At 58.8% G+C, this 112,129-nt stretch overlaps 7 protein-coding genes across 9 annotated transcripts; 4 read left to right on the plus strand and 3 right to left on the minus strand.

Moving 5' to 3' along the window:
• Positions 1 to 15,067: 15,067 nt before the first annotated feature.
• LOC311163412 (vasoactive intestinal polypeptide receptor 1-like) lies at positions 15,068 to 25,466 on the minus strand (the record flags this gene model as incomplete). Its single annotated transcript, XM_084222250.1, has 13 exons — positions 15,068 to 15,160; positions 15,332 to 15,373; positions 15,633 to 15,762; positions 15,958 to 16,049; positions 16,154 to 16,220; positions 16,455 to 16,515; positions 16,857 to 17,010; positions 17,605 to 17,737; positions 18,530 to 18,627; positions 19,166 to 19,275; positions 20,065 to 20,172; positions 23,028 to 23,130; positions 25,398 to 25,466. 13 exons carry the CDS (start codon positions 25,464 to 25,466, stop codon positions 15,068 to 15,070), a joined length of 1,260 nt encoding a protein of 419 aa, XP_084078376.1.
• An 8,948-nt stretch (positions 25,467 to 34,414) lies between these two features.
• PRR29 (proline rich 29) lies at positions 34,415 to 36,267 on the plus strand. Its single transcript, XM_084222306.1, has 4 exons — positions 34,415 to 34,529; positions 35,185 to 35,312; positions 35,409 to 35,476; positions 36,143 to 36,267. The coding sequence occupies exons 1-4, from the start codon at positions 34,419 to 34,421 to the stop codon at positions 36,175 to 36,177; spliced, it is 342 nt and encodes a 113-aa protein (XP_084078432.1). The 5' UTR covers positions 34,415 to 34,418; the 3' UTR covers positions 36,178 to 36,267.
• Positions 36,268 to 39,569: 3,302 nt separating this feature from the next.
• AGPAT1 (1-acylglycerol-3-phosphate O-acyltransferase 1) lies at positions 39,570 to 46,323 on the plus strand (the record flags this gene model as incomplete). The annotated part of the gene is made up of 7 exons (XM_084222251.1): positions 39,570 to 39,751; positions 42,690 to 42,823; positions 43,342 to 43,517; positions 44,827 to 44,922; positions 45,422 to 45,494; positions 45,664 to 45,826; positions 46,278 to 46,323. 7 exons carry the CDS (start codon positions 39,570 to 39,572, stop codon positions 46,321 to 46,323), a joined length of 870 nt encoding a protein of 289 aa, XP_084078377.1.
• A 3,465-nt stretch (positions 46,324 to 49,788) lies between these two features.
• Positions 49,789 to 61,596, plus strand: LOC311163414 (alpha-2-macroglobulin-like protein 1). Its single transcript, XM_084222252.1, has 36 exons — positions 49,789 to 49,924; positions 50,475 to 50,664; positions 51,020 to 51,182; positions 51,570 to 51,622; positions 52,254 to 52,274; positions 52,391 to 52,544; positions 52,668 to 52,752; positions 52,840 to 52,948; positions 53,029 to 53,149; positions 53,765 to 53,874; positions 54,007 to 54,171; positions 54,296 to 54,517; positions 54,833 to 54,890; positions 55,125 to 55,270; positions 55,610 to 55,759; positions 55,919 to 56,026; positions 56,244 to 56,325; positions 56,537 to 56,693; positions 56,830 to 57,055; positions 57,192 to 57,318; positions 57,544 to 57,665; positions 57,815 to 57,866; positions 58,060 to 58,134; positions 58,310 to 58,486; positions 58,590 to 58,671; positions 58,764 to 58,920; positions 59,026 to 59,100; positions 59,280 to 59,436; positions 59,534 to 59,751; positions 59,842 to 60,057; positions 60,128 to 60,246; positions 60,339 to 60,429; positions 60,571 to 60,639; positions 60,728 to 60,830; positions 60,988 to 61,029; positions 61,460 to 61,596. The coding sequence occupies exons 1-36, from the start codon at positions 49,857 to 49,859 to the stop codon at positions 61,474 to 61,476; spliced, it is 4,287 nt and encodes a 1,428-aa protein (XP_084078378.1). The 5' UTR covers positions 49,789 to 49,856; the 3' UTR covers positions 61,477 to 61,596.
• A 503-nt stretch (positions 61,597 to 62,099) lies between these two features.
• On the minus strand, positions 62,100 to 70,159 carry FTSJ3 (FtsJ RNA 2'-O-methyltransferase 3). Of its 2 annotated transcripts, none has more exons than XM_084222415.1 (22): positions 70,022 to 70,159; positions 69,431 to 69,557; positions 69,246 to 69,351; positions 68,700 to 68,746; positions 68,480 to 68,559; positions 68,279 to 68,378; positions 67,822 to 68,016; positions 67,253 to 67,368; positions 66,648 to 66,752; positions 66,465 to 66,565; positions 66,287 to 66,367; positions 66,047 to 66,199; positions 65,647 to 65,782; positions 65,360 to 65,556; positions 65,140 to 65,260; positions 64,777 to 64,870; positions 64,348 to 64,498; positions 64,183 to 64,259; positions 63,929 to 64,025; positions 63,643 to 63,826; positions 63,146 to 63,240; positions 62,100 to 62,939 (listed from the first exon to the last, which is right to left on the minus strand). In XM_084222415.1, exons 2-22 carry the CDS (start codon positions 69,495 to 69,497, stop codon positions 62,750 to 62,752), a joined length of 2,493 nt encoding a protein of 830 aa, XP_084078541.1. In that variant the 5' UTR covers positions 69,498 to 69,557; positions 70,022 to 70,159; the 3' UTR covers positions 62,100 to 62,749. The 2 variants fall into 2 exon arrangements, with proteins under 2 accessions (XP_084078541.1, XP_084078540.1); XM_084222414.1 differs by having other exon boundaries at positions 70,010 to 70,126.
• Positions 70,160 to 70,388: 229 nt separating this feature from the next.
• On the plus strand, positions 70,389 to 74,258 carry PSMC5 (proteasome 26S subunit, ATPase 5). Of its 2 annotated transcripts, XM_084222418.1 has the most exons (13): positions 70,389 to 70,494; positions 70,967 to 71,038; positions 71,504 to 71,573; positions 71,740 to 71,837; positions 72,062 to 72,118; positions 72,189 to 72,423; positions 72,500 to 72,622; positions 72,693 to 72,883; positions 72,968 to 73,066; positions 73,159 to 73,269; positions 73,343 to 73,429; positions 73,609 to 73,664; positions 74,164 to 74,258. In XM_084222418.1, exons 1-12 carry the CDS (start codon positions 70,456 to 70,458, stop codon positions 73,660 to 73,662), a joined length of 1,236 nt encoding a protein of 411 aa, XP_084078544.1. In that variant the 5' UTR covers positions 70,389 to 70,455; the 3' UTR covers positions 73,663 to 73,664; positions 74,164 to 74,258. The 2 variants fall into 2 exon arrangements, with proteins under 2 accessions (XP_084078544.1, XP_084078543.1); XM_084222417.1 differs by having other exon boundaries at positions 73,609 to 74,234.
• A 189-nt stretch (positions 74,259 to 74,447) lies between these two features.
• Positions 74,448 to 88,765, minus strand: SMARCD2 (SWI/SNF related BAF chromatin remodeling complex subunit D2). Its single transcript, XM_084222416.1, has 13 exons — positions 88,523 to 88,765; positions 81,567 to 81,754; positions 79,508 to 79,550; positions 78,924 to 79,046; positions 78,474 to 78,593; positions 77,764 to 77,859; positions 76,830 to 76,931; positions 76,332 to 76,493; positions 76,046 to 76,143; positions 75,555 to 75,690; positions 75,355 to 75,477; positions 74,869 to 74,970; positions 74,448 to 74,769 (listed from the first exon to the last, which is right to left on the minus strand). Exons 1-13 carry the CDS (start codon positions 88,676 to 88,678, stop codon positions 74,716 to 74,718), a joined length of 1,503 nt encoding a protein of 500 aa, XP_084078542.1. The 5' UTR covers positions 88,679 to 88,765; the 3' UTR covers positions 74,448 to 74,715.
• Positions 88,766 to 112,129: the final 23,364 nt, after the last annotated feature.

Genomic DNA, 112,129 nt, shown 5'->3' on the forward strand with positions numbered 1-112,129 from the left:
CCCAGCCCTGGAAAGCACGAGGAGCCTGCCCTGCTGGGTGTCTCGGCTCCCAGGAAGGGTTAAAGTCTTCTCCTGAGCCAAAAAGTGAAGCAGTAACGGCACTTTTGGATGTTACAGGGATTGGGATGGCTTCCCAGAAGGAATAGGGTGGATGGGTTAGGAGAGGAAAGGATGTTCTGCTGCATAAAAAGAGTTGGAGAGAAGGAAGTGTGGAAGAGAGGAGTGGCTGCACCTGGGGGAAGAGGCTGACATACCCTGGGGGTGGTGGAGATGCTGGCAGAGGCTCCCCCAACACCACAGAGGTTCTTGTGCCTTGACAGTCTCCCATAACTCCAGATTATGTGGGATATGAGCCCAACATTCCATAAAACTCAACCCTGCTTCTCACAGCTGGGACAGCGGTGCCTCTGTGCCTCACCCTCCCAAACCAAGCATCCCACTGGCAAAGCCAAACTTCCTGTGAAGCTGCCAAGTACCTGCCCCCAAACAACTTTCAGGATCAATAATCCCCAGAGCCCTGCTGTGCTGACAGCTGGAAACCCTCAGCCCTTAGGGATTTGGGACAACTGGACATTTTCAACCCTGATGGGAAAAGAGACTGGAAATGGAGCTGGGCAGGGGCTCAGCCTGGAGCAAAGGAGGCTCAGGGGGCCCTTGTGGCTCTGCACAGCTCCTGCCAGGAGGGGACAGCCGGGGGGTTGGGCTGTGCTCCAGGGAACAGGGACAGGAGCAGAGGGAACGGCCCCAGGCTGGGCCAGGGAAGTTTAAATTGGGTGTTCGGAAAATTTCTTCATGGAAAAGTTGGCCAGACTTTGGAACAGGCTGCCCAGGGCAGGGCTGGAGTCCCCATCCCTGGAGGGGTTTAAAAGCCCTGTGGATGTGGCACTTGGGGACAGGGGTCAGTCGTGGCCTTGGCAGTGTTTTGGGAACAGTTGGGCTTGATGCTCTCTGGGGGCTTTTCCAGCCTGAAGGATTCTCTGACTCCATCTGATTTAGGGAGAGCTCTGCCCTTGCTCAAGGGGGTTATTTAATGGCACAAACTGAGTCACATCACTGCAAAGTGGAGTCTGGCCCCAGCCCAGCTGGTGGCCCTAATGGGTCCCCCATGGGTGGGGGGATGGACCTCAGAGGTGGGACCTCATCAAAGCAAAAAAAAAAGGGAATTTGGGGTCCCAGGTGTCTCTGAGAGGGGACAGTGCCTGGGCAGGGAACAGAGGTGCTGCCAGCGCTGCTTCTCATGGAATTGCTTGGGACTTACACCCAGTTCCTGCTCCACTTGAGCAGCTCTGGAACCTTCCCCTCCATAACAGGGAGCCCAAAAAGGCTGAGAAGCACAGGGCTGTGGCTGGGTTTATCACCCTAAATGCCAGGGGGAATGCACTGGTGGGAACACCTCAGCTGGGAACGGACCCGTCTGGGTCATCAGAGGGAGCAGCACCCAGGCTCCAGCAGTGGAGTCACTCCAGGACCCACAGGGCCCATGGGGGACTCCACAGAATTCATGGAATCACAGAATCCACAGAATCACTGGGTTGGAAGAGACCTTCAAGATCATCGAGTCCAGCCCAGCCTCAACACCTCACCTAAACCCTGGCACCCAGAGCCACATCCAGGCTTTGTTAAACACACCCAGGGATGGTGACTCCGCCACTTCCGTGGGCAGCCATTCCAGAACTTTATCATCCTTTCTGTAAAAACTTCTTCCTGATATCCAACCTATATTTCCCTTGGTGCAGCTTGACCTTCCCACCTCATCTCTGGCAGTTCTGAGGGCTCAGAGGATCTCGTCTCTCGGGACAGCCCCAGTTTCCCTGGAAATGGGGATTGGCAGAGCTGTCAGGAGCAGCCTGTGCCACGGGCTGTGCCAGAGCTGTCCCCGCTCAGTGCAGGGGGTGCTGCCGCCGCGGTCCCCAGCGCTGTCCCCGCTGCCGGAGGTGGCTCTGCCTCCAGCTGCCGCCAGCGATCAGCGCCGGGCTCAGGTTTCTGCAGCCCCATGACTCTGCTCATTCCTGTCCCGGGGAGCCGCTGCGCGCAGCCCCAGCTCTGCTCTGCCCCTGTCCCTCTCCTGCCCCTGTCCCCTCTCCCTGTCCGTGTCCCCTTTCCTACCCCTGTCCCTCTCCTGCCCCTGTCCCTCTCCTGCGGCCGGGCTGGAGCCCCCGAGCCGCTCCCCGGGCCATGGAACAGCGCCGGGCAGCACCAGGAGCGGGCTGGGAGATGCTGGGACAGGGCAGCACGGCCAGAGACTACACTGGGAGGCTCACAGGAGGTGTTGCCCCTGGAATGGGAATTCTTTGTGGCTTTTTAGGATCTTTTGCAGCTCCCGGTGCTGCTCTGAGCCCTTTGGAGCCACCCAGAGAGGATGGTCCCAGGGAGCAGGAGCAGGGCTAATCCCATGCCCAGATCCCACACAGCACAGTGGAGAAGCCACCAGCATCTCTGGTGGCCTCCCAGGCTCAGAAGCAAAGCCAAGCCCGGGCTCTGTGGGGGCTCAGCCCAGCAGCCCTCTGTCCCCAGTGAGCCCAGCCCCACAGGGAGGCACAGGGTGGGGCACAGGGCCGGGTCCCACCAGCCCGGGTGAAGGGTCCCACCCCGGGACCAGCCCCTGGCCCATCCTGGCAGGTTTTTAGCAGCTCCTATGAATAACCCAGACCAAACTCTTTGTGCTCCCATGGGTAAAGGCAGCTCAGGCCCAGTGACAGGTGTGGCACAAGTCACCCACAAGGTCCCTCTCCAGTACCTGAGTCCTCCAAGAGTCCCTGATTAAAGAAGATCCCTGCCCCTCGTCTTTCCTGCTGGGAAATCAATCATTTTAAATGTCTCTACAGAGCACTGATTTATTTGCTTCTTAAATTTTGGCCATCCTGCTGAGATGAATGGCTCCTTTTTGCTGTGACATTGTGGCAGCAGCTCTCTGGGCATAGAGAGCAACAGAGAACTTCCCCAGGGAAAGGCTGTGAGAAGATCAGAGAAAATAATGATAAATAATTCTTATCTTATCTTGTGAACACGTGGAATGTGTTATGGAGATCTGTTTACCAAAGGGTGGTTTCTTAATCAGCCAATGGTGATGGTGTTTGGACTGGAGCACCAATCAGGTCCAGGTGTATCATAACTGTCTATAAAAGCAATGGGTTTCTTAATAATGATATAATAATAAAGAGCTTGATCAGCCTTCTGTGAATCATGGAGTCAATACTAATTGTCACCTGGCTGGGGGCCTGCTGCTGTGACATGGCACAGGTGAGCTGCAGCTTTGGGACCCTGCCCATGGCATGTCCTGGGTGATCATCTCAACCCCCAGTTCCTGCACCAGGAACTGCCAGCAGGGAACTGGGAGCAGCTCCTGGCTCAGGAGTGCCCAGGCTGCACTTGGAGAGAAATTCAGCTCCCCCTGATATTTTTGCTGCTGAGGGCACAAGCAGGAATTGAGCACCAAAGTAGCAGGACTGGTTTGGGAGCTCCCAGGGATGCTGTGTAAGAGGTTCTGTGTAACAGGACAGTGGGGGACCAGGTCCTGTCTGAGGCTGCTGGAAAAGTCACCCCATCCAGGCATTCATTCTGCCCAGAAAATAACCTCCATGGGCAGGGGAAGAGATGGGGAGGGCATTCTTGGCTCTGGGGGACACAGCAGCTTGGGATCTCCCCTCACCTGCCTGACCCAGGTCCAGCTTCTCCTTCACTAAGACATTTATTTTTTGGGGGATCACCTGCAAACCTGGAGCCTCCTGTGCTCTGGGGTATTGTATTTGCTGGGAAATGCCCTGACGAAGGGCGCCTGACTCCATGTTCTCAGAAGGCTAATTTATTACTTTTTTATACTATACTATATTAAAAAATACTATGCTAAAGGATACAGAAAGGATACAGACAGAATGCTAAAAGATAATAATGAAAACTCGTGACTCTCTCCAGAGCCCTGACACAGCTTGGCCCCAATTGGCCAATGAGTGAAAACAACTCCCAGCAGAATGCAATGGAACAATCACCTGTGGGTGAACAATCTCCAAACACATTCCACATGAGCACAGCACAGGAGAAGCAAATGAGATAAGAATTGTTTTCCTTTTCTCTGAGGCTTCTCAGCTTCCCAGGAGAAAAATCCTGGGGGAAGGGATTTTTTCAGGGAATGTGAATGCGACACTGGGGGGCACCTGCAGCCCTGGAGTTTCCCAGGCCAGAGAGATGCAGCTTCCCCTGAGGGACACAGGGCTGGGTGGGTGAGGACAGGGCCCAGGGAATGGCTCCCACTGCCAGAGGGCAGGGCTGGATGGGATATTGGGAATTGGAATTGTTCCCTGGCAGGGTGGGCAGGCCCTGGCACAGGGTGCCCAGAGCAGCTGGGGCTGCCCCTGGATCCCTGGCAGTGCCCAAGGCCAGGTTGGACACTGGGGCTGGAGCAGCCTGGGACAGTGGGAGGTGTCCCTGCAATGGCAGGAGGTGGAATTAAATGGTTTTTAAGGTCCCTTCTGACCCAGACTATTCCATGATTATCAGATCCCTGAGGCATTCCTAACCCTGCTCTCCTAAACCTGCTGTGTGTCCAGGAAACCCCCTACCCACCCCTGCATGCATTGAACAGGTTTTAAAACCCCCAAATTCCACAGATTAAGCTGCCAGGAAAGCACAAATTTGTTCCAAACCCAGCCAGGGCCGCAGGAGCCTGCAGGGTGACAGGAGCAGTGTTGGAAAGTTGGTGACTGCAGAAAACCCTCCTGGCATGGTCCTAGGGGTGTCACGGCCTGAAAAAGTCCTGTGGGTTGTTTATTTGTTAGTTCCTACTGTATTTCCCAAAAGTTTTACAAAAAAACATCGGAAGATTGAAAAAATCTGACGTGAAATGTTGTTTTTTTTTTATCCACAAGTGGCACAGGGTGTGGAGAACTCCAATCCTGCAGGTGGGGGAGATTCACCTCAGCTCCTACAGATTTCCCAGGGACTGAGCAGGGCTTTGGAATATTCAGGATTATGGGAGTTTCTCTCAGGGACTTCGATAAGCACCCTCCATTGTGCCAGACAAAATCAACCATTTTATAAACAAATTTGCATTCCCTTCTGTGCCATTTAAGAGTTTGATGCTTCCACCTCTGGAGACATTGTGGTCTCTGAATTCTGTGCTGCATCTCCATTACAAAAACCCTCTGGAAAGATACAGGAAATCTCCAGGATTTCCTTTCACACACAAATGACTCCTAGGACCCTACTATGGGATGCTGGAATTCCAGCAGTACGGTGGTTCTGGAAACTTGCTTGGCTTTTAGGCTGCTTTAAAGGCAGAGAGTGGGAGATTTTCACAAGAAAACAACACCATTAAGTAAATTAAGTGATCCCAAGCCTTTTCCCACTCTATTTTAAAATAGTGGTGGGCTCAGAAGACTTAGAGTGAGAAAAAAAAAAAGAGTTATTTTTCATTTTCCAGCATTATGCTTTGAATTGCAGCTGTTTCTAATGGCGGGGCCGTGTGGCTGTGACACCTCTGGTGCCGGTGGCTCCCGTGAGAGACACGTCCCCAGGGCGGGTTCCTGTCACCACCGCGGCTCCTTGCCCTGCTCTGGGTGGGGCTCGTTGCTCTCTGCCTGCAGCACGGCCCCAGCCAGGCGTGCCAGCAGGGATGGGGGATGTTTCCAAGTGCATCCGTCACCAAGGGCTGCTGGAATGCCCCCGAGCCCAGCCAAAGGGAAGGTCCTTGGGAAATTATTCCAGAGCCTTTTCCCAGCCAGAGCAGGGCACTGAGATGCTGCAGTAGCTCCTGTTGCTCGTGTGCCACCACTGCCCCCCAGCCAGGCCACTGCTTGTCACCCACCGGTCACCAGGGCAGCAGCACAGGGGGCTGGGGAGGGACTGGGGACAAGGGATGGAGGGACAGGACCCAGGGAATGGCTCCCACTGCCAGAGGGCAGGGCTGGATGGGATATTGGGAATTGGGAATTGTTCCCTGGCAGGGTGGGGAGGGGCTGGGATGGAATTCCCAGAACAGCTGTGGCTGCCCCTGGGTCCCTGGCAGTGCCCGAGGCCAGGTTGGACACTGGGGCTTGGAGCACCTGGGACAGTGGGAGGTGTCCCTGCCCATGGAATGGGATGAGCTTTAAGGTCTTTCCAACCCAAACCGTTCCCTGATTTCATTATTTTAAGCACACAGAGGATGAATTCTCTGCTGTGGGATGATGCAGCTCTGCTGCCTTTTGCCTGTCTCAAGCAGAGAGGAGCTCTCCCAACTCTCTGCAGCCTTTTCCTGGAAGCAGCCAAGCTGCTCCAGCCTGGTGCTGCACTGGAACAGGGACATCCTGCAGCTGTGCTGGGGGTTGCTATGGACTGGGATGGATGCACAGTTCCTTTGGAATTGTGTCCCGTTCCAGCAGCACCTTCCGTGGCCTCTGTGCTGCTCTGGCTGCTCTGCACCTGCCAAAGCCAGTGCTGATCCCTCCAGCTCCTTGCAAAAACCCAGCCGAGCCCATCCCGGCTCTGCCCTCCTTTGGAAAGCCAAATCCTCCGTGCTGAACCTCCAAGGGGGCACGGCTCCTCCAGGAACATCAGCCCCAAAAATCCAGCCCTGCAGAGGCGCCTCCGCTCCGCAGCAGCACCGAACCCACGTGGGAAGGAATTCCCCGCAATTCCGGGATCGCTGCTGCCCTGCAGCTCCTGGGGCTCGGTGCCCTGAGGCTGTACCTGCTGTGCTCAGCGTGGGGGCGGCACACACAGCCCGGGAGCTGTGAAATCCTGGGATGCTCTCCCCGGCCGCAGATGGAAATAGGAGGTTGCACCATCCTGCAGCCACGCACTGACCCGTTCCTGCCTGGGGCCGGGGATGCCACCCCATCCCCACTCCTGCTGTCCCTGCTGGGGAACAGGGCATTGCTGGAAAGGGGACACCGGCCTGGGTGGCGGCTCGGGGTTATTTTGGGGGGGAGTTGGCAGTGCTGGAGGCTTGAGCAGCCAGGGAAGGGTTAAAGTGGGGACCCTGCGCTTGCCCACCGCCCACCCTGCACTCGTGTGTCATCCGGAGCTGCGGCTCCTCCCTGCCGGCAGCTCCCGTGTCAGGCTCGGAAAAGATCTGAGCCGCGCCGGGAAGGCAGCGAGGGGACAGCGAAGGGACGACGAGAGGACAGCGAGGGGGAAGGGAGAGTGGCGCGGGGCTGCCGTGACCTGCTGCCCCCCCAGGCTCGTGGCACGGGGTGCAGGGATGCCCCCACCCCTGCGGGATGCCGGGAGAGGCAGCAGCTCCCGCAGGGATCCCCAGCACAGCACCAGGAGCAGGTCCCAGCCCTGCTGCTCCCGTGGGATTTGCAATATTGGGAGCGCTGCAACTTCCCAGGGCTGGAAAGTGCCCCTGTCCCACTGCAGCCTCTGGATCCCAATTCCCTGGAGCAGACCCTGCCAAGCAGGACCAGCACGGGGCACCTGGAGCTGCCACAGATGCTGAGCCCCACAGCCCCAGGGATCTCATCCAGATCCACCTGGAAATGGAGAAGGGGAACCCAAAGACGAGATGTTCCAGGGATTTATGGATCCCAGGAGGGAGGCAGCAGGACAGGCACAGAGGCTGAGCACCCTCCCTGCTCTCTCCCAAGCTAAACTAGGATCTTTTCCCTCACAGCCTCCCAAAGCATCCACCACCTTCTCCCCTTTCTGCTCTGCCCAGAAACCACCTCGTTAATCCAACCTGCTGCAAACAGAACCTCGTTAATCCAACCTGCTGCAAACAGAATCTCATCAGTCCAACCTGCTGCAAACAGAAACGGTGCTGGGCGTCTCCTCATGGCTCTGCTGCTCCCTCTCCTACCCCAAATCCAGCAAATTTCCCTGAGTGGAGCTGGAGCTGCCCAAGGGACTCCACAGAGCCAGGCAAAATCCTGAACTGGACTCTTCTGCACACATCAGAAAATAGAAAATGCTATTTAAATATTAGCACGGCACAGTCAAGGCAGGACTTTGTGCTCGTTAACCAGTTCCTGTAAATATGCTCTTTCCCCCTCAAACCATTATAAATCTAACATTTTGCCTGGAAAGAACCAGAGGAGGCAGCTCCAGCTCTGGATCAACCCATCCAGGGTCTCCCCGGGATAATGGGACTGACTGGGATGTCCTGCTGTCCCCAGGGCTTTGTGGAACTGTTGTCCCTTGCTGGCAGCTGCAGTTCCATCCCTGCCTACCGCGGGCTGATCCCTGACAGCTCCATCAGTGCCCTGAGGGCAGGAAATGCTTGTGCTCCTCGGCAAACGTCCCTCTGCAGGGATGGGGGGGATGGGAAATAGGGGGAAATGGGGGGGATGGGGGAAGGGGGATTGAGGGGAATGGGGGGAATGGGGCTGACTGCCCCTGGATAAACCCCAAAAGGGCTCTGGGGGAACACAGCGGGCCCTGCCCATGCACAGGGGATGGGAGCTGACACAGGGGGGATACAGCCCCCCAAAACCCCGAGCTGATCCCCAGCCTGGCACTGCCTGATTGCCGTGGGGGATCCAGCTCTGAACCCCACCCTGGGCTCATCCTGGCACCCTTTTGGCTGTGCCTTTGTGCCCACAGCCCCAGGGTGGGAACAGCCTCCCCTTCCCTGCCACCCCATTGCCACGTGGCACAGGGATCCCACGCCCCCCTCTGCCCTGGGGATCCCCCCCTGCTGCCCCACGGAGCACGGGGGCTCTGCAGGCACAGGGCCCTTCTCGAAAGGAGACACTGGGAGCACCCGCAGACCTTTCCTGCAACCTTGGCTTGCCCAGGCCTGGGTTTATATTTAGACCTCCAGGAGGAGAAGCCAGGAGAAAGGAGCCTGAGACTTGTTGAGCCCTGCCCGTAGTTCCTTTACTGACACGGGGAAGGTGGCTCGGGACCCCATTGCCTGACTGTCCCTGACTGTCCCCTCTCAGCCCGACCCAGCCCTGTGGCCACTGAGGGCCCGTTGGCTGCTGCCACCCTCGTCCGTGCCCTGCCTGCACCTTTGTGGGGACTTTGTCCTCTGTCCAGGACAGTTTTCCATGCAGGGGGGTCCAGCAGGTGCCTCCAGCCCTAAACACTCCCAAGAGACACCAGAGTCCATCCTGGTCCCGTCCACCTCCGGCGCTCGGACCGCAAATCCCGGGACGCTGCCAGTACTGCTCCAGGCACGGTGCGGCAACAAACCTGGGCACAGCCCCGACCCTGCAGCCCTGCCGGGGGCCTGGCAGCCGCCCAGGCCTGACCCCAGTACTTACTGTCGGGTGGAGTGTGCGAAATCCCAAGGAGAGACCTTTTAGGGCCAGAATTTCCTTCTCCTTCGACTCCTGGAGCCTTTGGCTCGGCGAGTTGGCAGCGCAGCTGCTGCTGCTGTCAGATGGTCATGAGTGAAACCTGAGGACATGCGGGCTCCTTCAGGTAGCCTGGCCCGTCTCAGCTGCGGCATTCGTTCCGCTCCGCGCCAATCACGGCGCTGGCGGGGCCGGAGCCCCCGCGGCCGCATCACCCCCCTCGGCCCCGGCCCCGCGGGGAGCGCTGCCCGGGCACGGCGGAGCGCCCCAGGTGTGCCGCCGGCTCCGGGCCGGCTCCGGCACCCCAAGGGACGCGGGGAGGTGGAGGGGAGGTGGGAGCGACCCTGGCCAGCGCCTCCCCGGCAGTGACAGGCGCTGGGAAGAGCAGCGGGACAACTGCGAGGGCGGGGGGGCACCTGGTGCCATCGGCGCTGCCAGCGCTGTCCCCGAGCCCGTGGCTTATCGCTGACCGGGGCTCTGGGTACAAATCACCAACGGGATGGGACTGCTAGGAACGTGCCTTGAGCTGTTGTATTTTCCAGCATCAGACTCATTCCATGGCTATGACAATGGGAAGATGCCAGCAGCTCACGTCCCCAGCAGCAGACAAAGAACTTAATGTTACAACTTTAAAACTTTTTTGACCAATCACACAAAGCAAAAGCACATTGACTGTATTCTATCCAACCACTTTAAGCACAGGTACCTTTGGTTAAATAATGCTTGCTTATTTGCTATATTGCTGTGTCCAATTCTAGGCCCCCAATTTAGGAAGGACATGGAGAGGCTGGAGTGTGTCCAGAGAAGGGCAACAAGGCTGGGGAGGGGTCTGGAAAACAAGTCCTGTGAGGAGGGGCTGAGGAAGCTGGGGTTGTTTATCCTGGAGAAGGGGAGGCTCAGGGGAGACAAGGTGGTGTCAGGGCACAGGTTGGACTTGCTGATCTCCAAGGTCTTTTCCAATCTTGCTGATTCTGTGAATCTCTGTGATTTCAAATACAATACCTGCTTGTGAGCCTTAAAACACAATGCACAGAACTCCATTATTAAGCTTAAAACTTCCTAATATCTCACTAGATATACTTTTCTGCAGCTTAGGGAGTTATCCTAGACAAGCGTTAATACACAGACCATTGTTCTATTTGTCCTCGCTTTTCTATTTTTTACATAATTTTTCTGCTGATCTATCTCATGGCTACTGCTCAGCTCTAATCACAGTTCTGCTGTCTCTGAGGCCTGCCTTTTGCAGCTCTCCCAAAATACTCTGATTTTGTGGATTCCCACAGTGGCTCTTTGGGAGCAGCATTCCCATTGCTCGGTGCTCAGGGGTGGCCCCACTCCTCCCCTTGCTGGCAAACGAGGGGGGTCTGTCACTGTTTTGTCCCCCCGTCGCACCCTCTTGCACCAGAACATTCCAGAAACATATCATGGGGATGTCCCTCATGTGTCCTGCCCATGGGCATCCCATGAGCCACAACAGGGGTGACACAGAAACAGGGATTTTCCATGGGGTTGCCCCCTTTTGTGCTTCCTGATGGAGCCTCTGGGTTCTCCTGCCAAGCCCAGGCACTTCTGGGGTTTGTGGGGTGCTCGAGGTGCACCCAAGGCCAGGAGGAGAGGGTGTAGGGGCACCCAGCTTGTAGTGTCACCCCTTTTGGGGTGCTCAGGGCTGTGCTGGGGGTGGAGCAGCAACCCCAGCACTCAGCCTGCTCAGAGGGGTTCATCACCTCCCCAAAACCACTGTTACTGTGATTGATTTCTGCTTTTTCAATCCCAAAACACCCTGGAGGAACTTCCCAGTGTTGGGGTGGCTTCATTGGAGCTTCAGTCCCTGACTTTTCCAGCCTGGAATGCCATGGGAATCCCCTTCCCTTTCCTGCCCAGCCCCTCACCCCTGCCCCCCCCAGCATCCTCCACAGTCAGCACATCCATGGCCAGGCCTGCAGCCCTGCCCAGGGAGCTGGGAACTGAAGGTCCTTGGGCTGATTCTGCTTCTGACTCCACGATTTTGCTGTCCTGTGTGGGGCTGGGGCAATAAGGCAGAGCAGGAGCTGTCTCAGCTCTCCAGGGAAGGATGAGCTGGTGCAGGATGAGCTCTGTGCAGGGGAGGCCAAAGGAAGCATCACTTGGATCTCTTCAATTAAAAACCATGGCTTTGCTGGCTGGCTTGGAGCCCCAAGCAGGCTCAGAGGGGATAAAGCTGGAGCAAGGAGGGAGGGAAGAACCCAGAGCAGCTCCCAGGGGTGGCTACAGGCATGGCTGGCACTGGGAGCCTGTGGACAATTGGCCTCTGATCTGTATTGTCTCACCCTTCACATGAGACTGAAAATAGAATAAAAGTTTTTAAAACACCTCTCAGTTACCCCATCTCTGAGTCAGAAAAGGGCTGAATCCAAAAGGAGTCCACACTGGGGGCTGAGCAGCAGAACAACAGCCATGAGCCAGGGCACAGAGCATTCCCTGTGCATCCTGGGGTTTGCCTGCTGAGGACAGCAGGGAGAGGGACACCCTCCTGCTGTGCCTCTGGGGACTTTCCACTGCTCTGTTGGTCACACCAGGGAATTCAGGGGATGTTTGGTGGCTCCCAGCAGCTGCCCCAAGCCCAGCCTTGTCACCATGGGGAGACTTTTCAAGCTGCACAGGTCCATTTTTTGCTTTTCCCAGCCCAAGAGCAGGCCTGGAGTGAGGCTGGAAACCCTGGGATGTGTCTCCTGCCCTGTGGGATGTGGGGACACCGAGGGTCCCCAGCAGGGCACAGGGGTACAGTTCTGTCTGCAGAACCAGGGAAATCCCAATGGCAGTGGGAGCTTGAGGCACCCAGAGGTCCTGACCACACTGATCAGGGTGGGAAAAACGTGTCCTTGGGTTCCAGGGTGGAATCAGGGCCATGCTTGGTCTAGCTTCGGGTATTTGAGGTGCCCTGGCTCGTGCTGCTGCATTTACCACAGGATCCCAGAATCCCAGAATAGTTTGGGTTAGAGGGACTTCAAAGCCCACCCAGTGCCACCCCTGCCATGGCAGGGACACCTCCCATTGTCCCAGGAGACTCCAGCCCCAATGTCCAGCCTGGCCTTGGGCACTGCCAGGGATCCAGGGGCAGCCCCAGCTGCTCTGGGCACCCTGTGCCAGGGCTGCCCACCCTGCCAGGGAACAATTCCCATTCCCAATCTCCCATCCAGCCCTGCCCTCTGGCAGTGGGAGCCATTCCCTGGGTCCTATCCCTCCATCCCCTGTCCCCAGTCTCTCTCCACCTCTCCTCACTGCCAGCGCTGTCCCCACCGTGTCCCTGCCGTGTCCCCGGGGCTCTGCCGGTCCCTGTGCAGGCGGGGAAGGGGGACTCCCGGTGTGCCGGGACACGGGGAGGGCGAATTCCCCGAGCTGCAGCGCTGGGACCATCCCGGAGCGGGATGAAGGAGCGGATGGAAGCCCAGGGCACCCTCTGTGCCCGGCAGGGAGTCCCGGCAGCTCCGGAGGATCGGGGAACGCGGGCGGGGCAGCCCCGGGCACCGCGACCCGGCTCGGTCCGGTTCCCGTCCCATCGCGGGTTAACCCGCGCCTGGCCGGGGCTGTCCCAGCTCTTCCCGGGTGCCCAGAGCAGTGTGAGCCGCACCTCACCCGCTGGGGCTCTCGGAGCCGGGCTCGGTGGCCGCTGTCACCCCGGGGAGCCCCGCTGTGCCCCGTGGGGACACCGCGCTCCAGCGCTGCCACCGCGCCGTGCCGCCGCTGCGGAGGGGCCGCAGTGCCACCCTCCGGCTCCGGGCAAAACTCCCCCGTGCCCGGGCACCGCTCGGGCTGCGGGGACACACGGGACCCCGGGGACAAGCTGGGGGAGGAGGGTGCCAGCCTGGGGCACTCCGGCCGTGCTGGGGAAGGGATGCGCGAACCTGACCCTGCTCTGCCTGGGCTCAGCCCTCCCGAGCACAGCCTCAGCATCGTGCAGGGGGAGAAAAATCTCCGAGATCGTGAGGATCTTGGGAAGAAATTCCTCCCTGGGAGGGTGGGGAGGCCCTGGCACAGGTGCCCTGGATCCCTGGAAGTGTCCAAGGCCAGGCTGGACAGGGCTGGCAGCACCCTGGGATAGTGGGAAGTGTCCCTGCCCATGAGCTTTAAGGTGTCTTTCAACACTTTAAGATCCCTTTCCAGATCTTTTGCAGCTGCAGGGGGTGGTCCATGCTGGGGGCCTTTGGAAAGCCTTTCCTGCAGGCTGAGAGTGATTCCCAACACCCTCCTGGAGCCACACTGGGCTCCTCTGCTGCAGGGCTTCAAAGACCAGCAAACCCCAGAGGGTAATTTGGAGTCATCTATCACCCCAAACCCCATCTGCAGCTGGAAATAGGTGCAAATCCAGAGTTTTTCAAAGTTTTATGGAAACAGGCTTTCCCACTGAGCATCTCAGTCCTGCTCAGTCTGCTGCTGTCTCATCCCTGCCAACCATCCCATCCTCACTGATGATGGAGAGGATTCTCTTCACCTCTGGTCCCTTCCTGGCTGCAGGCAAGAATTTATTGACAGCTCCTGAGCTCCACTGGAGGGTTCCTGATGATTCAGGATGTGCTGGCTCTGGTGGGGTTTTTAATGGAACATCTCCCATCTCACCTCAGATCAGCTCTGAGGCTCTGTTTCCCTTCAGTGCCCTCCCAGATGGGATCTCTGGAGATCCTGCAGCCTGGACAGGGGCCAGCAAGTGTGGTTTATTTAGGGAAGGACATGTGGCACCACAGAGAAACGACAAACCAGGCAGGGTGAGAAGCAAGGCTGGGATCGGGTGGCTCCAGTCTCAGGAGCCTGGGAGAGGCCAGGAAGTTTGGCAAAAGGGCATCTGGGGCCTCTCTCCCTCCTGGAAGCACCATTTGCCAGGGCAGGAGCTCAGCCTGGGAGGATGAAGGATGTTCATGGTGGTGGAACAGGCTGGGCTTGGTGGGGGCACCCAGAGGGGACAGGGCACCCCAGGACCTCTGGGACAGCTTGTGGTGCCCCCACCTCGAGCTCTTCCTCACCCTCCTCTCTGTGAGCTTCACCAGGCAGGGGAAAAGCAGAGATTTGCCAGGGAGGTACTTCCAGCCATTCCATCATGGGCAGGGTTTTAATCCTGCAGCATCCCCAATCCCAAATTCTCTGAGTTTGTGGAGCAAACCAACACTTTGAAAAGTGAGGCTGGACTTGGAATGAGATTTTATTGGCAAAACCCTTCCTATCCCTGGGAAAAGATCCCCCAGGGATGCCAGGTGAGTCCCATTCCTCAGAGCAAAGCACTGGGAGAGCTCCCATGGCAAGGGAACATCTCCAGCTCAATCAATCCACATGGGAAAGGGAAGCATTTTAGGAACTGGGGACGAACTGGGTCTGGAGGCCATTGGGGGTCTCTTGTAGAGGTTTGGGGTTTGGCCTCTCTCTGTATCCTTCCCCCATCCCCAGGGGACTCCTGGCTGTGTTTAGGAATCTTCCCAGAAGGGAAATGGTTTTTTAAACCAAGGAAAGGGGAAAACATCCATCAGTGAATCCCTTCAGTATTGGTGCTGCTCCTTTTCCTTCAGTGCAAACAAAACCCACCAGCTGTCCTTCAGTGAAGGATTTCTGTGTTTCCTTCCCAGTTTCAGGCAGAAAAGTGGAGAATTTCCCTTCCCTTTGCCTGGAACTCTGCCCTGAAGCAGTGAGAGCTCCAGGGGTGAGGAGCTACCACAGGGTGCAAGATGCACCAGCACTGAGCAAGCAGAGCCTCTCCCATGGTTGTTCCCAACTCCCTCTGAGGGTGTCAGACCCAGAACTCCCAAAATCAGGGGGATTGGGTCTTTCTGGGGCCGCAGTCATGGAGCTGCTCCTCCAGCAGCCCCTCTCCAGGAGCGCTGTCCTGCTCACGCTGTGAAGTCCTGGGTGGCCAGGTTGAAGACGTTGCTCTCCATGGACCTTTGCCACTTTCCCCAGTTCCTCCTGATCTCAGCCTGGACCTGCCCCAACACCACGGGTGGTGCTGGCACCCAGGGACAGCGAGCACCCAACGGAGGGGACTGGGGGCAAGGGGAGGGGGAACTGTCCCTGCCCACCCTGGCTTTGGGGCTCCCTCGGAGTGTCCCCACGCCCGCTGCGGTACCCAGGTTGGGGTGGGGACACACACTCACCTCCCCGTTGAGGAAACAGTAGAGAAGAGCCACCAGGAAGCCCTGGAGAGGACAGGCAGAGCAATTTTCACCCAGAGGAGAGGGCTGGACCGCTCTGTGCTCATCTTCTCCCTGCCTTTACCTCCTGCCACACCTCTGACCCACCAGAGGAAATCAATGCCAGGCTCTCCAGGCCCAACCCTTGTGCCCTGCCCCAGGTGTTTGGGGGCACCCTCTCCCAAGAGAGGCCAAAGCCCCACGTTCCTGGGGCTCCTGGTGTGGTTTGGGGTGGGGCCCTGGGGCCCTTCCCCGCCCATCTCACCTGGTAGGAGCCCAGCACAAGCTCGAAGTAGAGCCGGGCGTCCACGCCCACGTGCTCGGGGAAGAGCGCGAACACCACGTAGTGCACCCCGAAGAGGGGGATGAGCAGCAGCGTGGACTTGGTCAGCCTCCTGTGGAGAGTGATGGGGTCTGGGGGCTCCTGCTGCCCCGGGAGACCTCCCCAAAACCTTACTCTTAACCCCAAGGAGGTTCTGTGTGGAAGCCAGGCCTCGGAGGCTGCAGGGCTGTCCTCTGTGTTCCTCCAAGGAGGGTCCCTCTGCCCTGGGACCCCCGGCCCCGGGGTGGGCACAGCCCTGTCCCCTTACATGTACTGCTGCTTGTGGGTTCTGCTGAGGTCTGGGCACCGGATCTTCTGTGCCAGCATCCTGGTGACGTTGAGGAAGATGAGGAAGTTCACCTGTCCCAGGAGGCCACGTCTCAGGCTCTGCACAGCCCCTGGCTGGGTCCCCTGGCCATGTGGGGCCCTGGCTCTGGGGTGGGACTCTCAGGGAGCACACTCACAAATATGGCCAGGAGGATGGGAGCCTTGATCACCCACCAGTACACACTGGAGTAGTCATCCCAGCACCTGCGGCACAGCAGAGGCGGCTCTGGCACCCACTGGGACCCGTGTGGCCCAGCTGTCCCCCTGCCATTTTTTTGGCAACACCCCTGACCCCTTTGCACCCCTCTTGCCACAGGACCCACCAGAAAACAGAAATAACATTTAAATGAAGTGCTGGCCCAGTCCTCCCCTCCTGAGCATCCCACGGGACACGTGGCTGAGGTGGCCTGGACAAGATCAAGGGACAGCTGCTCTTACCCGTGGTTGTCATACTGGAGCCTGGTGAGCACCCACACCCCGACTGTGACCATGGGGACACCTGCAATGACAGGACACAGGCAGGGATGGTCCCTCCAGAGCTCTGGGAAGCCCCTGTACCACCCCTCTGTCCCTTGTCCCCAGAAATATGTGTCTAGCTCAGTTCTGGATGTGGCAGGAAGGTGACAACCTTCCCACCTTCTCCAGGAGCAGGAAGTGGTGCCCACTGCTGGTGCTGTGTCTGTGTCACCTCCTGGCCACCCTCCTGCCCCCACACTCTTCCATCACACCCAGGCACCGGGGATGGATGCAGCCCTGGGGACCTCTGGCCAGGTGGGTCTCAGATCAGGCCATTCCCAGGTGGTTCCTGCCCAGGGATGTCAGGGATGTCCCCAGGCTCACCCCAGCCCATGAGGACGTAGCCCCAGGTGTAGCTCCTGTCACAGGTGAAGGTGAGCAGCAGCAGTGTCTGCAGGTACAGCCCCTCCACCAGCAGCCAGTAGAAGTTGGCCAGCACTGAGTACTGGAAGAAGGCGATGGCTGCCTTGCAGGTCACCTGCCAGGGGAGGAGGGGACAGCTCAGGGTGCGGCACACCCTGCCCTGGGGGCACAGGGGATGGTCACCCTCATGTCCACCCTCTTGACACCTGTGATGGCCTTTCAGTGCAGCCCCAGAGACTCTGCCCCAGCCCCTCACATCACCTGCACCAGGTTCTGCTCTGCCTGTGCCCCACAGGCAGGTGACCATGGGCTGGTTTTGTAGGGTCTTTAAAATCCCCGTGGTTGTGTCTGTGCTGTTCTCAGTGCTGTTCTCAGGGTCTTCACTCAGGGGTCCCTGATTTGATTGAAAACCTCAGATCTGAGCAATACCTGGTGCTGGTGGGCTGAGCTTTAGTCCCACTGGGGACCCCACTTGGGACAGCACTGGGGACACCCAGCCTGAGAACAGCAACAGTTTTGAGGACAGAACTTGTTCCCTGCACAGAGGGAAATGCAGAAATGCTGAACCTCCTCAGGGCCATCCAGGGCAGAATTTCCTCTATCCCACAGCCTCTCTCTCCTCTGTGCAGTGATAAATCCACCCAAGTCCCTCCAGGCCCCTCCCTGCTGCTCTCCCTGCTGTGCCCCAGGGCTGGGAGTTGGGATTTACCGTGGACATTGTGCAGTGGTCGAGGGACTCGTCCGAGAAGAGCACGCGATCCTTGATGAACACGGCTGTGCCCCGCAGGATGAAGGAGGTGAAGAAGTGGATGTGGATGGAATTCCTGGTGCAGTGCAGCTTCCTGCAGGAAGGAGAGATGGGCTGGGCCCAAACAGGGGCAGAGAAGGTGCTTTGGTGTCCCCTTCCCAGGGATCACTGCTGGTGATGGTCACAAAGCCCTGGAGAAGCTTTCTGTGCTAAAATCAGGAAGGGCAGAGTTGTGCTGTGCCACATTCCCTAAAAAAATCCCTTCACCCAGGGTTTTTCTCCTGGGAAGCTGAGAAGCCTCAGAGAAAAGGAAAACAATTCTTATCTCATTTGCTTCTCCTGTGTTGTGCTCATGTGGAATGTGTTTGGAGATTGTTCACCCACAGGTGATTGTTCCATTGCATTCTGCTGGGAGTTGTTTTCACTCTTTGGCCAATCAGGGCCAAGCTGTGTCAGGACTCTGGAAAGAGTCAGGAGTTTTCATTATTATCTTTTTAGCATTCTGTCTGTATCCTTTCTGTATTCTTTAGTATAGTATAGTATTCTTTAATAGAATATAGTATCATAAAGTAATAAATTAGCCTTCTGAGAACATGGAGTCAGGTGCATCATTCCTGCCTTCGTCAGGCCATCCCTGCAAATACAATAGTGCTGTGCCTGGGGCTGCTCAAGGACAAGGGAACATCCCAGAAACCTCTGCAGAGCCCAGACCTGCAGCACAGGGACATCTGCAAAACCAAAACTCAAGAGGGCCACCAGGCACTGCCATCCCTCTCCTGCATTCCCAGTTTCCCTGTTGGCTGGGATGGGTCCTGGCTGCTCCAGGAGGGGCCAGGCTGGGGCAGCCGTTCCTGCTGGGATTTATCCTGTGTCCCTCCAGCCCCACCTGAAGCAGCAGAAGATGCCGATGGCCAGGAGCAGCGCTGCCAGCGACGTGGAGTAGCCACAGGTGTAGAGCACCTTCATGGTGACAAAGTGGCCTCTCTGCAAGGGACAGCAACAGTGGAGGGAGGGGGACAGGGACTGGGAAGTGCTGCTGTGGGACAAGCAGGGACAGCCAGGGGTGATGGGATAACCCAGGAGCATCTCCGTGGGTCTTTGGCCAGTGGGCAGTATGGGGACATGGGGACATGAGTACATGGGGCAGTGAGAGGACACGGGGCCACGGGGACATGGGGCCATGAGACCATGGGGCCATGGGGCAGTGTGGGGCCATGGGGACAGGGGGCAGTGTGGGACATGGGGCCATGAGACTATGGGGACACGGGGCTATGGGCACATGGGGTCATGGGGACATGGGGACAGGGGGCCATGGGGACATGGGGCAGTGTGGGACATGGGGCCATGGGGATATGGGGACACGGGGCCATGGGGCAGTGTGGGACATGGGGCCATGGGGATATGGGCACACGGGGCCATGGGGTCATGGGGACATGGGGACACGGGGCCATGGGGACATGGGGCAGTGTGGGGCCATGGGGACAGGGGGACAGTTCCCCACAGCCCCATGGGTCCCACGTGCCTTGGCCTCGGTGTCATTGTTGCTGCCAAGGGTCTCCAGCTGGCAGGCGCTGTGGTAGGGGGGGCTGGGGGGGCTCCAGCCCCACTCGGTGCAGTTCCTCTGGATCAGCCCTGCAGGACAAGGAGGGACCTCAGGGGAGCCACGGGTGTCACCTCTGATGGCACCCCCAAAATGCCTGGCCTGGAACAGGCAGGGACAGCAGTGTGGTACCCGTGGGCTGTCCCATCCCTCCCAGACCCCACTGCTCCATCTGGACCCTATCACTGCCTTCTCTCTCAGACCCCATCCCTCCCTCCCAAATCCCATTGCTACCCCATCCCTTCTGGATCCCATCTCACTCCCTCTGGATCCCATGGCCCCATGCCTGGAGCTGCCAGGAAAACTTCTGACAGGGGGTGAAAACAAGCACAGATTCCTCCAGAGGAAGGGAATTGGAAATTAAGGCTGTAAACGTGCTCATTCATCCTCTGAGGGCTCCATCGAGCCTCTCCCGAGCTGTTCCTGCCCCAAAGCAAACATTTCCCAACATTTCCCAAATTACTGCCGTCTGAGGAAGTGCTGGGATGCTCCGGTGGGAGCTCTCCTTCCCAGCCTCCAGGAGGGATGGAGCCAGCTCGGGAGCCCTGGGACGGTGTGTGGTAAAGGAGGGCAGTGAGGGGACTGTCCTGGTGTCACCAGGATGGAAGATGAGGTCCCCAGGAGCTCCACCCACAGAGGGATGAAAGGATTTGGGTCCCTGAATCTCTGCTTTTCCTGTCGCTGCTGGGACTGCAGTTTCCACCTAGGACATTTTGGGAGAGGCAGGAGCTGTGGGGTCGGAGGGAAGGGCTGGGGTGGCTCAGGAGGCCCTGGCAGGGCGGGTGGGGCCGTGGGACAAGCGATCCCCGCTGGGTTCAGACCTTCGGACTTCTTGAAGACGCTCAGGATCTCGGGACAGGCGACACCTCGGGACTGGCCAAGGGGCAGGGCGGGCCAGCAGTTGACCCCATCCCACTCGGTCGGGCAGCCTGGGGAGGGAGAGGACACCAGGGCAGGGAATTCCTGCTGTGCCTCAGTTTCCCCGCTGGAAGGGGCCTGATGCCATCAGTCTCTAAAACCCTGCAAGCCTCCAGTGCTCCCTCAGCCCAGTTCCCTTCCCCTTCTGCTCTCCCTTTCCCTGCGGAGGCACCGGGAGGGGACGCGGGTGGCCCCGCAGCCCCGGCCCCGCGCCGCCGCTGTGCCCGTGTTCCGTGCCCGCAGGGACCGGGAGCATCCTGGCTCCGCTCCCGGGCACATCGGGATCCCCTTTCGGCGCGGGACCGGGAGCTCCCTCAGCCCGACTTCCTGTGGGAACACCCTGCGTGTGCCATGGGCTGGGATTTGCCCGTGGCTCCTGAAATAACTCAGATTTAGGCGGGGTTTTGCACCCGGAGGATCAGCTCGGGATGTGTCCCCAGGGACAGAAAGAAGTCCTGTAAGGCTTGCTGCGAGTCGTCAGCTTAAACAGCTTTTGCTTCCCTATCCAGCACTGAATTCCTGTTTAAATCACTCCAATTTCTAGGGAATGAGCATGGCCAGGCAGGCTCGGGGCTGGGGGAATTCGTGATGCAGCAGCCCAGGATGGGACAAGGCCATGGCACTGCAGGCCAGCTCCTGTCCCAGCACAGCTCCATCACTGACCCTGCAGATCCACATCAGTCATGGAGACACGTCCACTCCCAGCAGGGAATGTGGAACTGGACAGGTCTGATGAATTTCCTCTGATTTCAGCCTGGGGGTGGCAGTGCTGGCAGGGAGGGATTTGCATCCACAATGCCAAAGTGGGGCTTGGTTTTTGTTCTGGAGGAACAGGGAAGCGAGCACAGAATTGGGATCATCCCTGAGAGCAGTCGCTTCATTTTTTGGGGTCGTGGGAGCAGGGAATCCTGGAATGGTTTGGGTTAGAGGGACTTCAAAGCCCACCCAGTGCCACCCCGGCCATTGCAGGGACACCTCCCACTGTCCCAGGCTGCTCCAGCCCCAGTGTCCAGCCTGGCCTTGGGCACTGCCAGGGATCCAGGGGCAGCCCCAGCTGCTCTGGGCACCCTGTGCCAGGGCTGCCCACCCTGCCAGGGAGCAATTCCCATTCCCAATATCCCATCCATCCCTGCCCTCTGGCAGTGGGAGCCATTCCCTGGCTCCTGTCCCTCCATCCTTGTCCCCAGTCCCTCTCCAGCTCTCCTGGAGCCCCTTCAGGCCCTGGCAGGGGCTCTGAGCTCTCCCTGGAGCTTCTCCTCTCCAGGTGAGCACCCCCAGCATTCCCAGCCTGGCTCCAGAGGAGCCTTTGGAGCCTCTCCAGGACCTCCCCCTCCTCCACAGTCCAGAGGGGGCCACAGAAATGGTGCAAGGAATGGAAGAGGAAAGGCTGGGAGAGCTGGGGGTGCTCACCTGGAGAGGAGAAGCTCCAGGGAGAGCTCAGAGCCCCTGCAGGCATTAAAGAGGCTCCAGGAGAGCTGGAGAGGGACTGGGGACAAAGGATGAAGGGACAGGACCCATGGAGTGGCTCCCACTGCCAGAGGGCAGGGCTGGATGGGATATTGGGAATGAGGAATAAGGGATAAGGAGATCCCAGGGCTCTCCCACCCTGTCCACGGGAGTCACGCTCCCCACGCTGGTGCAAGCAGGGAAAGGGATGAATGCAGCTCAGGTGGACAGGGGCAGCAGGAGCCCCAGGATTAAATCCAGATTTTAATTATGCATTCCCACTTCTCGGATATTTTCCTGCAGTGAGTTTCCTTCCCCTTGGCTGGCACAGTTCAGGTTGCAAAATGGACCTTTTCCAATCAATTTGGCTTTTTCCTGCTAAGCTGAAGGATAAATGACATCTCTGCAGAGTTACTTAAGCAATTATGCACCTTCATATGCATTTATTGCTTAATTTTTCCACTGCTATGAGATGAAACCCCTGGAATTATGCATTCCTTATTCTCCAGGTGAAAATTTTTTGCCTGGGATTTGGGCCATTCCACTTTTGGATGGAAACTGAGATGCAATTTAAAAAAATATGTCCAAAAGCAGCACTTGAAAATTGGTTTTTCAACCAGTTAATTCATTTAAAACCCCAGATATGGGAAAACTGAGTTGCTCAAAAAATGTTTGGCAGGAAAATTTACTGAATTAGGAAGGGGAGTAGATGTGAGATAGTGACACCACGGAGTGACCCCAGTGCTGGTGGCCACAGGCCTGGCATTGGTGCAGGGGGATGGAGGGGACTCTGCCAGGGGCATGGACCAATCCAGCACTGCCACACTCCATAAATTCCTCCCTGGGGGGGGTGGGGGGAAGGCTCCAGGGAGAGCTCAGAGCCCTTGCAGGGCCCAAAGGGGACAAGGGATGGAGGGACAGGACCCAGGGAATGGCTCCCACTGCCAGAGGGCAGGGCTGGATGGGAGATTGGGAATGGGAATTGTTCCCTGGCAGGGTGGGCAGGCCCTGGCACAGGGTGCCCAGAGCAGCTGGGGCTGCCCCTGGATCCCTGGCAGTGCCCAAGGCCAGGCTGGACACTGGGGCTGGAGCAGCCTGGGACAGGGGGAGGTGTCCCTGCCATGGCAGGGGTAGCACTGGGGGGGATTTATGGTCCCTCCTGATCCCAACCACTCCAGGATTCTCTAAATCCACTAGGGCCGAGTTCTGCCTGTTGTTTGTGTCCCCCAATCCCCTCTATCCCATCCCAACAGCATTTTTGGGGCTCTCCAGGGATTCTCCTTGACCTTTGCCTTGGTGCTATTCTCCACCTCCCTGGAAATCTCAAACCCTCGTGTGCTCTTCAATCCCCTCCCAGGATCGCCCTCCAGGGCCCCCTCAGGAATTCCTCCCTGTTCTGAGGGAGCTGATCCAGGCTCACCCTGCCCCGGGCTGTGGCTCTCACTCCGGATCCTCTGCAGACATTCCTCCTCCAGCTCCTGGAAGTGCAGGACGATGGAGCAGTCGGGATGAGTCCCTTGCACCTTGGAGAGGGGAAAGGGCAGGCTGGAGAACCATGGAATTGTGGAATTGGAGTCATGGAATTGTGGAAATGGAATCATGGATTTGGGTTGGAAGGGACCACACACCCATCCCAGTGCCCCCCTGCCACGGGCACGGACACCTCCCATTATCCCAGTGGAATGTGGGCACAGCAAACCCCACACTCCCAGCTCTGGGCTTTGCCAGCAGAGCTGATGAAGCACCAGGGAGAATGTCCAGATCCCAAAGATGTGAGAGATGTGGTGACTGCAGGGATTGGATTGTCTGGGTATCCCTGCTTTGGGATTTGCCTCCTCGGCTGCCAGCTGGAGACCTGGGACACTGAGGCTGAACTCGGCGATGCCAGGAACTCTGCCTGCCCATCCCCAGGTGTTTGTGCCCATCCCCAGGTGTTTGTGCCCATTCCCAAGTGTTTGTGCCCATTCCCAGGTGTTTGTGCCCATTCCCAAGTGTTTGTGCCCATTCCCAGGTGTTTGTGCCCATTCCCAGGTGTTTGTGCCCATTCCCACTCATCCCTGCCCATTCCCAAGTGTCCATGCCCATTCCCAAGCATCCCTCCATGCCCATTCCCACATCCCTGCCCATTCCCAAGCATCCCAGCAGGTTCAGGGCTGGCTGGGACAGACCTGGGGTTGTGTTGCTGACTGTTTTAGTGAGGGGCCAGAGGTGTAAGAGCTGCAGAAGCAGAGGGATGAGGGCAGATCCCTGCGCTTCCCAACAGTGTGGGACCTTGGAGCATCCCTTGGCTGAGCCCTGCCCTGCCTGGCCTGGCCATGCAGCCGCTCCTCGGGGTCCCTTCACCTCCCCCAGGAGATTTTGTCTCCTTTTCCTGCCAAACACGAGATTTCAAGGGAATTTCCAGCCTGGAAAAGGTGTTTTGGGGATGGCTCTGGGCACAGCACTGGGAAGGCCCAGGAATTCTCCTCCTCCATCCTGCTGGTGATGGGGGGGCATGGATGGGGCAGGGGGGTTTCTCTCACCCCTCTTTAGCTGCAGAGCTGCTGGGTTTGGTTTGTTATTTATGGCAGCAGGATCAGGATGCTGGAGAAGGAACAGGGAATGTGCAGGGCAGGGAATTCCTGCTGTGCCTGTTTCCCCCCGGGAAGGGGCCTGATGCCATCAGTCTCTAAGACCCTGCAAGCCTCCAGTGCTCCCACAGGCCAGCTTCCCTTCCCCTTCCCCTTCCCCTTCCCCTTCCCCTTCCCCTTCCCCTTCCCTTCCCCTTCCCCTTCCCTTCCCCTTCCCCTTCCCCTTCCCCTTCCCCTTCCCCTTCCCCTGCCTTTCCCTTTCCCTTCCCTTTCCCTTTCCCTTTCCCTTTCCCTTTCCCTTTCCCTTTCCCTTTCCCTTTCCCTTTCCCTTTCCCTTTCCCTTTCCCTTTCCCTTTCCCTTTCCCTTTTTTCCTTTTCTCTTTTTTCCTTTCCCCTTTTATCCTTTCTCTCTCCCTTTCTTCCTTTTCCTTTTTTTCCCTTTTCCCCCTTTTCCCCCTTTTTTTCCCTTTCCCCTTTCCCTTTTTCCCTTTTCCCTTTCCTTTTCTCTTTTTTCCATTTCTTTTTTTTCCTTTTCCCTTTTCCCTTTTTTTCCCCTTTCCCTCCCCTTCCCTCCCTCCCCTTTCCCCAGCACAGTCTGACCAGCCAGGGCTGTTTCACTCCCTCTGGCAGCCCAACCACCCCAGTTCCTCCCATTCCCACAGGGATTTGGTGCCATGGTCCTGTCCTGGGGGTCACCCACGGCTGCCCCTGTCCCCTGCACCCCCTGCCCCCCAACCCCTGAGCCTGGGGATGCTCCCCAGGGAGTTCAGGCTCCCCCAGGGCTGTGGACTCTGGGTGATGTGGGGTGGAGGGTCCGTTCCCAAGGGATCAGCCCTGGGACCCGCGGGACCTCTGCCCTGGGGGTCCCTGAGCACTGCCCGCTCCTGGGGGTCCCAACAGCACCCTTGTCACCACATTGTCCCCAGGGGGAAAGTCCCCAAGGGGGCTGGCAGTCTGGAGCACCACAGATGGGAATGGGAATGGGATGGGATGGGATGGGATGGGATGGGATGGGATGGGATGGGATGGGATGGGATGGGATGGGATGGGATGGGATGGGATGGGAGGGGATGGGATGGGATGGGATGGGATGGGATGGGATGGGCAGCCCCCACCCTGAGCAGGAGGACCCTTCACTGCTCCCAGCCCCAGGTGTGGCTGGCATGGGGGGACCGCCGGTGCCCCCGCCCTGTCCCCGCGCTGTCCCCAGGGCCACTCACCTGGAGCGTGGGGAGGAGCAGCAGCAGCAGCAGCGAGCGGGGCCGGGGCGGCTGCCAGGGACCCCCCATGGCTGCGGCAGTGGGGTCGCGTTTGTGTCCCCGAGGGTCTGGGGACAGCCCGGCTCCTCCTTCACGACCCGGGGCTCCGAGGGTGCCCCAGCACCTCCCTGCCCTCTGCCCTCGGCTCTTCCCTGTCCTGCCCCGTGTCCCCCGCTGCGCTGTCCCTGTCGCCGCTGGGCTCCGTCTCTCCGCCAGGCTCGGTGCCACCGCTCGGGGATGCGGGGCCGGGAGGCTCCTCCCTCCTCCGGGCTGGGATGGAGCGGCTCGGGAGGGACCCCAGGCTGGCACTGCCCCCCGCGCCACCGGCCCCCCGGGACCCCCAGCCGGGCCCGGGGACACCGAGCCCTTCCCGGCCCCTCGGGGCCGCCGGGCTGGAAAACCGCGGGAAAACAGCTGGAAAACAGCTGGAGAAAGGCTGCGGGAATGGGGTGCGGGGTGCGGGGTGCAAGGCTCGCATCCTTTGGCGGGGACCGGGGACAGCCCTGCCCCTGGGTTGCTCTGCTGGTCCTAGGGTGACTCTGCTGTCCCCGGGGTGACTCTGCTGCCCCAGGGTGACTCTGCTGTCCCCAGGCTCTGCTGTCCCCGTGCCAGCTCTGTCCCCTGCCCCATCCTGCCTCCCCTCCCTGGGACACCCCAAGCCCCTCCCGATGTTCCCCTTGCCCAGGAGGTCCCGGGATGGGCTCTGGGGGTGTGACAGCCCCACCCCGCTGCAAACTGACCCCAGCTCTGCCCAGCTCTGGCTTTGGGGTGGCGATTTTGTCGTTTTGTTGTCACCTCGGTGCCAGAGCTGAGCAGGGAAGGTTTTGGGGGCCCCCTGGAACAACCCGGGGGGGACACAGAGCAGGGAATGCCTGGAGCTGCATTCCTGGGTCTCCCCAGGGATGGGGCTGCCCTTGAAGCCAGACCCCCAAGCATGACCTGGGCTGTTCTTACAGAAAAAACCAAAATTATGTATCTGTAAATATAAAAGTATGGATAAAATCCATATAAATATGTGTTGTGGATATGTAAAATAAATGTATTTATAGAATTCCACCTGCTGGAAAGCCCCAGCCCCCTCAGCAAGGGGAATTATGACTCAAACGTCACTATTTTAATTATTTTACTAACAGGACTCTCAATTCTGAAGAGAATTTAGGGGTCCCATACCCAGTTTTGGGGAGACTTTTGGGTTCCCATTCCCGGTTTTGAGGAGATTATGAGGAAGTTTCTCTGGTTCCCACAACAATTTTTGTGGGAAATTTTGTGGCTCTCTGGGGTTCCCACCCAACCTTTAGGGGAGATTTTAGGGGTCCCATCCCCGATGTTGGGAGAGGAGAGGAGAGGAGAGGAGAGGAGAGGAGAGGAGAGGAGAGGAGAGGAGAGGAGAGGAGAGGAGAGGAGAGGAGAGGAGAGGAGAGGAGAGGAGAGGAGAGGAGAGGAGAGGAGAGGAGAGGAGAGGAGAGGAGAGGAGAGGAGAGGAGAGGAGAGGAGAGGAGAGGAGAGGAGAGGAGAGGAGAGGAGAGGAGAGGAGAGGAGAGGAGAGGAGAGGAGAGGAGAGGAGAGGAGAGGAGAGGAGAGGAGAGGAGAGGAGAGGAGAGGAGAGGAGAGGAGAGGAGAGGAGAGGAGAGGAGAGGAGAGGAGAGGAGAGGAGAGGAGAGAAGGAAAAGAGAAGGAAAAAGTGTCAGAAGCCCGGACATCTCTCTGGCTGTCCTGGATGGCTCCAGCCCCTGCCAGGGGGCTCAGAGACCTTGGCACAGAGCCCAAGACACCTGTGACTTTGATTTGACCCATGGAGCAAATCACCACCTTTATATGAAGAATTACAAGTCAAGAGAGCTTAAGTAGAATAACAGTTAGTTTGTCATGGGGTGAAAAGTAGATTTTGGGGTTTTTTTTGAATGGGGGCTTGGGGTCCCAAGATGGAGGAATTTGGGTGTGTTTTGTCCTTCTTCTTTCTTCTTCCTAGCCTGCATCTTCTGGGTGATGCTGGCATTTTTTTGGATTGGTTTAAGGTAGGAACTCACTGTCTAGCATAGGTGACAGGTATTGGGAAGTTATGGTAAATAATGTACAGGTAGTTTTTAGTATAAAAGATAACACCAGTGTGCCTCAATCCAACCTGCCAGACAGACCTCGGTGGGCCAGAGAATGAATGTTAGAGATAAGAAATTATAAACAGCCTTGAAAACCGCAGCTGAGGAATCCTGACTCCGACTGCAGGGCTGGGAAAAGGGAATTGTACATATCTCGGGGTCATTCTGACCAGCAGAGATTCCGAGAGAGGATTTGCCTCGGGCACAGGGCTGCGGGGTGGCAGCACAGCCCCGGTGGCCGGGACCGGCGCTTGTGTCCCCGCCGGGGCCCCGGAATGTCCCCAGAGCTGCCACGGGCGCTCCCACTGATCCCGCCGCGAATTCGGGGTGACTCAGCCAGTTCCAAGGCAGAGGAAGTCACTGACAGGACTCTTCCTGCAGGTGACAAACGCTCGTTTAGGGAGGCCTGGGGTCACCGGCTGTGCCGCCTCCATCCCACCGGGGATGCGCCAGCGCCAGCTGCGGTCCCCGCCCCGCGCCAGCTGCCCCGTCCTGGGCTTTTCTTCTACGGAAGGAGTCTGGGAAGGGGAATTCAGAGGAGAGGAGCTCTCGATGGCTTGTGACAGCCTGGGGACGATGAAGATCAAAGCACTGGCAGCGTGAGACCTCCTGGGAAGGGAAAGGGGATTTTTGTAGTTATGGTTCAAAAGGAGGAGCTAAATGTCTCCCATGTAAAAGCAGGACAGGAGCTTAAACCCATTCACAGCTCCGGACAGAGAGAGCGTCCCCAGAGGTGTGTCCTGAATGTGACAGCGTGATGGTGGCAGCCCAGGGGACAGCAGCTCCCACTCTGCCATCCCACACGCCGTGTGCAGGGACGAACTGGTCTGGGACTGGTTTCGGGAGCCCCTGCGAGGCAGCAGCTTGGGGGGATGTGTTGCCTCAGCTTCAGCGTTTCTTCATCTCCCCCGAGGCTTGGGCGAGGCTGATCCTGCCGAGGTTTCCTCACTTTGGGAATTACTCTGGCTCCGCTTGGTGTCCCGGGAAGGGAAGTGGCAGGAGGGATGTGCTGTCACCTCCCGGGCAGCTCAGGGCTCGGTTCCTCCCCTCCCCTCCCCTTCCCGTGCTCCCGGTCTGAGCCGCCCCCGTGCCCTGCCTGACTCTGCTCTGCTCTGTGGCCAAAATTGGGTGATGCCCTGCAGAGAGGGGCTGGATCCCTCTGATCCCATTGCAGGGGATCCCTCTGATCCCATTGCAGGGGATCCCCCTGATCCCATTCCAGGGGATCCCTCTGATCCCATTGCAGGGGATCCCACTGATCCCATTGCAGGAGAGCCCTCTGATCCCATTGCAGGGGATCCTACTGATCCCATTGCAGGAGATCCCTCTAATCCCATTGCAGGGGATCCCACTGATCCCATTGCAGGGGATCCCCCTGATCCCATTCCAGGGGATCCCTCTGATCCCATTGCAGGGGATCCCACTGATCCCATTCCAGGGGATCCCTCTGATCCCGTTGCAGGAGATCCCTCTGATCCCGTTGCAGGGGATCCCTCTGATCCCGTTGCAGGAGATCCCATGGATCCCATTCCAGGACCTGCAGCAGCACCCACAGGGCCCAGGGGTGGCAGAGAGTCCCTGTCCCTCCTGCTCCCTGTCCCTCCTGGTCCCCAGGGACTGACCCCATCCCAAGGCCTTGGTCCTGACAAGAAAACTCCTGGTCCAAAGCTCCTGGGGCTCACCCTGTGCCTGAGCAGGGATGGGGCTGAGATCCTGGCCCTGGGTTGGGAATAGGGGGGAGTTTTTGAGGGTTTCCAGAAGAAATCCCAGAGCTTCCAAAGGGAGCAAATCCTCTGCTGGGCACCCTCAGGGTGTCCTTTACACTGGGTGGCTCTTCCAGGGGACAGCAGGAGCTGTCCCCATCAGAGCTGGAGAATCCTGTGATCCCTCCTGGGTCTCCTCTGATCCCTCCTGGGTTTTCCCAGTGGATGTTTTATGTTTTATGTGTCCTCACCAAACACTCCAAGGTCAGCAGAGGTGGCACCTCCAGCTGGGGCATCACTCCCACCTGGGGAAGGTGACCTGGGGACAGCACAGCCACAGCTGCCTTGGTCCCCATCCCACCTGGACACTGGCACATCCCTGTGCCCAGCCTCTGCTTTCCTGGCCAGCTCCTGTCCTGCCACTCAGCTCCCTCTGCCATGGATCCTGTCCCCACCCGACCTGCAGCCCCAATTCCATGGGTTGTGAACAGGTTCAGGAGTTGGGCTGAGGGGATTTTCTGAGGGACTGAAAAGGGACAGGGGACAGGGGACAGGCTGGAGCCAGACACAGCCCAGAGCTGAGCCCAGCCTGAGCCCTGCCCTGCTGCACACACACTTGGGACCAGCCTTGCTGCTGCTTGCTTTGGCTCAAGAAATCGTCCCAAATTCCCATCTCCTTCTCCTTCTCCTTCTCCTTCTCCTTCTCCTTCTCCTTCTCCTTCTCCTTCTCCTTCTCCTTCTCCTTCTCCTTCTCCTTCTCCTTCTCCTTCTCCCCTCCCCTCTGTCCATAATGTCCCCCCAGAGGGCTCAGGCTGCCGTGGGGGGCTGGGGACATTCTGAGCAGGTCCCTGTCACCCCTCATGTCCCTGGCACGAGGCTCCCTTGGACTCCTCACCCCCGTCCCGATGTTTGAGTCCCTCCTAAGGGGAGATAAGATCAGGATCAGCCCAGCCAGGCTCTGCCAGAACGGGCAGGAAGCAGCACAGTAATTAAATGAGCAAATAATGGGAATTTAGGATTCTAACAAAAGGCAGAAAAGCAATCCAGAGGGGGTCGGGAAAATGAGGAACGCAGAGAAAAACCCAATCGAGCAGAAAATAGCACGGACTGGAGCCAAGGGCTGGGGGCTGAGACAGCCGGGCTCAGGGGGGAGGAGGGGGGGATTTGGGGGCTGGGGGGGGATTTGGGGGGGTCTGCGGTGCTGTTCTGGGGCAGAATGAGAGTTTTGGGAGAGATTTGTTCCCCAGCAGAGCTGGCCAGGGGCTGAACCCCCCGGGAAAGTTCCCAGATCAGCCCTGGGGCACAGCAGACCTGGGATGTGAGATCCATGAAACCCCCGGAGGATCCCCCGGGGGGCGGCCTGAGGCTGGGGTGGGATGGGCTGGGGTCTCTGGGGCACAGGGTGCATTTTGCTGGAATTCAGCCTTTCCTGCAGACTCCCCATTCCCAGGATTTCCTGGGATGAGGGGAGCACGCTGAGCTCTCTGCCAGGAGCTGCTGTGCCCTGTGGGCACAAATCCCCTCGGGAACGCCCCGGGAAGGACCCGTGGCAGGGGTCCCAAACACTGGGGAGGTTTTGGGGGGGTTCTGTGGTTCCCACCCCCTATTTTGAGGAGACTTTTGGGGGTCTCTAGGAGACCAAATTTTATCCAAATTTTAGGGAAGACGTTTGATTCCCATCCCCAGTTTTGGGCAGATGTTGGGGATGTTCTGTGGTTCCCATGCCCAGTTTTGGGGGAGGTTTCTGAACGTCTCATCCCAAATTTTGGGGAGGCTCCAGCAGCAGGCTGGAGCCAGGTTCTGCTGCCAGCACTTCAGCTCGTTCCTGTGGTCACTGCATCCCTGGGGACATGGTGCAGGGAGCTGGGACATGGCCCTGGGGGGACCTGGCACGGTGACAAGGACACCCCGGGGACCCCAGGGGACACCGAGGCTGTGACACCCTGGGGAGCAGCCCTGGGGTGGCAGTGGGGCTGGATCATAGCCTGGGGACCATCCCCAATTTTGGGGAGATGTTTGGAGTTTCCTAGGAGTCCCATCCTCCAGTATTAGGGGAGATGTTTAAGGATCTCATGGCCAATTTTACAGGGGTCTCTGGGGGTCCCATCCCCAAAACTGGGGAGACTTTGGGTGCCCCCTCCCCAATTTTGGGGAGACTTTGGGTGTCCCATCCCCAATTTTGGGGAGACTGAGGAGGTTTCTGTGTTTCCCAACCCCAGTATTAGTCGAGAATTTTGGAGGTCTCTGGGGTTGCCACCCAAATTTTAGGGGAGACTTCGGGGGTCCCATCCATATCTTTCATAGACTTCATTAACCCAAGGTCCCTGCCATTCCCTAATGAGGTTCAGATGCCGCCGATGCTCCTTTCAGCCACGAGGCACAGGCTCGTGGGACACAGCAACAGCCCGGGCCGGTATCCCCAGGGCCTTTCCGGGGATTTCCTGCCGGGAGGAGCCGCCCGGGGACATTCCTGGCGCGGCCGAGCCTCCCTAGGCAGGGTTTGTTTCCCCGGAGCCCTGGAGACGATCCCGGCTCCGGCCGCAGCTCCCGAGCCATGGAGCTCTGGGGGGCCCCCCCGGCCGGGACCCTCCGGGGGCCACGCGGGGTGAGCCCGGAGCGGACCCAGGGGGTGAGCGGGGAGAGGGGAGCGGGGCTGGGCTCGGGGCTGGGGGTGGGTACCGGGCTTTGCCAACGCCCTGCAGACCCCGAAAGGTGCCGGGGACCTGTCCCCAGGGCTGGGGGCTCAGCGGGTCTGGGAGTCACCCTGGATGGAAGGGCGCTGTCCCTGGAAAACCAGGGGAGAGCAAATTCCCTTCTCCAGGGCTCCCGTCCTGCTTCTCCGGGCCAGCCGCTCCTCCCGCCCCCACCCCCGCCCCCTGTCCTGCCCCCACCCCGTCCCCTCTGTCCTGCCATCCTTCTCCCCTCTGTCCCGCCCCCACCCCGTCCCCTCTGTCCTGTCATCCTTGTCCCCTCTGTCCCGCCCCCACCCCGTCCCCTCTGTCCTGCCATCCTTGTCCCCTCTGTCCCGCCCCCACCCCGTCCCCTCTGTCCTGTCATCCTTGTCCCCTCTGTCCCGCCCCCACCCCGTCCCCTCTGTCCTGTCATCCTTGTCCCCTCTGTCCCGCCCCCACCCCGTCCCCTCTGTCCTGTCATCCTTGTCCCCTCTGTCCCGCCCCCACCCCGTCCCCTCTGTCCTGCCATCCTTGTCCCCTCTGTCCCGCCCCCACCCCTGTCCCCTCTCCTCCCCGCCACCATCACGGGCCCGGTCCCGCCTGTCCCCGGCCGTGTCCCCTCTCCCCTCGTGCCCCGCTGCCAGGACTCCGGATTAACCCTTGGATGTGCAATCCCGGTTTTCCTTCCCCTCCTCCCTTGCAGCCCCGCGCCGTGGGATCGCCCCCCGGAGCCGTCCCGGTGTCCCGGCCGCCGGTGCTGATCCTGCAGCAGCTGCCCGGGCCCGGGGCCGCCCCCGCGGGACCCCCGCCCGCCCGGGGAGGTTCGTGCAGAGCCGGGGGGGCAGAGCCAAACCCGGCTGGGTCCAGCCGCTCCTGCTTCCAGCCCTTCCCAGGGGGAGAGGAGCGGGGCTGATGGACTCAGCCGCGTCCATCCCGTCCCTGCATGGACGTTCAGCCCCACGGAGGGCGAATTTTGGGGGTTTTACCAACTCTGGGCTCCAAGATGCTCCCGGGGAGCAGTTTGGGGCAGTTTTTTGGGGTTTTGTTTTTGTTGTTGTTTTGTTTTGTTGGGTTTTTTTTGTTTGTTTGTTTGTTTGGTTTTTTTTTTTTAATTCAGTGGTTTTGTTCTCCAAACCCCCATTTCCGGCTGGCATCCCCAGGGAACGCCGGGGTGTGCCGGGCTCCTGGAACGGCAAGGTGGGATTGAGAAGATTGAGAGGAACCGGAACCCTGGGCTGTGCCACTGCCCGGAGGGGCTTCACCCACCCGGGTGCCCCCAGGCTGCAATCTGGGCTGGGGGGGCTGCAGCAGGGCCGGGGGTGACCAGGGACAGCAGGGACAGGGGGCTGTGGTCACTGGGGACACACCACAGGCAGAGTCACCTTGTGCTGTGGGGAGGGGGAGGGTGGAGCTGTCCTTAAAAATCCGGGCAGGAAAAAGGATGCTGCAAATCAGTGTGGAGTAAACAGATCCAGGCTGGCCCCAGTGGTGTGGGTGCCTCCACCCAGGGCTGCCAGCACCCCGTGTCCCACCCCTGTTCAGTCCCCAGGGCACTCCCTGCTCAGCAGAGCCCCAGGAGGTGCTGGGGTGCCCCTGCCTGGAGGGACAGCCACCTCCTGGTGTCCTGGGAGCCAGCCTGGCAGCTCTCTGGCACGTGGCTACGGGGTGGTCCAAACCCTTTTGTACTCCAGGTCGTGGAAGCAGGGAATCTGGGAATGGTTTGGGTTGGAGGGACCTTAAAGCCCACCCAGTGCCACCCCTGCCATGGCAGGGACACCTCCCACTGTCCCAGGCTGCTCCAGCCCTGTCCAGTCTGGCCTGGGGCACTGCCAGGGATCCAGGGGCAGACCCAGCTGCTCAGGGTGGATGAAGCCTGCAGGATCTCAGGGAAATCCAGCAGGTTTATAGGAATTTTCCGTGGGAATTTCACACTTGCAGAAAATGGGGGTGTTTTTTGGGGATGCAGAGGCAGATTTGGGGCTTCCTCTGTGTGGATGGGCCTCAGCAGCCAGCCCCAGTGTGGCCGTGCAGCCAAGGGGACGGGGACACTGCCCTGGGCCCAGCTCCCCGTGTGGAGCATCCCCACCCTGCTCCCAGGAGTGGGCATTGGGGTCCTGGGCTCACCCCCAGCTCCTGCCCCTCATGCACAGGGCAGGGCTGAGCTCCCCAAGGCGCTGGGCACTGCCAGGGCTGGAGAACCTCTCCTCAGAACGGGAGGGAAGTCTGGTGCCTCCAGCCCCAGTAATCACCCCTCGTGAGCCAGCCCAGATGTTTGCAAGGAAGAAAAGGCTCAAATATGGCAATTTTCAAGCTTTGGCCAAGCAAAATAATTTTTAAACACCACATGAGGTTTCCAACCCGGGGTGGGGGAAGGCTGGCTTTGCTCCCACTGCTTGGGAACAAGGAGGAGCCCTGGGGCCGCCCCATCCCAGGCACTCATCCCAGGCTCTGCTCCTCCTGCTCCCTCTGCTCCCTCTCTGATGCACAATCTCCAATTCTCGGGCAGATTTGATGGAGTTGATGCTGATTCAAAGCTCCCAAATGCACCAGCTGCTGATGCACGGCCTGGCCATGGCAGCTCTGATGCCCCTCAGTGCAGAGCCAGCCCCAGCCCCTGCCCAGGTGAGGCTCAGGGGGGCAGAGGGATCAAAAATGGGGCAGGGGGACCTCAGGGCTGTTCAGGATCACCACATCCTGCTTTGGGACCCTCTGGGGGCAGCACCTGGGTCGTCCCAGCCCAGCTCAGAGCAGTCCTTTGGGGTTTTGGGGCTTTGTTTGGAGCCCAGCTCTGACAGCTCAGACAGCAGCCAGGCCTCGGGCAGAGGTTCAGCCCAGCTGGGAAGAGCTGGGACCCTCTGGAAGCTCAGCTCAACCCAGCAGGAACTCTGCGGGGGCTGCCAGTTAGAAATCCATCTCAAACCAAAACATTTCATCTCCTTGGGGGGAACAATGCAGCTTTTGGGGCAGGGCTGGGCTGCAGCAGCTGCTGAGCTCGCTGCCAGCTGGCACCGCCTGGCACCCAGCCCTGCCCTCCCAGTGCCACCCGGGCAGGGCCGGCCAGGACTGGACCCTGCCGTCTCAGACGGCTCTCACACAGACCAAAGGGCTCTTCCCGCGGGGTTTTGGTCCCATCTGTGGGGCTGCCACCCCCCGTGTCCCCCCGGGGCTTTGTGTGGGACCGAGCCCCGCCAGCGGGAGCAGCCGGGTGCGATCGCCGGCGAGCGGCGCTTTGGGAGCCCCGGAGCCCGGCTCAGCCCTGCCTCTGTCCCCCCCGCAGGCGCTGGAGGAGCCTTCGCAGGGCGAGGAGGAAGAGGAGGCCGTGGTTTTCCACCATCACTACATCCCCTGGCCCGCGCCCCGCCCGGCCCCCGTGCGGTTCCTGCGCTCCTCACCCGCGGGCGGGCGGTGAGTGCCGGGGGGCTCGGTGCCACCCCGGCGTGGCAGCAGCTCCAGGGGACACCGTCCATCCGTCACTGACCTGTCCCCGCTCCTCTCCAGCAGAGCTGTGCCCCCCCCGCCGCCCCCCAGTGCCACCGGCACCGTGGGACCCGGTGTCCCCCCAGCGGAGGGTAAGGACAGCCCAGGGGACACTGTCCCCATGGCCCCGACAGCAGCGACTTTCCCTCAGGCTTCCCTCACCCCAGGCTGAGCTTCCCTGCTCCCCATTTCCATCCCATCCCCATCCCATTCCCATCCCATCCCATCCCATCCCATCCCATCCCATCCCATCCCCATCCCCATCCCATCCCCATCCCCATCCCCATCCCCATCCCCATCCCCATCCCCATCCCCATCCCCATCCCCATCCCATCCCATCCCATCCCATCCCATCCCATCCCATCCCATCCCATCCCCATCCCATCCCATCCCATCCCATCCCATCCCCATCCCCATCCCCATCCCCATCCCCATCCCCATCCCCATCCCATCCCATCCCATCCCATCCCATCCCATCCCATCCCCATCCCATCCCATCCCATCCCATCCCATCCCATCCCATCCCATCCCATCCCCATCCCATCCCATCCCATCCCATCCCATCCCCATCCCCATCCCCATCCCCATCCCCATCCCCATCCCATCCCATCCCATCCCATCCCATCCCATCCCCATCCCCATCCCCATCCCCATCCCCATCCCCATCCCCATCCCATCCCATCCCATCCCATCCCATCCCATCCCATCCCATCCCATCCCATTATCCCGTTATCCCGTTATCCCATCGCACCCCACAGAGTTTTACTCCATGGAGGAGCAGAGTGGGCTCTGAGCTCTGCCTCCCCCCACCCCGAAGATCCCGGATGGATGCTCCACCATTCCCGTGCTTTTGGGGTTTTGGGGTGGTTTCCCCGCTGAGCCCCCCAGGCAGGGCTGTCCCAGCCCTGTCACAGCCCTGGTGTCACCCCGGTCCCCTCCAGGCCAGGGTGGCTCAGGCCGTGCTGTCCCCGGAGGTGGGGACAGAGGACGGTCCCCGCCTTCATTAGTCCTTTAGCTCTCAGTGCAGCATCGCCTGTAATTAATGTGCTTTGTTAAGAGAGCGCCCTGCTGTCGCTAATTAAGCATCTGTAATTACATGGGCTGGTGGCTCCGTGCCTGGGTGCAGGGGCTCCCTCGGGGCTGGGGGCGCCCAGAGCCCTGGGGGGGCGGGGGGGGGCTGAGAGGAGCCCTGGGGGGTCTGTCAGGCCTGGGGGGTCTGTCAGGTCTGGGGGGTCTGTCAGGCCTGGGGGGTCTGTCAGGTCTGGGGGTCTGTCAGGCCTGGGGGGTCTGTCAGGTCTGGGGGTCTGTCAGGCCTGGGGGGGAGGGGGTCCTGGGAGTTCTGTCAGGTCCGGGGGTGCTGGGGCAGTGCTGGAGCTCCAGAGTGAGATCTCCTGGCTGAGCAGAGGCAGAGCGGGATCTTGGCGGGTGTGGTGGGGAGAGCAGCCTGAGAGGGAAATCCCGGAGTTTCCCCAGGATTCAGAGACCCCTGAGCTCCCCGGGAGCAGGAGGAAGGGGGGAGTGGAGGCTTTTGGGTGCTGGGAGCTGTCCCCTGCCCGTGCCACCTCCCCAGCCCCATGAGGGGGTGCCAGCCCTGCTGTGCCCGGGTGGGGCTCCAGGCTTTTCCCTGGAGCGGAGCTCCTGGCAGGAGACTTCAGGGCTGGTGGTCTGGAGCTCTGAGGATGCACAAAGGCACCTTAAACCCCCTCCTTGGACTGCCCTGCCCGGTGGAAGGAAGGATTTCCCTTCCCTGAGCTCTGCAAGCAGCAGATCCTCCCCAGCCTGGCCCCTGGAGGAGCTCCCAGATGTGGGGCAGGAGGATCAGGTGGATTCCAGCAGGAAGGTCCAGCTCCTCCAGCGGGGAGGGACTGAAGGAGGCATCCAAAGGCAAAGCTGGGGTTGATGGGAGAGCAGGCTGGTGCCCAAGGGCTCCCCCATGGACAGAGAACGGGGAGGAGGAGTGAGGAGTCACCTGGAATGGGCTGGGCAGGAAGGGTGGGCTCGGGATGTGACCCAATCTTTGCTTTAATATGAGAATAATGAGAGGAATGGGAGGGTGAAGCAATGGGCATTGCAACACCCCTGGTGGACGTAACCCCGGGGTTACTGGTCAAACTGGGGCACCCTCCAGCATGGCCAGAGCCTGGGGACATCTCTGTCACCTCCAGGGGACAGGGGAGGCGTGGGTGGAAGGGCAGTGTGGGGGTGTTTGAGGGTCCCCAGGACAAGGGAAGAGATGAGAATCTTGACTCCATGTTTCAGAAGGCTGATTTATTGTTTTATGATATTATATTAAAAGATAAAGCTATACTAAAACCACACTAAAAGAATAGAAAGGAGACATCAGAAGGCTAGAAAGGAATTAATAATAAAATCTTGTGACTGACCAGAGTCCCGACACAGCTGGACCTGTGATTGGCCATTAATTAAAAACAATTCACAAGCTGGGTAAACAATTCTCCAAATCACATTCCAAAGTAGCAAAACATGGAGAAGCTGAGGCTTCCCAGCTTCTCAGGAGAAAAGGTCCTGGTGAAGGGATTTGTCATAAAATATCACAGTGCCAGGGCAGCCCTGGCACAGCGGGGCAGAGGTGCCGGGCTGAGGACAGCTCCTGCCAGGGGAGGGCAGGGGGCTGGGGTGGCCCCAGCAGAGGTGACACTGGCCCAGGAGTGGCCTGGGGGGGCTGGCAGACCCCAGAGACCCCACTGGGGAGGCACGAGGGGGTCTGCTGCTCCTGGCCCAGGGCCAGGGCTGAGCCCAGGCTCTGGCAGCGGCACAGGGATGTGCCCCCTTCCCCAGCCCAGGCTCCGGGGCTCGGAGCCAGCTGGGATGGTGGCAGGTGTCCCTGCCATGGCAGGGGTGGAACTGGATGGGCTGTGAGGTCCTTCCCACCCAAACCCTCCTGGGATTCTGGGATCCCTGATTTGGGATTGGACCAGAGGGGCTGGGACAGGCTGCTGGGGGCTGACACCAGCCCAGCGTCCCTGCTGTCACCAGGATTTGGTTCCAGGAGTTTCCAGGGGCTGGCCTGGATCCTGCAAGGTATCAGAGCAGGAGGAGAGGTTAATTACAGCCTGTGCTAATTGCACCCGTGAAAACACCTCATGCAACACAGCCCCTGGCTGCCAAGTGGGCCAAGGGCTGCCACCCCTGCAGGCTGGGCTGGCAGCAGGGGCTGGCAGAGCCCGGCCCCCTGGCACTGTGGGACCCTGGGGACAGAAGCTGGGCACTGGGAGGGGAAGGGCAGAGGGGCTCCTGCTGCCCAAACTGAGCAAGGCATGGGGAGCAGTGGTTCCTGCTGCCATTCCAGGTGGGATTGTCTTCCAGCAATCTGATGCTCTGCAGGGTGAGGTTTGGGTGCCAGCAGGTGGCTGTGCCCAGCCTGGCTGGGGTGATGGCCATGGACCAGGAGCAGCTCCTGCTGTCCCCACCAGCTGACACTCCCTTTCCCAGGGCTGGCAGCCCTGTGGCCAGGACTGTTGTAAATCAAAGACAACTGTGATGTTGGTGAGGGAGAGAGAATGATGCATCTGACTCCATGGATATCAGAAGGCTAATTAATGCCTTTATTAGAGTATATTATTCTATAAATCTAAAACTGAACCTGCCAAGCACTGAACTCTGCACACACTGCACTGAATCTCTCATGACTGTCCAACAGTCCAACACACACACACACACTCTGGGCCCTGATGGGCCAGGGAAACAAAACACCATCACTGTGGGTAAACAATCTCCATATTCCATTCTACTTTGGCACAACACAGGCACAGCAAGTGATAAGAATTGGGTTTTCCTTTCTCTGAGGTTCAGAGAATGGGAATCTCAGAAATCCTTGGGAAGAATTGTGCCTTGCTTTTCTCTGTGAAGAGAAATGTGGCAACACAGGACAGATTCCCGGGACAGAAAGAGTTTAGTGAGCAGCAGGTCTGATCTTACCAACCTGGAGTCTTCAATAGCTGTCACTAGCCCAGGAGGTGACAGCAGTGACACCTCAGGTGACTCAGGGTCCCCGTGTGACTCACGGCCACTCTCCACCCCTGGGTGGGTGTTCTGCTTCCACCTGAGCCACTCCATCCTCAGGATGAGATCCACAGTGAGCCTTCCCCTGGGCCAGCCCCAGCCACCCACACAGGATCCTCCTGATTCACCTGGCCCGGCCCGGGCTGAGCTCGGGGCAGCACCATGGACCTGCTGCTGCTCCAGGGGCTGCTGCTCCTGCCCCTGGCAGCGCTGCTGCTCTACAGGTGCAGCCCCCCCTTCCAGTTCCTCTGCAAGGTGGCCTTCTTCAACTGCTGGATCGTGGCCTTGGCCACCCTGCTGTCCCCCCTGGCCGCCTTCCGGGGACGCTCCGTGGAGAACATGAGGTGAGCAAGGGCTGGGGATGGATGGGGATGGGATGGGGATGGGGATGGGGATGGGCATTGGGGTGGGGAGAGCTGGCTGGGCTTGGCTCAGCTGCAGGAAATCCTGTGGTTTGTGGCCACAGGCTCTGTCCTGCCTTGGCTGGAGCCACAGCTGGGTCACAGCTGGGTCACAGCTGGTAGCAGAGCCCTGGGGCCAAGGCCAGGGCTGTGGTCACATCTGTGGGGCAGTGAAGTACAGCTTGTGGTGTGAGAGGTGCTGGCTGTGCCCAGGGAGGGTCAGGCCATGCTGGAGTTGGGATTTGTGGTCCCTGAGGGATAAAATAACATCAGAGGGATCATTCCTGGCCATGGCAATGTTGGGGTCATCACCTGGGTGGGTAACAGGAGGGTTTGGAGGTACCATCAGGGCAGGGGGCAGATACTTGCCCAGTGCTGTGTCCCTGGCTCTGGTTTTGCCCATGGGAGACCCGGGAACAGCACTTTGGCAGAGGGATTGAGGGTGGGGAGGCCCTGGCACAGATTATTCCATGGCTGCCCCATCCCTGGAAGTGTCCCAGGCCAGGTTGGACAGGGCTTGGAGCAGCCTGGGACAGAGGGAGGGGTCCCTGCCATGGCTGGGGGTGGCACTGGGTGGGTTTAAGGCCCCTTCCAACCAAAACCATTCCATGTTTTTATGGTTGTGGGATGTCTTGGTGCCATCATCTGTCAGGGGCACAGCCCTGTCCCTGTGACAGTCATGTCCTGATCACAGCCAGGTCCCGACTCTGTTCCCGGGGGTGGAAGCAGGGAGATAACACCGGGGAGATAACACCGGGGAGATAACATCGCAGTGCAACACCGGGGGAAGGCCTGGGCGCGCTCTGGGTGTTGCAATCCCGCTGCCGGATTCCCGGGCAGGATGAGCCCAGATGTGATTACACAGGGAAAATATCCCGGCTTGAGAAACTCGCTGAGGATTTGTGCGGAGGGATCCCGGCCCGCGGCGGGAGCACGGCCAGAGGTTCGGTGTTCCCGGTCCGAGGTTCGGTGGCACCGGCAGAGGTTCGGTGGCACCGGCAGAGGTTCGGTGTTATCAGTCAGAGGTTCAGCGGTACCGGCGGTGGTTGGGTGGTACCGGTGATGGTTCAGCATTCCCGGCGGTGGTTCAGTGGTACCGGAGGTGGTTCGGCGGTACCGGCGGTGCTGCAGCCTGTCCTGGCTCCTTCCCGGGGAATGCAGGGCGCCTCCCGGGCCGCTCCAAGCCAGCGCTCCCGGCTCGGCGGCGATCCCGAGGGAGGCTGTGCCTCACCCGCCTTATCCGCGCCGCTTATCTTGTCCCCCCGGCAGCTCCGTGCCCGCCCAGCTCCCTCTCCTCCGGATCCCAGAGCCTGCGGCTCGGAGCGCTTCCCTGTCATTAGTCCTGGCTTTGGGGCGCCGTTTCTCCTCGGATCCTCAGGGATCTCCGAGCCTGCGGCTCCCGAGGGATGGGGGCGATACCGCGGACCCTGTGCCGCCTTCTTCCTTCTCACCCGGTGCTGAGCCCTTCCCTGTGCCCTGCGCGGTCCCCTGGGGGCAGTGACAGATGTGGGGACCCTGGCACAGACCTCTGTGAGTCGGACAGTGCCCCATTCCAACGCCGACGTGTCCCAGGATTTTGTCTCCACGACTGCTGGAATCCCTGGTGCCCCCTCCTCCCTCCACTCCTCTCATTATTCCCATCCTGAGCGTCACCCATCGCTGCCATCCCGATATTCCTCCTCCTGTCCAGCCCTCCCGGGATGTGACACCGCTGTTCCACTCAGATCCATCTCTTCCCGCCACTGCAGCTCAGGTGGAGCCATTTGTGATTCCCCTAAGGAATGTCCGGGCTGGTTTTCCCTTCCCCCTGCCGCACAAAGCGGTGCAGGGGCGGTCCCCGGGGTCACCCATGTCCCTGGGGATCTGTCTGTCCCTCTGCCACCCATCCCTGCCCAGCTCAGCTCCTCTTGGCTGGGATCTGCCTCTGGCTTTAGGATTCTGGGATCTGGATTTCTGTCCACACACGGATCCAGCTGAGCACCTGGGGAGCCTCCCCCGGGCAGGGACAGTTTGTCCTCGGTGGGGTGTGAAGATCCCATCCCCGTCCCTGTCCCCATCCCCGTCCCCATCCCCATCCCCATCCCCATCCCCATCCCACCCTTCTCTTTTTGCTTTCCCATCATCCCTGCACATCAAAATCCCGTTTTTTCCCTGCCACCACTTCGTGCTGCTCACTCTCCCTCCTCAGCAGCTCCCTCTGCTCTGAGCCAGGAGCTGGGCCCGGCTCAGGTGGGAGCCAGGTGAGTTCTGAGCCTCACAGGCTGCAAATGTGTGAGAAAGCCAAGCTTGCCTGAGCCTGAGCCCGGGTCCAGCAGCGCAGCCCAGCCTAACCCCGCCCGCCCCGGCCGGTGCAGAGCCGCTCCTCACACGCGTCCCTGTGCCCTGTCTCGTTCCTTATCTCATCCCTTATCTCGCTCCTTGTCTCGTTCCTTCTCTCGTCCCTTATCTTATCTTGTTCCTTGTCTTGTCCCTTATGTCGTTCCTTATCTTGTTCTTTATTATCTCGTTCCTTGTCTCGTCCCTTACCTGGTCCCTTATCTCGTCCTTTATCTCATCCCTTATCTCTCTCCTTGTCTCGTTCATTCTCTCGTCCCTCATCTTGTCTTGTTCCTTGTCTTGTTCCTTGTCTTGTCCCTTATCTTGTCCCTTACCTCGTCCCTTATCTCATCCCTTATCTCGTCCCTTATCTCGTTCCTTATCTTGGTCTTTATTATCTCATTCCTTGTCTTGTCCCTTACCTGGTCCCTTATGTCGTCCCTTATGTCGTCTCTTATCCCGTTCCTTATCTTGTTCTTTATTATCTCGTCCCTTGTCTCGTCCCTTACCTCGTCCCTTACCTCGTCCCTTGATTCGTCCCTTATCTCGTCCCTTATCTCGGCAGGCTCCTGCGGGCGGCGCTCCTGCCCCTCAAGCGCTTCTACGGCATCAGGATGCGGGTGAGGGGCTCGGAGCGGCTGCGGCTGCCGGGGCCCTTCGTGATCGTCTGCAACCACCAGGCTTCCCTCGACCTCATGGGTGCGTGGGGGCAGCGCGGGGGGACCCCCGGCGCCTCTGGGGGCTCCAGGGTGCGCCAGGATGGCTTTGGGGGGTCAGCACCGAGATCAGGGCAGGGATGTGGGAGGGAACGGACCAGGAGGGCTTTTGGGACTGGGCTGGCTGCAGGGAGAGGAGGGACAACGGGAGGTGATGCCGCAGAGTGGTCCTGGGACTTGGGACGGCTTCAAGTCCTCCAAGTCAAGGCTAAAATAACCCCAATCTGGTCCTATATTAGGGTATAATTGATTAATTAGGGTATAAATTATAGTCGGGTATAAATGATTAATCAATCTGTGCAGTGATGTAATTTGGCCTCTCCAGAGAGCTCCTCTCCGCAGTTATCACCCCTCAGGACTGGCTGAGCCGCAGAGTTTATTGCTGATATCCAGCTGGTTTGTCCAGGCTGGGGTTCCTTTCCAAGCAGTTTCCCCAGGCGATGTTTCTGCTCTCACTGCCGGGGGTTGGGAAGGCGTTAATGGGTGTTCTCCCCGCCCCAGGAATGGTGGAGGTGATTCCCGAGCGCTGCGTGCCCATCGCCAAGCGGGAGCTGCTGTACCTGGGCACGGTGGGCTGGGCCTGCTGGCTCAGTGGCATCATCTTCATCGAGCGCCAGCGCAGGGACGCGGCCATCGAGGTCATCGCCCGCACCGCCAGCGCCATGAGGAGGGACAACGTGAGGGACAGGGCTGCGGGACACCGGGGGGGCAGGGGCTGTTCTTGTGAACGCATGGCAAGCCCCGTGGCAGGGAAGAATGATACATGTGACTCCATGCTGTCAGAAGGCCAATTTATTACTTTATTATACTATATTACATTAAAGAAATGCAATGCAATGCAATGCAATGCAATGCAATGCAATGCAATGCAATGCAATGCAATGCAATGCAATGCAGAAAGGACACTTCCTGAATGCTAAAAAGATAATAATGAAAACTCGTGACTCTCTCCAGAGCCCCGGCACAGCTTGGCCCCAGTTGGCCAATGAGCGAAAACAACTCCCAGCAGAATGCAATGGAACAATCACCTGGGGGTGAACTATCTCCAAACACATTCCACAGGAGCACAACACAGGAGAAGCAAATGAGATAAGAATTGTTTTCCTTTTCTCTGAGGCTTCTCAGCTTCTCAGGAGAAAAAACCTGGGCCAAGGAATCCTGTTCAGAGAATGTGAATGCCACAGGCTGTGGGCAGGACTGACCCAGCTGAGGTCAGGGTGCCTTGGTTTGAACAGACAGGCGTCTGCTGAGGAAGGCAGGAGCTTCTCTTGAAATAGAAAATACAAACCTCCACCCTCTGAATTATTATAATTGTGAAAGTAAGGGGCTCTCAGGCAAAGATATGGGAGTAGGGATGACAGTTCTTTATTAGGAAAATTAAAATACAAATGCAATAGTACAAAAAAACCCCAACAACCGCAGACAGAGTCAGAACATGCCCTCCCCCCTGTGTGTCAGGGTGGTGGCACTGTCCCATCCCATGGGGGTGGCACTGTCCCATCCCAGGGGTGGCACGGCCCCATCCCATGGGGGCTCAGCCCTCCTGCAGTGCCAGCTGTGGCTCTGCTGCAGCAGGATCCTGCACAAGGGGGGACTTTTCCTCTGCAGCTGCAGGGCTGCTGGAGATGGGCCTGCTCTCCCTCTGGGAATGCAGGGCAGGAGAAAGCTGCTCCTCTGGGAATGCAGGGGGCAGAGGCTGCTGTGCTGTTCCAGGGCAGATTGTATCCAGGTAGGAATGCTTGGCTCCTGCCCTGGGCAGAGCATCTCCCCATGGGATGATGGAATTTGATCAGCCCTGCAGGGACACTCAGTGGCCCTGGACAGCAGAGATCTGCTGGAGGGAGGATGGGCTGTGGGAGAGATAAAGAAAACTGCCCCATGAACAGAGAGAACTGCCCCAGCTCTGACAGATGGGGGTAGAACACACACCCCAGCCTCACCTTTCAGCCTAAAACACGGGCTCACCTCTGTCCCTGTCCCCTGCAGCTCCGTGTGTGGGTTTTCCCAGAAGGCACCAGGAACCCGGGGAAGTCCATGCTGCCTTTCAAGCGTGGTGCTTTCCACCTGGCTGTGCAGGCCCAGGTAAGGAAATGGGCAATCAAATGTTGGACTCGATGGGCTTGGAGGCCTTTTCCTAAATGATTTCTTCCCTTAGGCTCACCCTGGATGGAGCAGGGTGGGTGTGAATCCTAGGGCAGAGGGATGGGGCATTTGATCCCCAGGGATGTGCAAGACTTGGCCCCCAGGGATGCAGGGATTTGGTCCCCAGCAAGGGGGATTTTGGTCCCCAAGGATGCAGGGGTTGGGTTCTCAGGGACAGGGGGTTTGGTCCCCAGGGATGCAGGGATTTTTCCCCAGCAAAACCCAGGGGGGTTTGGTCCCCAGGGATGAGGGGTTTGGTCCCCGGGGATGGGGGGTTTGGTCCCAAAGGATGGGGGGTTTGGTCCCCAGGGATGGGGGGGTTTGTTCCCCAGGGAGGGACATGGTGCTGGGCAGCACCAGGGCAGGGCAGGCAGGAGCAGGAGTCTCACCTGGGGAGGGCTCTCCCTGGACCCCCCCCCCAACCCTCCGTGTCCTGCAGGTTCCCATTGTCCCCATCGTGATCTCACCATACAGGGACTTCTTCAGCCCCAAGGAGAAGAGATTCACCTCTGGTAAGGGATGGACAGGAATTCCCAAGGCAGAGGCCAGGCCTGGCACTGGGGATGAGGCACCTGGGGGTGTCTGAGGGATGCTGAGGGGTGGGGTGGAAGATGCCCGGGGGAACGCCCCGTTCCTGGTGGGATCCTCTAACACATCCCTGGCTTTTCCCTCCTCTCCCAGGGACCTGCACCATCCAAGTCCTTCCCAGGGTGGAAACGTGTGGCCTGAGCCCAAAGGATGTCCCCAAGCTGACCGAGAGTGTCCACCAGGCCATGGCCGAAGCCCTGGCCCAGATGTCCATGAGTGACAATGGGGACCAGGACATGGAGCAGCCTCTGCTGAGGCCAGGGGAGGACAGGGACAGCCCCCAGGGCCAGGGGGACACAGCCAGGAGCAGCAAATAGGCAGAGGGAGTGAGTCCCTCGGGGACACCAGGGAGGTGTCCCTTGTCCCCTGAGGAGGTGTCCTGCAGCCCTGCCACCGCCCCAGCAGGACGGTGCCCTAAGGGGAGCAGAGCAGGGCAGGATGGGGACCAGGCAGCACCCCCGAAACAGAGCAAGGTGCCCTCCAAAACAGAGCAAGGTGCCCCTAAAATCCCTCATTGTGACTGCATCCCCTGGATGATCCTCTGCCAGACCTGGAGCTGTGGCTGTCCCCCTGGAGCTGTGGCTGTCCCCCAGGATGGCCCCTGCCTGCTTGCTGGGCAGGGCAGGGATGGTCCAGGCAGGGCTGGGGACTCACAGCCCCATTATCCACCCCTGATTGTTTGGCTTCCCCATGGATTCTCCTTCCAGAGGCTCCTACAAGCTGGAAATGCTGTTTGGGTGCAGCCAGCTCTGAGTGGGTGGCCTGGGGAGGACACAAGGTCCAGGGGAGATTACTGGGGGGGAAAGATCATCCCGGGGGGAAGAGCATCCTTGGTGCTGGGCTGTGAGCCAAGGGTGGGACATTAAAGAGTCTGGAGCTGGTGCTGGGTCCTGGCTGTGCTGAGAGGGCTGAGGGGGATCCATCTTCTCAGGGAGACTTCACCCTGCACAGGGAGCATCCCTGAACACGAAACAACCTTGAAAAGGGAGCACCTTGCACATGGAGAATCCTGCACATGGAGCACCCTGAACAGAGAGCACCTGGCACACACAGAGAGCACCCTGCACACACACACAGAGCACCCTGCACACACACACAGCACCCTGCACACACACAGAGCACCCTGCACACACACAGCACCCTGCACACACACACAGCACCCTGCACACACACACAGCACCCTGCACACACACAGAACACCCTGCACACACACAGCACCCTGCACACACACACAGAGCACCCTGCACAGGGAGCACAGCACACCCCAGGGCTGGTGTGAGGAGCACATGGCAGGGTGAGGGTTACCCTGCTCTGGGGCTGCCCCTGAGGCAGAACTCTCCCTGCACCACTAAATGCACACCAAGAGCATCCATTGAAGCCTCAAATTCCCACCCACACCTGGATGGGGCCCACTCGGGCACAATCCTGCCTGAAGGTGCCTCTCCATGGCCTCTGGACCATGACCTATCCAACAGCTGGGTGGTTCCCTGCAGCCAGGCAGGGATTTGGGATCTCCTGGCTGCTTCCCAGCTGAGCAGCTCCTGTGCCAGCACCCCAGGGTGGCAGCAGGGCAGGGACAGGGCAGGGTGTGGCTGTCCCCTTGTGGGGAGCAGGGTGGGCAAGGTTTCCCTCCCACCCTGGGATAAAAGGTGCAAATGCAGGCACCATTCCTGCTCTCAGGAGAGCTGGATTATGGAGGAAATCCTCCTCAAATCTGTTGCAACACCAAACTGCAAAGAGGCTTCCCATGAGGAGCAACCCACGGGATCAGGAGATGTCACATGGACATGGCCAAGGGCACAGGAAGGTCCCATGTCCCAGAAAACTCCTTTAATCCTTTCCTGCTTCCCAGGATTCCCAGCATGTGGCATGGTCTGTCAGCTCTGAGCTGGCCTGGGGGTTCCACCACACCCCCACCCCTGGGGTGGTTTGGCCACCCAAAGTTTGGGTTTGGGGGGTTGAGCATCAACGGAATCATGGAATGGTTTGGGTGGGAGGAACCATAAAGCCCATCCAGTTCTGCCATGGGCAGGGACGCCTCCCACTGTCCCAGGTGGCTCCAAGCCCTGTCCAACCTGTCCTTGGGCACTGCCAGGAATCCAGGGGCAGCCACAGCTGCTCTGGCCAAAACCTTGTCCTGCCTGGAGGGACAGGACCCAGCCAGAGCCCTCCCTGGGTTTCCACTGGCACTGGGAGGTGAAAGCTTGAGGAGAGGAAAAAGCCTTGGCAGGGGGGCTCTGGGAACACCTTGCTTTTTCTGGTGCTCCAAGCCCTGCCCTGCCTGGCTGCTCTGGGTGCCCAGCCCTGGCACACCTGCCCAGGGCAGTGCTAGGTCCCCATCCCTGGAGGGGCTTCACAGCCCTGTGGATGTGGCACTTGGGGACAGGGGTCACTGGTGGCCTTGGGGGCGCTGGGGGAGCCGTGGCTCCTCATCCCACCGGGATGTCTGGCAGGGCACTGACCCTGCCCACTTCCTGCAGGGCTGGGTGAACTCGGGCCATGCTCCTGCCTCGTGTCCTTGGGGGTGGCAGGTCCAGCCCCTCCGGCCATCCACAGCCTGTGGGGCTGCTCCAAAGGGCAGGGAGGTGGGCACAGAGCTGTGTCCAGCAAAACCTGAGCTGGGCAGGCATGGAGTCAGAGCTGTGGTCATCTGAGATCCCATGGAAAAGGTTAGCACCATCCATGGCTTCCCATAGGCCCTGCACAGGGGGCCCAGAGCAGCTGTGGCTGCTCCTGGATCCCTGTCAGTGCCCAAGGCCAGGCTGGAGGGGATTGGGGCACCCTGGGACAGGGGAAGGTGTCCCTGCCATGGCAGGGGTGGAAGGGCTTTAAGGTCCTTCCCACCCAAACAACTCTGTGACTCCATGGCTCCCACAGCCTCAGGGGGAAGGGAACTGCAAGGCCCCAGAGCAGGGGATGTGCTCAGGACTGTGGGGCTGTCGTGGAGCTCCTCAGCTGTCCCACATTCCCACCAGGACACAGGGAAGCTGTTGGAACGCTGGACACTGAGAATTTCAGACTTTCTGTGCTGCTAGGGTCTGACCCCCCAGAGAACACTGCATTGACCTCAGGCCATGGAGCAGCTTCCAAAATGGAATGACAGAACTGGGATTGTGGAGTTTGAATGGAAGTGTGGGATATCACAGTGTGGGAAACTTAGAGTTTGGGGTTTTGGAATATAGTAATAAATATAGAGCAAGATGGAGGTTTTAGGGTGGAGGCTTCTCCTTCTCCTTCTCCTTCTCCTTCTCCTTCTCCTTCTCCTTCTCCTTCTCCTTCTCCTTCTCCTTCTCCTTCTCCTTCTCCTTCTCCTTCTCCTTCTCCTTCTCCTTCTCCTTCTCCTTCTCCTTCTCCTTCTCCTTCTCCTCCTTCTTTGCCTTCTTCTCCATGGGTTTGGGTGGTTTTGTGTAATTGGATAAAAAAGTCTGCATTGCGGGACACAGGTGGTTGGTTATTGGGTTAAAAGTAAAAACAATTTAATAATTAATTAATAAATAATGGATTTTTATGATTGGAGAGCTTATCCTTAAAAGGCCTTGTAGAGAGAGAGATGGGGCTCCATTTCTAGTTTGTTGGAGTGAAATGCAGTAGAACTCAGGGTTTGTGAGACTGTAACATAGATAAGAACTAATAAACATTTGGATCTGAACAAAAAATACTGTCTCACGCATTTAATCCCAGCCTTAACAGAAAAAAAAGAAGCAAAGAATCCAGAGGAAGCAGCTCGGGCCTGCCCTGGCAGGTGTCCAGCTTGCCATGTGTGCAATGGGAGCAGATGGGTGATGCCACATCCCCACACTGTGCTGTTCCTCTGTCTGACTGGATGAAACTGGGCAAAAAGCCAGCCTGGGATGTGTGATCTGCCCAAACCTGGTTACATTTGAAATAACCGTAAATTTTTCATTTCTGGGAAATCAGCCCCAGCTCCCAGCCCCTCCTCAGGTTGTGCTCCCTGTTTTCCATTCCTGTATGTTCCTGCTGCCTTCTGACATCATTTCCCAGCAAACCTGTGTGGAGTCCTGGCCCAGACTGAAACTCCAGGGACCTTTCCCAATATTGCAAACATCCCTGGAGTCCTTGACCCCTGGAAGCTGTGGGCAGAGGGCAAACATTGCCTGGGCTTTATCTGCAGGTGCCCAGGGCTCCTGTGCCAGCCCCGTTTTCCTCTGTGCCTGGGACACAAGGACCCATTTCAGAGTCTGCAGAGGATCAGACACATCCAGAGGGATCCAAGAGCTGCAGGGGGAGGCTGTGGCTGTTCCCAACATCCACATCCAGCAGGAGACATGATGTCCCCAGCCCTTCCCATCCTTTTCACCATCCTGCTCCTCTCAGCCAGGGCCTCTGGAGCACCGTGAGTCCCCTCTGTCCGTCTGTCCCTGCTGGGGTGGTTTAGCCTTGGCTCCCTGGCAGTTCCTGGTGGGATTGAGTCACTCCTGTGCCTGCTGGGTGCTTTAACCTTGGCTCCCTGGCAGTTCCCAGGGGGATTCCATCCCTCCTGTGTCTGGTATGATGGTTGAGCTTCAGCCTCTTGGCAGCTACTGGGGGGAATCAATCCCTCCTGTGCCTGCTGGGTGCTCTAACCTTGGCTCCCTGGCAGTTCCTGGTGGCACTTGATCCCTCCTGTGCCCTGGTTGCTGCCCAGGGTTCCCCAGCTGCTCAGGCTGGGGGGCTCTCCCTGCCCAGGAGCACTGAGGACATGGCCCTGGTGGCCCTGGTGGCCCTGGTGGCTCCAAGGATCTGTTGTTCCCTCACCTGCAGAGCTGAGCAGAGGAGCCCAGGGCAGCCCAGCAGCAGAGGGGAGCCTGGGCGGTTCCTGTGCTCTCAGGGGCTGTTCCAGGTCTCCGTGGGGATGTGCTGGATGTGACTCAGCCCAGGGCTCTCCTGTCCCTTGTCCCTGCCAGGAATTACGTGGTGGTGTCCCCAGCTGTGCTGTACCACCCCCACCCTGCCACGCTCTGGGTGCACCTCAGTGACCTCCAGGGGCCCGTCCAGCTCCGTGTCCAGCTGCAGGGGGACAGTGGGACCCCTCCCACCACCCTGCTGAGCAGAGAGGTCCTGGAGCCTCACCTGTACCTGAACGTGACCTTCCCTGTGAGTGCCACCCCAATGCCACCCCAATGCCACCCCAAGGCAGCTGGGAACAGGCGGAGGGGCCCTCCAGGCTGTTTCCATCGGGGCTGGCTGGGGACAGATGTGACTTCCCCATCTGTGGCAGGGACTTGTGGCAGGTTCTCACCCTCGAGCTGACAAAGCCAGCCCTGATTGTTTTCCACCCCTGACTGTTGGGTTCCCCCACGGATTCAGGTTCAGCCGCTTATCCCGGCTGGAATGGAGCTGCAGGGCGCCAGGGGACCCTGGGTGTGGGGGGGGTCCTGGGGCTCGGTGTCCTCGGGGTCACCCGGGCACCGTCCTTGTCCCCACCCCGAGCCCGCTGACCTCGCCGCAGGCTCCAGCCCCCGCCAATGGGAAGGAGGAAATCGCGGCCCTGCACGTCTCCATCCGAGGAGAGTCCCTGGATGTCTCCGAGAAGAAGAAGGTGATGCTGAGAGCTGCGAGCCCCGGGGTCTTCATCCAGACCGACAAGGCTGTCTACAAACCCGGGCAGGAAGGTGAGGGGGCAGGAGGGACCCCCCTGCCCTGGGGACAGCCAGGAGGGAGGGACAGGGGTGAGGGGGCCGAGCTTTGCTCCTGCACTGCCGGGAACCGGGAGGGGTTATCCCGGGATGTCCTGGGGGGTGTCCTGGGGGGGAGTTATCCCGGGATGTCCTGGGGGGTTATCCCGGGATGTCCTGGGGGGAGGTTATCCCGGGATTTCCTCGAGGGGTTATCCCGGGATGTCCTGGAATGCCCAGCGCGGGCACAGGGCAGTGCCAGGCTCGCTGGAGGCCGTGCTGCTGGGGGCAGGGCAGGGCTCCGGGTGGGTTTCCCTCCACCTTCCCACGGGGATTTCTCCTCCCTGCGATGAAGGCACTGCTCCATCTCCTTTCCTTTCCCAGTGAAGTTCCGAGTCGTCTCTTTGGATAAAGACCTGACCCCCAGCAGCCAGAAGGTGAGAGCAGGGCTGGGGCGCGGGGAGGTGACAAGGGCTCCCTGCAGTGTCCCAAAGGCCGTGGGAGAGCTGTGGGAGTCACCTTTCCCGGGAATGCTGCCCCGGCCAGCTCTGCCCGCGGAGCTGCCCCCGGGGCAGGGATGCCCCGTGCTGGGCAGGGCTGCAGCAGGATCAGGAGAAAGCGGAGGGCACGTGTGACACGGGAATGTGTCCGTGCCAGCTCCCGGGCAGGGCTGCAGCCCTGGTGAGTGGGAGGTGGGGAATGTGCTGATACCCATCAAGGCACCAGACACCAGGAGTACCGGCAGGCTCGGCCTCTGGCACCCCTGAGCAACCTCTGGGGTCCCTGGAAGTGCAGGATGTCCCCAGATTAAAGGGGTTCTGGACCCTTCCTAAGGCACTGGAAGATGCCACCTCTCTGTGCCCAATGGCAGTGCCCTCGGCTCAACCGTGCCAGAGCCAGGCCCAAAATCCATCCCAGGGCCAGGCTTAAAATCCATCCCAGAGAGCCTTGAGGGCTGTGAAGCTCACAGCATCTCACCCCCCCTCGGCCCCACCCACACTGTGCCCACGCTGCTGAGACCCCAGGGAATGGAATTGCTCCTCTGACCATCCTCTCTTTGCCTTCCAGCTGCCCCTGGTGTTCCTGAAGGTCAGTTTGGGAGCCGCAGCGGGTGGGGCGGGCTCGGGGGCCGGCAGAGGGGACACAGGGCACGGCCAGGGCTGTCTGCCGGCTCCCCGGGCGCTGATCCCGCCTGTCCCTGCCAGGATCCCAGCGGGAATCGCATCGCACAGTGGCGGGAGCTGAGCCCTCGCCAGGGAATCGTGGATTTGTCCCTCCCGCTGGCCTCGGAGCCGGCCCTGGGCACCTACACCATCAGCGTGGGGGGGAAGAGCCACTCCTTCAGCGTGGAGGAATACGGTACCTGGGCATGGGGTAGTGGGACCCCACCATGGGCAGCAGCTCCCGACCCCCTGCAGCCACCCAGGAGATGTTGTCACTGTCCTGGGAGTGACCCCCCTGTGTCCTTGTGCCTGTCCACAGTGCTGCCCAAGTTTGAGGTGACCATTCATCTCCCCAGCGTGCTGTGGGAGCAGGACGAGAAGTTCCCGGTGGAGATTTGCGGGCGGTGAGAGGGGAGCAGGGAACGGGGGGGATGGGGGGGATCCGGCGGGGTGGGGGCCCCTGGCACAGCCTCTCCCCTGTCCCCACACAGCTACACCTACGGGAAGCCCGTCCGGGGGAAGGTCCAGGCTGACCTGTGCCTCAGACAGATGGTCTGGTTTGCCTGGAGGCCGAAGAGCTGCACCCGGGTTACGGGGCAGGTGAGTGTGGCCGGGGCTGGGGCTGTCCCTGGGGGGCTCCTTCCCGGGAATGCTGCTGACGGGGTCGATGTTCCCTCCAGACGGAGAAGAACGGCTGCTTTTCCACAGAGTTTTCGTCTGCTGCCTCCGAGGAGATGATTTTGGCTCCATTTTCGAGGAAGGAACTTGAAGTCGAGGCATCGCTGGTGGAGGATGGGACAGGTGGGAATGGGGTGTGGCCATCCCTCGGTGCTCCCAAAGGATTGATGCTCTCCAGGAACACCCAAAAGCGCTGCTGGGATTTAGGGATGCACATGCAGGGGTGGGGTTTGGGTGGGGGTGTGAGTCAGGTCAGCCTGGCAAGACTTGGAATTCCAAGCAGAGCAAAAATGCCGTTCCACGATGCAGCAGCTGTGGCAGCGCTGGGAGCTGAGCCCTGGCAGCGCAGAGTGGGTGGGCTCAGCCAGGCTGCTGGGGTGGCTTCGCCTCCCAGCTTGTCCCTCACTCACTGCCTGTCACACCAGGAGTGCCTGGCCTGGCTGGAGGGAGGAGAGCGGGGCTTGTCCCTGTGCCCAGTGCCCCAGGGGCCCCTCATGATGGTGCTTAGGTGAAGAATCTTTTCTGAAATATCTGCCCCCAGCTGCACCCCAGCTTTAGGACTGGAATATTCCACAGGGCTTGTGCTGCTCTTGTAGGAGATTCAAACTGTGCTGGGAGCTGCAGGAGGAAAGCCCAAATGTCCAGGGACCTTTTCTGCAAGAGGACAGGGGCACTGGCCACAGCCAAGCTGTGTCCTGTGTCCTGCCACACCCTGAGCTCCCCACTCGCTCTCCACAGGGCTGGAGATGAAGAGCACCAAGAGCTGCACGTTTTTACCCAAAAGAGTCACGGTCACCTTTGAGAACCCCAATCACACCTACAAGCCAGGCCTCCCCTACAGCGGGACGGTAATGGGGCTCCCCTCTCCCTGAGGCGCTCACCTGCCCCTGCTGCTCCCAGCCCTGCTCCTGCCCACCCCAGCCCTGTTCTGTCCCAGCTGCAGCCCCAAACTGCAGCATCCACCCTTCCCTCCCGCCCAGATCCGGCTGGAGGGAGCCGATGGCTCCAGGCTGTCCCAGAGGCAAGTCCTGCTCTTAGTCAACATCCAGGGAAAAGAGAGGACACAAAGCTTCCTGACTGACAGCTCAGGGAGAGCCTCCTTCCAGCTGGACACCTCTGACTGGAGTGACTTGGTCTCCTTGGAGGTAAGTGCCCCACTCTTGTCCCGCTCTTGGGGGTCCCGAGCTGCTTCCTCCAGTGGGGTGGGGCCTTGGAGCAGCACCCACCTCGGGGGCTGCTGGTGGATTCACCCCCTGATTCCCACCTCAGGCTGAAGTCAACAGGAGAGCTGAGAGCCAGGAGGGCTCACTCAGGCCCCGAAGTGCCTTTCTGACAGCCGTGCCCTACTCGTCCAAGAGCAGGAGCTTCCTGCAGATCCGCGCCCCGAAGGGCGAGCTGCCCTGCGGCCACTCCCAGCTGGTCCACGTGGATTCCATCTTTGGCAAGGAGGCTTTAGGCACTGAGCTGAAGAACCTGGATCTCGTTTTTATGGTGAGCCCCAGCCCAGGGAGGGAGGGCAGCAGGAATCAGGACGGTTGTGTGGGAAGGGCCACATCTCCACACACATTCATGGGGGTGTCCCCAGGGACAGGACAATGATCAGCCTGTCCTGGAGAGACTGAGGGACCTGTTAGAGGAGGTGGCTGCTGCCACTGTGGGGCCTGCACTCCCATGAAAGCTCTTGGGAAGCTGGAGACTGGGCATGGTCAAAAATCGTCCTAGAACTCTCATTGGGGGTCCATCCTCCACCAGGGCACTTTGATTCCACACTCTGCATCCGTTTTGTTTTCACCCCCTCCTCTGCAGGTCCTGGCCAAGGGGTCCATTACCAGTATCTTCAGGAAAGAGGTCTCTGCAGAGCCTGGTATGTCCCATGGCATGGAGGGGCTGTGCAGGGCTCTGCTCCTCACAGAGCCATGAATGCTTTGGGTTAGAAGGGGCTTCCAAGCCCATCCCATTCCACCCCCCTGCCCTGGGTAGGAACATCTTGAATTCTCCCAGGGTGCTCCAAGCTCTGTCCAACCTGGCCTTGGACACATCCAGGGCTGGAGCAGCCGCAGTTTCTCTGGGTAACATCTCCCCCCTTTCCATGGGTCAGGACAGAGAGCCTCCCTCTCCCTGGAGCTGCCCATTGGGCTGGAGCTGGCGCCCATGGCCAGGCTTCTGGTCTACGTGCTGCTGCCCAGCGGCGAGATGGTGGCTGATGTCACTGAGCTCTCAGTGGCCAAGTGCTTCCCCAACCAGGTGAGAGGAGTTGTCCATGGCTGCCTGCCTTGCAGAGAGCCTCCCTCTCCCTGGAGCTGCCCATCGGGCTGGAGCTGGCGCCCATGGCCAGGCTTCTGGTCTACGTGCTGCTGCCCAGCGGCGAGATGGTGGCTGATGTCGCTGAGCTCTCAGTGGCCAAGTGCTTCCCCAACCAGGTGAGAGGAGTTGTCCATGGCTGCCTGCCTTGGGATCCATCCCGCCCCAGGAGCATCGCAGTGTCAGTCTCCCAACCCATGCCCTGCTCCCCAGACCCTCTAAGGAAAGTCTTCCCTACGTGTGGCTGGGTCCTGCCCTCTGTCCCCTGGTGTCCCTGTGCAGGTGAAGATGGCGTTTTCCGAGGCCAGGGCCCTGCCAGGGGCAGCGCTGAGGCTGCAGCTGGGGGCTGCCCCGGGCTCCCTGTGCGCTGTGCGAGCCGTGGATCGCAGCGTGCTGCTCCTGAAGCCTGAGGCTGAGCTCAACGCCGAGGCTGTGAGTGCTGGCCCTGCCTGGGGTCCCTCTGCAGCCCCAGGAGCAGCCCGGGCTGGGGGTGGGATGGTATTGGCGCAAGTATCCCTCACATGGATGCAGTGCTGCGGTGGGCAGAGCCCTGAGTCTGGAAACGAGGGTTTTGCACGTCTTTAATCTCAGGTCTACAAAGCACTGCCTGAATTCAAGTACCCCCGCAGCATCCAGGATGATCAATTATGTGACTTTGACTGGCAGGACTCCAGGAGGGAACTCTACAAGTTTTTCCAGGTGAAGTCCCTGGGCCTCCCGGTTCCTCCCCATCCCAGAGCCGCCCGTGCTTCTCCCAAGTGCTGGGAAAGCAACACCTGTGGCAAAGGACTTCCCTTTCCTGCCAAGCCCAAGCTCCTTCTCCACTTGTATTCTGTAGCCCTGGGACCACTCACTGCTGGAATGGGGATATTCCTCCTGCGGGCTGTGGGGGTGGACAACCTCTGCTTTTTCACAGGATGCAGCACTGAAGCTCTTCACCAAGACCAAGGAGCCTTGCCTGCCCAGGCTCCCCATCGTTGGAGTGCGAGGTCCTGCAGGTGAGCACAGCCCTTGTGCTGAAAAGAGCAAAGAGCTGGTGGCCAGTCCTGGCTGCTGTGTTCTCAGGGGAACTTGGAGGTATCCAGAAAACACCCTTGGCATCAAGGAGGATGGAGGAGGATGGAAAAGGATTTTGGTCACTCTTGTGCTGGCTGCAGGCAAGGTCCAGCTGAGACCTGAGGCTCCCAAGTACTGCTTTGCCTTTTCCAGGAGACGTGATACAAGCCCGTATGGATGTGGGAAGCTATATTCCAAATGTTATTCCAGTGTTAAGCTCAGCCAACGTAGGCACTGAGGATGAGGAAAAGCCCCCAGCACCCCGGACGTACTTCCCAGAGACATGGCTGTGGGACCTGGTCCCTGTGGGGTGAGAGGACAGATCCCAAGGGAAGGGAGTCCTCAGGACTTCTTCTCCGTGGGCTGGCACCAGCAGTGTCACAGCAGTGCCACTCAGGCCATGCCACCAGCCGTGGTGAGGTGGCCTCACAATGTTCTCTATGCAGGGAGAGCGGCTCTGCCGAGGTGACGGTGACAGTGCCCGATGCCATCACGGAGTGGGAGGCTGGGATGTTCTGCACGGCCCCGCAGGGCCTGGGGCTGTCCCCTGCTGTCACTCTCACGGCCTTCCAGCCGTTCTTCGTGGAGCTGGCATTGCCCTACGCCGTGGTGCGCCATGAGAGCTTCACCCTCAGGGCCACCGTCTTCAACTACCTGCGCCAGTGCCTGCGGGTGAGCGGGGACAGGCAGGGGACCCAGGGCAGTGCCAGGGGCTGGTGGAGCTGTGCCATGCTCTGGCAGGTTTGGGGGAGGCTGGGGAGGTGACCCTGGCTCTGGGGTCTGATGGAGCCATGGTTGTGCCCCGCAGGTTCAGGTGACGCTGGCAGAGTCGGCGGAGCTGGAGGTGTCACTGAGTGCAGGGGACACCTACAGGGGCTGTGTCTGTGCAGATGAAGCCAAGACCTTCCAGTGGGGTGTGCGAGCCACCAGCCTGGGTACAGAGCTGCCACCACCCCACCCTGCTGCCTGGAAACCCACTCAGGGGATGGGGTTGGGTGGGCAGGGAGGGCAGGAATCCTACAGCCCCTGGGGAGTTCTCCCTCACTCCACTCCCACCCTTCCTGGGGACCCCCAGTCCAGCCAGCCCCACCCCAAGCCCAGGGGGCTGCACTCAGCTTTGGGGGCTCCCTGGGGACTGAGGGTTGTGTTTGCACCTTTAGGGGAGGTGAACATCACTGTGAGCACCGAGGCCCTCAGCTCCACTGAGCCCTGTGGCAACGAGCTGCCCCTGGTGCCAGCCCAGGGCCGTGTGGACACCGTGATAAAGCCCCTGCTGGTGCAGGTCAGAGGGTTGTGGAGGAGGAAAATGGGAAGGATTTGGGAGCAGGGTGCAAACAGCCCTCAGGGGGCAGTGGGAGGGCACCCAGACATGAAGGGGCCTGGGGGACAGGCAGGTCCCTCCTGACTGACTCTGGTGCTGCTTCCTCACAGCCTGGGGGGATCCTGGTGGAGAAGACTCACAGCTCCCTGCTCTGCCAGGAAGGTAGGACTGGCCAGGGGTGTCGGGCAGTGCCCGGGAATGTGGCCAGGAGTGCCTGGCCACTGGTTACAAGGACCACCAGTCCAGAGGAGCCAAGGGTCAGGGTGCTTGGGCAGGAACAGGGTGGGTGAGGCTGCCACAGGACAGGCTGGGAATAGCTGGGCATTCCCACTGTCATGGCCCTCTGTCCCCACAGGTGCTGAAGAAGTGTCCTTGGAGATTCCTGCAAACATCCTGGAGAGCTCCCAGAGAGCCCACATCAACGTGATGGGTAAGGGACAGGCTGGGTGGGCCTGGGGACCACAGGGGACAGGGTGGATGCAGAGGTCCCCGGGAGAGGTGAGACAATCCCAGCAGGATGTGGAACCACCCAGAGCTGACACGGAAGGGGACACAGGTGCTGGTGGCAGGGGTGACACAACTGATGATGTGTCACTTTGGCATAGGTGACATCCTGGGCAATGCCCTGCAGAACCTGGACAGACTCCTGGCCATGCCCTATGGCTGTGGGGAGCAGAACATGGTTCGCTTTGCCCCCAACATCTACATCCAGCAGTACCTGGAGAAGACAGGGCAGCTGCTGCCGGACATCCGTGCCAAGGCACAGGGGTTCCTGCAGAGCGGTGAGTGGGAGCCTGCCTCCCTGCCTGTCCCACAGTCCCTCCTCACTCCACCTGGCTCCCCTGGGCACACTCCCTAGTGCCCGGTCCGCATGTCCCCCCACAGGGTACCAGCGGGAGCTGCTGTACAAACACGACGATGGCTCCTACAGCGCCTTTGGGAAGAGCGATTCCACGGGCAATACCTGGTGAGGCCTCTGCAGCTGCATCCAGGACTCCTCCTGCCACCCAGGGAGTCCCAGTACTGACCCTCAGCCCTCTCGTGTCTCCCTGGCTCCAGGCTGACAGCGTTTGTCCTCAAGTCCTTCGGGCAGGCCCGAGCCTACGTGGCCATCGAGGAGCGGCACATCACGGACGCGCTGCGGTGGCTGCAGCAGCGCCAGAAGAAGAGTGGCTGCTTCCGCAGCGTGGGCAAACTCTTCAACAATGCCCTGCAGGTGGGGCAGGGCTGGGGTGGGGACCCAGAGCGTGGTCTGGGCAGTGGGGGTGTCCCTGTGTTGGTGTCACAGCCTGGCTGGACCCGTGTTCGCGTTCCCTTGCAGGGTGGTGTCTCGGACGAGCTCTCACTCTCGGCATACGTGACGGCAGCGATGCTGGAGCTGGGATTGCCCACGCTGGTGAGGATGGACCCTTCTTCTCCACAGGGACTGGTGGGGTGGGGACAGCTGCTGGCACAGGGATTGGCTGTTCCAGGCCACCAGTGTGAAGTGGGCACAGCTGGTCACACTGGGCACCACTGGGGTCTCTGAGCGAGTCCCATGGCTTGGGCTGGCTCCTGACTCTGCTGCCACGCCAGGAGCCGGTGCTGAGCTCAGCCCTCAAGTGCCTGGAGGCTTCTCCCACGGATGACCCCTACACACAAGCCCTGCTGGCCTACGTGTTCGGGCTGGCAGGGCTGTGGGAGCAGCAGCAGGCGCAGCTGCAGCGCCTGGCCCAGCACAGCATCAGTGCAGGTACTGCCCAGGCAGGGCACTGTGGGCAGTGCCACTGCTGGGAGGGACCCCAGCCCAGCCCACAGCAGGGGCTGAGCTGCTGCCCCTTCTCCTGCAGATGGGCAGCTCTACTGGAAGAGGAAGGGACGGGCTCAGAAGGCCTTGGAGCTGTCCTGGGCCGCGGCTGCACCAGCCGAGGTGGAGATGACAGCCTATGTCCTGCTGGCCTACCTGTCCCAGCCCTCAGTGTCTCCTGCTGACCTGGGGACAGCGTCCCAGATCGTCCGCTGGCTCTGCAGGCAGCAGAACCCCTACGGGGGCTTTGCCTCCACGCAGGTACCGGCCCTGGACTCCAGAAGCTGCTCCAAACTGGCTCCTCCTGGAAGCCACACTCAGGGGTGACCCTGGCACTGTCCCCGTGCACAGGACACCGTGGTGGCCCTGCAAGCCCTGGCCAAATACGCCACCCTAACCTATGGCAGCGATGGGGACATCACAGTGACAGTGACATCGCCCACGGGGACGGTGCAGGACTTTGTGCTGGACAGCAGCAACCGGCTGGTGCTGCAGCAGGCGGCCCTGCGCGAGCTGCCCGGCACCTATGGGCTGCAAGCCCACGGGCAGGGCTGCGCCCTGGCACAGGTGGGTGCAGCCTGGGCTCCCTGTCAGGGGCCCTTTGCCCTCACTGGGCTCACCCTGTGCTGTCCCCCAGGTGACCCTGCGCTATAATGTGCCTCCCCCACCCAGCACCGGGGCCTTTGAGCTGCGGGTAGAGACGGAGCCGCTGCCGGGCACAAAGAACACGTGGTTCCTGCTCCGCCTCTGGGCACGGTAGGGACTGGGGCTGTCCCGGGTTTGGGGGGGAGAGCAGCAGCCAGGGAGGGAGGGATTCCCTAAGCCCACCCTGGGCTCTGCCCTTGCAGGTACAGTGGGGACCGTCCTGCCACCAACATGGTTGTCATCGAGGCTAAGCTGCCATCGGGCTACAGCCCGGACAAGAAATCCATGGTGGAGGTGAGGAGCCCCCCGCCCCCCTTTAGGATACCCCATCCCACAGGTCCTTGCCTGGGGGTTTTAAGACATAGAGGGACATCTGCCTGGGGCGCTGGGCACCCATGGAGCAGCTATGACCCCTCCTGAGCCATGTCCCTACAGCTGAAGAGGCAGAACCTGGTGAAGAAGGTGGAAGTGCAGCCTGACCAGGTGACCATTTACCTGGACCAGGTGAGATGGGGACAGGAGCAGGAGCCCTGAGATGTGGGGGTTTCCCTATGGTGGGTGACTACACCTCCCCCTTGGGCTGTCTCCACAGCTGAGCAAGGAGGAGAAGACCTTTTCCTTCCGAGCCCAGCAGGACTTCGTGGTGAGCAACCTCCAGCCGGCCACTGTGTCCCTGTACGACTACTACGAGACAGGTGAGCCCTGCAGGGCCGTGTCCCCTGGCCCCTGTCAGCCCTACAGCCCCAGGGGCTCGGAGGGGTCTGGCTGATCTCCCAGCTCCCACTGATGAGCTTTGGCTAATTAATAGAGCAGCTCCTCCCAGGCCCATGGTCACCACCCCTCCCATTGCAGGTGACCGTGTGGACGTGGCCTACACTGCACCCCCCAGCTCAGGTAGGGGCTGAGCCTACCAGGCCAGGGGTCACCCCACCCTCGGGACCCTGATGGGGACCCACCCACCCTGGAGGGCCCCAGGGGAAGGAGGGCAGGGAGTGGGGACAGAGGAGCCCATCCCAGAGTCCTGCCCCGATTGTTGGGGATTTGCTGGGCAGAGCTTGGGGGCAGATGTCAGAGACTGGCACGGTCAGCCTGCCCAGGTGTGCAGGCTGGGGGTTCTGGAGATGCTTTGCCTCTTCAAGGGGGCTCAGCCCCTGTCAGCCCTGGCCTTCCTCCAGTGACCCCCTGGAGCTCCCCCCTGGGGCTTTGGGGTCACACAGGGGATGGGGCTCAGCCAGAGGGTCAGGGGCAAGCAAGGGTGGTGGGGACAGGTTCTGGGGACTCTCATCTCACTTTATTCCTTTTTTCCCTTTATTCCCTTTTGAAGAGAAGGAAAACGTCTAACGCAGGCTGGAGCCTGGCACCCCATCCCTGCCCCTGCCCCAGCTCCTGCAGCCACCAGGGACAGGGGCAGCTGAGGGTCTCTGCTCCCACTCTGGCCATGATCCTGACTCTCCACGGGGGCAGGAGGTGGCCCAGAGACCCTCCCAGCAGCACTGGCCCCCAGCAGGGCCCCTCTGGATGGAGCCACAGCTCCCCCCCAGGATCTGCAGCTGAGGGGCTCCTGCAGGCCCAAGGACACACACGGACTTGGCTGAGCAGCCACAGTGGGAACTGCACAGGGACACCCCCAGGTCATCTCCTGCCAACTCTGCACGGGGCCTCTGGGGTGCCAGCTCTGGCCTCTCCCCTCCCCAGAGCACCTGAAGGGGACCCAGAGCTCCTCCCTTGTGCCAGAGCTTCCCTGGACATCCCCACCACCCTTCACGCACCCTGGGATCCACAGTGCCACCCCAACCCCCTCCCTAGCATTGACACAATGCCAGTGTCATCACGAGGGACTTGGGGACACTGCAATCCCAGCACAAACCAATCAGTTGCCTCTTGGGGAAAAAGTAGGGCCCGGTGGAACCCAGCCCCTGCCCTGGGTTTAAATAAAGCAATGCAATCAAGCACTTCTTTACTCTTGGTCTTTCTTCTTGAGGGAGAAGGAGCGGGGGGACAGAGGGAACAGGGTGGCTGCTGTGGCCTGGGGAGCACAGGAGTGTCAGGAGAGTCAATCCCTGACAGACAGAGCCGGGTGGGCTCTCGAGGCATGAGCAGCTGTACAGAACACAGCCAGCAGTGCCCTCTCTGCCTGTGACATGGCACAAGGGGACACGTGCAGCACTGGTCCCTCACCTCACCCAGGCACCTAACACAGCCTCAGACAGGTTAAACTCTGCTGTCTTGAGCAGCTGCTCCGGGCAGAGCCGCCACTGTTCTACCACCTCAGTGACAAATCTGGCCCAAGGGTGTCCCCCAGAGCCACACTCTCTCTGGGGACAGCTGGGGCTGATGTGGGTGCTCCTGTGATGTCCCCAGGGGGAGTCACCCAGCAGAGCCAGCCTGGTGACACCTGGAGCTGTGACCAGGGGCTGGGGCTGCAGCAGTGGGGCCAAATGACCCCTTCATGCCCAGGGGCAGGCATGAGGCACTGTCACAGCAAGGCACGGACTAAGCAAGGTGTGGCCAAACCCCAGCCCTGTCCCCAGGACTCCTGAGGTGGCAGTGGGGCACAGGAGCCAGCCCTGTGCCCCGAGCCAAGTCCCTTGCTGTGGATGGAACCACTCCCACCTCACTTGTGGCGCTTCTTCTTCTGCTCTTTGCGCTTCTGAGCCCTCACGTCCTTCTTGAGGCGGCTGTCGACCACCTTGAACTGGCCCTTGACGCCGGGGGGACGCCGCACCCGGCGTCCCACGCCCTTCTTGGCCACCAGGTAGGTGACCTGGCGCTTCTCCTTGGCCAGCCCAGCCTTCTTGTAGATGCTGCGGCAAAAGGACAAAGGTCAGAGTGAGTCTGGCTGGCACAAAAACCAAACGCGGCGTTGGGACAACACTGGGTGCCACCCCTCCTGCCACCCCCAGATCAGCCTGGCTGGGGATGCAGAGCTGTCCCAGTGGCTGCAGGGACACGGCCCTACCAGCCAGCCCAGCCACAAAAGGGTGAGCTGGATCCTGGCTTGGCCACTCACCGGCGCAGCTGAGCCACCTTCTCCCGCTCCGAGATGTCCACGGTGCTCACCACAGCCTCGGCCTTCTTCTTCATCTGCTCCAGCTTCTTCAGCATCTGGGGGACAGCCAGGGGGAACAGAGGGTCAGAGGAGGACGGGGGTTGGAGAAAGAATAGGGGATCAGAGGGGGTGGTCACAAGAGAGACAGTGGAATTAGAAGAGGAAAGGTGAGGGGTGGAGGTCAGAGGTGGGATGAGGTGGGGGTCAGAAAAGGATGGGGTATCAAAGATGGCATAGGGGCATTGAAAAAGGGACAGGGAGGTCAGAAAAGGACGGGGAATCAGAGATGGAACAGGGTGTCAGAAAAGGATGGGGTATCAAGAGATGAGACAGGGGCATTGAAGAAGGGACAGGAGGGTCAGAAAAGGATGGGGTATCAAAGATGGGACAGGAGCATTGGAGGAAGAACAGGGGGGTCAGAGGGAGAACTGAAGCCTTGGGAGCCCACCCCCACTCACTCTCTTCTTCTTGCGGGCCTTGGCCTCTGCCACCTTCTTGATGGGGCGGGCGTTGATCTCCTTCCAGCGCTGCCGATAGGCCTCCACTGTCTGCTTGTCCACGGGCAGCTGCCGGCGCCGGTGCTGCCGCTCCTCCTCCGTGAACCACTCGGGCAGCTCTCCCTCCTCCTCGTTGTACGAGTACCTGGAGGGCCCAGGTGATCTGTGAGCACGACATGGGGCCCCACTACGCCTGTCCCTGCTAGGGAGCAAACCCTGCAGAGCTCCTGCAGCCCCCAGCTGGCACCTGTTGAAGGAGTCGTCGATGAGGTCCCGCCGGGCCTTTTTGGAGGTAGCAATGACAGAGCCGAGGGCCAGGCCCTCTGCATCCAGGACTCTTTTCACTGTGGGACATAAGACAGCTTGGCTTGGCTGCAGCCCAAGAGCGAGGGAGCAGCCCTGGGGAGCATGGTCTGTCCCTGCCCTGCCCATCTCCTGTCCCTCCCGAGGGACCCCCAGGTCTGTCCCTGCCTCCCATCCCTCCCAAGGGACCCCACTCACCTGGCTTCTCAATAGGCACCACCTCAAAGCCACAGGGCTCGACACGGCCCCGCTTCCTCCCCATCGGTGCCAGTGGCCTGTGGAAAACAGGGAGCAGAGCTGGGGTCCCTCAGCTCTCCAGGACTGTGGAGCTGAAAGGACACCCAGAGGCCCCTCAGCCCTCACCTCTCATCTTCACTGCTGCTGTCATCATCACTGCTCTGCTCCTCCTGAGCTTCACTGGCATCAGGAGCTGTGGCTGCCGCAGGGCTGGGCTCAGCTGGAGCCTCGTCCTGGGCCACCTTCTTCTTCTTCTGCACTTTCTTTGTTGCTTTGTCTGGGAATGGGAAGCACTGGGTAGGACAAGGCCAAGGCAGACCCTCCTCCAGAGATCCTGCTCATTAACACTGCACTAATGACAGCTCATTAGTAACAGAGGCTGGGAACATCCTCTGGTCTAGCGGGAGGTGTTCCTGCCCATGGCCAGCCTTGGTGCTCTTTGAGGTCCTTTCCAACCCAAACCATCCCATGCTGCTGCTCAGGGCAGCATCCCCGTTGTGGCTGGACCCAGTGTCCCACAGGGAGCTGTGGGACTGTCCCTCTGTGTCCCCTCACCCTTCTGAGCCTCACGCTGCCTCTCAGCCAACATCTGTGCCTGGCCCAGCTCCAGCTCCTCGTCCGCGTCATCCTCGATGCCAGCAAAGGCGTCCTGGCATGGGGAACAGTGGGGTCAGCTCCAGGGCAGGTCTGGGGAGGGGGCCAGCCCCAGGGACGGGGGTCAGCCCCATTGCAGGGGGGCATCACCCCAGGGAGTGGGGTCAGCCCCAGGGAGTGGGGAAGGGAGGGGGGATCAGCCCCAGGGTGGGGGGGGGAGGGGAAATCAGCCCCAGGGCGGGGGGGAAACAGCCGCAGGGCAGTCCAGGGAAGCTGCTGGGGCTGAGGCTGCTCCATCATTCCTGCCCCACAAATGGGACTCACCTTCCCAAACCACAGGCTGGTCTGTCGCTCCTCCAGCACCGATTTCTCCTCCAGGGGCACCAGCAAGGGATTTTCCACTTCCTGCCCTTCCTCCTCCTCTTCCTTCTGCTTAAACTTCGTCCTGTGACCCGGAGCAACAGGATCAGTGTCCCCAGCCCTGGCTGGGTCCTGGAACTGTTCCCAGGGCAGCCCCTGCTCCAGGAGCTCTCTCCCCTCTCACCTCTTCCCCCGCTGCTCCCGCTGCAGCTTCCGCTGCCGGGCCTCAATCTCCAGCAGCTCCTCCGGGTCCAGGTCGCTGGCCAGGGACACATCATCCTCTTCGTCGTGATCTGACACGTAAATGTCATCGTCCCCAGGGCTGATCTCCAGCAGGGCGTCAGCAGAGGCCATGTCCCCGCGGGACAGCTCATCCAGCAGCTGCAGCACAGCTTACAGAGTCACACAAGTGACACAAGTGACAAGCCAGACCCTGCCTCCCCCCGCTGTCCCCAGGAGCTCCCCACCCACCGGGGTCCTGTGGATGCTCTTCAGGGAGAACATGCTGGTGTCACCATCGTCAGCAATGGACACTCCAGGCAGGTCCATCTTCAGCTCCACACGCTCCCGCTGCTTCCTCTGCTCCTTCAGGATCTTCTTCTTCTTCCTGGAGGATGAGAAGGAATGAGATCACACTGTCCCCACCACACACAAACACCCCAGAGGCTTATCTCCTGCCACCCCACTGCCAGCACCCTGTGAGGGGTGCCCAGTGCTGGACACCCTGGGACAGCCTAAAACACCTGCCTGGAGGAGCAGAGGAGCTCAAGGACTGCAAACCCACAACCCCCTCCCCCCCAGCAGAGGGACAGACTGACAAACCCACCCTCAGTCTCCATGGCTGCAACCCCATCCCTCCTTCTCTTTCTACCTCTTCAGCTCTGCCAGCTCCTTGGCCTTCATCTCTGCCAACGCCTGCTCCACTTCCTCTTGCTCCTTCTCCTCCTCAGCAACTGCAGCTTTCGCCTCCATCTTCTCCTTCTTCTCCTCCTCCCTGCCCTCCTCCTCCTCACCGGAACTCAAGCTGCCAAAAGGAAGGAGTTCAGAGGAGCTGTGCTGGGCACAGCCCACCCCAGCCTGGGGACAGCCCATCCCTGCTCCCTGGCCCTACTTGATATCCAACTCCTTTGCCTGCTCCTTCAGCTTCTTGGCCAGGAACCGCCGCAGCTTTGTCCTCCAGTTCAGCAGGGCCCTGGATGGGGTGGCAGCTGTTAGGGACAGCCAGCAGGGGGGTGTGGCTGTCCCCCAAGCCCAGCTGGGCGTGTGGCTGTCCCAGTGTCCCCCAGCACCTGAGCTCTTTGCGGCCCAGCACTCGGATGTCCCTGCAGCACTGGCGCAGCTCCTCCGTGGTGGAGCTGTGATTCTCCAGCTCCCCATCCCCCAGGGTGATCTGGCACAGGAAAAGAGATTTAAATTTAAATCCCAGCCTCCCCTCCACAGGACAGGGACACGGAGTCCTTACAGGCACTCACCTCGTTGGCCTTGGAGAGGAAGTCCACAGGGTTGGCAGCCTTGAGGAAGTCCATGAGGGTGAAGCGGTGGTACAGGGTGGTGTCACCCTCAGCGTAGCCTTCAGCCTGGGGGGAAAAAGGGGCTTTGGCAGCCAGGGCAGGGGACAGACAGGCAGACACCACCAGCCCTGAACGGTACATGGGGTCACCTAACTCATGTCTTGCTGCACTGACCACCTAAGTGTGTCTGTGAGTTGCTCTCAAGGACTTCAGAAATTGTTTCCAACCTCAGCCTGACCTAGAACAAGTCATCAGCCCCAGCCCAGACACAAGAGCTGACAATGGCAGGTTTGTGTCAGCTCTATGCTCAGTTAAGTCTACCTGACACAGGTTTGCTGTCCTAAAGCCACCTCAGAGAGACACAACTCCTGTGCTCAACCCCTGTAGGGTTTAACTGACCCAGCTCCAACCTCACAATCCCCACTTCACTGACTTCAGGACTCCAAACCTACCCCAAACTGGCTTTTCCAACATTTCCCATCCCAAAATCTTGCGTTCTCCTAAACAATTTTAATTATCATAGCCTCTTTAGACCCACTCCCATCTGTGTCTGGCCTTGCTCATACCTTGGGCTTCTTTTTGCTGACCAGCTCACTGACAGACTTGGTGACAACCTCCACATCCTTGAAGGCATATTTGGGGTCAAAAAACTTACTGTCAATTTTGTCTGGAGCCTGATAACCTGGCATGGAAGAATAACAACCATAAGAAACATTCCTCTGGAATAGGGGGATCAGAGCCAGCCAGAATGGAGTAATCAGAACCATTCCTCCTGGGATGGAGGGATCAGAGCTACTTCTCTGGAGAGAGGGCTCCAAGCCATTCCACTGTCCCAGCAGGAATTAAAACCATTAAAACCATTCCTCCTAGGATGCAGGAATCACAGCCAGCAGAGCCATTCCTGCTGGGATGGAAGGATCAGAACCATTCCTGCTGAGACAGAGGAATGAGAGCCACCCAAAATGGAGGGATCAGAGCCACTCCTGCTGGGATGGAGGAATCAAAATCATTCTTGCTAGGGTGGAGGTATCAGAGCCACCCAGAATGGAGGGATCAGAATCATTCCTGCTGGGATGGAGGGATCAGAGCCACCAGCAGGTTCTCCCAGCCCCTCCAGGTTCCCCTGGCTGCTCACCCTGGCACACCACAAAGATCTCAGCAGACTCGTTGCGGGAGGCCTGGGGCTTGGTGGCCTGAACCTTCTGGAAGAACTGCTGGAAGATCCACAGGAGGGGCTGGTAATCCCGGGAACGGAACACCTTGGTGATGAACCAGCCACCCTTGCACAGGAACTCACAAGCCAACTTCAGGGCCATGAGGGTCAGGTTGGCTGCAGCAGGAGAGAACAGAGAGTTAGAGAGTGAGAGAACGACCTCTTCCTGGGAGGGTAGAGACAGGCTGAAATGGCTTTCCCAGAGAAGCCGTGGCTGCCCCATCCCCAAGGCCAGGTTGGACAAGGCTTAGAGCACCCTGTGACAAGGAAATATGTTCCTGCACATGGCAGGGGTGGCACTGGATGGGCTTTAAGGTCCCTCCCAAGCCACAGCAGCCTGTAACTCTCTAGGAGCAGTGAGCTGTCCCTGTGTCCCCACCCTGGGAGTAGGCATCGTGCACCCAGCTGGCTCCAACGTTGGGCGCTCCATCGTTCAGCACCACGTCCACCTTCCACGTCTGCAGCTCCTTGCGCAGGGCCTGTGGGACAGGGACACCCATTTGTCCCCCACTGAGGAGCCCAGCCCATCCCCCCTGCCATCAGGGGGACCTGCAGGGCCCCAGGTGACCCTGGGCAGTACCTGGCGGCACTTCTCGGTGGTGATGTCCTCCTGCAGAGTCACCACGTTGGGAATGGGCTTGATGGGCACCAAATCCACCCCTGGTTGAAGAAACACAGCAAAGTCCCTCAGAAGGGGCTCCAGCCCATCCCAAGTACCTTCCCCAGCCAGCCCCCCTTCCTGCCAGAATCCCCTCTGCCTGTCACACACAGGGACTGTCCCCAGCTCCTGCCAAACTCACCGATGATCAGGCTGGACACCGGCATGAACTTGGAAGCCACCTGGAGCCTGGGAAGAACAGAGCATAACAGAGCTGCAGCAGGGGCCCAGCAGAGCTCTGGGCCTGGCACTGTGCTCCCAGGAGCTGCAGCAGGGGCACAGCAGAGCTCTCAGTCTGGCACTGTGCTCCCAGGAGCTGCAGCAGGGGCCCAGCAGAGCTCTGGGCCTGGCACTGTGCTCCCAGGAGCTGCAGCAGGGGCCCAGCAGAGCTCTCAGTCTGGCACTGTGCTCCCAGGAGCTGCAGCAGGGGCCCAGCAGAGCTCTCAGTCTGGCACTGTGCTCCCAGGAGCTGCAGCAGGGGCCCAGCAGAGCTCTCAGTCTGGCACTGTGCTCCCAGGAGCTGCAGCAGGGGCCCAGCAGAGCTCTCAGCTTGGCACTGTGCTCCCAGGAGCTGCAGCAGGGGCCCAGCAGAGCTCTCAGCCTGGCACTGTGCTCCCAGGGTTTGGCATGCAGCACAGGGACACTGCCAGGCCATCTGGTGGCACTGTGGTGGCCTGTCCTCACTCACCACCCGCCGGGGGCTGCACACAGGTCCAGCAGGGCCCGAGCCTTTTGCAGGAACTGGAATTTCCGATTGAGCTGCAGCAGCTTGAAGGAGGAGCGGGAGCGGAAGCCTGGGGGGCAGCAGGAGGGTGGTTCTGGGGGTGCCCAGGGCCACAGCCCCCTGTCCCCAGCACCAGGCACGGCCCTCACCTGTCTCCTTGGCCAGGTGGTAGAACTTGTCCCGCCGGCTCTTGCCCAGTTTGCTTTTCTTGCCCATGGTGGTGGCGGGGCGGCCCCTCGGGGGGGCTGGGATGTGCTGTCAGCTGAGGGCTCGGGCCTGGGGGCACACGGGGCTGAGAGGGGGCCTGGGGTTCCCGAGGGGACCCGGCTCCTCCCAGTGTCCCCTCCAGTGTCCCCTGTGTCTCTCCAGCTCTCTCTCTGTGGTCGCCGCGTTACCCCTCCCAGTGCCCCTCCAGTTCCACCCTCACTGCCCTCCCAGCGCCCCCTCACCGCTCCCGCCATTGCCCCCTCAGCCCCACCCGCACCGCTGCCCCCGAGGCGCATCCCGGCCCCGCTGTTCTCTTGAAGCCTCCGAACAGCCGCGCTCAACATCCCCCGGCCCTGACACCCCCGCACCCCCTTCCCCAGCCCGAGCCGCCGCTCCCGGAACACCGACCCGGCCCCAATCCAGACCCCGGCCCCGGCCCCTGTGCAGACCCTGACTCTGATCCAAACCCCGATCCTGACCCAGACCCAGACCCAGACCCAGACCCTGATCCTGATCCAAACCTCGATCCTGACCCTGCTCCTGCTCCGGATCCCGGTCCCGGTCCCGGTCCCGCCGCGTGCCTGCACCGCCTTCCCAGCGTGCCCTGCGCGAACAGTCAAGTTCCGCTTCCTCCTGCTCTGTCCGCCATTTTAGGAGTGGCCCACCCCTCCTCCACAACCTGCAGGCGAAAGAAGGGGAAGGATAACGGATCCCTCGGAAGTGAGGTGAACAATAACGGGCCCGCTCGGTGGCGCGATCACAACCCTGTCCGCCCCCTCCGGCGCTTTACCCACGGACACATCACCTTCGACCGCTCCAAGATGGCAGCGCAGACCCGACAGGATGGATTGCGCATGCGCACAGCGCCTCCCGGCTCTGTTTTTCCGGAAGGGGAAGTGACGCCATCAAGCCGAGCGGCAGGGCTCGGGCAGCGGAAGGCGGCTGCCGCCATCTTTGTTGGGGCCTGATGCCGGCGGAGAAGATGGCGCTGGACGGGCCCGAGCAGGTGCGGACGGGCCGAACCGGGCTGGGGGAGCCGGCGGAGCTCAGGGAGGGACTCGGCGCGCTTCGGGCTGCCTCGGGATGTGCTGCGGCCGGGGCTGCTCAGGGCATGCCAGCGGCATGACTAGGCGGATCTGGGGAAGACGGCGGTGCCTGAGCTGCGGGACGGGACCGGGACCGGAATCGGGGGACTCGCAGGGGAACGGGAGCTGGGGTTGGTGTGGGCACCGCTGGGAAGACGGGACACGGGGGACGCAGGACCCGGCTTGTGGTGTCGGGCAGGGAGTGAGGAGAGGGAAGGGACACTCGGGACCGGCGCGGGAGGAGGAACCGGGACTGGGACCGGGATGGGAGGAGGGAAAAGAGGAGCTAGGAACCGGCCCGGTGGTGGTGATGGGGGAATCGGGGCCCGGCGGGGCTGCCCTGAGGCCGGCGCGGTGCGGGGGGAGTCGGCGGTGCTGAGCTCTGTGTCCCAGATGGAGATGGACGACGGGAAGGGCGGCTCGGGGCTCCGGCAGTATTACCTGTCCAAGATCGAGGAGCTGCAGGTGAGCACAGCTGGGGGGGACACCGTGCTTCCAGCCGGGATGGTGTGCCTGTGTCCCTGCCCGTGTCCCAGGGCTGTGGGCCGGCAGGACCCTCCCTGGGGGCTCTGGGGACATGAGCTGGAGCTGTGCTCTGAGCTGGGGGCTGCTCCTCTCCAGGTCCCTGTCACAGCTGCCAGAGGGCAGGGCTGGATGGAATATTGGGAATGGGAATTGTTCCCTGGCAGGGTGGGCAGGCCCTGGCACAGGGTGCCCAGAGCAGCTGGGGCTGCCCCTGGATCCCTGGCAGTGCCCAAGGCCAGGCTGGACACTGGGGCTGGAGCAGCCTGGGACAGTGGGAGGTGTCCCTGCCATGGCAGAGGTGGGATGAGATGAGCTTTGAGATTTTTTCCAACACAAAGCATTCCACAATTCCCTGTGCTGGGCGTGCCTGAGCCCGAGGTTGCTCAGCAGAGCCTTTTCCTGCAGCTCATTGTGAACGAAAAGAGCCAGAACCTGCGGCGGCTGCAGGCGCAGAGGAACGAGCTCAACGCGAAGGGTAGGGCCTGCAGCTCCTCCTGCTGCCCCGGGCTGGGCCTGGGGGCTCTGGGCTGGGCTTTGGGGGCTTTAGGCTGGCCTGAGGGGTTCTGAGGCGGACCTGGGGGCTCTGGGTTGCGCCTTGGGGCTGCAGCTCACAGGGCTGGTGCTGAGCTGTCCCTTCACAGTGCGGCTGCTGCGGGAGGAGCTGCAGCTGCTGCAGGAGCAGGGATCCTACGTGGGAGAGGTGGTGAGAGCCATGGACAAGAAGAAGGTGCTGGTCAAGGTATGAGGTGACAGGGCTAGGCTGGGGGACAGCCTCGTGTCCCCACAGGGATGGGACAGCTCGGGGATGTGGGGTGGGAGCTCCTTGTGCTGAGGAGCTCATTGGGATGGCTCTGCTGGGCCTGGGGCTGCCCAGTGGGGTTGGAGTGCCTGGCTGCTGCTCCTCCCAGGCCCAGCAGGGAATTCTCAGGTACATGACTCCTGGGAGTCTTCGCTCCTTTACAGGTGCACCCAGAGGGGAAGTTCGTGGTGGATGTAGACAAGAACATCGACATCAATGATGTGAGTTGCCCCGGGGCTGTGGGGGTCCCCAGGACTGGCAGGGACACTCCCCTGTGTGCTGTCCCCACAGGTGACCCCCAACTGCCGCGTGGCCCTGCGCAACGACAGCTACACCCTGCACAAGATCCTGCCCAACAAGGTGGACCCGCTGGTGTCCCTCATGATGGTGGAGAAGGTCCCAGACTCCACCTATGAGATGATCGGGGGCCTGGACAAGCAGATCAAGGAGATCAAGGAGGTCATTGAGCTGCCCGTGAAGCACCCGGAGCTCTTCGAGGCACTGGGCATTGCACAGCCCAAGGCAAGTGCTGCTCTGGGGAGCCCTGGGCTGGCCTGTGTCCCCAGGCAGGCTCTGAGGGGCCGTGTGGCCGTTGCAGGGAGTGCTGCTGTACGGCCCCCCTGGCACGGGGAAGACGCTGCTGGCGCGGGCCGTGGCCCACCACACCGACTGCACCTTCATCCGCGTCTCCGGCTCCGAGCTGGTGCAGAAGTTCATCGGGGAAGGTACTGGGGTGCCTCTGGGGCTCCTGGGGGCTGCGTGGGCTCAGTGCCAGGCTGAGCCCCCTGTCTGCAGGGGCCCGCATGGTGCGGGAGCTGTTCGTGATGGCGCGGGAGCACGCGCCCTCCATCATCTTCATGGATGAGATCGACTCCATCGGCTCCTCCCGTCTGGAGGGCGGCTCCGGCGGCGACAGCGAGGTGCAGCGCACCATGCTCGAGCTCCTCAACCAGCTCGACGGCTTCGAGGCCACCAAGAACATCAAGGTAGAGGGGGAGGCCCTCCCTGGGCTCCTTCCGGCCCCGCAGTGCCTGGGGTGGTGACAGCTGTCCCCCTGTCCCCCTGTGCAGGTGATCATGGCCACCAACAGGATTGACATCCTGGACTCGGCCCTGCTGCGCCCCGGCCGCATCGACAGGAAAATCGAATTTCCCCCTCCCAACGAGGAGGTACCAGAGCCACCCCCTGCTGTCCCTCCTGTCCCCACCCTTTCCCGGGGAGCCATTCCTGGGCTCCAACCCTCCCTCTTCCCCTGCTCCAGGCCCGCCTGGACATCCTCAAGATCCACTCCCGGAAGATGAACCTGACCCGGGGCATCAACCTGCGGAAAATCGCGGAGCTGATGCCCGGGGCCTCAGGGGCTGAGGTGAAGGTGAGCTGGGGACTCTGGGGACACGGGGCTGCCACGGCAGACACTGGCTGATGCTCCCCTCCTGTCCCCTCAGGGGGTGTGCACAGAGGCAGGGATGTATGCACTGAGAGAGAGGAGAGTGCACGTCACACAGGAGGACTTCGAGATGGCCGTGGCCAAGGTGGGTGCCAGGGGAGAGGTGACGGGGGCACAAAGTGTTCTGGGTGGCATTTGCCAGGAGCACAAACAAGGGGGTTGTCACCTTGTGAATAACAGGGGAGAGGGCTGAAACCTGGTTTTGGGGGCAATTAACACCCAGTTTGGGCACTGAATGGACCCACCCCCATCCCCTCCCCCCAGGTGATGCAGAAGGACAGTGAGAAGAACATGTCTATCAAGAAGCTGTGGAAGTAACGGTGAGGCTGAAGCTGTTCTCTCTGTGCTGTCAATAAAAAGCTGCTGTGGCCACGCCTGGGCGCTGAGTTGAGGACTGATTTGGGGATGGGGTGGGGGCTGCAGGACACAGCACACATCCCACAGAGCTGCTGCTAACTGCTTTTATTAGAAAAGATCCAAAATAGACAAAAACTGGTTACACAAGAGGCAGAGCAGGAACCCCTGAGCCCAACCCTGGGAATCTGTAAACGCCCCCCTACCTTGGAGCCTGCAGGGGGGCAAAGGCACTTCAGTGGGGGTGGCAGTGGTGGCACTGCCCCCCTGGTCCCCTCCCTACTCCCCACTATCTCCAGTTCTTGGTGCCCCTGTGCCCCCACAGGCTCCTGGGGCAGAGCCAGCCCCTCTGCCCCAAACCTTGTCAAGTGGTTAATTATGGAATTATGTAAAACAGCGGGAGGGGGGGAAGGAATAAACTGATTGTCACAAAATGAGCTCCAGCCCTCGGTTGTGTATTCCCAGAGCAGTCCTGGGAGCCTCCCTGAGCCCCTGCAGAGCCCAGTGCAGGAAGAGGAACTCAATCAATATATTAATTAATTAATCAAATACAAACCCACTGTACAAAACGCTGCCTCTTTTTCCTTTTTTCGTGTTTTTTTTTTCTTTTTTATATAAAACCTGTTCACAAAAATAGTGCAAAACGTCGAGGAGAGCTGGCGTTTGGAATGACGAACTTTGGTAGAAGAGGGGCAGGGCGGGGCCTGCGGGGCTCGGGTGGGGCTGGCAGCTCCTCCCCATGAGCACGGGCAGCGCTTCCCGGCTCCCGGGGGGGTTTTGGGAGCGGGAGGGGAGCGGGGAACCCGCGGGGGCTGCGCGGGGAGGGGCGCGATGCAAAGCGGAGGAGGCGCTGCGGGGGCCTGGGGGGAGCGGGGTCTCCGCTGTGCTCGGCCCGGGGGAGCCCCGGGGGGCTCCCATCCCTCCAGGCACATCGGGTTTGTGCAAGTGCTGTGGCTTCCAGTCGGTACCGTCCGGCTCGGGCAGCGGGGCGGGAGCGGCCCCCGGGCCCCGCCCGCCTTAAGTCAGGCGGATCCCGAGCACTTGTTCCAGTTCCTGCCGGCGCTGCTGGACCTGGGGACACCGCGGCGGTCAGGGAGGGACAGGGGGCACTGCCTGGGGTCCCGGGGCTCTGTCACCGCCATCCCAGCCCTGCCCCACCCCCGAGCTCACCTTGGCGAAGATGTGTCTGCCCACGGCCTCCTGCGCCCAGGGCTGCTGGTAAAACTCGGCCCGCCTCTCCTCCTCGGGGTTCCCGATCACATCCGTGATGATCTGACCCGAACGGCATGGGGCAACCGGGAGTGAGGGGTACAGAGGGATCCACGAGGGACCCAGACCCCTCCCTGAGCTCTGGGATGGACCCAGACCCCTTCCTGCTCCCCATTCTGCCCAGCCCCAGGGCTTCAGAATCATGGAACTGTTAGGGTTGGAAAAGACCTTCTACCCTTAGCCCAACACCACCACCACCACCAGTGGTTCACCAGTGGTTCACCAGTGACTCATGTCCCCAAGGGCCACATCCATTCTTCTGAATCTCTCCAAGGATGGGGACTCCAGCACTGCCCTCAGCAGCTGTGCCAGAGCTGGACAACCCCTTCCAGGAAGAAATTTCTCCCAATATCCAACCTAAACCTCCCCAGACTTGTTCCCCTTTACCTTGAGGTCCCTCCTCTGGGATTTGATCCACTCCTGGATGAAATCCTGAGGGTTGTTGCTGAAGCTCAGCATGAAATCCCTCTGTGTCTTCAGCTGGTTGATGGACTCGATGGTCTCGTGGATCTGGGCAGATGACAGGGGTCAGAGGAGCTGTGTCCCCCCACAGGACACGCCTGCCCCCTGGCAGTGTCCCCTCCCACCTTGGCATCCAGGGAGGCGATTTCCTGCTGGTTGGTGGTGGAGGCCAGGAAATTGCTCATCTGGGCTTTGAGGGGATCGTCCACCTCCACGTCGATGTCATAGCAGGCTGTCTTCTTCTGGTCATTGGGGTCCACACTGGGGGAATGGGGTTGGGGGGTCCTGCTGAGCTCCCTCCTGGCTGGGGGTGGATGGACCCCCAACAGCAACACCAGTGCCCCAAGAAGCCTCAAATTTGGTGGCTCTTCCCCTCCCAGGTCACTTGTGCTGGTCCTTCAGGCTGGAGACCTCAAAGCCTCCTGTGCCCCCAACACGTGGAGCCCCCCAGCCCTGGGGACACCGCCTGGCCCGTGGAGTCCCCCAGCCCTATGGACACTGCCCATTCTCCACCCCATGGGGCACCCCCAGTCCTATAGACACTCCCTGTCCCATGGAGCCCCTTCAGCCCTGGAGCCAGTGCCCACCCATGCCCAGCCCAGGGCCGTGCCCCCACCTGATGGTGTGGTTGATGATGATGGGGTCTGGGTGCTGCAGGAGCCCTGCCAGCTTCATGGGGATCTCAGAGAAGCGCATGCGGACGCAGTTGAAGATCTGGGGGGCAAAGCAGAGCCTTTGGCACCCGTGGCAGGGGCTCCCCTCACCTGTACAGCCAGGTGGGGCATCCCCAAGCTGGTGGTGCAAGCCAGGGCCCAGGGAAGGGGCACAGCCAGAGCCTGGAGGGGCTGTGGGAGCCGATGAGAGGCTTTTCCCAGCTGGCTGAGGGGGGAATGTGCAGGTACCTGGCGGAAGTAGCGGTTGCAGTTGATGAACTCCTTCTCGTGGCTGTCCTGCAGTTTGTTGTGTTTGATGTAGAGCCACAGGGCCTGCATGATGCTGGCCCTGGTCTGGGTGTGCACTCCCAGCAGCCGGGCCAGCCGTGGGTCCAGCTTGTACTGGGGGGGCTGTGGGGACAGCCAGGGTCAGCCACAGAACCAGCCACGATGGAAAAGCAGAGCCCAGCCTGACCCACCCCCATACTGTCCCCAGCCTGGAGCACTGAGTGTTCCTGGGACAGCTGAAAGGATGGGGATTCCAGCACTCTCTGGGCAGCTTGTCCCACTTTTTAACTCTTTTTCCATGAAGAAATTCCTGTGTTCCCCACAGCCCCTGTGTCACTGCAGGTCCATGCCTGGAGCTCCCCGTGCTCCTGTCAATCCCTGACCCCCCAAACCCTCATCCAAAGCCCTGTCCCAGCCCATCCCCACCCCTGAGTGGCTCCCAGGTGCCCCAGGCTGTACCTGGTGGTCCAACATGAGCAGCAGGGTGCACTTCACATTGACATCCCCGGGACGCTTCACCTGGAAGCCGTCGGTCTCCTGGGTCGTGGGCATCCGGTGCCACTGCGAGGGACAGCGGGGACACTGCTCAGGCAGGGCCATGGAACCAACCCTGCAGGGCTGGGGTCTGCAGAGCTGGGCTGGGGCTCTGGGCAGGGGCTGGCACAGCCACACAGCCTGGGGCACCCCTGGCAGCTCCTGGTCCCAGTGGTGGCAGCTCAGGGCTCTCCCAGTCCATCCCAGCCCAGGCTGTGCCCCACCACTGGCATGGACTGGGGCAGTTCCAGCCCTGAGTGCTTGGGGTGCAGGGCTCCCACAGCTTTGGGATCAATCCTACAGCAATGTGCATCAGAGCTGCTCCCAGCTTCCCCTGGAAGGGGATTCAGCCTCTTCACAGAGTCTTCCAGGGCAAAAGCATGAGCTGGGTGCAGGGAGAGCTCCAGGCAGGAGTACCCAAAAAAATCTCTGATCCCTCTCCCAGGCATTAAACCCCTGAGCACCCTCCAGCTCAGGGACAGGCAGGAGGGCAAATCCTTCTTCCCACATGGCCCTGGGGTGAGCCTCTGTGGGATCAGCACCCCCATGGGGACCCATCTGTGTCTGGGGGACAGCTGCCTCTGGGGCCACGTCCCTGCCCCCACAGACCTCAGCTCCAGCTCTGGCTGAGACCTGGGCTGGGGCAGAGCTCAGCTCTGCCAGGGGACAAAAGGCATCCCTAAACCTGAGCTGGGAAAGCAGCAGAGCATGGTCCCCATGGAGGCCTGGCAATGCCCCCAGCCCCAAAAACCTGCTCAGGCCCTTCTCCCAGCAGGAGAGCAGGCTCTGCCCTGGGAGCTGAGCATCCAGAGGGGGAGCAGCAGGGCCCATTTCCCACTGGGATCCCCTCCCACCTCACCTCCACCAGGTGATTGTCCGGCCCGTAGAGCTCCTTGTCCAGCTCGATCACAAGGCTCTTGAAGAAGGAGGAGAACTTCCTCTTCTGCTTGCTGGGCTGCAGACAGAGCAGCAGAGATTCCTGATTCCAAATCTGGCCCCAGAGCGGGGAACGTGCTGCCCCAGCTGAGCTCTCAGCACAGCACCAGTGCTCCCAGCACCTCCTCATCCCTCCTGGATGCTCCTGATGGACCAGCTCTTCTTCCCACCTCCTCATCCCTCCTGGATCCTTATGAACCAGTGCTCCCACCACCTCCTCATCCATCTTGGATTGCTATGGACCAGTGCTTCCCCTCCCACCATCATAAATCTCCCCTGAGTCCTGATGGACCATAGCTCCTCCCACCAGCACCTGTCTCTCCTGGACGATCCCCATGGACCAGAGTCCCTCCCACCAGCCCCTCATCCCTATCCCAGCTCCTCCCACCACCACCAGTCCATCCCTTTTGGATCCTGACCAGCTCCTCCCTCCCTCTGCCTGGATGCTCCTGATGGACCAGAGTTCCTCCTCCCACCACCTGATCCCTCCTGGATGACCCCTATGGACCAGCTCCTCCCACCACCACCAGTCCATCCCTCCTGGATCCTGACCAGCTCCTCCCTCCCTCCCCCTGATGCTCCCGATGCCCCAGAGCTCCTCCTGCCATCCCTCCAGCCCTGCTGGCTCCTCACATCCTCCAGCAGCTTCCCCTCCACACGGAGCTCCCAGGAGGCCACACGCTCTCCCCCCTCTCCCTCCTCCTTGGCCGGGGTGAAGGTGTTGGAGATGTAAATCCTGAGCTTCCGCTTTTGCTGTGGAATGGGAACAGAGAGAGGCAGCATGGAGTGAGAGGGGACTGCAGCACCCACCTCCAGCTCAGCACGAGAGGAAATGGCCTCAGGGGAGGTTTAGATTGGATATTAGGGAACATTTATCCATGGAAAGGGTTGGAAAACATTGGAATGGGCTGCCCTGGGCAGAGGTGGAATCTCCCATCCCTGAAGTGCCCCAGAAACCCATGGATACTCCACCTGGGGAAACAACTTAGGGTGATGGTTGGACTGGATGACCTAAGAGCACTTTTCCAACCTTAAGTTTCCCAGGATTCCATGACCTGCAGCCCCTGCCAGGCCCCAGCTCACCGTCAGGGGTTTCTTGATGGCCTCCTGGATCTCCATCCTCTTGCGAGCAATGGTTTGGTCCAGCTTGCGCTCGAAGGCCAGCAGGTCCATGTAGGCCTGGGATTCTGGGACCAGCTCCCGGATCTGGACACAGGAATGGTCAATCCCAGGGTGCTGGGATGGGCTGGACACCCCCACAGCCCCAGCAGCCAGGGGGACACCAGGTGACGAGTCCAGCATCCAGTTCTTATTTTAAGCCCAGCTTGGAGCCCTGCAAAGCCCTGGCCAAACCAGTATGGAGCCTGTTGCTGTTCCCAGCAGCATTCCTGCATGGAATGGAACCCTGGAATCTCAAGAGGGACTCTTAGGGACCTCCTGAGATCTCCATTCCATCCCATTCCTGCTCCTCACTTGCTCAGAGTCCAACCCCACCCCAACCTTCTCCTGCTGTGCCAGAGGGAGAGACAGAAACACTCCAGGGTGGTTTGGGATTGAAAAGAAATTCCCAGGGGGGCAGAAAGGAACTCAGGAGATCCTCCCTTTTTGGGGACCCCCCATCCCCTGCAGCAGCTCAGCTCTGTCCCCCAGGCTGAGGTGACACTCACCCTCTGTGGCAGCACCTTGTCAGCCATCTTCCTCCTCTTGACCCTGGGAAACAGGAGAAATGACAGCTCCCACAGGACACCCTGCTGCCTGCTCTCTGGGGGGATGGATACTGGGAAAGGTTCTTCACCATCCCCAGAGGTGCTGGCACTGCCCAGGCTCCCCAGGGCATGGGTACAGCCCTGAGGCTGCCGGAGCTCCAGGAGGGTTTGGACAGCGCTGCCAGGGATGCCCAGGGTGGGATTGTTGGGGGGTCTGGGCAGGGCCTGGGGTGGGACTGGGTGAGCCTTGGGGGTCCATTCCCACTCAGGATATTCCTGGGGGGAAGGTGTTGGATGTTGCAGCCTGACACTAGGGAAGGAAATCCAGGTGATAACAAGGCAAAGGCAGGGCTGCAGGACAAAATTCCCGAACTTCCCCTCTGAAAGCAGCCATCACATTTTCCCACTGCTCCAATCCAAAGCCACTGCCAGGAACTCCCTTAAACCCAAACCAAACCAAACCCTGCTGTGGTGGGACTGAAATCCTGAGAAAATCCAGCTTGGCTGGGACCAACCCTGCCCATTGCAGATTCCAATCACCCTGAGCCCATCCCAGTGCCCAGGCAGCTCCTGCTCAGCCTGGGCACAGCAGGGACTGCTCTCCTATTTTCCTGCCCCAGAGATTGGGCAGGGTCCAGCAGCTCAGGGAATTCCCATTCCTCCAGCTGCACCTGGAGCAGCAGGATCACACAGGAGGAGTCCAGGAGAACACTCCAGGAGAGGTCAGAGCCCTGCTCTGGAGCAATTCCTGCCCCATCCAACCCCTCCTCCTGCAGGGTCTGGACACTCCAGGGCAGCTGGAAGCTCTGAATCCCTAGATCCAGCAGCTGGGAGCAGGGAATGCCCAGCTGCGAGCCTGGCTGATCCCTGATCCCACCCCCAGCTCTGATGTGATGGCTCTGATGTCCCTGTGGGTGCCAGGCTGCTCCTTGTCCCCAGCCCCCAGCTCACTCCAGCTGTGCAGTGTTGGGATGGCCCAGGAGGGATGAGGAAGCCAATGGAGCTGCCAGGGAAGGGAATGGGACCTGAGCATCCACGACACCAAGGGATCCTGCCTGGAGATTCTAGGAGCCAAACAGCCCCCACAGAGAGGGATCAGCAGGGCTGGGAACCAGTGAGGAGCTGCTGGCAGAGCCCAAACAGAGTCCTGCTCTGACTGCAGCTCCAGGGAGCATCCCTAAAATCTGTGAGCCCCATCCCACACTTCCAGTCACATCTGTGCCTGCCAGAGCCACCAGGGACCCCTGGGAGGACAAAAAATACCCCCAGGAGCTGCTGCTGGGGACCCCACAAGGCTCTTTGGCTCCTGGTATGGAGATCAGAGCGAGAGGAAGCTGGAAACTGAGGAATCTCTGCCTCCATCCCAAAACATCCCATTCCCAAGCTCTGGCAGGTGCCAGGCTGGAGGAAAACCCTGCTGGTCCCCCCTCTGCAGCAGGACAGGAGCTGTGGCACTCTGCATGATGTGACACTTGTGACACACTTGAGTGGGGACCTGGAGAGGCTTTGGGGTCTCAAAGAGAATCAAACACTAACTGAACCCAGCCCTGGGATCCCTGTCCTGAATGGAATTACATCCATCTTTTCACAGCTCTGTATCTGCAGTGACATCTCATTGATATTATATATTATTTATATTTATATAGGCATTTCCAGAACAGGGCTCTCCTGTGCTCAGGAGAAGTTTCCCAGCAGAAGATCTTGTTGGGAATGAATTGTTGTGCCTGGTTTGAACCAAGCAGCTCCTGGCTCAGTTCAGATGGAAAACAGGAGGTGAAACACAACCTGGCTGCACTGACAAGCAGGGATGCAGCTCCCATGGATTACTGTGGTAGTCCTGGGAATGTTCCAGGAGCTTGGAGCACCCTGGAGAGTGGGAGGTGCCCTGGGGTGGGACTGGATGGGCTCTGAGGTCCTCCCACCCCACCCAGCCCGTGATTTCACAAAGTACAGCCAGGACCCAGCAGGACCCCCCGTCCTCCCACGGGAACCCCCCTGGGATGGGACACGGCAGCCTTACCCTCTCCTGGGGGTGGCCATGGGTGGCTGTGCCTGGGGGGTCAGCAGGCGCTTCCTGAAGGGATCCATCATGGCCTGGGGCAGGCCGGGCCTCAGCGGGGTCGCTGCTCCGTACGGGGGGGCGCCCGGGGGTCCCACCTGCAGCCCTGCCATGGGCATCCTGCCCCCGGGGGGCATCCCGGGCCGCTGCTGCAGAACAGGGACGGGGGTCAAACGGGAGCCTGGCCGTGGTGCCACCCACCCTGGGTGCCCTCCACCCTGGGTGTCATCCCCTTGGTGCCACCCACCCTTGGTGCCACCCACCCTGGGTGTCACCCCCTTGGTGCCCCCCACCCTGGGTGTCATCCCCTTGGTGCCACCCACCCTTGGTGCCACCCACCCTTGGTGCCACCCACCCTGGGTGTCATCCCCTTGGTGCCACCTCTTCCCCAGGGTGCATCCTCGCCCAGGGCAGGGAATGCCAGCAGGAGCTGCAGGAAGTGATGGGAAAGCAGGAACAAGAGAGGCCAAGGAGTGCAGGGGAGCCTGGCCTGGCAGCAGTGGAGCCAAAGTCAGGCCCCGTGCCACCACCCCACAGCTGCAGCAGCACGAGGACACTGCCAGCAATGTCCTCACCATGGGGACCTCATGGGTTCCTCTCTGGAAAGCAGCACGGGAGAGGGGAGCAGGGCAATCCCACTTTCTCCCACAGGCAGGAAGGAGGTGATGGATGGAGGAGGCAGCAGCTCCCCTCGTCAGCAGCCAGCTCCCCTCCTCTCCCTTCCAGGGACACACAGAGGGAATTTGGGAGCGACAACACAACCCCGAGTGGTCCCAACCCTGGCAGCCCCTCTGCACTCTCAGAGCACTATTTGGCAGCACCCATTGGTGCCCCAGGTTGTCCCCCCAGGACCCACCAGCCACCCCTCCTGCTCCACCTCGGGGCTGATCCAGCAGCTTCTGGGGATCCTCTGATCCTCAGCTCCCCCTGCCAAGGTGGGAGGCTGGGAGAGCCACCGAGCCAGCAGAGCAACATTTCTGCCCTGCCCCAGGCTCCTGACGTGCCAGGACATCCCCACAGCCCTGCAGGGCAGGGAGCCAAGCAAACACCTCATTCCCTGCACACAGGGATACATCTGGGAGCAAACCCTGGATGCAGGGTTGGGAATATGGGATGCAGCCAGCCTACCCTCCACAGCTCAGAGCTATAGCAGGGGTTGGTCTGATGGAGCTGCAGCCTAAAAAACCTTAAAAACCACCCCCACCTCTGTGAAAAGCTGATGGACACAAAGCCAAGAGTCTGAGCTGCCCCTGGTGCCTCTGCCAGTGGCAGATCCTGAGAGGAGAAGTGTTCCAGGCAGGATCAGGGCAGCAGCAGGGCCCCAGGATTAGTGCTGCACGTGGAAGCTCAAACCCCCCCAGGGCCAGGCTGAGCCCTGTTACACAACAAGCACAACCACACAGGCTCCAGAGCCTTTGAAGCAGCAAGCCCAGAGCCCGACTCTGACCCTCCCTTCCCCAGAGCAGGAGGCTCCTTTTTCCTGCTCCCAGATGTTCCTCTCCTCCTGCTCAGCCCCATTTGTGCAGCTCCTCGTGACTCTGGCAGCAGGGCCAGCGGCACCTCTCTGTGCCAAAACCACAAGGCCAGGCCCAGTTTCTCTGGGTTTATCAAGAAATCCGTTGTGGCAGGACCGGGTGGACCCACAGCCCGTGCAACACCACAAACCACAGTGAATGCTGTTCTGCTGCTCAGTTCCAGCAGGACTGTGGAACCCCTGTGGAACCCAAACCTGTGCTGACACCTGCCAGGGCTTCTGAAAAGCAGAGAAACCCCCAGAAGGAGCTGGGAAACTTTTAATTTGATATTCCTGGGACCCCAGAGCAGCTGAGTGCAGAGCCCGGCCTGGAAGCAGAGGCTGCACTCCCTGGAGGCATCAGGAGCAGGAAATTGCTCCCAGGGAAACCCTGCCCTGGGTGTTTATCAGTGCCTGGAAGGCCAGGGAGGCTCCACAGCTCCAGAGACATTCTCTGCCCTGGGAATGCTGTCAGGAGCTTGCTTGGAGCTGACCCAGCCATGCCCAGCTCCTGTCCTTCAGTCAGAGCAGCCCTGAGGTCTCTCCTCCCTCCCTCTGCCCCTGAAGTGAGAGATTGGAGCACATTTCGGATCTACCCCTGAAGTGAGAGATTTGGAGGCTTCAGAGAGTCTTTGACAGTTCCACATCCTGGGCAAGGTCTCTTGTGTGTTCAGCTGCTCCTTCCAGGGCTCCACTGAGACAATTCCATTGGCAGGGAGAGGTTCAGCACAAGGATACACAGATTTGTCACACTTTCACCTCACCATCAGCTCCCAAACCATCTGAGAACCATCAGCCACAGCTCAGCTGCCAGGGAGCGAGCGACTTCCAGCCCACCAAGGACCCACACTGGACTGCCTGGATGAGCAATAAGGGGAGGGCAGAACCCTCCATGTGGAATTTTCCTCTCAGTTTACTCTCAGGATTTTCAAATTTGCAACAGAGAAGCCTCTTGACTCAAGTAGTCACCAGTGCCTGGGGCAGACTTGCCCCCAAAGGCTCCCAAACCCTTCCCACACAAGCCCAGCCTAAAACCTTCAGCCAAGCCAGGAAGCAGCACCACAGCCCCAGGGTGAAGCCTGTGCCCAGCCCCTCTTGGAAAGTCTGGAAATTCCCAGGATGCAGAGGGCTTAAACTCAGGAAATCTGATTAAACCAACTCCAAGCAGGAGCTCATTCCTGCCCAGCACCCCCAGTCCCTGTGCCACCCCCAGGGCCCGCCCTGTCCCCTCCCCTCGGAGGGGCAGACAAAGGGCAAACCCTGCAAGCTCAGCGGAAGGAACAGCCTGGATCCCATCCAGCGCTCCCTGCAGAGCCTCTGGAAACGGGACAGTGAACAGCTCGTGGCTGCTCCCTGCCAGGGACGAGCAGCTCGTGGCTGCTCCCTGCCAGGGACAGGGCTGTGCCCGGGGTTCATGCCAGGGCACTGCTCAGCCCACGGGCCTGGGGCAGCTCTGCCCGGAACCGGCCCTGGCTGATCCAACAGAGGCTGGGAAGTTCCTGAGGGATGTTTGCTGGCATGGCAGGAGCCTCTGAGCCTGCCAAAGGTCTCTTCTTGAGGAAGGGCAGTCCAGAAATCAGGGGCTGGTAGCAGGAAGGAGGAGCAATAAATCCCAGAATGAATCTGCAGGAAGAAGCTGGGCTGGACAGAGAGCTTGAGGCAAAGCAGGAATTCTGCAAACAGCTCCAGAGCCTGTTCATGGCCCTTCCAGGACCCTGGCTCTTCCAGCACCTCCTCAGCCGGGGAGGAGGGCTCCTCCCCACCCCCTCCTGTGCTGCTCCAGGATCCAGCTCTGCACACTGACAGGAACCAGGGAGCCAGAGCCCACATCCATCCTCGCCTGGGGCTCTGGAGCACAGCCTGGCCCAGCACCAAGAGCTCTTCCTGCAAGTTCCTCCCCTGGTGCCCAGGCAAGCACTTCCCACCAGGATACAGAAACAATCCCTGCTCAAACAGGGTTCCAGCTCCACCTTGGGCTGGGCTTCAGGAGACCTCTACTGCCCAGGGCTTGGCGTAGATTGAGGTCATGAGCCCCATGCACACCCCAAAAGAGTGATCTTCCCCTTTGCTCCTCCTTATCTGTGAGCAAATCCCTCCTGGGAGGGTGCCAGGGAGAGCCTGGCTTGGTGCTGGCACAGACCTTGAGCTGGGAGGTGCTGCTGGGATGGAGATGCTGCTGCTGCAAACTCTGCTGCAGCTCCCTGCAAGCCCCAAACTCCCCACACTTGGAAAACCTCCATGTTTGACACAGGAGGAGCTCCAGGAGCCAGATCTCAGCTGTAAAGCTGACATGAGGAAGTGGTAAATCAAAGGGACAAGGGCACAGCACAGGCACAGCCCCCAGCAGATCCAGGACACATCCTGGAATGTCTCCAGCAGCAGCAGAGCTGTCTGGGCTGGACAAACCTGCCTGTCCACAGCCCTGCAGCTGGAGCCCTGAATGTTCCAGGGCAGGGAAAGAAGAGGTCACAGGGACTCAGATCCCACAGGGCAGGAACAGCAGCAGGAACAAGGAACAAAGGTGCTGGCTCCTCCTGGGGAGGAGCAGGCATGGGCCTGGCTCAAACCCTGCCCATGGTGTTCCTGCAGGGCCAAACTTTCTGGAGGGCTCCTGGGAAGGCCCTGTGGAAGCAGAAGGAGCAGCAGGGCTGGAGGTGCTGCTGTTCCCCCTTCCCTGTCACGTTTCCCAGGAGCAGCAGAGCGTGCCTGGGCTCTGCTCTGCCCTCCTCCCCCTGCTCCAAAGGACAGTGTCCATCTGCTTTGGATCAGGCTGGAGGCAGCTCCAGGCTGGGGCTCTGATGAAACCTGCCTCGGAAAGCCTCTCCCTGGGGAAGGGTGGGGTTATGCAGCACCAGCAGCCTTCTGGAACAGCTCTAGTCCTGGCTGCCGGCCCCTGGCCCCCTCCAAGCCAGTTCCCAGCACTGCATGAGCAGGAACACTGCTCTCCCTGCTCCCCAAAGGGTGGATTTCTCCCACACTGCACCCTCTGCAGCATGTCCAAGCCTCCCCAGTTTCACCTGGCACAACATCCCACACTTCTTCAGTTCCTCCATGGATTTCTCCATGAAGCACATCTTTCCTTCCCACTGCCTAGGGACAGGATCACAGAGCTGCTTCCAGATTGGGAATCTTCAGGCTGCAGCAGCCTCCTGGCCAGGGATTTCAGGCTCTGTCTTCCCAACATATGCCAATAAAATCCATTTAATGGGGACCTAATTCTGCACCAGGGAAGCATCAGCTGAGGGTAACTGCAAGGTCAGAGTGCTGAATTCCAAGGTCTCATCCCACACAGATCCATGCTGCTTCAGGCCATGGTGTTAATCCCAAAACTTGGAAAAACTCTCCTAAACCTGAAACCATCACCTGAAAAACCAGAAAGTCTTTCTCACTGAACTTCCATGGAACCTGGCTGCTGGGGCTCAGCCTGGGCATCCTGGCTGCTGCAGGGGCAGGGAGAGGGATCAGGGTGGAGGATCTGCCCATACTCCCCACCACCCCGATCTTCCTGCTCCTGGAAAAGGCCTCTCCTGCCTGCTCCAGGCATGGCACCGGCCCCTGGCTGCTCTGGAAGTATCAGCTCCCACCAAAGGTGCCCCCTGGATTCCCTGCCTGGGCTGCCAGGAAATCCCCAGCAGGCACACAAGGATGTCCAAAGGACGAGCATATGTTTAATAATCCCAAGATTAGAGCTCCTAAGCCTTCGCTGGCCTGGCCAGAGCCTCTTCTGTCTCCTGGTGCCCAAACAACGCAGCTCTTCCTAAAACTGGGACAGAACCAAGCCCTGGGGGGATGGCAGGGATGGGAGGGGCTGTTTCCCTCAGCCTGGGAATTGCAAAACAAAGAGCAGACCCTCTGGATCCTCTCCTTTCCCAGGCTCAGGGAGAGGCCACTGAACACCAGCCTGGAGGCTGATCCCGCTGTGCCAGCGGTGCCGGACACCGCGGGGACATCACCAAGGGGACAGCACTGAGGGGACAGCACCTCACCGTGGGGACATCGCCCCCTGCTCCGGACACCTGCTGCCAGCCCAGCCGCGGGGCAAGCAGCACCTGCCAGCCTGTTTACTCCCAGCTGGATTTTGCACCCTGCACATGGAAGGTCAGGCAGTGCCCCTGCCTCGAGTTACCAGCGGCTCACGCTCAGCCAGCTCAGCTTCCAACACCATTTTCTGGCGTTTTGAAGACTGCAGGAGGAAGTTGTTTCCTTCTCCTGTGTTAAGGAGCCAGAATTTCCCTGAGCTTGGTTTATTTCCTGAGTTTTAAATCATGCAAATCAGGCACAGCTCTGGAGGAGGCAGCGGCGGCCCAGCAGAACGTGTTGCACAACGGGGCTCCTCCATTTCCAGCCTGCCTGGAAAACTGAGCTTCACATCTGAAAACTCATCCCAAAGTAATCAGCACAAGCTTGGGAGTGAACTGGGAAGCCAGGTGTGCGAGGGGGAGCAGGAATGTGTGTCAGGATATACTTCTTACTGCTGGAATAGCAGAGACATGGAATGGTTTGGGTTGGAAGGGTCCTTAAACCCACCCAGTGCCACCCCTGCCATGGCAGGGACCCCTCCCACTGTCCCAGGCTGCTCCAGCCCCAGTGTCCAGCCTGGCCTTGGGCACTGCCAGGGATCCAGGGGCAGCCCCAGCTGCTCTGGGCACCCTGTGCCAGGGCCTGCCCACCCTGCCAGGGAACAATTCCTCATTCCCAATATCCCATCCAGCCCTGTCCTCTGGCAGTGGGAGCCATTCCCTGGGTCCTGTCCCTGCAGACGCTTGTAAACACAGTTCTTACTTCCTGAATTTACTTGTAGAAGATGCCAGGCTGAAAACCGAGTGATTTCACGTGCTCTTGGAGGGCTGCTCGTTGTTTAGATTTCCTTTCCCCAACATTACCGAGCGCCTGCTCTCCTCTCCCACCGCAAACCAAGCCCGCTCCTTCCGGAGGGCACACCGAGGATACTCCGAGGTTACACCGAGGCTACATCTGCACATCACGCGTTACCTCCGCCTTTGACAAGGGCACGAACGTGTTCCCGGCTCGGTGCCGGGGGAAGGGACGGGCAGGGACGGGGGGGCTGCGCAGCCGGATCGGGCCCGGGGCTGACGGCAGCGACCCCGGCCCGGGCCCGGCTCACCCGCTGCGGGAGGGGACGGGCCGGGCCCAACTTTCAGCGGGCTCTGAGGGTGCAAAGTGGGAGCGGGGAACAGGGAGGTGTCCCGGCTAACCGGGAGGCGTCCCGGCTAGCAGGGGCAGCAGAACGGCCGCACCGGGGCTGCCGGGCCCGCTCCGGGCGATGCCGCCCAGGCCCGGCCGCGCTGCCCCGGGAAGGCCCCGCCGGCCCGCCCGGCCACCCCGCCGCTGCCCCGGGCCCCCCGGTGCCCCCGCGGCCCTCCCGCCGCCCCGGGGCTCTCACCTGGTACTGCGCGGCGGCCGGGCCCATGGCGCGGTAGCCCGGGGCGGCGGCGGGCGCGGGGCTGGGGCCGCGCAGCAGGGCGGTGCCGGGCCCCGGGGCCGGCGGGGCGGCGGAGGGGGGCAGCGGGCTCAGCGGGAAGGCGCCGCGCCCGGCCATGGCGGGGCCGCAGCGGACAGCACGGGGAGGGGCGGGGAGGCCCCGGCGGCGGCGGCGACTCCGAGCGGCGGCGGCGCCGGAACGGGAACGGGAACGGGAACGGGAACGGCTCCGCGCCCGCCGCCTTAGGCCCCGCCCCTTGGCATAGCCCCGCCCCCGACAGCATCCCGCCCCTTCGTGGCCCCGCCCACCTCCGCATCAGGCCCCGCCCCCGCAGTGCCACGCCCGCGCCGCCGCGCGCACCCGGGAGCTCCGCCCACCCCGGCAGAGGCTCCACCCCCAGCCCGCGTGAGTGACGTCAACGCGTGTGGCGTGTGTCATGTACACGTGTGTGCACCTGTGTGCACGTGGGGGTGTGTGCAGGTGTGTGTGAACACCGGTGAGAGTGTGAGAGTGTGTGTGTGTGTTCAGCATGGGCCCGAGAGGGTGTGCAGGTGTGCACACGTGTGGAGGTGTGTGTGTGCACTGATACAGGTGTGTCTGTGTAGGTGTGTGTGACACATGTAGGTCTGACACAGGTGTGTCTGTGACACAGGTGTGTGTGCGACACAGATGTGTGTGACACAGGTGCCCAGAGGTGTTTGCACACCTATGGAGTGAGGGCCCGTGTGTTTGCACACGCGTGTGTGCAGGGGCAGGACACGGGGGGGACACGGGGTCACTGCGGGACGGGCAGAGCTCGGCTGTGGCTGTGCGGAACACCTGGGGGCGGCTACGGGGCGCGGGGCACCTGCGGGAGCCTTGGGGGTCCCAGGGGTCCCGGGAGTCTCGGCGACCGCGGGGGTCTCGGGCACACGCGGCTGTGGAGGTCGCGGGTGCCTCGGAGGTCCCAGGAGTCAGGAGGTCCCGAGGGTCCCAGTGGTCCCGGGGGTCCCCTGTGTTCTTAGCGGTCCCGGGGGTCCCAGGGGTCTCGGGTGTCCCGGTGTTCTCAGCAGCCCCGGGGGTCCCAGAGGTCTCGGGTGTCCCGGTGTTCTCAGCATTCCCGGGGGTCCCAGAGGTCTCGGGTGTCCCGGTGTTCTCAGCATTCCCGGGGGTCCCGGTGTTCTCAGCAGTCCTGGGGGTCTCGGGTGTCCCGGTGTTCTCAGCGGTCCCGGTGTTCTCAGCGGTCCCGGTGTTCTCAGCAGTCCTGGGGGTCTCGGGTGTCCCGGTGTTCTCAGCGGTCCCGGTGTTCTCAGCGGTCCCGGTGTTCTCAGCGGTCCCGGGGGCCCCGGAGGTCGCGGTTGTTCCGCGGCGCAGCCGCCAGGGGGCGCTGCAGGGCCGCGCTCCGCGCTGGGGTCGCAGCGGAAGCCCCGAAATGCCCCAAATTCCCGTTAAATGCCCCAAATTACCGTTAAATGCCCCAAATTCCCGTTGAATGCCCCAAAGTCCCGTTAAATGCCTCAGTCCAGGCAGGGACCGCCACGGGCCTGCATGGAACGGGGGTTCAGGGCTGTGTTTGCAAACCCTCCTGCTCTGCATCCGCACCTGGACGCTCCCACAGCAGACTTGGACCATCACTAACACCCTTCGGGAGCGCTGACACCTCAATAAACGCAACCAAACCCTGTCCCGAGGCCATCTGAGCCGCTGGAAACCGGCAGGGAAATCCCGGGAAAGGCTGGAATTTCTGTGTGCTGCCACAGGGACTCAGAGATGCTCAGAGCCTGCTCCATGCCCAGGAATTCCTCACTGCTGAGTCCATCCCAGGCTGGCATCACACCTCACTGCAGGTGTAGTTGCTCTCTCCTGTCCCAGCAAGTTTTCCTGTGGTTTTGGGGAGGTTTCCAGATCTTGTGGCAGTCTGTGTCCTGCCTAGTCCCTGTCTGTCCAGGGACAAGGATAGGCAGGAAAAGTGACAGTGATGTTCCACTGCAGTGGCTTCCCCACAACACCCCAGGCACAGGGCACAGGTGGCAGCTGAGGCTCCTCACACCGTGGATGTCACTGAAGATGCTCCCCTGAGCAGAACTCCTGCACATTAAAGGTTGAAAAAGGCTCCTTCCTCCTTTACAGGTCTCAAGTCCTCAGAGGGATTTGTCCCAGTCCCGTTCCTGGTGGCTCTGTGGGACAGCGGTGGGGACAAGGTTTCATTCCCTGGGGGACACCCAGGGCTCTGCTCTTCACTCACTGAGATGATTTTCCTGCTTCCTTCAGAGAGGGCTGTGCTGGGCACGCTTTCCCTTTCCCTTGGGAAAACAATTTTCCAGGATCCAGAGCTCCTTTTCCCACTTGTAGGTAAGAAAAAAATCTGAACGGGAGAAGCCTCTCCTCGTGGATTTTTTGCTTTTACTGAAATGGAAGCAATGATTCCAAAGCAAAATAAACTGGAAACTAGGTAGGCAAGGACAAGGCATGAGCTGAGCCTGATTTCTCTCTCTGGGATGTAGAAGGGATGGGATTGCAGGGAAATCAGGCAGGGATTGTGAGGATTAGGGCTTTTTTCCTCTCCCAGCTCTGTTGTCATTCCTGTTGTTTTACCTGAGCCCGTGGAATGTCCTGGGGCTTGGGGACACCCCAGGACATTGGGTCCTCCTCCCATCCCTGCCTGGCTGAATGACCTTCAGGAAGTTGTTTTTTCCCTTTTTTCCCTCTCTCCTCAGTTTTCCCTGCCCCTGCTGGAGTGGGAACTGCTCCATCCCAAAGCACTGCTCCCAGTAGGAGCTTCCCCTGCCCGGGGCAAAGGCTCTCAAAGAACCACAGCTCCGTTTTCCCAGCAGGAAAACACCTCTGGAAGTATTCCCAGTTCTCAGCAGGATGTCTTTGCTGTGCTGCCTGCAGCATCTCCCTGCTCCTCTCCACTTCCAGGGCTCATCAGGCATTTGGAAAAGCCTCATTCCTGTTTCCCCTCCCTGCAGCCCCTGGAGCTCCCAGGAACACCAGGCTCCATCCTCTCCCTTCCTCAGGTGCTGGTTTCAGTCTCCTCCTCCTGGGACGTTTTCCAAGAGGTGGAGACCCCAGCAATGAATGGCTTTGCTGGAATTCCTCTGGAAATGAGAAACTTTCCCAGCAGCCAGCAGGTGCCAGCTCAGGATAAACCCAGAAGATGCTGATTAAAGGGTCATTTCTGTGGTGGTTAAAGGTGATTACTCTGCCTTCCTCTCTATCATTAGGCTGAAACCAAATTAACCAGGCCTTGTTAATCAGCCTAGATGAGGCTCAGTGCTTCCCTGGGAAGGTGCTTGTTCCTGGCTGTCTGCAAGGACCAGGGAATTTTCCCCTCTGGATGGAAAACCAGCAATACTTTGTGCATATTTTCCATTTAAATCTCCCTTTTTGAGGTTATTCCAAATCTGTGTCCATGGCCGCTCTGTACCTTGGGGATGGAAGGGGATATTCCACTGTCTTGGTTTGGAAAGCCAGGTGTCTGCTAAGGAAGGCAGGAGCTTCCCCTGAAATGGAAAATGTAAACCCCTCCCTCTGAATTGTTATAAATTTGAAATTAAAGGGGGGTTCTCATGCAAAGATATGGGAACAGGAAATAGCAGTTCTTTGTTGGGAAGAAAATGAAAGGATAAAATAAACAATGCCGTAAATCAAACCAACACTGCCAGAGCCAGAGCACAGCCTGACACCCTGTGGGTCAGGGTGCTGCAGCAGGGCCATTGGAATTGTGGCTCAGCCCTCCTGCAGTGCCAGGGGTGGTTCTGCTGGAGCAGGGATCCTGGAGAAGGGGGCAGTCTGCCTCTGAAGGTCCAGGGGCAGAGGCAGCTGCTGTTCCTCTGGGAATCCAGTGGAGAAGCTGTGCTGGTGTTCCAGAATCTCCAGATTATATCCAGGTAGGAATGCTTGGCTCCTCCCTCTGGGCTCACATCTCCCAGTGGGATGCTGCAGTTCTTATCAGCCATGCAGGGACATTCCATAGCCTGTTATCAGCAGGTGTCTCCCTGGTTGTAGAAGAGATAAGGAAAGCTGCCCACTGAACAGAAGACAACTGCCATACAGATGGTAAATAGAACACAATTTGCTTGGTAATCCAGGACATCCACAAAAACACTCGAGGGCTGGAGAGCTGCCCCAGGTGGTGGAGGAGGAAAGCAGCAGGATCACTGTGGTTTGGTGATGGTCCTGCCAAGGAAGGGCCAGGAGCCCTGCAGGGATTCCAAACAAAGCTGTGCTCCAGAGGGCCACTGAGGGACACTGTGGAACCACAGCCTGGGCTCTGCAGGTTCCATGGCAGGCTTCATTTCTTGGAGCAGCTGGATGGCTGCAAGCCTTGGATGTCTCTCCATGAGTAAGGGCAGAGAGGGGCTGGCATGGAATTCCCAGAGCCGCTGGGGCTGCCCCTGGATCCCTGGCAGTGTCCCAGGCCAGGCTGGACAGGGCTTGGAGCACGCTGGGACACTGGGAGGTGTCCCCGGTGGCACTGGGGGGGTTTCAAGCTCTCCCAGCCCAAAACATTCCATTCTCCCAGTGGTGTGGAGCGGGTTCCACACTCAGAACACGTCACTCCCCTCACCTGGGCAGGTGTGCTCCTCATTTGGGAAGGAAATTCCCTGCTTTTCATCCATCCCCAGACTGGCTGCTGCACAATCTCCATCCAAACACGAGCCCTTACCTATCCTAGTCTATCCCAGCTGCAGCTGGTCCAAGCTGGGACACAGCTCTCACACAATAAAACTTTGAGTTCCCACCCTGGTAACTCAGGTTTTAAATTATTCCCCTGGGAAGGGAAGGTTTTCCTGTCAGGAGAGTCAAAGGGCTGTTGGGAATTCATCTCCTGAATCCCTTTGAGTTTGTCTTCTCCCCACAGGGCTGTCTTTGGGCACTGGAAGCCTCCAGAGAGGCTCTGGAGCCTCCCAGACTGCATCCATTTGTACTGGGCTTGGGATGGTTGTGTTGCCTGGAGAGGGGGGACAGCCCCTCCCTGTCCCCTCCATCCCCTGGGGCAGGGCACAAAGGCAGGGCTTGGAGGGTGGGTGATCTTTGGTACCATGGAACAGGATTGGGATGGATTTTCCAGCTGGGCCAAGAGGTTTTGAAGGGAAAAGAAGCAGCAGCAGAACCTTCAATCACCTGCTAATGCCCCAAATCCTGGTACCCTGTGCCGGGAAGCTGCACCCACTCTGCCAGGGCAGCTGGGTCTCCTGGCACATCCCTGGCCCCAATTCCAGCCCTGTTGCTTCCTCCCACACCCCAGCTGTCAATGGGATGTACCCCCAATCCCCCCTTCCCTCTCAGCCATGGGGGACCCTTTGTGGCCCAGAGCTCCTGGTGTTTAAAACATTGAACCAAATTTTTGTGGGTTTTATATCTTCAGGAGTTTCAGGATCATGCTAAGGGGGTTGATCCCAATGGAAAAGCTTCTTCCCTTTTCCCAAAACCTTCGAGGAGATGCATTCCGGGCTCAGCCCCTCCGTAAATTTGGGCACAAGAGGGCCCTGAAACACCACGATGGTCGGGAGCTACAGAGTCCCCTCTGCCCCTTCCTCTGGGCTGGGAGCCAAGCAGACACATCCCGAGGCTGCCCCTGCCCCACCCCATGGAAACCGTGTTCATCCTGGGCTCCTCCCTGGAATTACATCCCCTCAAATGAAGGGAGCCCCAGGAGAGCTGGGATTGCTGGGGCTGGGACCACAGAAAACCAATCAAACCCCTCAGGATTTGTGGGGTTTGAGGTCAAACATCTGCAGAGCAAAATCCCCTTCACTCCCAGCCCCGCCAGGGCTGGAGCCAGAGGGAATCAAGAACTGGAGTAATTGGGAATCAGGGGCTGGAACCATGGAGAATCAGGGGCTGGAGCCATTGGGAATCGGGAACTGGAGCTGGTGGGAATCAGGGGCTGGAGCTGGTGGGAATCAGGAGCTGGAGCTGGTAGGAATCAGGACCTGGAGCCATTGGGAATCAGGGCTGGAGCCGGTGGGAATCAGGGGCTGGAGCCATTGGGAATCGGGGCTGGAGCCATTGGGAATGAGGGGCTGGAGCCATTGGGAATGAGGGGCTGGAGCCATTGGGAATGAGGGGCTGGAGCCATTGGGAATCAGGACCTGGAGCCATTGGGAATCAGGGGCTGGAGCCAGTGGGAATCAGGGGCTGGAGCCATTGGGAATCGGGAACTGGAGCTGGTGGGAATCAGGGGCTGGAACCATTGGGAGTCAGGGGCTGGAGCCATTGGGAATCAGGGGCTGGAGCCATTGGGAATCAGGGCTGGAGCCGGTGGGAATCAGGGGCTGGAGCCATTGGGAATGAGGGGCTGGAGCCATTGGGAATGAGGGGCTGGAGCCATTGGGAGTCAGGGGCTGGAGCCATTGGGAATCAGGGGCTGGAGCCATTGGGAATCAGGGGCTGGAGCCATTGGGAATCGGGCCACAGCCGCGCTCCACAAACCTGGCAGCTGTTAATTGATATTAATCCCATCAATGCAAATCATATTAAGCTTCCTGGACCCTTCCCAATGGCAGCACTGATAATTCCCTATAAATCAAATTTAGCGGCCCATAAACATTGGAACATCCCTCGGCCATTTTCACCCTCCTAAAAACCCATCAATTGCTGCCTGCCTGGATTAGAGGGAATAAATTCCAGAATTTATCTTCCTGCCACGATCATGGACAAAACCACATTAAAGAGACACTTGGAAGCTGCTTTTGTGTTGATTGTTACGGAGCTGCTGCTCCTTGGCTCCTTCAATCCACTCAGAATTGGGGATAATTGAGGGATTTGAAATCCTTCAATGCTTAAATGATAAAGTTGTTGCTTTACCGAGCCCTCAAACACCTGTGGGAGCAATTTTCGTGCAGGTGAAGAATAAAAAACAACTTTATAAGGATCAGGGCTTGGGAAGAAGGAGAATAAATCCCTTTATTTTCTATTTTTAGGGATGTGGGGAAAGGAAAATGGATCTGATAGGTGGAAAAAAGAGTTTCAGCTGTGCAGCTCCTCAGAAAGAAGACTGGGAGGTGTTCTTATTCCAGTGGGTGCATCCCTGGAGGGGCTGAACAACCAGGGGATAAGGAGCAAGGGGGGAGTGGTGGCTGGGAGGGAATGGGGAGAGGAACGAGGTGATTCCAGCAGGGAGAGGTTCAACACATCTGAAGGAAGAGATGGGATTTCCTGCTGAGCCTGGAGGGTTTGGGAGCTGCTTCATTCCCACTGGATTTATGGGAGTGATGTTGGGAAGGTCTCGAGGGTGAACATCCATGGGATGAGGAGAAGGGTGGGGACCAGGGGACTGCAGATCCTGGGGATGTGTCTGCCTCCATGATTGTCCTCACACCAGGACAGGCCTGACCTTCCTCCAGGATGCCCCTGGATCTCAATCCATCCTTCCCTGGACACGCTGCTGGGCTGGTGGGGTTTGCTCTGCAGGAGAGGAGCGTGGGGACATCACCTCCTCAGGGGACAGCCACTTGTCTCTTTCCCAGCCATGAAGTCGCAGAGGAGCTGCAGGTGGCCCCATGTCCCTCCCAGGAGAGCTCTCCTCCCTCTTCCATCTCCTCTGCTTCCTCTCTTCCCGATTTTCCTCCCTCCTCCTCCTGCCTGGCCGAGGTTAGAGCATCTCCCCTGTTCTCCTGCCCCTCTCTACTCCTCCACCTTCTCCTCCAGGGCTGCTCAGGTGCTGGAGCTCCTGTTTCCATGGCAATGCCTCAGCAGCTCCAGACCCAGCACTTTCATCCCTGGAATGCCCCCGCACAGGAGCACTGCTGTCCCCTCCTCCTTGGGACAGAAACCCCAAGTGAAGTGGCCACCAAAACCCCCTGAAAGCCTCAAACCTTGGTGTGCTCACCCTGGCTGGGGATGAAAGCCCAGGGCAGGGGTGTCCATGGCTGGTGGCTCATCCCTCGCTCAGCCCCGTTGGCTTCCATGGGGATGTCACTGTGGCTGGTGACATCTCATCCCTCCTCCCTGTGCTTGGGGACAGGGAGGGATTGAGAGGTTCCCAATTTGGATTTATCCTTTCTTTCTGTCCAAGAGCACTGAGGTGGCGCCAGGGGGATTATGGCTCAGGAGAAATACCCAGGGATGCCTCTCTTGGCACATCCCTGGGTGGGACAATGTCCAAGGGCAGCACATGGTCCCAGAGGACGTCAGGATGGGCTCCATGTGGAGCTCCCAGTGGTTTGCAGAGAATTTGGGGTTTTGTGGGATGTCTCAATGCCGTGTCTGGAAATTGTGGATGGAAAAGGGAGGGGTCCTGCCCTGCCACAGAGCACAGGGAGGGGCTGGAGGGCAGCGCCTCCAGGGGGGTGGGGAGCTCAGGATCCAGCAGGGATTAGGATCCGGCAGGGATCAGCATTCAGCAGAAGCCAGGATCCAGCAGAATTCTGGATCTAGGACTGGTAACCAGGGAAGAGCCCTCCACAGGAATGGAGCTGCGGGAACTCACAGCAGGGATCCTGTGGATTCCACAGGATCTGAGCCCACTGGCCCCTCGCTGGATCCCTTGGAAGGTGTCTCTGCCCACGGAACTGGGTGCTCTCTAAGGTCCCTTCCATCTCATCTGCGGTTCCACGCTCTGCCCTCCTGGAGGACAGTGCCTCCAGGGGGTGGGGAGCTCAGCATCCCGCAGGAATCAGCGTCCAGCAGGAATCCAGGATCCTGCGGCTCTTCCCGCAGCCGAATCCGGCTTTTCCCGGGATGGGATAAACCCTCCCTGAGAGCGCAGATGGAGCTGGGATGCTGCTGGATCCTGGTCCCTGCTCCAACACTTCCCGGAGCGCTCGGGGCTCTGGCACTGACTGATCGCAGGCTCCTCAATCCTTGTGTTTAATCCCAGTTTTAAACTGTGAAAACCAGGAATCGGTGTCCCGGCCATCACCTCCCGCAGGAAGCCTGGCTTTGATGTCCCCTCAGCTCTGATTGATTGATTGATTGATTGATTGCTCTTAATGAGCGTTCCGAGCCCAGTGAGCGCTAATTGCCCTGCTAATGACTCCTCCGGGTGTCCCGGCCGCCTTGGCTTGTTCCGGCAGCCCGGCGGGGAATGCCTGGAGTGGAAAGGTGGGTATCAGGACCATCGTGGTGACACCACCATCTCCCCAGCCGGGAGTTTTCCAGGGGCTATTCCTGCATCCCACCAGCTCCTGCTCCATCCTGCAGCACCTCCTGTCTGGATACAGGGCAGGCTCTTCCCGTGGGCTTGGAATTCCAGCGAGTCCTGGCACACGGGAGCTCCTTGGAGCAGCACGTGGAGGGAATGATTCTCTTTCTGCTGTGTGATCATTGCAAGGATGGGAGAGAAAACGAGAGGGAACTGGATCTCTGCAGATTTAAAATTTTTCAGGAATGGGAAATGTTCAACATGGAATGGTTTGGGTTGGAAGGGAACTTAAAGCTCATCCAGTGCCACCCACTGGGACACCTGCCACTATCCCAGGCTGCTCCAAGCCCCGTCCAGCCTGGTCTTGGGCACTTCCAGGTATGGGACAGGTAAATATTCCTCAGAAAATGCCAAAGGGCCTTTAACTGGACACACCCACATTTTCTGTGCATTGGTGGCTGCTTTGGCTCCTCACCAGGACCTGTTGGAGCTGCTCTTCCCAGGCCAGCTCGGAGCCAAAGCATTTCCTGGCTGATCCCAGGGCTTTGGGGACTTGGATTTGTCACCTCCCAGCGTGAATTCCCTCTCAGAGCTGAGCAGGGAGATGCAACAAACAAGGAAGAACTTGGCCATGGCGGCTTAAAACACCACCTGGGATTTTGGGATCCCCTGGGATATGGGATGCAAGGACAGCAGGGCCTGGTCCCTGTCCATGACTGGTGGAGATCCTACAGACCCTGATGGGCTGGTGGAAATCCTCCAGCTTTGTGGATATTCTTGGCTGGATAGAGAGAGCCCCAAATTCCTGCCTTGTCCAAGACTTTGCTGGTGGCTTGAGCAAACTGGGGGTTTCCTCTCCCTCTGGAGAACACCAGGAGGAGCTGGAATTCCTGTGGGATAATTTAAGGGCAGAGCAGTACATGAGAAACCAGGCTGTGATTTCCACTCCTCACAGAATATCTTGGTTTTCTTTTTCCCTCTTCCTTATAAATATGTATTTTCTCATTATCCCCATAAAAGAGAGATCCCTCCTCAGACCTTGCCAGGAGACAGATGATGGCAATGAATTCCAGGGCTCTGTCCTGCTGTTAGGAATTTCTCCAGTGGATTTTATTTGCCTCTTCCTATCCCTCCTGCTTCCTTTAGCAGAGCATTCCTCCCACGGGTTGGGAAGAAAGGCAGGGATGGGGCTGGATCAGGGAGCTGCACTCCAGGTGGTCCTGAGCCTTCCTTCATCCCCTGACACATCCCCAGCTCCCTCCAGCCTTTAAACCTCCATAATTAAAGCCTCTGCTAAAGACAAACAGTGCCTGGGAAGATTTATCATTTCTGCTGCTGTAATTACCTGTCAGGATTAAAAGAATGGCCCTTTCCAGGGAACGCTGGGCTTGTTCTTTAATTAATTAATATGCAGCTTGTCATGCAAAATCAAGGTCATCAAGATGGAGATGGAGATGATGTCCCAGCACTGCTGCTCTTCCACAGCCTGGCAGAGCCCTGGGGGGAGAGACTGGAGGAGAGTGGGGAGGGTTTATTTGAGAATCTTGCTCCTCATGGGCCCTATTGGGCCAAAAATGTCTTTTTAATATAAATTATATCCTTCAAATTGAGACACTGAGGGCTTGGATGGGATACTGGGAAGGAATTCCTGGCTGTGAGGGTGGGCAGGCCCTGTGCCCAGAGCAGCTGTGGCTGGCCCTGGATCCTGGGAATTGCTCAAGGTTGGGCAAGGCTTGGGGCAGTGGAAAGGGTCCCTGCTGTGGCAGGGGTGGCACTAGATGGGCTTTGAGGTCCCTCCCAAGCCATCCTGGAATTCTGGGATAATTCACTGTCCCTTCAAGTGGGAATGCTCAGAGGAATTGCCATGGATTGGTTTGTGCAAGGACATATCAGGACAAAGTTTCTACTCCCAAAATGTTCCTGAGATCTGCTGGCTTTGGAATTTCTCTCCTGGGACTCTGTGGGAGGAGTTGGGAGACCTGGGCTCATCCAGCCTGGAAAGGCACCCGGGAGAGCTGAATTTTGGGTGCCCTAAAGGCCACCAGGCCCCATGTCCAAGTCCCTGCTGGGCTGGGTCCTCTTGGAGAAACAGCCTGGAGAAAACTGGGCTGTCACAGGGGCATGAACCCATCCCCAAATTCAGATATTCCAAGAGGAAGGGAAGGGATTTTCCAAGAGGAGGGATTTTCCCCATTCTCCTGGTGGGACGTGGGTGTCCCTGCTCCTCGTCCCACTTCACTCCTGGTGTATCCAGAAGTTTTTGCAGCCTGTTGCCTTCTGCTCCAGCCCTCTGGATCCCTGGGGACGCTGCTGTCCCTGGGTTTTCTTCTTGCCACATTGTCAGGCTTGTTTGCCTGTGCTCTCTTTCTGCTTGGTAAAAACATCTTCTTGTTTGGGGTGGGTTTATCCTTTGCCCCAAGCCATAAAAATCCCTTCTAACTCACACACCCTTTGCCTCCTTGGTTACCCAGTAAGACTGGCTCAGCAATTCTTTTCTTCTATATCAAAACTTGCTTCCATTTCTATTCCTTCTTCAGATTCTACATTCAAAAATCTTTCTGCCAAGCACACATATCTGTGAGACTTTCTTGTCAAACTTTCATCCTTCCCAACACCTGGGCAGGATTATTTCCCTGGGATCACAGACTCTGTTAGCGTGAGGAATTGTGCCAGGGCTCTGGAGACAAATGTTCCTGTTCCTGCTGAGAGGGATCCGTGGGGCTGGGATTGCACTGCCCATAAATTCTGGAGACAGGCTCCATTGCAGCTGCTGCCCCAGCCCATAATTAGAACTCCATTAGAAATTGTGAACATGGACTTTGGGATATAAATGCTCCTTTAAATTCATTGGAGTGGGGAGGGATGGGAGGGGGAGAGCAGGGAGCAGGGAAAACAGACAGGGACCAGGGAACAGGGAACAGAAAATAGGGAACAGGGACAGGGAACAGGGAACAGGGGCGGGAGACAGGGAATAGGGAACAGGGATAGGGGACAGGGACAGGGGACAGGGAACAGGGACAGGAGACAGGGAATAGGGACAGGGAACGGGGAACAGGGATAGGGGACAGGGGACAGGGGACAGGGACAGGAGACAGGGAATAGGGACAGGGAACGGGGAACGGGGAAAAGGGGACAGGGAATGGGGAAAAGGGGACAGGGAATGGGGAACGGGGAAAAGGGGACAGGGAATAGGGAATAGGGACAGGGAACAGGGGCGGGAGACAGGGAATAGGGAACAGGGACAGGGGACAGGGACAGGGAATGGGGAACAGGGACAGGGGACAGGGACAGGGAATGGGGAACAGGGACAGGGGACAGGGACAGGGGACAGGGAATGGGAACAGCGAATAGGGAACAGGGAAAATGGGCAGGGAACAGGGAATAAGGAATAGGGAACAAGGAACAGGGAATAGGGAACAGGGAAAAAGGACAGGGAACAGGGAATAAGAAACAGAGACAGGGAATGGGAAATAGGGAATAGGGAACAGGGAACATGGAACAGGGAACAGGGATCAGATCCTCCAGCACCAGCTCCAGGGGATGAGGAAGGAGCTGTGGAGCAGTTGTGGAGGAATTTTGGGGCAGATCCCCAAAATATATGAATTTTGCTCTGTTTGTGGAGCAGCTCACAGAATCCCAGGATCACTGAAGTTGGAAAATCCCTCCAGGATTATCAAGTCCAAGCTGTAATTGATCCCCACCTTGTCCCCAGCCCGGAGCCCTGAGTGCCACCTCCAGCCATTCCTTGGACACCTCCAGGGATGGGCACTCCAAACCTCCCTGGGCAGCCCCTGCCAAGCCCTGACCCCCCTTTCCGTGGGGAAATTCCTGCTGTGCCCACCCTGAGCCTGCCCTGGCCCAGCCTGGGGCCGTTCCCTCTGCTCCTGTCCCTGTTCCCTGGAGCACAGCCCGACCCCCCGGCTGTCCCCTCCTGCCAGGAGCTGTGCAGAGCCACAAGGGCCCCCTGAGCCTCCTTTGCTCCAGGCTGAGCCCCTGCCCAGCTCCCTCAGCCCCTCCTGGGGCTCCAGCCCCAGCTCTGTTCCCTCCTCTGGTCATTCTCCTGCCCCTCAGTGTCCAGGATGGGTCCTCCTGGCCCCACAGTGGGATCACCTCACTCCTGGAGCTGCTCATTCATGAACCAATCCCTAAATTCAGATATTTCATGGACACAAGGGATGAGGAGGGATTTTTCCCATTCACCTGGTGGGATGTGGATGTCCCTACTCATCCTCCCACTTCAATCCTGGTGTATCCTCGAAGTTTTTGCAGCCTCTTGCATTCTGCTCCAGCCCTCTGGATCCCTTGGGATCCCAGACTGGCTCTGGGACTGTCCCTTGTTCCCTCCATCTGGAGCCACCCCTGATCCCAGGCTGGGCCCAGCATCTCCTTCCCATCCCAGGCTGGAATGTCTGGAGCCTCTGGGCAGCGCCAGGCTGGAGCTGGAGGGTTTCTCCAGGAAATGGAGCTTTGATCTGGAAAAAGAAATGAAATAACTTTCAAAAAACCATTACCTTCTCCTGGATTTGATAATGGATTCTTATTCTTATTCTTATTCTTATTCTTATTCTTATTCTTATTCTTATTCTTATTCTTATTCTTATTCTTATTCTTCGCTGTTTCTGTGCATGTTTTCCTCCTGCTGAAATACCAAATTCCCATTAAAAACCTAATTTGTAGCCCTCCCTTGCCTTGATTTCTATTTCCAGCCATCCCTGCCTGTGTTTCCCTGGAGATATCCCAAGGTGTGATCAGAGCTGTGCAGAGGTGATGGGGGCAGCTGGCTTGTGTCACCTGCTCTCCCAGCACGCGGTGACCTGGGTGACATTTATTTAATCTGTTATTGAGCCGTGGTTTGCATGGACAAATGAGCCACCCATGGGCTGAGTTCCTGGGAAATCCATCTCCAAAGGAGCTGGGAACCTTCTGTATTGGCATTACCAGTACTGGGCATGGGACGTGCCTTGGCTTGTCTGGCCCTGCTGCTGAGCCAAACAGGGGCACTGAGGTGTTTCACCCCACAGACACCTTTGGCCATGGCTGTGTGGTGTTTCACCCCAGGGACACCTTTGGCCATGGCTGTGTGGTGTTTCACCCCACAGACACTTTTGGCCATGGCTGTGTGGTGTTTCACCCCACAGACACCTTTGGCCATGGCTGGGTGGTGTTTCACCCCAGGACACCTTTGGCTGGCTGGGTGCTGCCCTGGGCACAAATCCAGGTGTGCAGGAGCTCTGGTGGGGCTGGGATGGAGCTTCCCCCTGTGCAGGGGTCGCTCCTCAGGTTCCCCTCTGTGGAGAAGCTTTAGGGCGATGGGGAAGGAAAGGAGTGGGTTCTGCTGGAGGGTTTGGATCCAGAGCTTTATTCTGGCCCACAGCCTCTGAACCCACAGCAGCTCCAGCAGAACTCCTGACCCCGTGGCTGCTGCTCCTTTAACCCCGGGAGAGGGCAGGGAAGGGCAGGAGCCACCAGCCAGGGACAGGAGGGGAGGGCTCAAGGGACAAAGGACACCTGGATGGCCCAGTGCCCCCGGGGGTGGAGGGCATCCCTTGAATCTGCAATCACTGGATGCCCTTCTGGAATGCCAGGACAGACAGACAGTGCTGGCAGGGGTCAGGGTGGGGAAAGGAGGGATGATGGACACACCTGGGAGGGACTCTTGAGGGCAGGGACCCGGGGCTCTGGGGTAAACCATGAAATCACACCACAACACTTCTGCTGCTGCAGGAGGGGCCCAAGGACAATCCTGTGTGGGGGAGGAGATGGAGGGACCTGGATGTTCTGGGTGGGCCCTGGAAGTTCTGATGTGCAGGAGAAAAGCTGGAAATGCAGGATGTGGGATCAAAGTCCAGTGTGGGATAGGGATAGAAAACACAGGGATCCACAGGAAATTTGGGTTCCTGGAGCTCTCCCAAAGAGCACTTGGGGCTGTTTGGGGTCCCCAAGTCTTTGATAATCCCAGGGAGGTGTTAATTCCTTTCCAGGGAAGCACAGGGGTGAGGAGGGGCTGGAACCCAACAGGGAGAGGAGCAGGAGCGCTCCTGGTCCGAGCAGGAGATGGGATCTGGGAGCAGGACAAGGTGGGAGGGGGCTCGGGATGTCCCCAAAGCACCAACAGCCCCAGGGGACAGCAGGAGCCGTGAGGGGACAGCTGGGGACATCTCCATCTGCTCCTCTTCCCCAGGCAACCATGGACCATGGGGACCAGGGACACGGGGACAGAGGGGCACAGGGACACGGGGCCATGAGGACATGGGGACACAGGGACACAAGGACATGGGGATATGGGAACATGGGGACACGGGGACATGGGGACAGAGGGACATAGGGACATGGAGCCATGAGGACATGGGGACACAGGGACACAAGGACATGGGGATATGGGAACATGGGGACACAGGGACATGGGGACAGAGGGACATAGGGACACAGGGACACAAGGACATGGGGATATGGGAACATGGGGACACAGGGACATGGGGACAGAGGGACATAGGGACACAGGGACACAAAGACATGGGGATATGGGAACATGGGGACACGGGGACATGGGGACAGAGGGACATAGGGACACAGGGACACGGGGACACAAGGACATGGGGACACAGGGACATGGAGACATGGGAACATGGGGACACAGGGACACAGGGACATGGGGATATGGGAACATGGGGACATGGGGACAGAGGGACATAGGGACACAGGGACATGGGGACACAGGGACACAAGGACATTGGCCTGAGGTGCCTCTGGCGTGAGGATCCCGGGGAATGGTCCCAGCCCAAGCCAGGAATATTTGGACAGCGCTGCTGCTGGGATTGCTGGGTGTCTGTGCAGGGCCAGGAGGGGCACTGGAGGATCCCTGTGGGTCACTTCCACCTCAGGATATCCCATTTTCCACAGTTTTCCATCCCTTCTTGGCTCAAGGACCGAGCCAGAGCCTCCCTGCCAGCCTTCCCACGGAACTGGAGGGAGAGGCAGGGATTGAAATTAATTCCCTGCAAACACCAGGCACTGCTCACTGACTGCGCTCCCAGATTAGCACTGTTTGTTAATTGGATAATGGATAAGACTTCCTAGGAATCTTTGTTCAAATCCCAGCAAATTTGCTGGGCTAATATTGATGGCTCTGAGCACCAGGAGCAAAACAGAGCTTGGGCTTATTAGGAATAAATCAGGCTGGACAAACTTAATTGCATTTCTGATGGAATAGCTAAATTAGGGGCTGGAGGTGTTCATAGATTCTGATTTTAGTCAAGTGCTCATCTGGGCTAGGTGCAAATCCCTGGGAAATGTCACAGCAGGGCAGGTTCTGCTCCTCCTGCTCCAACTCTGAGTTAAAGGAAATCCCTCCTTCCATCATCTTAATATTCCTTTGGTCTGGAAAAATATATCCTAGGCAGCTGCTGGCAGGATTTTGTCTCTTGGGGTGAACCTGCCTGAAGGAAAAAGTGATCCAAGAGCAAAAACTCCGGGTTTGGTTTGATAATAAACAAATTAAACAACTCAGTGTGGATTTAATTCCTGCCACGTCAATAGAAAGAAGGAGAAGAAAGGGGTGGGAATGTTGTGGAATGAGCTTTCCTGGAGCTCTTAGAGGGAAAATAAAAATGTTTTATGTTTTTATTTTATTATAGTGTGTTTGCAGGGATGGCTGGAACACCCTCCTGTGGGGAGCTGAAGGTGGTGCTTGTGGGATTGCAGGTTTGGAACACAGAGGCAATGTTCTCAAAAGGCAGAATTTGTCTGGGAATGGGGATTCAGAGAATTCCAGAATTATTTGGGCTGGGAGGGATCTTAAACCCACCCAGTGCCACCCCAGGGACAGCTTCCACTACCTCAGGCTGCTCCAAGCCCCAGTGTCCAGCCTGGCCTTTATGAAAAATCCCTTCACCAGGATCTTTTCTCCTGGGAAGCTGGGAAGCTTCACCTTCTCCATGTTTTGCTCCTCTGGATGTGATTTGGAGAATTGTTTACCCAGCATGTGAATTGTTTTTACTTAATGCCAATCACAGCCAGCTGTGTCGGACTCTCTGAGTCTGTCACGAGATTTTATTATTCATTCCTTTCCAGCTTTCTGATGTCTCCTCTCTCTTTCTTAAGTACAGTTTTAGTACAGCATTTTCAATATAATATAATATAATATAATATAATATAATATAATATAATATAATATAATATAATATAATATAATATAATATAATATAATATAATATAATATAATATAATATAATATAATATAATATAATATAATATAATATAATATAATATAATATAATATAATATAATATAATATAATATAATATAATATAATATAATATAATATAATATAATATAATATAATATAATATAATATAATATAATATAATATATAATGTAATGTTATGCTATATGTTATATTATATATATAATATATAATTATATATATATAATATATATATTTATATATATTATATTATATATTATATTATATAATATATAATATATAATATATAATATATAATATATAATATATAATATATAATATATAATATATAATATATAATATATTATATATTATATATTATATATTATATATTATATATTATATATTATATAATGTAATGTAATGTTATGCTATATATTATATTATATTATATTATATTATATTATATTATATTATATTATATTATATTATATTATATTATATTATATTATATTATATTATATTATATTATATTATATTATATTATATTATATTATATTATATTATATTATATTATATTATATATATAATATAATGTAACAATATCATATCATATCATATCATATCATATCATATCATATCAGCCTTCTGAGAACCTGGAGTCACGTTCTCATATCTCTCCTCATCCTAGGGACCCTCACAGCACCACAGCACTCTCCCACTCCTCTTTTATGGCCACTTCCACCACTCCAGGCTGTCCCATCCTTCTGTGGGATCATTTCCCTCCCATCCCATCCTGGGGGTGCTGTGGCCCTGCACAGATCCCAGAGCAGCTCTGGCTGCCCCAGATCCCTGGCAGTGTCCAAGGAATGACCCAGGACCATCCATTCCCCTGGACCCCAGGATCTCTGCTGGGCCCCTCCCAAACTTTTTGGACAACCCCAGAAGGAAAGATGTTGTTCCTTTATTGCCTCCTTCAGGGTTTCCTGAGAGCTGTAAGAACCACAAGGAATTATCCCAAATTTTGGGGTGATCCTTAAGGCCCTTCCAACCCAAGCCTGTGAAAACCTCTTCTAATCTGGAAGTTTCCATGAAGGAAACGCTGGAATTGTGGCTCCTGGGACAGTTTGTGTCCCATCCTCTGCTTGCTGCAGCCCAGCCCATCCACGGCCGGATTAAATGAAATTTGGAGGGAGTTTGGGATGAAACCATTCCCTGGTGGGATTCCAATGGAGCTGAGGGCAGGGGAGCTCCTGCAGCTCCTTCTGGACTCATCCCAGCCTTTCTCAGCACAGGAAATTATCCCCGAGGGTGCTCCTCCAGCGCTTTTAGTGGCAAAAGGGAAAGCGAGGGAAATGTTTAAGGCAGTAAAAAATAGGTGGGAAAGAGTTTTTAGGGAGCTGTGAGCTGAGGATGAGGCCTCATTTCAGCAGGAGCTCGGGAGAAATGGAACTGAAGCTGCATTTTATGGGAAAAACAGCAGCAGATAAGCTGTGAATCACCAGTTACTGCTTCCCTGGAAATCATGCTGGGGGTGGGGAAGAAATGGGAACTGCAGGGGTTTGTATTTCCAGGAGAAGGCTTTGAGTGGGTTTTAACTTCGGGAAGAGAATCCCCTCCTTTCTTTGGAATTCACCTGATTCCCATCAGCTCTTGGAAGTGAGTCCCCAGCAAAGACTCCCCTCATTACCACCCTGAGCTAATTGTATTCATTATCAAAGCCCCTGAGCTGCTGTGACCTGAGGGGACAGCGCAGATGGGAACAAACCCGGCCGTGCTTCCCGCGGAATTCCTGCCCAGCCCGGGATAACAGTGCGCAGGTTTGCAGGGGCTCCCTCGGTGATGTCCCAGCAGGAATTCTTCGGGCCTGGCTGGCCTTGCTCGGAGGGAATTCTGATCTGGAAGAGGCTCCTGCTGGGATTGGGGGGGACCACCAGTTCCAGGCGGAGCAGAGGGGATTTGGGATGCCCTGGGGGGGATTTATGCCCGGCTGGGTTTTGCAGGGTCTTCCCAAGCCAAGGAGCTGCTCTGGGTGAGGAAGAGGAGGAGGAGCTGAGGCTGCTGGTGCTGGGCTTGGCAGAGCTGTCACCGGTGGCACTGGTGACATCTGGATCAGCTGGCCTGGCTGTGGGATGTTTGGAGCCTCCCTGGCCATGGGAGCAGGGCTGGGATCCCAAACCTGGCTCAGGATTTCGCTCTGTGCCACAGCTCTGCCTCTGCTCTGGGAACCTGGGCAAGCTCAGGGGGTTTCCTGTCCCCAGAGAGTTCCAGAAGGCACCTCCACCAAGGGATGGAGTCTGGCTGTCCTCAGGGAGCCTCTTCCCCTTCCCAGCACTCCCAGCCTTCTCTTGTGTTTGCAGCCCTTTGCTGCCCTCGTGGATAACAGATAAAATCCTTTCCCTCCTCCTGTGCCCTGGACCATCCATGGGGAGCCCTTCTCCAGGGGCAAATCCCTCCCAAAACACGTGGGAACTTTTGTGGACCCTCAGCACGTCTGGCTGGTGCCAAACTGACCGCAGGAAACTCAGACATGGATCTGTGCTTTCCACCAAAGCTCGGGGTGAGCTCCCCTGAGCGGGGCTGGAAGAGGATCTGGGAATATCCTGGGCTGGGAGAGACCCACAGGGACCAACCACTCCCAGCCTGGCCCTGCCCAGACACCCCAACAATCCCCCCTGGCCTGGGAGTGCTGACCAGTCTTGGGGCCATGGCCATTCCCTGGGAATGATGATCCCTAAGGCCTGAATTCGGGTTTGGGTTCCCTGGTGGGGCTTCCCTTGGGTTCTCCATGTGGGAGATGAGTTTTGGGAGCCAGGGATGAACAAGGCAGCCCTTGCTCAGGTGTTTGAGCTCTTTGGAATTTTCTCCTTTGTGCCCCAGCTGGGTTTGCTCCAATTTGTAAATTTCTTGTCTCTTTAGAGGCTTCAATAATTCACATTCCATATGGGGAGTGCTCTGGGATGGTTCTGCTCATGGAAAATAAGGCAGATAAAGTTGGGATTCAGCCATATGAAAAACAGATGGATGGTTTAGGTGGGATTTTGGGAAGGAATTGTTCCCTGTGGGGGTGGGGAGGGGCTGGGATGGAATTCCCAGAGCAGCTGGGGCTGCCCCTGGATCCCTGGCAGTGCCCAAGGCCAGGCTGGGCACTGGGGCTTGAAGCACCTGGCACAGTGGGAGGTGTCCCTGCCATGGCAGGGGTGGCACTGGGTGAGATTTAAGGTCCTTCCCACCTCAAACCATCCCAGGATTTTAACTCAGTCCATTCCAGGAGGTTAACTCAAACCATTCCAGAATTGGAACCTCTGCAATAACAAAATAGAAGCCCCACGCTGATCCTTGGCTCTCCCTGTCCCGGTGATTCCCCTCCCCAGGGAGGCACTGCAGGAACCCCTGGAGCTCAATCCTGCTTCAGCACCCCAGGAAATCTGCAGGATTTGCCCCCCTGGAGCAGCCAGAGGAGTGAGGGGTGCCCGTGCCCCCCAGCCCCTGCAGCCCCAGTGAGTTCCAGCTGCTGTTTGGTCATTCCAGCTGGAGGCAGCACAGGAACATTCCCTGCTTCCATCCCTATTTCCACATGGATTCCTGGGAGCTGCCAATTTCACTCCTGATTTTGGTTTGTTCAGTGAGCAGTAATGGGGAAAATGGATTTTTCTTTAATGAGGCTTTTTGTTATTTATTTGTTAAATTCCCAATAAAACAAACAGCTGGGAGCTCTGCCAGGCTGGAATTGGTTTTCCAGCAGATCTCCAGCTTTGCTTGGGCTCCTGGAGGTCATGGAAAAGTGGGAGCTGCAATTCTGTGTCTTGGATGTCTTTATTGTATGGACAAAGGGAGGATTTACGGTGAAGGATTTTGGCCTCCAGGTGAAGGTGAGGAAACATCTCCCACATTCCCAAACTCTGACCCAGAGCACACAAACCAAACCCACCCTGGATTTTCCACTCCAGCAGATCCCTCCTGGAGTGAATGTGCATCCTCCAAGGCTCCAATAAACCTTTAAAAGTCTTTAATTAAAACCCCATCAAGCCTGGGAGGGTCAATCCTGATTATGAGCCCCAGTGGTGTGTGTGGGGCTTGTTCCCATTGACCTGTGAGGGGACAAGGGACAATGCCAGGTGAGCCCCAGGTCAGCCTCTCCAGGGCTGTCCCAAGCTGAGGGAGAAATGGGAGCTTCCTGCTCTTATTTGCATCAGAAATCTGATTAAAATTAATATTGTATTTAAATAATGCTGAGTTTGGAGGCCACGAGAGCTGTGGGGCTGGCAGCAAATTCCCCCTGGCTTCTATCCCCCTGGAATGGGCTTTTTTTTGGGATGGGAAACTTGGAAAACTGGAAAAAATATGTGTGGAAAAAATTGTTCATTTTAATTCAGAGAAATCAACTTTGTGCACAAAGGCAGAACCCCAAAGTTTGAAGGCAGGGAGGCTCCTTTGATTCCTCAAAAGAGTTGGATGCAAGGAAAACAAAGAGAAGCAGTTCAAAAACTGAGATGGGGAAGGGCTGGGGAGGGAGATGGGAGCTGTCACCAAACGTCCCCAAATCAGCCTGATGCCACTCTCTGAGGAAAGACCAGGAAGGAGAAGAAAGAGCTTCTTTTGTTCCATCCAAACCCATCCTTTGGTCCTGAATGAAGGGAAAACATTTTATGTGTCCAGAGAGACGTGAGGAATGTTTGTGTCAGAAAAATCCTTCATCCTCCAGCAGGAGGGAGCAGGGAATTGGGGCTAAACCATCCTGGAAAGGGAACTGGAGCTAAGCTGGGACTGGAGAGGGAATTGGGGCTAAACCAGGCCTGGAAAGGGAACTGGGGCTAAACTGGGACTGGAAAGGGAATTGGAATTGGAGTTAAACTGGGCCTGGAGAGGGAATTTGGGTTAAATGGAGCCTGGAAAGGGAACTGGGGCTAAACCTGGCCTGAAAGGGACAGAGATGAGGGCAAAGCTCCCACTTTAGACCAAATCTTTTTGCAAAATGGAAGGGAAGAATATTTCAAAGCCGGAGCACAGAAAAATGGAATGTTTTGCTCAGACTGAGGGATCCAGGGAAAAGCAGCTGTTTTGGGAGACATTTGATGCAATCAGACCCTCAGGTTTGTGAGGGGAGCAATTGTCAGGGGCACAATTACAGCCAAACCCTTGGAATCCAAAGGAAAACAGTGGGAAGGGGATAAAAGGAAGCGTGGGAGAGCCCTGGAAACGCCTCCCCATCACAACCTGCTCAGGGAACCTGGACTTCCCCAAGGTTTTGGGGGAATTTACACACTGAGAACGTCCCCTTCTCAGAGCACTGGGTGGTTGAGGTCCCTCAAGACTTTGGTGGCTCTGCCAGGCCACATTACCCCAGCAAGGCTCAGAAATGAGTCCTTGGCACGTGTGTCCCTGGAATGTGTCCCTGGAATGTGTCCCTGGATTGTGTCCCTGGATGTGAGGAGCCAGTGTGGGACCCTGGACATGGATTTTAAGGATGTTCTTTGTGTTGTCCCTCATTTGTGTTGTTGCTCACTGAGGTGGGACTGGACCAGGTGCCCTTCAAATGTCCCCTCCAAGCCAAACCAGCCTGGGATTCCGCGGTTCTGGGATCTTTGTGGATGGGATTCTCCATCCTCCTGACCTTCCTGTCCTGCCCTGAGCACCCCCAGGGATGGGGCTGTACCCAGGCTGGGCTGGGGGCACGGGGGGTTTGGCACATGTCGGGGTGACCTTGGCTGGATGCCACCAAAGCCTCTCAGTCCCCTCTGCAGGACAGGGAGAGGAAATCAAAAGAAGGATTCAGGAGCTGAGAGGAAGAGAGGGAGAGATCTCCCCCTGATCCCATCATGGACAGAATTTGGGGATATTATCTGAATTTATTCCCAACAAAATCAGAGCAGGAAGAAGAGAAGCAGAATGAATCTTGACAGCACCTCCCCACCAGCCCTCCCTCCTTCCTGGGCTCTCCCTCACCCTTCTGGCAGCACAGGGAGGTGGGAATGGGGCTCATGGTCAGCTCAGCTCATCCTGGGGTCAGCTCAGCTCATCCCATGGAGAGCTCAGCTCATCCCATGGTCAGCTCATCCCATGGTCAGCTCATCCCACATTGTTCCTGCTGCTGCTGCTCAGGGACTGTGCTCAGACTCCTCTCCTCCCTGCTCAGCTCCCTCTTCCCCTCTTCCCTCGTCTCTCTTCCCATTCCTTGGGTCCCTCTCCCCCCACCCCATGCCCCTTTCCCCTTTCTTGTGTCCCTCTTTCCTCTCCCCTTGTCTCTCTCTCCTTCTTCCCATGTCCCATTCCACAAGCTCCTAACTGGGCCTGGGACTGGGATTGAGACTGG

The sequence above is a fragment of the Fringilla coelebs genome (genome assembly GCF_963513975.1).
Source record: "Fringilla coelebs genome assembly, chromosome: 27".
NCBI classification, from domain to species: Eukaryota; Metazoa; Chordata; class Aves; order Passeriformes; family Fringillidae; genus Fringilla; species Fringilla coelebs.

Excerpts from the sequence above, each read along its gene's own strand:
- PRR29 (XM_084222306.1), top strand. The coding sequence starts at position 34,419 with ATGGAGTTGATGCTGATTCAAAGCTCCCAAATGCACCAGCTGCTGATG. Across the intron at positions 34,530-35,184 it reads CAGCCCCAGCCCCTGCCCAG|GCGCTGGAGGAGCCTTCGCA; the intron begins GTGAGGCTCAGG and ends TCCCCCCCGCAG. Across the intron at positions 35,313-35,408 it reads TCCTCACCCGCGGGCGGGCG|AGCTGTGCCCCCCCCGCCGC; the intron begins GTGAGTGCCGGG and ends CCTCTCCAGCAG.
- LOC311163414 (XM_084222252.1), top strand. The coding sequence starts at position 49,857 with ATGATGTCCCCAGCCCTTCCCATCCTTTTCACCATCCTGCTCCTCTCA. Across the intron at positions 58,487-58,589 it reads ACAGGGGTTCCTGCAGAGCG|GGTACCAGCGGGAGCTGCTG; the intron begins GTGAGTGGGAGC and ends GTCCCCCCACAG. Across the intron at positions 58,921-59,025 it reads TCTTCAACAATGCCCTGCAG|GGTGGTGTCTCGGACGAGCT; the intron begins GTGGGGCAGGGC and ends GTTCCCTTGCAG.
- FTSJ3 (XM_084222415.1), bottom strand. The coding sequence starts at position 69,497 with ATGGGCAAGAAAAGCAAACTGGGCAAGAGCCGGCGGGACAAGTTCTAC. Across the intron at positions 68,747-69,245 it reads TGTGCAGCCCCCGGCGGGTG|GCTCCAGGTGGCTTCCAAGT; the intron begins GTGAGTGAGGAC and ends TGTTCTTCCCAG. Across the intron at positions 66,566-66,647 it reads TCCTCTCCAAGGCCAACGAG|ATCACCCTGGGGGATGGGGA; the intron begins GTGAGTGCCTGT and ends TTCCTGTGCCAG.
- PSMC5 (XM_084222418.1), top strand. The coding sequence starts at position 70,456 with ATGCCGGCGGAGAAGATGGCGCTGGACGGGCCCGAGCAG. Across the intron at positions 72,119-72,188 it reads AGAACATCGACATCAATGAT|GTGACCCCCAACTGCCGCGT; the intron begins GTGAGTTGCCCC and ends CTGTCCCCACAG. Across the intron at positions 72,884-72,967 it reads AGGCCACCAAGAACATCAAG|GTGATCATGGCCACCAACAG; the intron begins GTAGAGGGGGAG and ends CCCCCTGTGCAG.
- SMARCD2 (XM_084222416.1), bottom strand. The coding sequence starts at position 88,678 with ATGGCCGGGCGCGGCGCCTTCCCGCTGAGCCCGCTGCCCCCCTCCGCC. Across the intron at positions 77,860-78,473 it reads AGGGGAAGCTGCTGGAGGAT|CCCAGCAAGCAGAAGAGGAA; the intron begins GTGAGGAGCCAG and ends CTCTGTCTGCAG. Across the intron at positions 74,770-74,868 it reads GCAGACACATCTTCGCCAAG|GTCCAGCAGCGCCGGCAGGA; the intron begins GTGAGCTCGGGG and ends CGGTGTCCCCAG.